Genomic DNA, 124,025 nt, shown 5'->3' with positions numbered 1-124,025 from the left:
AGTAGATACAGAAGATTTATGCTTAGATGCTGAAAATAGTGTATGCACTTTTGAAATGCTTCCACACAATAGAGTACGGTCGCAGGTTTATTATGTAGGGAATGGATGCGCCTGCGTCAGAACAGCTTGCAGTAACGTAACTGTAGATAGTTGCCAAGAGGAAACTAACAATACTAACTTTTGTGTATGTAATTTTACCAAGATTATAGGTTGTGATTTTAACTATACCGCTCCTGTAACCACCCAGCAGCTAATTAATGCAGACTATGACCTGTATCATGAGTTGCCAAAATTACAGATAGGTATGGATGTTGAGGTTCTTAAGGCGATGCTCGTGCATCCAGAAGTAAGAAGACTGGTGCAAAAAGTGAACCAAACAGTCAAGCGCATGGTCCTACAGGTGGAGCACAACTCAGAAAGAATAAAAAACATCCTGACTGAAGTAGAACAAGTAGGCCAACACCACTGGTGGGACGTTTTCACAGGATTTTCCCCAACAGCAACACAGGTCTTTCATTACGTGGTACACCCGATACTAATTTTAACTATAGCAATGCTTATACTGACTTTTATGAACTTATGCTTGTGGTGGAGGCTGAAATCCTTGATGAGTAAGATCCAAATGATTTGGGCGATGGTGCGGGCGTATCAACGCCCCGAAGGATTAGAACTTGACGAAAGAATTCGTAAGTTATAAGAAAAGGAGGGAAATGAAGCCCCTAAAACAGTTACTTTCAAGAGATGATGGGTTAAAGCATAGAATACAAAGCAGTTATGGGAAATATTCAATGTTAGGAAACCACATAGAGCAATAAATTGGGTAAGGTATGGAACACAATGACAGGGAAGAGATAAGGACAGACAGTGATAAGTTCAGTGCATTTCAGAACCAAGAAGAACTGCTGGGTAAAGCACGTTTAGGGCCAACATGTCAAATTGACCCTGAGACCCTTGCCAAGGCCTGGAGACTAAGCCAACTACACCGGGAATTGACCAAATTTGGGGAGAGGTTCAAAAGTTTAAAGAGGAAGACTCCTCGAAGCTGATGAAGGCCGACCGGAACGACCCCTGAGAAGATCCTCAAAAGAGAAGTCCCCGCCCACGCTCCGCCTACACCACTCCCCATATGTATATGCATGAATATGATGTAATCCCAAACCTAAAACTGTATAAAAAGGTACGCTTTTGCTGTAAGGATTTAGAAATCCCATTTTAGGATTTCTCCGACGTCGTAATAAAATACCTCCTGCTTATTTGACTGAGTCTCTTAAGCAGTAATTTCTCGCCTTTTGGGGCAAAAATCGGCATCAGAGGTGGGAGATAAAAAGCCAAGGAAGCTCTTTTTGATGTGGGGAAAGTGCTCTGCATTGGCTACTGAAAACCAGCCTGCTGAGTACATTGGAGCTGCTGTATGGAATACACAGAGACACCAAAATTAAGTAGTGGTTCATGTGTGTGAATTGAGTATTGCAGGGAGCACAGATGCTTCTAGCAAGATGTGCCTTTTTTAACCACAAAAGGGAAATGTGAAGGCTCAAGCCCTGTGAGGAGCTAAGCTGTTCTGTTTCCAAGAGATGAGAGGCCTGTGCAGAGCCACTGCCTCAGCCTTCAGAGTGGGTGCAGTGCACACTTTACTCAGAGTCATTAAGAAAATTCAATCCTCCCCAAAGAGTTAGGCCCAAACATTCTGCAAGTGTTTTGAAAGCCAGTGGCTGCACTCTGCCCCGGGGGCTCTGGTGAAATCCAGCTGTGGTGAACGTGTGAGGACGGGGCTGCAGCACAGCTGGATGAGCACTCCCAGCTCACCTGCACCGCAGCTCTTCAGGGAACTGGGCAGATCATTTAAACCCCCACAGAGCCACTTGTTCTCCTCTGCACGGGGCCTTGAATGTGTCCTACAGCAATGGCCTGGGGTGCAGCAAGGAAGAAAGGCAGGATGAGCACTGCTGGCTCTCAGATCCACAGAGACAGGGAGGAACAAGAGCAGAGCCTGGTTCAGCTCTGCCTCTGCTTTGGCTTTAGAATTGCTCTGAAGTACAGGGAGGAAGGTTTCTATACTCAATTCACACACATTACTTAAAATTTCCTGTTATTTTTCTACTTACTGTGTTTGTTTTCACCCCTTCATATGCCCAATCCAAGCCTGGGACAGTGGTACTGTCCTGTCAGCTCTGGACTGCTGACAGTGCACCTAATACAGGTTGCAAAGCCTGAACTAGTGAGCTGTGTAAGGATTAAAGCACACAAACCGAGTAACTCCAGAAAAAAAAATGAGCAGGCAGGACTGAGGCATCAAAAGCTAACACTGTCTTGTGCTCCTCTAACTGGCCTGGCCTCCAAATTCCAGCATTCCTGAATGGTTTCTGCAGTCTGTTGTCATCATTAGCATTTGGAACCCTAAAGCCAAATGCAGGCAAAGGTGCCCTTTAAGTTAATTATTTTTTTGCCTTTTTTTATAGTAAGCAGTTATCCAAACTTGTATAAAACTCTCATAATTGGATTTACTGCATGCTTGGCAAAAGGGTTTATTGTGTTACTACACTTCATGCTCACTGAAAGGAGAGATGCCCATCTGGGTTCCTTCCCCCATTCCAGGCAAGATCTCTACTTTCCAATTTAAAGGCAAAAATTGATAGCCTAGAGTAATGTCTTTAATCATGAAACATTAAACACAATTCTGTAGACTGAAAGAAGTTTCAAGAGGCATTGTGGGCAATTGAACAGAATTAGGATTAAGATCACTGATGATGAGAGACAGCTCAATGGCAGTAGGAGTCTCAAGAGGATAAATAAGCATCCAGGTCAACTCTTCTGTAAAAAATGGACTGAACGTGTCAGCACTAACAGGTTTGACTGGGAACTGCATGGTTTTTGCAAAGCAAATTGAAGCAATTCCTGTGAGAAACACAAATGCTCTCAGCTCCTGCTGGTACCCAGACACACAGAAGGCTGACTGGGTGATTTGTAAGTGTACTGTTAATGCCAACACTGTCCCAAGTCAACATCCTGGTACACAGAGTGGAAAGCAACGCTTCTGACTTCCTTCAGAGTTACTGCACTTTCTGCATTTCTACTGGATGGAAGGGGTTTCCTTCCCAGTCCTTCACTAAAGCAGAATTTATCCAGTACCATGGCATTTAAGGACACCATCTGCTGTGCCTGCAAACCCTTGCAGTACAAAGTTGTGCAAAGCAATCAGACAGTTTAGACATGCTAGTTTTTGCTGAACTGTTCTATGGGATCTTTTTTGGTTTACTGGGGGTGGTGGATGCACAGTTACCAAACCTGATCACTCTGTCAGACCCGGTCACTTGCAGAGAAGAAGGATGAGGGCTGGAGGTTGTCAGCACTACTGCAAATCAGACTGAGGCTGTTTTTAAGGACTTACTCTAAAGCGAACACTTTTCCTTTCAGAGTTTACACCTGCTTTTTGCTCATCATATTAAAGCTCCTGTTATTCTGCCTGAAAGAGAAAAAACATGCTTGCCTAAACATGGATTTTTCAGAAAAAGGTCCTTAAAGGTTAATAAGTATATCCAGCCTCCTATCACATACACTGTATAGATCACTGCATTCTCTAGTCTATTAATTTTCTATGTGGACCTCAACCAGTGACCTCAAATATTTACATGTTCACTCTGCCTTTGAGGCAGAAACTCTAATCTTTGCTGTTGCTTTGATACATTTGAATCAAAGAATTATGGTGAGGTGTATGAGACAATCTCCACTTCAAACAGAACACTTGATCTCCTTGTGCATTTCCCAGGAATACTGGGCTACATTTTCAGTGACTCTTAGTACACCAAATTTAAACCTAAAGAAAATTACTCAAATTATACAAAATATATATATATTTTTTTTTTTCCTCCGTGTGATTCACCTCTGTATGGATGTGGAAGCAATAAGAAAATGTTCACAGGAAGAAGGGAATAATTTATCCCATCCAGTAATTTATGCATTTTCAGTATTGCCCATTTCTTAGAAATATTGGCTGATGTTATTCAGTTTAAATTTTCTGCTTTTTAGCTGTATAAAGGACACAGATATATATAACATAGAGGAAATGAATTAACTTCTTCTTGAATGCAAAGAAATATGACAAATTTTCCAACTCTTTGTCTAACAGGTGTGCTGGAAGTAAAGCAGGCTCTTTAACATATCTTTTCCTGTTCAAATGTTTCATCAATTAACTTGAACTATTTTAATTCAAATATTTCTCACTGAAGTATATTGATAGCTGCCCTTACTCAAACACATGCTTCCTAATATATTTTAGATGAGTACTGTGAAAATGAGGTGCATTTAACTGCTTTTATGTATATGAAGTATCATATACAGCAGGTTCATATATTAAAAATATATTGTTATCTGTTCAGCTATTTGGATCTTTATTTAAAGGGTAGCTAAGCACATGAGAATTTTTACAAGACTCACTTAAAATCTGAATTCATTTTTCCAGTACTAAACAAAACTAATTATGATGTACAATGAAAACTTAAGTAGTGTTATAGTAGGGATCAGCCAAACCATTTCTTAAGGGAAATGTAAACTCTTTCCCTCCTCCTGCACTCAAGTTCTGTTGTCAGGTAGCCACCCAAGCACTGACATCCACTTGCTGGTACTCAGTGTGTAAATACTGTGAAACATCCTCTGACAGAGGGATCAGGCACACCATTCAACAGTTACAGAGCTTCAATGTCTACATCACAATTTTGTCTCATTCCTTTCCCAAGACATCTGAGTGTTCAGGTTTTACATGATCATAAATGCTACATTTTCCTAATGCTGCACTAAATTTTTAATACTGCAGCTGTGACAAATCAAATGAAGCAGCCTCATCTGCATGTCCAGAGCAGGATTTAATAACTAGACATCTGTGCAATCATTTTCTGTTTTCTTTACTCTAGATTGGATGGTCTGATTTGCTTACTCTCTCCAGGATGTAGAAATACACTATATTGTTAATTGAGGTATTAAAATAAAAGCAATTAAACCTGGTACAAGGAAATGCAGCTTCATTCAGAGAATGTAATTGGAATAGAAAAAAAATTAGAGAGATGCGGCATAAAAATCAGAAATGGAACACGTGGATCTATACCTATCACTAACATTTCTCCACATATAAAAAAAAATATCACAGATTTCTAACAGGTTGCAGTCCTGGTAATAGCAAGATTAGGAAAATAATAACTTGGAAATAATTAAATTCAAGCCTTTACTGAAATACCAAGAAGCTCTTCAGGATATCACAGCTGGAAATGTGTTTCACTACAGAAAATTTGGATAAGACTACAAAACCAGAAGTTTTGGAGAAGAATACATTAGCCAGACTAAGATATTTTACAGAAAGTAAACATGAATTATTATTCTATCAGCAGTGGCCAGGAAATCTTCCTGACATGCTAGAAAAACACGCAGAAACAGCTATTCTAGGTCTATGATGAGATTTTTGTAATTAATTATTGAACACTGTCTCAGGGCTGGGGGGTGGCTGTGGCAGAGTGGAAAGCAGATTAAAAAGGGAATCCTTTATCCCTACATGGCCCTGATAACGATGGGAAATGCAGAACTTAGAGCTGCATGCATTGTTTGGTTTTTATGTGGCAGCAAACCCAGATGATGCTGTGTTGTGTTGATGTTCTGAGAGCCAGGGTTACCTGGCAAGCCATTTCTGAAAAGGAAGGACTGGCTTGATGCCCTGCAGCTGAGGATGCTGTGCTGGGCTTTTCTGACCACAGCTGTCCTGAGTAACCCCTACCAGCACTCAGGAAGAACTGCCTGTTTGGGAACTTGGAGGAGTAAGCTGCAGAGATGCATGCTGATGAGGGATGATTCACAGATGGGTATTTCTGATTTTATTTTCCTCATCACTAAAGGGGATGATGTTCACACTTGTCTTTTGTGTCTTCCCTTGCCCTAATCTGCCTGCTTATGCTACTGGGCAGCACTCAGAAACCTCCATATGCAGAACCCACCACATTCAGTGCTCACTGGCTACTTCGTGCTCCAGCTCTGATACTCAAGCACTAAACGAGAACTTAAGATGTGTTTCTAAACCATGTCAGCTCACAGCAACAACTGCTACATTTTATACTCCCTCTAGTACAAGAGTTGGATATAGGCAAATCCTGCATTTTAAACACTTCTGGAGTCATATCTGAGACTTAACCTATGGAAAATATCCAAAGTTAATGCTTTGCCCAATGTTTTCTGCAGGGTAATTCTTCTCTAACTAAATCCAGAATTCTTTCCTATCTTTTCATTTATTGTGCCATGCAACAGCTGCTTTTGTAGTGAAACAATACCTTGATACAACCAAGAAAAAAACAGGAGTGCTGGAGACATTTGCTTTATTTGTTTTAGTACTGCATTTTGTGAAACTCTCAGAAAAGTTACCTTTTTCATTCTGAGATTACACAAATTATTTCTGCAAACAACTCAGGCTTGATTTATCTGCTGTGATCTAGGCTGGCTTCAAGATGTTCAAAGTGTAAGCCAGAGGAAGGCAACAAAGCTGTTTTGAAGTGTGATGGACTGTTCAGATGGTGGGGAATTACAAAATACAGTAACATGAAATAAAACCAGGACTTTGCTTAGTAGGGGAATGGACATTAGTGGGACCTGCCTTTAGTGTTCCAAAGTATGCATACCTGTGAATAGCAGTGAGGAACTGGTGAACAAAGCTTCTAAGGAAAAAATAAGTGTTAGGTTAAAAATTTGCTACAGCTATGGTGATTTATCAGAGTACAGGAAACCTGTTGAATTCCCTGTCTCAGACATCAGTGCTCAGTGACTGACTAGATGTTTTTGATGGCTGAGTTAATTTTAAGAGTGCTGATAACTCTTTTTAGGCATGCTGAGATGATCATTCAGACAAACCAAGCCTCAATCTTCTCGAAGAGAGCAAATCAGGGGTCAAGAAGGAAATCCTCCTCTTGGACTTACAGTGACTTGCTGGCTCACAACAGCTCATTTCTGTGAAACAGCAAGCACTGCCCATTGCCTGGGACAGTCTTCTGGAGTAGGTAAATAATCCACTTAATTAATTTTGTGATCTGTGATGCAGCAAATTGTATATTCCTAGGTTTTGCCTTCCTATTTGGTTTTAATAAAAGTAATATCACTGTGGTACCTGGAATTACAGAAGTGTCCTTTTAGATCACTGAGTTCAACTATTAATTCAACACTATCAATTTCATAACCAAACCAAACCATGTCCCTAAGTGCCACTTTTAGGTGTCTTTTCAATATCCAGGAATGGGGACTGCACCACTTCCCTGGGCAGCCTATTCCCCTGCCTGACAACCCTTCCCTGATATCCAATCTAAACCTCCTCTGGCACAGCTCGAGGCCATTTCCTCTCCTCCTAGCACTGAGAAAAGATACCAACATCCACCTGGCTACAGCCTCCCCTCACAAAGAGCAATGAGGGCCCCAGGAGCCTCCTTTTCTTCTGACTATACACCCCCATGCCACCATGGCATTTTTTGAAAAATCCTCTTTGCCCAGGATTTTCTCCTGGGAAGCTGAGAAGCCTCAGGGAGGAATGAAAACAATAATTATCTGATGGCTGCTCCTGTGTTTGCTGCTTTGGAATGTGGCTTGGGCATTGTTTACCAACAGGTGAATGTTTGATTGGTTCCATGTGAATTGTTTTAATTTAATGACCAATCATGGTCCAGCTGTGTTGAGGCTCTGAGGAGTCTCAAGATTTTATTATTATTCATTCTTGTGAAGCCTTCTGATGTATCCTTTCTCTTTCTTTAGTATAGTTTTAGTATAGCATTCTAGAATAGAATAGAGTAGAATAGAGTAACAGCATAGCATATCATAATAAATCAGCCCTCTGAGAACATGGAGTCAGATTTTCATCTCTCACCTCGTCCTGGGGACCCTCACAAACACCACATCCCCATCTCCCTCAGCCTCGTGCTCCAGACCTGTCACCAGCTCTGCTGCCCTTCTCTGGACACCTCCCAGCATCTCAGTGTCCTGCTGACAGTGAGGGGTCCAAACCTATTCACATTCACATCTTGCAGCTGCAGCTCATGCCTAGGAGCACCTCACTGCCTTGTTCTTTCTCTTTTTCTCTCCATGGATGAAAATATTGTTCTAATATAGCACAAGTGATGTGAAGAACACAACTTCACATTGCTATTTACCAGCCTTAGCATAGGTTATACCTAGTTACTCTTCTTCAGCCAGATAAATGAGAAACTCCTTTCAGCACAACTAGGAAACCCAAGATTTTTATATTTTTCCCAGACATGTTAACGGACTTGCAAAGGTTTATGGGGTTTAGATGAGATTATTTGTGAGAAATAACTCCCTTGGAAAACAAAAATACTGAATGATGATTTTATTTCCTTTGTGTGGGTGTTGTATTTAATTAATCTAAGTTTTCTAATCTGAATGCTTCATAAGAAGGAGGCTTAATGCATTTTAACCCAGAAACTGAACTACTTGCAAAGATTCAAACTTTCTGCTAGAAAATTACTCCAAATAGAAAACTGAACTGATACAATGAAATTTGGGTTACCACTAGCTATGGCAATAATTAACAAGTAAATTTAGCATCAGTTGGTAATAACTGCCAAGCAAATCTAACATCAGTTTTTAAAACACAATATTGTATAGTGATATTTCTATTCCATATTTTTTGCATGTTTTTAGCATTTACATTTGCAGTCAAGTACTGGTCAAATTGCAGTCAAAATGGAGAAAGCCTGTATGCATTTAAATTTTTGTACTTCTCCATTCCATTCTGCATAAATGGTACTAAAAATGTTTATAGGTTTTTAGTAAGACATAGTCCATGATGAATAAAAAAGAAATATTTTAATGCACCTTTTTTAAAATTCATATTGTCATATTGAAATATGACAAGAATATTAAGTTACACATTTAGGGACCAATTTATGAGAGAAAAATGCAAATTGAAATATGAACTACAGTTTTGTCATGTCTAAGCAGAACAATGGTTCAGCTTCCTCATCCTCCAGCCATCATTCCTTCTGCTGTTATCCAGTTAGTTCAAATATGAAGTACAGGCAAGCTGGGGTAGTATTTGAGAAAAAAAATCAGCAAAGAAGACCTAAATTTAGAAATGCTGCTGATGCACTGGACCTCTACACCAACGCTGAGCCATGGGGTTTGTGGAAGTGCTCTTTTATGTCTGAGGTTCAAAACTCCACACTTGGCAACACTGGTTACTTAAAAATCAGATTGCCTCACTAAAATACAGGGCTTAACCTGGTCTGTTGGCTCATTGAATGGAATAATTAGGTTCTGTTTTTCTTTATATTTCTCCTGCAGGATCCAAGTCTGAATTTCTTTTAACAGGATCACCATCCCTTTCTGTTCTGAGCTGCCAGGCAAACAGCACTGCCTAATCACACAGCTCTGTAGCAGTACAGCATGGCTTAAGCTACAGAGACATACTGAGAGTATTAGAAATACCACATTAATACAGATTCCTTGTAAATCAATGATGCTGCTTTGCCAGCCTGTGGCTCTCATAGTGGAAGAATCTGATGAAGGGGATGGGGGCCACTGTTCCCTTAGACACACAGAGCTCTGCTGAGATGAATCCCTCTTGTATGCTGGTGTCCTTGGCTAATGGATGGGATGCAAACAGGAGTGGACATCACAATTTGGCTGCTCTGTAATGGTGTTGGGCTCTGCTTCTGCATGCTGTGTGCTCAGCAAGGGGGCATCTGAAATTGGTACAGAGATCCTCTGCTTGCTCCCCAGCCCACCAGATTCATCTGGCTGTGCAGCTGCATTCCTCTGCTTCTCTGGGCTGTGGCACTGGGTAACCTAGCGCTGCACTACCTTTATTTTCATTAGATAAAGGTGGGTAAGAGAAATTTAAAGGCAAAAGCCTTTAGGAGGAACGAGACGTAAATTCAGTCATTTTAAGGTCTATTGTTTCTTTATACAGCTAAACAGACCTCCTTATCTAACACCTATTTAAGTAAGATCTAAATCATCATATTTATCTGAGGAATACCTGTAACAACTCAGTAATTAATATGCTTGTCTGTCTTCCCTTTTCCTTCCCAAGCAGTTCCTACTATGACATTTAGGAAATACATTTTGTAACTACAGCCATCAGCAACAAATTTCATTTACAATTTCTGGCCATAGCATAAACCACTCCCTCCAGGCATTTATGAATGGGAAGACATCCTGTGGAAACCTTCAGCAGTGACTAGAATCACAGTCCTCCACACCATGCACAAGCAATGTTATCAGAAGATATGGGAACAGGAGGGTGCTGAGAGCAGGCCCTGCACATCTTCTCCCTCCCAGGAGGGATGTGGTGAGTGCCCATCCCTAGAGATGCAGATTCTTCCTACCTTTCTATGGCAACCACACTGGAAGTGGAATTACTGAAATTAACTAAGTATGAAACAGCTGTATAGGATTGACCCCAAGTTTGTAGCTCAGCCTGGTGTCCTTTCTTTTGCCTCTTTTTACACAGAGCTCTCCCCTGTTGCATTTCTCACAACAGCAGAAAGTGAGAGCGTGGCTTGTCTGGTTAGAATGGAATGGTCACATCCCTGTCCAACTGAACAGAAACAGGACAGCTCATGATAAAGAGTAATTAAAGAAAAACTTCCCCTTTTGCCTTTGCTATGCCTCTGGAGGAGCCCTAACGAGGTAAATGAACTTTCCAACTAATCTACTGCCACCCAGGTGAGGTACATAGAGACAAATTTCACTTGTAGGGCAGGCAACTGACTCTGCATCAGCAACAAAGCTGGAAAATCAGATTGGAGACTGAGAGACTTCTTAAAATCCTGCAAATTTGGGATTTGTTCTCTGAAAAACCTGGCTGCAGCACTGAGAATGTACTGCTTCTCCAGAACATCAACAAACCTAATCCTATCAGAGGACTGATATGATGGCCACAAGCAGTTTCTACCAACAGATGTCCTGAGGCCTCACCTGCCCAGGTGCTCTGGCCTTCATTTCCCACAGCCCCTTCTCTGCCACCGACCAGACCCTGTAGCACCATCACTGCAGCAGTCCCAGCAGCTTCACTGAGCTCTGGGGACAGTGACACTGAGCTCTGGGGACAGTGACACTGAGCTCTGGGGACAGAGACACTGAGCACTGGGGAGAGTGACACTGCACAATGGGTACAGAGACACTGTACAATGGGTACAGCTTCACTGAGCTCTGGGGACAGTGACACTGAGCACTGGGGACAGTGACACAGCTCTGGGCACTGGGGACAGTGACACTGAGCTCTGGGCACTGGGGACAGAGACACTGAGCACTGGGGACAGTGACACTGAGCTCTGGGGACAGTGACACTGAGCACTGGGCACTGCGGACAGTGACACTGAGCACTGGGGACAGTGACACTGAGCACTGGGCACTGGGGACAGTGACACAGCTCTGGGCACTGGGGACAGTGACACTGAGCTCTGGGGACAGTGACACTGAGCACTGGGCACTGGGGACAGTGACACTGAGCTCTGGGCACTGGGCACAGTGACACTGAGCACTGGGGACAGTGACACTGAGCTCTGGGCACAGTGACACTGAGCTCTGGGCACTGGGCACAGTGACACTGAGCACTGGGGACAGTGACACTGAGCTCTGGGCACAGTGACACTGAGCTCTGGGCTCTGGGGACAGTGACACTGAGCTCTGGGCTCTGGGGACAGTGACACTGAGCTCTGGGGACAGTGACACTGAGCACTGGGCACTGGGGACAGTGACACTGAGCACTGGGCACTGGGCACAGTGAGAAATGCTGCTGAGCTGGTGCTTTGTCCCAGCCCTTGGTTCCATGGGAGCTGCTGCTGCTGCCAGCAGTGGCTGCACCTGCTCCTGGCCAAAACCAGCTGACAGCCTGAGGTTTTGCTTTCCTCATGCTTCATGATGCCAAAGCAGCTTCCTTGAGACCATGTTTCGAATAATATTTTACTAAAATTCTGACCTTTTTCTACCAAATAATTCTTGCCTCTATCTCCTCTGCCTTATGTAATTTCTGATCACTTACTGGGCTTTTTGCTGGAAGCTCTGGCTTGGTTCTGATTAAATGAAAAAGTGATGAGACAGACTGAACTAGGTGAGCTATCAAACACCTAGAAAACATTCCAGCATAAAAGTATTTCCAAAACAAACATTTCTCTAAGAGAAGACTTGACAAACAGCCTGAACAATCAAATTCTTGAACACCACCCAGTTGATGGGACTCTTTTCTGGGCTAATTTACATAATTTGACATAATTACTGTTGTAAACACTTGAAGATGCTTTGCAAGCAAGAATGACACCAAAGCCTGCATTTTATTGGGTCTCATTGCATTTGGCAGCTGTACAAAACTGTGGAGTATGGAAATGTGCTCAGAGAGATCCTGATTATACAAACACACACTACAAGCTTTGAATGCTCAATGCAAGTTTCTGTACAGGACAAAGACACCAGAGGCAGTGATTCCCTCCAAGTGCCTGCCCATCAAACCACAGTTTTGTCCACAAAGTAGCAGTGGACACCTGGCTGCCTGACTCCAACTGCCTGCAACTGAGGATAGCCAGGGAATTTAAAATTTTAAAACCAAAGTAAAAGATAAAATAATAAAAAAAAAATTGATATATATGCACAACATATATATATAGGTGTGTATACACATACTTCTGATCTAAAAGATGTGACTTAATAATTAATTAAATAGTTCTGTAATAGATCTACAGAAGCAAGGAGTCCCCTAACTGAGGGTAACCCATCTTCTACTTTTGCCATATGGAATTCACTCATCATAACATAGTACAAAGGAGGATCAAAGTGTTACCTGAAGGATATTTTTTTTTAAAAGCTGTGCAGTTTTCTATCAACCAGACTGCTGTACATGTCCCATCACAGATTGTTGTGGGGCCTCTCAGACTGTAGTGCTTCCTCATTCAAACTAATTTACCATAAATGTCTGTCAGGAAAAATGCAGTTTTTTGTGCTGGTCAGGGAAATCTAGTTCAGCTGGTTTATCCTACTTTGGGTGCTCAGTCTGTTTCCTGTTCCCCTTCTCACACAGTTCCCCACTTGCCCTGCTGTATTTTTACTTACCTACACCATCAGACATTCCCATGGAATGGCCCAAGAGCCCAGAGAAGTCAAAGCACAGCTCCAGCTAAAACAAAGTGCTACAAAAGGCTACAACCAGCATCTACATTTTAATTAATGGTTCACAAATTTCAAGGCAATATAAGCATCAGTATGATACTCACAGTAGTCCTGCTCACTGCACATATGGATAAGAAAAACCAGAACTTTAAAGATGTAATGAAAAGTCTTTTTAGAGAGAACTTCCAAGATGGCCACACAAATACATCTGTTCACCAGGCTAAATGGGTGCACTGCAAATGGAGTTCATCAGTGATCTTGGCAAGCCCTGATTACATTCATTAACTTTCTTCTAACTTACAGAAGGTACCCCATTGAGCAATAATGACATTTTAATTGCCTTGGGCTTAGCAAAATCCTTTCTGAACAGAAAACTTTTAATTCTTTCATTTGTCTCTTAATTTATCATGAACAAACAACTAACTAGCTTTCACTTCTCTCAGGGAGATGTTCCTTTGCAGAAGGAAGAGGGAGGCCACAGAGTTGAGTTTACCAGTGCTGCACCTTCCTTGAGAGACTGTAGCTGGAACAGGGAATTGCAACAGTCCTGATACTGCTGAATCCCATTTTTAAAGATTTTAACAGCTAAATTATCAAGGCCTTCTGCTGCTGTCCCCTGCCCCCACAGTAAGATCTAACACAATCAGTATTATGAAATAGCAGTAGTATCCTGGAGTAGAAACCATTAATTGTCACCAAAACCTTGGGGTATACAGTGCAATCACTGGAGAGGTGAACCATGCTAAAATGTTACTGAAATACTCTTCAATTTTAATTATACTTTTTAGAATTGGTATAAAAAAATCAAGTGCAGAGATGGATACAGTGAGGCTCCCCTCATGAAAAGACTAGTGTTAAAATTTGTGACAAAATATAATTGAAACTTTGCCCTTGAGTGGCCAACTTAGGGATTTAAGATCTATTGCTTGAGAGTTACCTCCTACAGACCTAGACAACTTTCAAGTATAAATACAAAATAAGCTAATACTATGCTTTAATGATTAATGTCCAGATGCTTTCTGCACCAAGATTGATACTAACTGTATTACAAATGTCCTAAAGGATATGGATAATGGCTATTAAAGAAATTATTGAGTTGACAGAAAAGATATTTGCAAATCCACATGGATGTTACAGAAAAATTAAATGTAGGAAAAAAAATTGCTTTTAATGGTGAGCCTCAGCCTGTGGGCTGGAGTACCCAACTAGATTTGTTGACTCAAAACTGCAGAGGAGCAACTATGATACCAGCAAACTCACACTAGACATGTAATGACTTAGTAATGTCATTTCATTTCATTGAGTCACCAGCATGCCAGCACCTGACATGGCAAAGTTCCACTGTGTTAAACTTACCTTAGGAAAAACTCATCTTTCTTTGAAAAACAGAATTTGACTGTCTTTGGCTTCCAACCATTGGAACCTGTTTTGTCCTCAGGGTATAGGTTAGCCTGAAGCCAAAACAGGTTCCAGTGGTTGGAAGTGTTCCACTGTGGAAGCACTGAGATGCCTTGAGTCACCCTGCTGTTTCCTCTTAGCTAAACCAGAGTGATCTCCCTAAGTGTTGGAGCACCTTTTCCAGCCCCAGAACTTCTGGGGCTTGTTTATTCTCCCTCATGTTTCTAAATCAGTTAGGAATGCAGACACCAGGCCCGGCCTTAGTGTCCTATCAGCATTCTCATCCCTGTGAAAGCACCTCTCAGCCTTTCCTCGAGCCTCTTTCTGCCTCTCTCACACTCATGTGTAAAAGCCTGAGCCTTTTTACAAAAGAAACTGCAGAACTAGCTCATTATGAGGCTGTTAGCACCAATGATCCACTACCACCATTTGTGACAGCTACTTCTAAAAGAAAACCATACAGATTTCTGTTCCTCTTTCCGAAATAGGTTACTTTGCATTTGACTCCACTGAAATAACCTTTTTTTCCCACTCCCCATAACAGTACTCTGCCTTAGAAGTTATTCATGGTGAACTCAGAAAATATAATACAAGTTTTGTACCCTACTGAGGTAGCTGACATTGGGATCAAAACTAAACCTGCACAGAGCTTCCTGGCTCTGTGCAAAGCAAGCGAGGATAAATCTGGTTCTGTTCTGCTAATAAACAGATTACTCACACTTCAACACAGAAACAGAGCTTTAAAACTTTCTGAAATGGCTGCTGGGCAAAAATTACCTGAGTAAATTGCCAGTAAAGCTTCATTCTCTTGGCTTTGGCATAATTGCATTCAATGAGCCTGGGCCTGCTGTTGACATCCACCAGGCATCTGTTGTCATCGTCGCCGATGGTGGGGCTCAGAACACCCACGTGGAGCTGCTGACTGCTTGTGTAATGAACATTCTGCAACAGGAAGCACAAACAGGATTTGTGGCCTCTACACAGAAGCAGCACTTTCACCCAAAAGCTAATGGCAAAGATAAATATGCTGAATAGGCTGACCCCATGGTGGCTTTGAAAGGATCTCCTTTCATGCAGGAAGCAACACAACATTTTAAAAGTTGGTCTAAATTAACAATTAATTGCTTAAATATTGGTTAAGTATTGAAGAGGAAATATGCAAATACAACTGATTATTGTCTCATGTGACTTTTTCCTTCTGTTTTTCCTTCTGTTTCTGAGGGTCTTCAAAGAGGAAGATAGACACCCTGGGATTGGCTTGAATATGGCCATCAGCTCTGATTAGACTGTTTCATCTGTGGATAACACCTCACTGGAGAGCTAAAAAAAGAGAACAGCAGCACAGGAGTTCAGAGCATCTCAGTCTTTTATAGGACAGATAGAAAGATAAATTAAGGTTTTCTGCAAACAAATGATAAAATCCACACTTGAAGCAGATGCTATATAGAAAGAAAAAGTTGTTAGCAACTGGTGACAGATACAGGCATGAGAGAGAACAGAATGGCCACATTGCAAGGCATTTGTTCTCATTTTACATTTCCTAAGTCAATACACACAGATACAAGAGACAAAGAAGAGGGACAGACACTGGCTGCTCTGTATTTCTAGCAGAGAAGGGCCCTCAAAGGCCTCAGGGATTACACCTGGGACCAAAGACATGAGTTTATTATGTTATACAAATTCTTTCTACTCTGTTTGACTACAAAGATATGTGGAAGGTTTCTCTGGAAGAAAGGAAAGAAGGGGAAGGATGGAGGGGATATGTCCCCTTTCAGATTGGCAGGTTACGTGTAAGCCCAGGAAGGTAACACAGGATTATACCAGGATTGCCTGATTGCTAATCACAAATAGAATTTATTTTGCTACAATCAGACCTTTTTCTTGGAAGGACCATGAGAAAGATTAAAGGGAAACATCGTGCTCCAGGTTTTAAGTCTGTGGTAACTCAGTGGTGGCAGAGTCACAACAGACAAGAGTGGACAGAAGCACCAAATTAATGCCCCTGCCATTTACTGTAACTATTCTATTTGTCTGTAACAAAAGGGAAACTGGAAATTCTGCTGGGTGTATTTGGGAATCTTTTTGGTGCCCAGATTTTCCTGGTATTTGTTCATTGTTGGTGTTGTGAACTGTTTTATGTGTGAGTGTTCTCCTTTGTGAACACTCTGGTAAAATAAGAGAGAAAGCAGAAAAGCAGAACAAGCCAGGTCTGATGAAAGATTTTGGAGCTTCATGTAATAAATAAAATTAAAAAAAAATGGAATGCTGTAAGTAGTCAATTCGGGGATTGAATACAACCACAATAAATGGTGGTGTTCTGGGCAAGACTGTGTCCCCAGTTTACCCTCCTGTAGCACTGCCAGGGCAGATGTAACCTGCCAGAGCTGCACTAAAGTTAATTACGTTACCATTAATGGTTTAGACTAAGCCAAGGTTTTGCCCCCTTAATGAAGTTTCATTGTTTTCACCCCACAGAAACAGTAACAAGCTTGAGCTGGCTGAAGTGAGGTGAGTGGAAGTTTTAAGAGGTTGAACAGAGAAAAGCTCAATAGTTTAGTTATGCCCTACAGGAGGAGAGCAGGGTAATAAAGGAACTGGCAGAGCACGTTTCCAGAATGGATGGTTACGACTGAAGTAAACTCTAAGAACTATAACAAGATCACTCTGCATCCACAAGTCAGGTTATTAACATTCCTGCAAACAAAACTGATGCCTTAGAAAACTGTTAAACATTAAGAATGCACTTTCTAGACAGGCCCAGAGCAACTATTTTAGACATGTATATGATCTATTTAGACATTTTTTTTGGAGAAACTGAGGTAGTGACCGAGCAAGGCTAAAAGATCAAGATGATCTTACAAAGGGATTGTTAGGACACCCTACAGATGAACTTTTTGTCGCAGCTCGTTTACCTCTTACCTGAAATTACGACTAGAAAACATAAAGGGAAATTGTTGGTTATTTAAATTTTTAATTAACAGGAAGGGATATTCCATTTCAGCATGTTGTCACTACAGAAAACATGATGTAAGAACATAAAGGGGGGTTGCATTTTTTTCTTATTTACACGTATCAGTGGCTGGAAACCGATGAGCAGGCTTGGCTGTAACTCTGAGAAGTGCATTCTGTGGCCTGAGGTCTGCACAGAGAAGGCAGTGTGCCTGCAAACCCTCGTGGCTGAGCTGTTTTTATCAGCTCACACACCTCAGCCTTTGGCAGCAAAGGCTGCAGGTAATCATTTCACCTTCTGGAGGGACAGAACCAACCCAGTTCACACTACAGCTCTGCCAGCTGCTTCTGGTGTCAATGCAGCCATGGCTCAGCCCGAGCCTCCTTCTGGGCAGGAGCAGAACCATGGCTCTGGCTGGAGGAACTGCTCAATTGCTTGTTGGCAACACTGTACAGAAGCAGAACAATCAAACACAGAGTTAATTAGCAGGCTGCTAATTGAAATATAACTGCATTTTTCATTGTGGGCCAGGTGGAAACAGAGGTGAGAAATCCTGAATTCTCACCCAGTGTTGGAAAGGCACCTTTCAGCTTGGTAAGTGGCACAAGCTCAAACTAAAACAGAACGTGGGAGGGGGGCAGCCTGTCCAGCAAGGCTCTTCCAAGATGTTGCTTTGCTTATCCAGTAATGTGGACAATATTTAACTGTTCTGTGTATCATTACAAACATTTTAGTCTCTTATACAATAAATCCATTTCTTATTTCCCTTCAGAATTTAACACGTTGCACAACCTCGCAGCTTGACTGCTGTCCTTTTCTACTGGAGGAATCAAATTAAAACCACACAACTTCTAAAAATTCAATTTGAGCAGCATGTTAGCCAATAGGAAGGCATTGGTTTATGTTGCACTTAGCCAGAAAACTTTTCTTAAAACCTACCAACAGCCCCTGGTTCCTGTCCCCCACTCTGAGACTTGAACAGCGCCTGCACAGAGAGAACACAGTAATAACCCTGTTGGGATGAAGGGAGGAGATCCATTTGGTAAAAGAGAGTTCACTATCACTGATTACTGTTCCAGTCTGAAACCTAAAGCTACTAAACATGAAACCATGGTAAAGCATCCCTTTAAACAGTTTCATATATTCAAAATACTTTAATTGCTTTCATACAAGACCTTCCTGTTTCTATTTGCTTATTTGCATTTTCCAAAATACTTTTTGAAGGCTTGTTTTGTTTTGGGGTTTTGTTTGGTTTTTTGGGGTTTGTTTTGTTTTGTTTGAGGTTTTTTTGTTTAAGGATGGTACACAAATTAGTTGTCTGGAGCAGGCCATAGGAGATGACCTGAGTTACATGAACTGAATTACCCTCTCAAAATGTACATGTCAGCCATGCACACTCTGCCTTTTTTTTTAACATATTTTAACTTGACCTGCAGGTAAAGTTTGGCCTTACAGATTAAAACCATGCTCATGCTTTAAGATCCTGCAGCTGTATAAACACACAGCTTGCACTTGTCACTTAAACAAGCTGTTACATACATCCTCCTTCCTTAGGAGGATGCTTTTAAGAAGCATCAACAAGCACACAAGCTGTTTTGCAGTGCACTTCAGCACAAAATGGACAATTGAGGCACTCTCGTTTAAAACACTTGAAAAGATACAGGTGAAATGCATTTCACTGGCACATTTGTTCTACAATACTGCAAACATCGCCATCAACCAACACAACAGGACAGAAATTCTGCAGTAATTCAGGGCAGTGATTTGTTGAACAACCACTCCAGTACTGCCCTGGAAGTCCAAATGACTGAACACTAAATATGAGCTTCTGAATTGTTGCGTTAACTGTGAAATTTTTACTTGGAACTTGGAGTTTTCATTTGAGCTACAACAGCAAATGTCACAGCAGTGTTTGTTCAAGGGACTAAGCCTTAGACAAAAATTTATTTTGATCCACTGCAGTCAAGACACTTGCTGTATGCTGATTTACAGCATTCATTCCAAGTTCCTTAGCAAAACAAGCACAGATTTTCACATCACCATCAAACACATACTCCTGGAGGAGCTACTGAATTTCCACAGGAAGAATCCTGCTTGAATATTGGTACCAAAGCACCAGGTAACAACTCTCTTTGTCTGTAACAAAATAAGCCTCCTTACATTTCATTAGTCTGTTCTAGCCCACAGCATTTTACCATCTTGTTTTCTCACTACAGCAGCATTGACGTACAACTGTGTCTCCTGGGCACCTGGCAGGGAGCACTTCTGTTCAGGAAATCACTTAGGTTTGACAAAAGGCACTCACCTTCTCAACAAGTGAAGCTGCAAGGACTCAGCATTGCTGTCAGTGAGAAACTCTGTGAAACCTTGGGTAGGATTTGTGACCCACAAAGTGTCAATGTGTGCCCTGAGCCTTTGGCACTGCCCCTCTCCTCCCAGCACTGTCCCAGCAGGTGGGTGAGTGCCCCGCACACAGGGACAGGATGACTGGAGGCTGCCTCCCTTCCCTGCAGGTCCAGCTGCATTCAGGGACCTCAGGAAACGCTCCCTGCAGGCCTGGGGCTCGCAGCAGACTGAAGGGATGGGAAAGGAATTCTTCAAAACAAAACCCTGGGTTATCAACCTAAAGGTTTGCAGCAAGCAAACAAATAAATAACAGAGGTTTCCTCCCTGGGTGTGAAGAGAAGCACACTGGCTGCCTCAAAGCAGGACAGAGGTGTCTGCCACAAGGCTTCTGCTCCAGTCTCTCTTGTGTTCTCAAAGACCAGCCTCATAACTAAACTCTTCATAGATAATCTTCCCCCAGACTGTAAAACGTGGGGGTTTCTTGTAAACTGTTGCCAGTATTTTTAATATCTGCTGAGAAACTTGGCTTGCAAATACCCTTTTATCCAACCGAAGGAACAATCAGTCTGCAGCTTTCTTGAATTTATTTTACTAGAAGTGTCCTATCCAAAGCCATCACTTAACTTCCGTTTGCTCTACCCAATAATCTGTCTATTCACATTAGGACAAGCAAAGTGAGATTGGTATCACATAATTAAAACTAATTAAATGGTTCCCCAAATCCTCATATGAGGTGACAATGTGTGGTTTAGTCAAGGCATACTTGTTTTCGTTAAACAATTTATCTTTTTTTCTTAAGAAAAACATTTATTTGTCCTGAAAAAAGATAGCTAAAGGATATTGAAAGGATTCATGAGAACATGAATGAGTGGTAGTTGAGAACTGCACAGGATTCTCAGGAAATCATCATAATGACTAGGAACTATTAGAGAAAATTGGGTGTTTTAAATGTTCTTCAGACATGCATTTCAGATGAACTTTTGCTCAATGTTATTTTTTTCTATTTAATATTCTAAGCTTAACATTTTCTAAGAGTTTGCTGCACTATCAAGAACGCTTACAATATTGCCAAGAGCTGTATTCAGTACTGCTACTCAGACCAACTCCAGAAGTAAGGAGAAGCAGCTTCACTCTTTATTTGTCATTGCACCAAGACACACCCTTGCTCATTTTTGGGGAATGCCAGGACTCCCCTCTCTCCTGATGCAATCTCATGTAGCAAATCAGCAGGGAAGAGGGAAAATTGAGAGTTCATGCTTGGAATCACAGTCTCCTCTAAATCTCAGTAGTTAAATTCAGAACAAAGGGTCTTTTGATCCTTCTTTCCCACCCATCTCCTCCGAGACAAATTCTGCTTTCAGCTGTAATCTTGAACTATCACTTGCACAGCCCTCTCACTGCCAAAGAGCTCATCCTCTGCTCAGCTGCTGCTCCCTGAAAAGCCCTGCAGAGTGCACCCACAGGTGCCAGGGGGCAGGGAAGGAGCACAGCACAGAGCAGAGCTGAGCAAGGAGGCCCAAAATCAGCAAATAACAGTTAGGGATGTAGAAAGGTTTAGAGCTGAGACAATGTAAATGGAACTACACATGCATGTAGAGTACTTCCTTGCTGATATTAAAGATCTGTGACAAGGTTTGGTTGCCTCTGTTTCACACAGGGGGATGATGCTAAGCACCATCCACAGAATGTCCTCCTGTACTTCAGCTCTGGCCCAGCCTGGTCAGACAGAGCCAGACCAGAAGGCTGGGCCAGACCTCACTGTACAGATCAGCCACTCAGTCAGGGCCTGCCAAAGTGAAAGGTGCTGCTGCTCTTTCTGAAAATCACCAACTCAATCACCTTGGCAGGCTTCCTGAGGGCTGGAAGGATCATCTTGGTGCAACACTCACATTTCGTGTAGCTGCGTTGCAGTGGCACAGTGCAGAACACACCTAAGCCTGCCATGGCAGAAATTACACCCAAGGTAATCCAGCCAACATTTTTTTGCCCAGTGAAAATATTTCAAACACTTACCCAAGATAAAATCTGCACAACCCCCCATGATGCTGTAGAGTACAGGGAAGGGTAAATGAGCTCTGCTTACTTGGACACAAATGCACAGCTTTGGCCTTTTCAATGCTGTCATGCAGAACTTCTGTCCTTGAGAAGTTTGCCCTGAAAGGTCAAATTGTGATTCCCGTTGCAATTAACACTGAAATTCCACTGACTTTGAGTGTGATGGGAGTCTTGGATCCAAGTTTGTTATTAAACTTTGAAAAGCCACCAGACTTCATAAAGGCTTCAGAGCTGAAGTGGGTTGCCAGTTGCAGTAAGTTATTCATGGCAGCTGGTTTATCATGTTGCAAAAAATTACACTTAGATGTTCAACTTAACACAAGATGATTATCTGAAGGATAAATTGCCAACTCCCCACTGTAAGCTTAGAGCAATACATACCAATTTTCAGGCTGAAAGCCATTTGTAATCCTTGTGGCAACGTTCCCAGATGAAATCACGCTGGAGACTGGGACACGTCTCTGCATTTATAATGAGCAAACTTAATGCTCACCACCAGCAGTATTTATTTGCTACTTTGCCTTTGGCATAGTAACTGAGGGATAAGAAGCCTGATTCACCACTGCTTTATTCCATCTTTGAACCATATTTTTTTCCAAATGAATCCATGAAGTCATTTATTGTCAGGATTAATATATTAACATACTAGGTCCAAAGTCTCAAAGCAGATTCATACTTGACTGTAACTCCAGCCAAGGAGCAGTCTGATGGATTCCAGTAAATCCAGACTTAGCTCCCATTGCCTTTATTTGGCTGTTTGTATTGTTCCTAATTCCTATTCTGGCACTTCTTGCTCCATAAATACATCAGAAAGAAAGAGCTTTCCAACCCTGATTAGAAAATGCCCAACAGAATGCAAGGTCATTCTGAACAACACAAACATATACATCACTAAGATGAAAATCAAGTGTTTTCCCATTTATTATTCATGTAGGAAGTGGCAGAGGAGAGAGGCTGTGCTGTCCTGTAGCAACAGCATCTCTCTGTCCTGTGCTGCCCTAAAACACTGCTGAGGAAGGAAATACATGAGAACATGGGCTGAGAATTACAGAAAGTTACTCCCAAGCCACAGGTCAACCCTCAGAAGATTCATGCTGGTTTTGGAGGCAGGTTTTCAGCCTGATGGTTCAACTTTAGAACCATTATGATGATACTGTACCCATGCTGAGGATCAATTAACTTGGAATCTTGCCTTCGTGAAGAGCTGACAGACAGCTCTGGTACACCAAGTGTAGCCACACCTTAACTTGGATTTTAATGGTAATAAAGTGAGATTCACTATTTCACTTCAGTGTTTAGATTTGAATCTACTGAATTAAGGCACCAGCATACTGATTATTTGACCTACTTGCTCTTCTTCATGTCCATGCACTAATTAGGACCTGAAATCCAAGCAACAATATTTGATAGTAGTAAAACCAAGGTGCTCAGAAACCTTCAATAATACACTGTGGTGCTAGAAATACATGCTTAAAATCACAAATATGTTAACATTTTGATAGAAAATAGACAGGTACTAAATGCCAGATCTTTTCTTTTTAATTTAAACTCATGAACTCATATTGCAGTGGAATACTTAATTCTGGTTTTGCCTACTTTGGTATTCTGCATTGGTTTTATTTTAAACAAGCAGACAAAAATCCTATTAACTTAAGCTCCGCTTTTTAAATTGAATAAAGCTGTCAATCATGGGTTTTAGATATGCTCTCAGTATTTACTGCCATAGTTCTCCTAATTCTGGTAAGTACAGAATTAACAGGAACTGGATAAATTAAAATTTACTTGATTTGGTTCCTAGTGTTTCTCTGGGTTTTGCTGTTTTCTCTGCACAAGATCTCTACATGTCTTCCACAAGACAAAAAAAAAAAAAAAAAAAACAACCAAAAAACCAGGGCAGCAAAAAAATCCAGAACCATTTTGGCACCTGTGTCCTGCTTTTTTAAAAACACGTTGTCTTACGGCTCCTGTGACTTGGACCTATCTGCAGTTTCCTTCACCCTTTCCCACTAACCTCTCTTGAACCTTCACAGTTTTCTTTGTGGATTCCTAAAGAATCCCATGTCTTTCTTACCCTGTTTTCTTTTCCTTCCACACAGACTCACCAGGGAACAAACAGCTTTTGTTTCCATTCGCTGATGGACTGGTCCATCCTTTAAAGCAGAGCTGACTTCTAGGCAAATTAAAGTCTGAGCTAGTTCACTGCCATCTGTGGATAAGCACTTGGTAACTCAGCATCAATAACTCTAAAAGCAGGGTTTTTACCTCTTCATAGCTAGACCTCCAGATTAGAATGGGCACAGTCATGTTCAGATAATTGTGTGTTTATATAATGCACATCTTCACCCTGAACCTCTTCCCAATCATCAAGACTTGCCATACAGCCTATTTTTCCTGCAATAAAATACAACTTTTCCACTTCAAGTTGACCCTTGCTGGTTTCCTCGCTGATGTCGAGATGCATGCCCACTTCAAATCCCCGAATGCTTCCTAATGTCGGTTTCCAGGCTGCCTTTCTGAAAGGCAGTATCTTTCCTCTTGTTCTGTTTTCCACACTGCTGAAACTCGCTTGTCTTCATTCTCAAAGCCCTTCTGAACCCTTCTCGTGTTACTTATCAGCCAAGCAAGTATTACCAGCTTATGATCCAGCTCCTAATTGCCAGCCTTCACTGTTCTCTGCCCATTCCACAGAACTTCCCAAATGTTCAAAATGAAAAAAAATAAACCAGTAATTTGAATTTTTCTGATTAATCCAAGAATGCTCTGTCAGTACCTCCTAGCATTCCCTTCTCCTGTCTCCCAGAATCTCCTGTTTCTAATACTCTGTTTGTAGGCTTTAGCTCTTCAAGTCAAGGGTGTACTGAGTGCATCAAGTCAAGGTTTTATTCTGAGGTTGTAGAGCACTTGATATAGAAGACATCTGGGTAATTATTGGAGTGCTTAGAACTGCAATAATAAGCATAACAATAAAAGAGATGCAGTGCCAGGGATGTATCATGCAGCTTACCACTCTTCAGAAAGTGGTTCTTCTAGTGGCATAACCTGAGAGTTTTCTAAAAAAAACTTGTTATTTCTACCAGTATTATGTTTTCTAAACTAAATTAGATGAATTTTTTTGTCTACAAGGGATAAGTTAAGGCAAATTACAGCCGAATGCCACACCCTCTTAAGATGCTCCACAGTAAACACCTCGATCTCAAGGGTTTTGAAGTTCCTGCTTGTTTGTTTGAGGTTTTCAGTTTGTAGATTCATTTAGTTTTGCTTTGTAATCCAGCCCTGTCATGTTTAATTTTGTGTGGCAGTGAGCAATGGCTGTGGATACAGAGCTCCTTTAATTCCTCTTGAGTTCCACAAGTGCTGTAATTTTTCATCATTTTGTGACAGGAACAAAGGAAGGTAGTTACTGTACAACTCTGGAAGAATCCCCAGCTCCCTACAGGTATGGCTTTACACATAAGCCTATTCTTTCCCCTGGCTTCACTTAAAGGAATCACAAATCTGTTTCTAAGATCAGATGAGCCAGTCTCACCCATTCTTAGAATCATGTCTGCATTTGATGTCAGTTTTCCAGAGGTACTACACTGGCAGCAACACATGCAAATTCAGGAAAAAAATTATCTAAAATGTAGTTACTTTTTGTGCTAAAGACAAAAGACATTAAAACTTCTGTGTGGAAGTGAACTCATTTTAACCTAAGTTGTTTAGTGACAATCTCTCTTTTGTTTGTTGTTTTTTTTTTAACTACTAGCAAGGACATATTCTTCCCCCACAGAGACACCTCAAAGAACAATACAACCACAAGAGTTCATCAGCCAGAGTTAAGTTTCTAAAGGGACCCTCATGCAAGCACCTTTAAGAAGCCAAATTGAAATGTCAAACCACCTGCAACCAAAGAATCCGCTTAGAGACTTCAGTTACAATGGCAATGCCAAAATTCTTATGCCAATTAAAACTAAAACAATAGCTTAGAACATCCCAGTGTGTCAGAGCACTTTGACAAAAGTGAAGCTCGGATGTTCTCACCTAGTCCCATTAGCAGTGCTTCCTTCAGCAGCAGTTTTAACCTCCCACTCGACCTCCTAACCTCTGAAATAATTCTACTCTGAAAGTCTAATTGTGGATATTATAAAAGCTGGAACACGACCCTTCTGGAGACCCACAGGATGAGAAGCACCAATGGTCTGGAGCACTACCAGGGCTCCAACACAGTGAGGAGGGACAAAAGCCTCTGCAGTGCAGCAGAGGGCCTCAAACACCAAAACTAAAAGAATGAAAAAGAATTTCACTTTGTTCAAGCACAGGAATGTGAGAGAAACTCAGCACAGATGCACAGCAGTCACACAGACAATCTTGTTCAGTGTTTTGTCTCTCACCTGGTTTCAGGAATTGTCTTACAGCTGAGATACGGCCACTGGGGAACCACATCTTAAAGGCTCATTACTTGCAGGTACATTGTGCATTTCCATGCACAGAACATTCAGTGCTGCCCTTTCAGTGACAAACAGCTGGTTTTGTGTCAAGCTCCACCACTTGAGCTGCTCAGTGGGTACTTCTGTGGTCCTCTCCCAGGTTAGAATTAGTCACATTTCAGAGTTCAACCTGGCACTATTTGCCTCAGGTTATCATGTCATACATGCCTACACTGACAGAAAAGACAAATACTATATGTAGCCTAGTTTCACACTCAGTAACGTTATTTTTAATCAACTAAAATAAATGAGATCTCTGTCAGGTTTAGCTGCATGCTTTGTCATAATATGAATAAAATTTCAGACATCTGATGTCTGTGCTGTGCTTTTCTTTAAATGACTTACATGACTTAGCAGCCAACTTTACAACAAAGTACGGATTAGACAGCTTGAATTCTGATGTCGCAGGCACGACTGAAAACCACCAAAGCAAAGAGCACATTTACCATTTTTTGTTGATTATCTCTGTCATCAACAGATGAGCTTTTCTCTTTTTATGAAAGAACAAAGGCTTTCTTTCCCTTTGGGCTTGTGCTGAAGGGGGCCTGTGGTGTGGCTGTTCATCAGGCAGGGGTGAGAGGTGCAGCTTGGTGCAGTTTCCCTTTCATGGAGAACAAAGCAAAGTTACTCTGTTCCCATCTGGGTGCACCCAGGAGTATTTTTCGTCTTAAACCACGTTAAAAGTCCATTAAGCTGAAGAAAATAATTTCTCCTATTTTAAATGGACAGCATCGAAATCCAAGCAAATCCTTAATCACAGTAGCCTACAAAAAGTAAAAATATTATGCCTTAGCTGTAGATAATATATTTCAAGTAATAAAGCCTATCACTTCAACTGATTTGTTTCACTCTTTACTGTTGCTCTCTCTCCATAGACTGACAGGAGCTCATGAAGTTTTATCCATCCCAACTGTATCCTAAAAGAAAATTTCTTCCCTGAAATACTTTTAAGCTTTCCAAGGCAAGTGGAAAAATATATGTGCCTTACTAGAATAGGCACTTTCCCTGCCTGCCAAATGCCTTGAGGGAGTGGCTCCACAGTTTTCAGGGTGACAGCAAATGACACTCAGAGAAAGAAGTCACAGCTAACATTTAAATGAGGATCCTGCACACTATGACCTCATGCAGAAGCTGGAGCTTCAATCCTGCCTGTGCTCATGAATAAATTGACAAGTTCAGAAGGCTCTGCAAGTCAGATTGAGATGTGTCTCGGGCTGGAATAGTGTGCTCACATCCCAGAGATTCCTCTTTTATTCTGCTCTTCAGGCACCCAAAAGAAGGGCAAAGAAAAGCATCACCTACTACATTTCTATCACTAAATGTACTTTTTGTGCTAATGGCATTTTAATGGAAAGATGGAAAAGAAGAATGCCCCTAGAAGCAACTATACACCAAGATTTCTCACCATGAGTATTTAAGTCTTAAAAGATTTTCTGAACTAGGAACAAATAAACAAACAAAGCAGTTCAAAAAGCAGAAAAGTGCTTTGATGTCAAGGAGGACAAGAATTCAACTGCCTGAGCTGTGAGGGAATCCTTACTGTGCTTGGCTGAGGGAGCTTCACTTCTCTTACACCTGCAAATGTTCCCAACTCTGTGTTGAGCCCTTTGCACAAATTAGGCTGTAAACCTTGGCAAGAAATAAAACTGCAAATGCTGTGATATGCAAAGGCATGTTGCTTAATCAGGCAAATAGTAAGATATATGCCCCCATTTTCATTCATTTCATTTAATTTCATTTCTAGGCCACTCAGTCATGCAGTGAAGGCTAGATATAAACTCAGGCCTTCACGGGCTAAGCAGAAGAGGCTCAGATTTCTGACTAGCAGCTTATCAGATGGATGAGGCAGCAAAATAAAACCAACAGCTCTAAAGCCAGGATGTTTAAATGACCTTCAAGTACAACACTGAATAGCTAAAAGAGCTCTGCTAAGCTCCAGGCCCCGAGATACCACTGGGCTGTGACGCTGAGCTGCCTTCAGCACCAAAGACAGATTATGTCAGGTTTTCCCCTGCATTTTCTGCATGCCTTTGGAGGTTTTATTTTAATATCTGAAGTAGATTATCCCAGAACAGTATCAACAGGACACAGACTTAAAGAAAAGAAAAAGCCTGCTGTCTTGCTGTTTAGAATTAATACAAAAACTAGGCACATCAGTCACTCATAATTAAAAGTCACTGAGTATTCACAATATAAATAATAGTTCTTTCAAGACTCTTTTAAGTAAATTAATTTTACAATATCCTTTCGATTGTTCTAAACCAACAACAACGCCTACTGTTAGCTTCTGAATTTGCATATGAATCGAAACACTAGTAAGGATTATTACAATTGTCTAGTGCACAGTAAACTATTTAGTGATTTGTATTATTTTGTGCAGATTGTCCCTAAAGCACAAATCTATGGCCCTACACAGGCCCTCTAGGGCTAGATGTTCCCTCAGAGGGCAGGGGCATGCTCTGGAGAAATATTGGTTTGGGAATTCATTAATAATCAGTGGAATGGAATTGTGCCCTCCTTCCCAGGGGACACTGGACCATGCCCTCAGCAATGCTGTGCTAGGACACTGCCTTGGGGAGACACCACCAGTGCAGCCCTGCCCCATGTGTGCAGCCCAAACTGTACAGAGAGAGGACAGTGACCCTCTCAGTTCCTAGAGACAGCTCCAAGGCCCAGGCAGCCTGGGCAGGAGCTCAGCAAAGAGGCAGCTCACACCCTGTCCTTGTCCCAGCTGGGCTGCTAGGACCTGGGATAGGAAATGAGTGTGGCAAAACCCCAGAAGAGCAGAGCTAGGTTTGACCCAAAACCACGCTAACTGTATCTAGCTTTTCCCCCAGACCCAACCAGACTGAGGGAAAGCACCAGATTTTTAGCCACCAAACTGTTGGTGCAGATCTCCCCTAGCTACACACCTGGAGGACTCAGCTACAGTCAGCTGCAAGTTATTCCTTCAGCGTGCTCCTTTCCCAGCCCACTGCTGGCAGCCTCCTAAGCAGAATCTCAGGGCAGAAATGTGTCAGTCTCCAGTACAACTCAGCCTGTGACTTGCACCTGTCAGATTCACTGCAGGAAGACAGTGGAACAGGTAAAATCACACCACCCACACTCTTGATGATTCAACATGAAATCTCTGCATGCTTCAAGCCAACAGAGCCCTTTCCTCATGATACTAGATTGCATCACACCTAAAAAAGGTGCCAGAAAATTTTGTTCCTTCAACAGCCATAGAACAATCTGGGAGATGAATGGGAAGCTGAGGTGACAGGCTACATCCTCACCTGAGATGCTGAGTAACACTGATGCACCTGATCCTGGTACAGTGCTGAGCACTCTCTAAATAAAACTAACTTCACATTCTCTATGGCACATGGGGCACCTGATTTACTCTCCTGTGGCACAAAGTATCTCTCAGACTTTTTTGCAGCTGCTTTACACTTAAAGCCTGATTTAACTATTATTTAATTAGCCTCATTTCATAGCTGTTACCCAGGAAGCATTTCATTAAGCACTGACTGAAATCCTTGGGCCAGGCTTGCTGAAATTAGAGCTCTAGTCACTGTCCTGTCCTGCTTCATGATCAGCTGGGGGGCTCCATCCCCACTGCTGTTTTCACTGTTGACTCACTGCTGCCACTGTTTGGTACTGAAGATGAACCATTTCATTGGGTCCCTCTATTTGGTTAGAGTTACCTTATCTCTTGAATGCTTGGTTTGCTCCTTTAAAGAAGAGCTGTCAGAAATACCAGAGTTTCTTTTCTATCTCCCTCAAGTCTTGGAGAGCTTTTAGCCTTTTGGGGAAGTGATGGACCTGAGATCGTGGAACCTTTTTTCACCCCTGTCCAGACAACATATTTGTCTTGGAGTTGGCAAATTTGGGAAGAGATTGAATTATTTTCCCACACAGGGGACTCCTCTTACCCAAGATGAACTGGGTTTCATCTGCATTTGTGGATAGAATAGGAAAATAAAGTATCATGAGATATTTTCCTTAAGCAGAGGGGTTGGACCAGATGGACTCCAGAGGTCCCTTCCCACCTCAAACATTCTGTGACTGTGGGAAATAGTTTCCCATAAGAACAAGGCTGAAAACTGCTGAAGAGCAACGAAGTTGGAGGGACAGGAAGAATCCTAAGAGGTAAATGTTTAATTAACAAAAAAAGTTAATCAGTATTGATGTTTAGAAGTCTGAACAGTGCCAAAGAAGCTCAAGTAAACATCTAACCTGACACAGTATCTGTAGGTGGTGTTGTTTCTTCTTAGTGACCTTTACTACAGCGTTATCTCGGGGAATATTGATCAAATTACAGAATTGCTTCAAATTTATGTGCAGCAAGCTGAGTCTGCAAGGGCAGATTGAACTTACTTGAGAACACGTGACATAGGGTATTAGAAGATATTTGGAAGCCAGAAATGGGTGCCCATGCATCATTAGGTGTGCTGAAAGTGGGAATTCGGTCCCTCAGAGGGCTAACCACGTACGTCACACATCTGGCACAATGACATGCAGCTCACTTGACAGCTGAGGGTTAAATGTGCCTTGAGTGCTCCAGAAGGTCCCAAGAGTCTCAGGCTCTCTTTACACACACACTCACAGTGACTCTCATTACTATGATACTGAATTTCAAAATGCCAGCTGGGGAAAAAAACAACATGCTCCAAAAATGCTTAACACCCCCACCCCCAAATTCATAATTGCTAACAAGAATGAGGTTAAACTTGATGAGATGTTTAATTCAATGCAGTAGGTGAAAGGACTAAGTGTTTTGACTGCACTGGACACAAATAAATTAAATTAAGATTGATAATAATTTGATAATTTGATCCAGCAGTGCAGACAGCACACAACCCTGAGATCAGATGGTACCCAAAACATGTCCCATATAAAGAAAACACGTGCAGGCACAATTTAACAAAGGAAACCTTTTCAGCACACTGTATCCCTCTAATGCAATGGTATTTGATAATTTCTATTTGGACAGTTGAAGATTTCCTTGCATAAACCCATTTAAGGACAAGTAAAAATTTTAAGGATTTGGTTCTGGGTTACTATAAAAAAGAAGATCAAATTAAATCCCCAAACCAACATGAAATTTACAGCTCTGATTTACCATGATCTAATTTTTCCATACCGAGTTCTGTCCCTGCCCTTTTGGTCGCAGACCTCCATCCCAAAGGCAAAGCAGCACTATCTAAAAAATTCCAAGTTTAATGCAGTAACCTCAGTTTTATCTTTTTAAAATATTTATTTAAACCTCATGTTATTTTTACCAAAACTAGTGAGTTCATGAGCTGTGCTGCATTTTTAATTTCCCAAACTGCCATTTGTGAGTCGGTCAATGCAGACTTCACAGTTTTAAGGCTAATTTGAGAGCTTGAAAGCACCAAAAATAACTGCTGAAATGGAATATGCATGCTGAACAAATCACTACGTCTTTAATACAGCAAGAGCAACAAAGCTCCAATGTCCACAATCAGTGCAGTTCCCAGCCAAAACCCCCCAAAGTTAATTCTGTAGTAACATCAGAATTACTTAAATGCTTTTCTCAGCTTTTCCACTTGATTGCTTTGAGCCTTTGTGGACAGCCAGCTGAGCAGACAGGCCTGGCATAACACAGCTATTGCTGTATAATTTGTGCAATCACACTTTAGGAGAAATAAAACAAAAAAAAGAAAAGGAAAATTAATTCAAGAAATTCAACAACTATTTTTAAAGCTATACAGAAAAACACATTAAACCCCTACCCCCCAATTTCTTTAAAGGCACACCATGATTCATCCACTGTAACAAGCAAGCGTTATTTCTGAACCCTCTCACTGAACTGGAATGCCAAGAAGCCCGAGCTGCAATTGCCACTAGGGAAGCTGAGGTGACAGGCTACATCCTACATGTCAGAGGATTCATGAGCCAAAAAGAATAATCAGTTTTTCACTCTGCCCCCCCATATGCCACAACCTCCATATTTCCATGTGCTTACCTCTAAGTGCAATGATTTGTATTGTATTAAATTACAGTTTACAGAGTTGTGTCAGCTTGGATGATGCCAACAATTACTTCCTGTGATGGCCACTGACCTGCTCTGACAGAACATGCACCACATTCCTAATGGGCATCCAACTGGCTTTAATTTCTAGCCATTGGCTCTTGAAACTGCCCTAGATTAAAATCTCTACTATCCCATATTTTCTTGGGGAAAAATGCATCCACTCTGTAAATGTATTCAGGTTTAGACTGAACTCAAATCTTGCTAAGAGCTAGTTTGATTGCTGATTTCAAATAAATTATCTGACAAACACAGCTCCTTCCTTGGCTTCCAAATCAATGCAAGATTTCTTTTTTCAGAGTTACTCATAAAGATTCAATCAACATTTTATGTGAACAAATAATTTCTGACATTCTCTGTGCTTCCCAATTGGACAAATGCTGGTTAACCAGCAGGACAAAAAAAAAATCCCCTATTCACAGAAACACACTGTGGATACAATCATTCCATAAAATTTCTGCAAATAACCACACTCTGTAAGTGCAGAACAATCTCAGGGAGAACCCAAGCTGAAGCTGAATTGCTGATCAGAATCTGAATGAAGGCTATGGAAGTAATATGGCTCATGTAATTACAGAGGGAGTTAAATGTGCTTTCATGGGAACTGAATTTGGGCCATGAATTTTAAATGAGCCAGTGGATGACTTCAATTAATGGACTGACATAATAAAGTTATCAATAAAACTAAAGTAACTATAAAGTGAATTTTCCATCTATTGTATTAACTACCTTCTCTAATAGTTAATAACATAGTGTTAAGAATTTGAGAAACAAAAATCTGACCTTCAGAATTTCTGTCTGATGAAGCGACAGGAGACAGTGTAATATTAATCAAAAGCACGTTTAAATTGACAGCCATCCCACAATTACTACATCATCCATCTCCAAGCGCTCTACACGTACTCCAACAACTGTTAGTTTTATGCTGAATTTGGACTGTAAGCGACAATTGGTTTTAAAAACTCCTGATTGAAGTGCCAATTTGCAATGAGAAGAGACATCTTTAAAATATGGATAACTCTAGTAATAGCTACATAATATCTAACTCTGACCTATTTCAAATTAACACACTCACAAAATGTGAAATGCTCCCACAGTATTAGATGATGAGACTGGACTGCAGGTACCCAAAACAGCTGCTCTGTTTCTCCAAGAGTGTGAAATAAAACCATTTCCCAATTAGCAAAGGAAAGCCCTTCCCTTCCTTTATGGTTGTATTACATCATCTCATACAAGAAATGCTCATTTGCAAAGAGGCTGAGGGAGAGCTCGGAGGGGGCAGCTCTGGGCCCCAAGATCAGGGCAGCAACCAAGCACTGCACAAAGTGGCAGCAGCCCCAAAACCATGACACCTTGAGTATTTGGGGATGTGGGCTTCAAAGCCCTTCAGCACCAGCCCACAGCTCTCAATCCAAATCCAAAATCTAGCATCAGGCTTCCCATCTAGCAGCCCATCAATATTTCACCTCCACATTTTACGATATTTTAACCTGTTGAGATCAATTTGACCAAAACTAGCCTTACAAAAAAATCACTTGTTATAGCATAGCATAAGAAAAAAAAGAAAAAGCCTGGAAATGTACGTGCATTTTTATTTCCTAGATGAGAACAGTTCTAAACTGCTGTATAATATTCAGGGCAACAACTCTAATCTCTTCTAAATTAAAAAAGTACAAGAGAGCTTGAAATGCTCTGATAATTTTAAATTCTTAGGCACTGCAGTTGCTCTCAACAGTTTGTTTCAATTACATTTTCAATGCAGGAGTTTTTTTATTACAGATATTCTGGGCAAATTGCCTTAAAATGTAAACTAGGGAAGAAAGCTCTTACAGTGACCATGAGAAGCTCAATAATAATTATTTGAATAATATAAAATTCAAAAAACCTATCAAAAGAGGGCATTACATAGCCTGGAAGTCAGTTTTATATTCTATTTGCCTTCTTCCTGCACCAGCCTCACCTATTTAACAAAATGCTGAATAAATTGCTTCTGGTCAAACTATAAAGACAGCAGATATATGCTCCTCTCCTTCCATACCAATAACAGACATAGCAACTGTGGACAAGACATCCAAGAAAGATGATAAAGATGGATTTAGTCATACAGAAAGGCAACAGAATTCAAGATGAAGAGAATAACCCAAAGGCTGAAAGGCAAATGCAACACCTAAGCAATACAGAAAACAGGCAAGGTAATGATAACATGACACACAAAACACAAAGTGAAAACACTTTATAAATTATTAAAATAAAATCTGTGAGGAACCTTCTGTTACGTACGTTGTGGAGACCGGTGGCCCTACACACAAAGGGTCCGTGACGGTTCCTTGGAAGGACAGACCCCAAATTGGAAAAATCTCCCCTGTTCAAGGCAACTGAGCAGAGCCTCTCCCAGGATGCTTTGTTGTATATGCAAATGTACCCCAGTTCTGCCTCCCTGGTTGGCCCGCTGGCCTCTACGCCCCTTTTTCCTTATATGCATTTGCCCTAGAATGTTCTGCCGTCCCTGCTTACCCATTGGCCCCTTCTGCTGCAGTGTCCCGCCCCTTTACCCTATTGGCTGCCACCCCTTGTCCCGCCCCTGTAGTGCCCTGAGCCCTCAGCCCATTGGCCCTGATGCTGTGCTCCGCCGCGGCCCCCATTTGCAACCCTGGAGCCCGCGCTGTCCTTTTGTTTTTGTGCCTGGCCCCGTCCGTGCATGGCTGGAATAAAGCTCCTCAAAACTCAAAAGAGCCTTCCCACTTCTTTGCCATTACTGATCCTACAAGAGCTGCTGGAAGCATGTGCTGGAGTGGGGGTGTGTGAGTGATAGGGTGTGTGAGTGATAGTGTGTGAGAGTGATGGTGTGTGCCTGTGATGGTGTGTGTGCTGCAGTGATGGGGTGTGTGTGTGTGTGTGTGTGTGAGTGATGGTGTGTGTGAGAGTGATAGTGTGTGAGAGTGATGGTGTGTGCCTGTGCCTGTGATGGTGTGTGTGCTGCAGTGATGGTGTGTGTGTGCTGCAGTGATGGTGTGTGCCTGTGATAGTGTGAGTGCTGCAGTGATGGTGTGTGCCTGTGATAGTGTGAGTGCTACAGTGATGGTGTGTGTGCTGCAGTGATGGGGTGTGTGTGTGTGTGTGAGTGTTGGTGTGTGCCTGTGATAGTGTGAGTGCTGCAGTGATGGTGTGTGCCTGTGCTGGTGTGTGCTGCAGTGATGGTGTGTGTATGCTGCAGTGATGGGGTGTGTGTGCTGCAGTGATGGGGTGTGCCTGTGCCTGTAATGGTGTGTGAGTGCTGGTGTGTGCCTGTGATGCTGTGCCAGTGCTGGTGTGTGTGTGTTCCTGTGCCCCCGAGCGAGCGGCTCCGTTGCTGGATTGTCCTGGAAGGTCGTGGCACCGCTGCCTCTCGCTCGGCCGCCAATGGGCCGGTGGCTCACGACACTACAGCATCATCAACTAACCAGTTTTTCTTAAAAGCAAGAAATAAAAATCCTCCCAAAGACATCACGCAGTGAGAAAGTCCCCAGTGTAAGCCATGTGGTCCAACAGAGGGGAACAGATCTGTTAATTGATTAATTGAATAATCCCACTGTCTCTCCACAGGAGCATCCCCTGTCGTCCCAGGGTGGTGCTCTGAGCACTCCACAAGCTCCCTCACTACTATTTTTTTGCTGACACAATGCCTTATTCTTTTCTGCAGTAATGTGATGAAAGCTGAGTTTATCAAGTCCAGGTAAATTCCATCAGATTTTTTTGCCAGTTGAAGTTTCTATTATCTCTATGGAAATCCTGCTTTACTCGGCAAAAGCTGAGGAACTGAATGTCTTTGATAGCATCTTCTGAGTACCCTTCTGATATTGCTTCTGATCAGCATTTGAAATTTTTCCTCCCATTAAAGGTCAACTTATGCCTCTCTATCTTTTCAGCACATCTTCTAATATATGGAAAATTGCACCAGTACCTCTACTGTAAAATATTAAATAGATCTGCTATCATAAAAGAGCTCTTACCCATTCTCTAAGATGAGCATTTCCTTCTTACTTAGAAGAATGGATGAGTGAACAGATACAGCGTATCACAGACAACTGCTCTTATTCCTGGGGCATGTACTTACTGCAACTACAACAACCATCTTTTCCATGCAGAACAGGGACACAGCAGGAAATACATCTTCTAAGACCTAAATGTAGGACTGAATTGTTGCTTTACTTTAACAAGTTCAGGAATTAAACCACTACCTTTATCCTCTTCTATATGAACCACATAAAAAAAAACCCAAAAAACTCAGCAAAACCCCCAGAGACTCACAGAACTTGGTTTTAGTTACTGTTTTGCCCAAAGTGTTCTTCTGCCTTCACATTTATCTCCTCTCACTGCCACCCCATCTCCCAGTTTTCCTGATTCCCTCAATCATCACTCTGATGGGAAGATGCTGTGTTTTCCCTCTGAGCTGATCTTATGTGATTAGAGCAACATGATTTCTACCCTCACTAAACAGTGTATTAGGAGCCTGGTTTAACTCCTGTAGTTAGATACTTTACCATGTTGCATTTACTTTTTTGGATGTTTCAACAGTTGCAGAAGCCAGGTTGTGTCCAGCTGTGCCAAGCAACTGCACTACAGGAGAGGCTTGATGTGGCAGGCTGACACAGCCACTGGAAGCCCCTGACTGTTGTTGTTCTATTATTTCTCTAGAGTCCCATAATGATATCATCAGACTTCTGAAGTCCATACCTCCTTGGTGTGTTCTCATGGCTGCAGATCTTCACTGACTCCTTCTGCTGCCTGTTGTTCTCTCCCAGTTCAGGGCTCCTCCAAGGCTCTCCCTGACTGGCCAACCCACCCCCTTTTATCCCAGTTCTCTTCATTGGTCACAGCTGCAGCCCAGTTAAGGACATGGCAGCTGCAGCCCATCAAGGACAACAGGGACCTCTGGGGCAAAGCCTCTATACAGATATTCAAGTACATTTCCTCTACTATACCTTACAGTGGCCAGCAGCACATCAGAGGTACCTAAACCACCTGATGACCTTGGTCTGTGCACATCTAACAGCTGCCTCCTGGCACTGTGGTGGCTGGAGGTGTGATGGTGATGTTCCTGCAGATGAGTTGGGGAGTTATGCCAACACTCTGTGCAGCTGTACAGATGGAGCAGAAATTACAGTGCTGGTTTGGGCAGAGACTGTCCAAAGGCAGGAATGGAAAGATGTGATGCTTAGGGAGAAATATTCTTCAGCAAAAGAACTGGGAGGATGAGCTACTTAGCCATGTTCAGATGGCACCACTTGGACAAGGATCCTCTCAACAGAAACTCTAATTATCTGGGCAGCATTTTGTAATGAATTCATTCTCACCAAATGTAAAGGAATAGCAATTCTTCCCTTCAATTCATGTGAGTGCATTGCAGGATCATGACCCTTTTTGTTTTTTCCACCAGTCAAGCATTCAAGGTGCTCCCCTCAGTGAATGGTACCGTAACTCCCGAAGTGTCCAGGCTCCTGGGGACCGGGACCAAATACAGCTGCCACAGAAGGCACCTCTGAACACAAAGGGAGGGTAGGAAACACACCTAAGCACAGACTGGAGTGTTTCAAATACCTTCTGTCTTTTCAGGCCAAGCCAAACACCCTGCTGTGAGGAATTCTTTCACATTAGCAGTATCAGAGGATACAGAAATGGACAGATTATATTTTGATTTTCTATTCCATCTTAGTACTTAACCACACATAAGATTTGCATCAGTTTATCTGTAGAATAGAAGTATGAAGTAAACACAGTTATAAAGCATTCCAAGATACTTGCAGGAATGAACTGTGAATATGCCAATGCTACTGACAGTAGACACAGAGTGGACTGTGGAAAGGTTTGGAAATCTGAATCACAGAAGTCTTAGCATCACTAATCCTGATTCTATTTAAAACGAAACAGAAACACCACAGGAAAATACACTGCTGATCATTTAATTGCAATATTTTAGGATATTTTCTACTGCTTTTAATTATGAAGCTATACGTGATGTTTTGATACTGTCTAGAAAAAAAGAACAAGCATGGAATTTTAATATCAGGTATGCAGTTCCCTTTTTACTGACTTTGATGATTTCTTTCCTATATAAAGCATATTAAAAGGAAACAGTACCTATGATTGTAAAACAATTCCTTGATGTCAAACACCTTATCTAAGCCACTTCTCATGCAAAAAGATGAGAATTCAAAAACATCTGAAAGCAGTTAGTGGAGGAAAAAAAAGAAGTTATCCAAGTTAGAAGAGAGGCTGTAGTAGTAACCAATAATAGCAACTTTCATGCATATGAGGGCGTGGTTCCTGGCAGTCAGATATATTCTTGCCCATCTAGATGCAAGTGTGCCAAGTGGTGGCAGCAATAAAACTGTAAATGGAATAGCTACAACAGAAAAACTTTGCATCTGAGCTAAGAACAGCATCACCCAAACACTCAAACAGCCAGTCCTGAATCAGGGCACTAATCTGTTTTTGTAAGGACTGCCAGGTAGGAAAAATAACAGCATTTCCCACTACTAGAATAAAATGAACATCTTACCAGTATCTTTTGTGCTATTGGCAAGATCACTAAGATTAAAAGGAATATTTATACAAATATTTCCAACATATAATAGAAAAAGTACATGGCTGGGCTGCAGCTCAGCCTAAGCAAGAGATGCAACATTGCAGTGGAAATCTCATAGGAGTATGCTGAGTGATGTTAGTTCTTTCCCTCTTAATACCATAATCCCTAACACAGAAAAAGTCTAATTCTCTTTTGAAAAAGTTCTCAGTCATTACTGGGATCTTACTCAAGTATGGGCTCTTCTGGATGTTGTTGTTAACAGTAGTTACAAAATGAAATACGTAGTAATGGGGAGGAGACACGGCATTTTAATTATGAAGGAGCAGAGTGTGCTCTAGAAAAGTTCCCCTTGTCTCTTTCTCCTCGGTCATTTGTGTGCTGCTATCTCATTTGTACAGAACTTGAGCTGACATTCAAAGGTAGTTCTTTATCTGGTGAATACTGAACTGTGCTAATTGAAGTGACTTTTGCTTTTGTTCTTTGTCTCTCAACTATAATTAAAGTTTCTAACTGGAATTTACAGGCATGCCTGCAGTGTGTTCTCACAGATGAGGTGCCACAAGAGTTAGGGTGCCCTGCCAGGAGATGAGGAATAAAGGCTCTGGCCCAGGGGTGAAGTGCACAGCTCCTTTGCAAACACTGAGGACTGTCTTGCACAGCTCCTGCAGGCAAACAGTGGCTTCCACATCATTATGTGACAAATAAGGCACAGCCCATGCAGTGAGTGAGGCTGATGGATGGGATTTTCACATATTTCTGGCTTCATCATCCATAATCTACTGCAGCACAATGTCACTAGTGATCAATCTGAAAGGCTCTTGGTGAAGGAAGCCAGTGCAGAAGAGAGCTGCAGCATGTGCAGCTGGGCAGGGCAGTAGAGAATCAATCTGCAGCTCACCCAGCCCATGCTCCCAGTTCACTGTGAGGCACAGGGGACAAGGCCACCCTGCTGCTCTCTGTTTATTCCTGAGATACTGTGAGGATTCGTCTGCTGCATAGTCAGATCAGTAACTGACAACTCCTGGGTACAACTACATTCCATTACTCCACAGGGTGGAGTGTTATGGGATCCTCCCAAGAAAGCAAATATAAAGCGTAGTCATGTAGAAAAATCATTCAAACTGGAGGGATTTTTCAGTTTCTCTGGTCACTCCCACATTTCCTTTACATCATTTTTGCATATATTACTTTTAAGTTTAAGTAATCTGCTCATCTGTCTTTGAAAACCATGTTTGAGGCCATGCAACATTATTTTTCCTGTCAAGATTTGCCTCAAAACCCTTTCACTTAAGCCCATGTGTTTAGCTGGGGAGACACAGGTCTTAACCCTCTTGTCTGCCAAGGCAATAAATCCAGCTGTTATGTAGGAAAATGGAAAGGTTTTGGTAATTTGAGTCTTTGGCACATATTACAGTAGCAGGACAAGAGCAGAGAAAGAAAAAAAGGAGATTTATAGGAGGGGTTTTCACAAGAGCAGGGTTTGGAATTTGACACAGCTGTATGGTGTGAAGAAGGTGGCTCTGCATTTCACATTTATGGAAATGACACAGTAAATGAAGTAAAAAAGCAGGCATCTTCAGAGAATCCCTAAATAAACTCTGAGTATACTATGCATGCATGCAAAATGTTTTAAAATGCATTGCTTCATTCATATGACATATGCACAGTTAAGGATCAGAAATGAAAGCTTTTATCAGCAAATCTAGGTCAGTGCTGACTCTCATATTCCTTAAATTCTTTCAAAATTAATAAATCAACTTCCTTGTCAAAGCATTATTATACCATTGCTTCTCAATCTACAGCAGGAATAATGCTGCCTCTATTTAAAAGAGCTACTAAACATCTTACCAAGGGTTTGTTGCAGGAAAACAGTGACAGGTACAAGGTGGTTCCTCCCACACAATCTGCTAACAGCAGCAGCAAAATTAGAGATCATTAGACAAACTAACCTGTGGTGTCATTCCGTGGCAGATATACATGATTGGGATATTCTCTGTGTCTGGCCCTTGATCAAGGCACAAATCACTTTTCAGGGAATTCTGCAGCTAAAACGAACAGAAAGAAAAAGAAATCAAGCAAGTTTTATATGAGAAAAAGATGGTGTGATTACTTTCTTTTCTTTGAGAATATAAATTGTATGTAGTTGAGGAAGGAAATATGCAAAATTAAAATATGTTACAGTGAAGATCTTGAAGAGAAAGCATCTAGACTAAATTCTTCCTTGCAGATAATCTAGCACCACTGATTTCAATAATGTTACACAAAGTTTCAGGCAGGGTATATTTCAAAAAGCCTTCAGAGATAGCAGTAATTTTTTGATAAATGTTTTAAAAATATTTAGTCTCTGGTACACACTATAGAGAGAACCTGAATATATCCTGCTGAGCAAGATAGATGAGGTATTAAATAGCTTGTAAGAATCTCTATGAGAATCTTCTGATTTCTGGAAGCAATTCTAAAAACTGCTTTTTTCAGCTGACATCTGGAGACTTCAGGGCAATTGTTATGCACCAGCTCCCCTGATTATTCTGGGCTAACCCATGCACAGCAATGAGCAGACTGCAAAGTACTTGGCCCTGGTCAGCACAAAGCCCTGGGAGAAACCTAGGCTATGCTAAGACAGAATTTCCTAAGAGTGAGGTGCTAAATTCATGAGCACAGATAGCAGGGAGGTCTGTCCAGAGTGTGAGGACAAAGATGTGCACTGCATACCCATGGATGTGCATAAAGGTGTTCAGTGGTGTTAGGTGGCTCAGAGAACAGGACACAACTGCCTGATGGAGGGGAGATGTGGTTTGAACCACCTGTAATTAGCTGGGCAGCTCTGTCAGCTGTGCACAGGGGCCTCTTTTGAGGAAACCAAAATAATATCTTTAGAAAGGAAGCCTAGAGCTACATGTAAGAAGAGTGGGCAAACCAGAGGCTGAAGCCAGGCAGTGAATAAAATCAAAACCATCAACTCATCTCTACAAGACTTCCATCTCTAAACCTAACTCTAAATCCAGTAATGGACAGGATGCATCTCAACACTAGAGAGAAAATATGCATTAGGTATAAATACTAGCATTACTCTCAAAAATTAAAGCCTTGACCATTACATAGAATCTTCTCTCTCAAAGCTTTCTACTTCTTATTCATCATGTCAGCATAGCCATGACTCTAATCACAAACAGATGTCTAAGCACCCCCTCTATCCAAACCAGTGATAAGTATCACCTTATTAATTCATGCCTGGGTCTATCATTACCTGTGAGAAATAAACTCAAACTTTACAATTTCAAAGGTTTATTAAACCTTAACAAATACAACAAATAAGTGAATAATGAGAAAGCACAGCACTGGGAGTGTGGAACTAAACCACCACGTGCTCCCCCACAAAGTGGCTGGCTCCACCTTTATGCAACTGGTGTTCCATCAGGTAACCCTGGCCCTCCCAAAGTCTGTCAGTCAATTCCTCACTGTCCATAGGTGGAAACTGCTTCTCTGTGAGAGGAATAGCAGATTTGTCTTTCCAAACAAGCGGTGGGGCTGCTGGTAGGTAAAACTAGCACTGGGAGATAAAAGAAACAATGGGAAGGATTCCACTGATTGATGAATGGAAAAAGATATTTGCTTTTACATATAAACTTTAGGTTTGCTGAGAAATGAAATTAGACATTGAAAGATGAAAGAAACAATGGGGTAGAAAACCCCCTAAATTCCATAGGAATTAAAAATTAAAAGGCAGGGTTGTACATTAGAGGGAAATCTTCGGTTTTAGGCATGTCGGGAAGTCTGAACCTCTCAAGTACCTCAGCCAATGGGGAATAGGAGAAGGTTTGTATATGGTAGAGATAATTCATGCTATTAATGTATAAAATATTGCAAAATCCAAGCTATGTCTTTTGACCACCCCAGCCGGGAGCAGAGTCTTATTTTTAATCAGTTAGTTCTGGACAACTGTTAAGATAATATCGAGTCTGTTAACGTATGAATGGAACCTTCCTGAGCGGGGTGATCGGGGACTTGCCTGGAATGCAAGAGAGATCCGCACCTCCAAGATTGCATCTACTGCACTGAGCACCACTTCCCTGGAATGCAAGAGAGATCTGCACCTCCAAGATTGCATCTACTGCACTGAGCACCACTTCCCTGGAATGCAAGAGAGATCTGCACCTCCAAGATTGCATCTACTGCACTGAGCACCACTTCCCTGGAATGCAAGAGAGATCTGCACCTCCAAGATTGCATCTACTGCACTGAGCACCGGTGCCGACTTCTCCGGAGTGCTCTGACAACATCCAGACACCTGGAACTGGACTTTGTCTACCCCTGCACATGTCTGGACCCAGTTCTGCACGTGAAGGGACACAAAGGAACACTGGGTCATTTCTGCCTCAGCCAGAATAAACCATATAAAAGCTCGCTGCGTGAAGCAGCCGGTGTGAACCAAAGGGGAGACTCTGACATTTTGGTGGTCGGATCCAGGTTCACCCAGCGCCAGTCCCGGGGCTGACGCTGCCCTTGGCTGAGGTGGTTTTTTTTCTGATCGAAATTCTGTTTTGCTGACAATCTAATAAATCATTGCTAAATTTTCTTATACATTTGGCTCCCGATTTGATCATGTATAACAAAGGGAAATGCAGCCAGGAAATTAGGATAAAAAGGGAGGCTGCATCCTCCAAAAATTTGAAAGATCCCAGGGGAATGCCCTGTGGCCTCTCCCTTTGTTCGAATAAAGTAAAAGGACTCTGTCTCCTTTTTGGACATAAACCTCTGGTGTTTGTGGATTAATTTTCCCAACACCTGCAATTTGACAGGAGGTCAGGTGTTGCCATGCTGTGCCTCCCAGTACCTAGCCTGCCCTCCCCTCCAAATGCCCGGCTACCCAGGCCATCCAGTGACAGCAATACAAGGAGGAGGGGAAAGAGCATATGGGGAGAACATACCACAATAACATAACTCTACACCACTAAAACTTCTCTTAACATGCACACAGTATTAATCCCTTAATTGGGAGAGCCAGCCATCGCATTACCCATCTATAACACTACCTCTGTGCTTTCAAAACTTCTTCCATCAACTCCAATCCTAATGCTTATCCTGGTGTGAACGTTATAAGCTTTTCCACAACAATCCCCATAATAAAGGAAGCAAAAAACCAGAAACAAAACAGCCACTGAGCTGTTAACTAATAATGCTGTTTCAAAATCTGAGGCCCAGATTCTCAGGAACAATCACTTCACAAAATCTAGTGGCTTTGTGGCAACCAACAATTAACCTGAGTAATGCAATTTTGGCCTACCAAGACTTAATTTTAAAAACAATACAAAATATAACAGACAATCCCTGTGCTGAAACCCACAAATAATGACTGTTACACTGAATACAACAGCTTTTGGCCCAGTGACATTGCTTTCCTCTAAATAGGAGGGTACTGCACAATTTAGAAAGAAGTTTGCTTTCCAAATATTTACTCTGCCACCAATCCCAACCCTAGCTATATTCCACAGCATAAGCTAGACCTGAATGCTGCACCCATTTTCCTAACTCTCACAGAACACGAGGAAATGTAGGATTCAGGAAATAAATATGTGGGGTGTCCCTGTAGGTGCCTGTATCCTAGCCTTTACTCCCATTCTCACAGCTTTTTCAATTACTATGATTTTTTTAAATTGATGATAATGCTATAGTAGCAGTATCTCTATTTTCTAAAAAAAAAAATGAAGCATTTAGAGAATCAGAAAGCAGCTGACTTGCCTTGAAATATCACACCTTTCTCTGGTGTAAGATGTGCAAGCAAACAGCAAAGCAGACAGAAAAGATCAGACATCCAAGTGATTCTTTTACTAGAAGGATAGGGGCATCTAATCTTGTGTCATACAACAGTATTTCATACAACAGTAAGCTGTGTATTTCACAATATGTGCCTTCTTTATCTGTTGTCAGAGTTGTTCACTACTTCCTTTGTGATGGTACAAACAGGACCTGTTCCTCCCATCTCTCTCAGCTGATGATGATGGTGTGCGTTATTGGGCAGTACCTAAATCACAGGATCATAGAATGGCTTGGGTTGTGCTGGGGGTTGGGTTTCTTCTGTTCTTTCCTTGTTACTTGTGGAATTTCTTCCCACTGAGTTGCTGAAGCCAAGCTTCCCCAAGAAGCACTGATGGCTGGGTGCTGGAGAGGAACTCCTTTGGTTTTGGGGAGTTTCTCTGGGGGGCAGGCAGAGACACCACGATGTGAAAAATGCCTATTTTATGATTGGCTTTTTGCAAATATTAAAAAGAATATTATATGTCTTATGTTAGAAAGTGATGCTGTATTAATTCTCTTAAGTACTGTGTTAAATATAGTTTTAGGTTATAACATATTGTTAAAATAGAATCTATGCTATGTAAGATACTTTTTTTAAACAGAGGACTGGCAGTGAGATTGCAGCCACAGGGCACCTGAATCTTTCAGAGAAAGAGAATTTATTGCTCCATTATCAGGAGAAACGAAATTCTTCCTGCCTCACTCGGGCAGGATGATGCCGTCAGGATTCAGAGGAAGAAGCTGACACTGCCCAGACAGAATCCTGTGTTTGAATGGAATTTATGCATCATGGATGAGGTGTATGAATATGCAACAGGCTGTTGCTTTTAAGGGTTAATCCTCTGTTGACATGGGTCCATTTTCAGGCTTATTTTGCCTAGAAAAGGTACCTTGACTGTCCGTAACTCTTTGTCCTTTCTGTCTCTTATTGTCCTAATTCAAATTGTCCAAATTATTATTACTCTAATTATATTGCTATTTTTATAACCATTTTATTACTATTAAACTTTTAAAATTTTAAAAACAAGTGATTGGTGTTTTTCACACACGAGAATGGGGGCAGGTGAAAAGAGACAGGCTTGGGGGCAGCTCTTGTCTTGCTCTTTGGCATCAGGAGAGGATGGCCAGGCTATTGCTAACTGCGAGGAGAACTCACCAGCACTGCTGAGCTCAGCTCTGAGGGACCGATCACCATCTGCTGGTGTGCCCCAGGAATGCCAAACCTCGTGTGCCCCGGGAATGCTGAACCTCGTGTGCCCCGGGAATGCCGAACCTCGTGTGCCCCGGGAATCCTGAACCTCGTGTGCCCCGGGAATGCCGAACCTCGTGTGCCCCGGGAATCCTGAACCTCGTGTGCCCCGGGAATGCCGAACCTCGTGTGCCCCAGGCATGCCGAACCTCGTGTGCCCCGGGAATGCCGAACCTCATGTGCCCCGGGAATGCCGAACCTCGTGTGCCCCAGGCATGCCGAACCTCGTGTGCCCCGGGAATGCCGAACCTCGTGTGCCCCAGGAATGCCAAACCTCGCCTCTCCCCGCCCTGCTCGGAGCTGGGCCACTGCTGTCCCGCTGTCCCTTGTCCTAGGGTGATGTTGTGATGCTGTATCCCCATTCCTGTGTTCTGTTCATGCTGGATATCATGTTCTGTGCCTTCAAGGCTGGCTCTGAAGAGCGAATGTTTTGTTTTGGTTTTGCTATCAGCCACTCCCCTATGGCTGGTGAGACACACAGACAGGGCAGTGCATGGTGCTGCTTTTGCTTTTTGCTTGGCTTTTCACTTTGCTCTTGCTCTTACTTCTGCTTAGCTCTTGCTTTTTGCTTCTGCTCAGTTAGCTTAGCTAAGCCATCCGAATTTTTCCCTGGACTGTTTCTCCTTTCCCTTTTTTGGGCCTATTTGAACCTGCTCCGGACTGGGACCTGGGAAACACCGAGAGTTTGCATCTTGTGGCTGCAGCAGCTGCCCCAGCACAGGAGGGACTGATAACAGAGCAACCACCCCCAAGAGAGACTTTCTGAAGTTGTCATCTTTGTCAGAGTGGTGACAGAGTGGTGTCACCTGGTATTGTTCATTTTGTGTGCTGGGGGTGCTGTGCCTGTTAAATAAACAGGTTCTTTCCACTTCTCTCTGAGGAATCCTTCCCGACCCGGCTGGGGGGAGGGCACATGTGGGTTTGCTTTCTGGAGGGGCCCCTTCTGGAGGTTTTCTCCCAGATTTGCCCTAAACCAGGACTGCCTGCTGTTTGTTGGGCACTGCTGTGGATTTCTGCACGCCGCAGCCGCTCCCTGAGCCTGGCCCACATGTCCCTGCAGTTCCACCTTCCGCCAAACTGCTGATCCTCCTCGCCCACCAGCCCAAGATTTCTGCTCATTCCTGTGATAGATGAGTAATGCAATGATTTGCTCTCACAATTAATGGACAACTAGCATGTACATAGGCTAAGAAAAGTTTGATAGATTTATAGTTCTGCTGTACCCCCTTATCAGGGGGCAGCTGGAGTTGGGACATCTGGGAGGGCTGGCTTGTCATCACTATGGGACACCTGATCTCCAATCAGGATTTGAGGAAGAGATCTCCACCACTGGACAGCAAAGAAGGGGTAGATGGACAGAACTTTGGCAGGTGTTAAAGGGTTAAAAAGGGAAAACCTCCATTGTGAGGGGGCTGAGCACATGGCGGGGAAAAATCTTTTGCTCCCAGCACCGTAACCTTTTTTCTTTACTCAGTCTTCTGTGGTACTTTTGATAAGGTTTAATAAGCCTTCCTAAACTATGAAAAGTGAGTATCTATTTCTCACATTCCTGCTGGCTGTGAACAACAAAGGGGAGAGTGCCTGCAGTCAAGGAGACTGGTACTGGCTCCCTGGTTCTGTTTGTTGTTAAGGCCACAGTTATTGTTTTGTTTTGCCTTGATATAGATAATAGTAAAGAACTGTTATTCCTATTCCCATATCTTTGCCTGAGAGCCCCTTTAATTTCAAAATTATAGTAATTCAGAGGGAGGGAGGGAGGGAGGGGGTTTGCATTTTCCATTCCAAGGGAGGCTTTCTGCCATCCCTAGCAGACACCTGTGTTGTAAACAGGTCAGAAGACACATTAAAGCTTATCTCATTCCAACCCCCTTCCACTAGACCAGGTTACTCAAAGACCCATCCACCCTGCTCTCAAACATCTCCAGGGACAAAGAGTTCATTATCTCTCTGGGCAACCTCTTCCAGTGCCTCACCACCCTTAAAGAATTTCTTTCAAATATCTAATTTAACCCTGCCTTTGTTCAGTTTAATGCCATTCCCTCTTGTCCTATCACTATACATCCTTGTGAAAAGTCCCTCTCCAGCTCCCTTTAGCCCTCTTTAGGTACTGGAAGGTTGCTCTAAGGTCTCCCTGAAGCCTTCTGTTCTCCAGGCTGACCACTGTGCTCAGTATTTCTGTAAAAAACTCTTCTTACTCTTTCTGGTTGATGAAAATCTCTCAGCAGAGTATAAAACCACTGTTAATGATTTTCCTTTTGACTTGCACAATGTGCAGATGATCCTAAGATGAGTACTTTAGCTCGTCCACAACCCATCTTTTATTTATATTGTATCACTTCCACCTGAAAAGATTTTTTGTCCAGAGCCACCTACAAGCAGAACCATGCACTACTTAGCTGCTATGCCTCCTTCTTCCTCAGGATATTCCCCACTTTATTGGATCACAGCATCACTGAGGGCAATTCCATGGCGTGTGGCAGAGGCTCCTCGCACACAGGTGGGATTTTGGCATTGTTCTGAACTAATTTGGGAGGTAACCATTAAGTCATTCATTTAGCAATGACCTAAACCTTTGCTGGAAGTGCTTTTCTTGTGTGCCTGTATGAAAAGCCAGCATGGTTATTTTAAGCTATTATCACAGGGGCCATGGAACTTCACAAGACGTAGCATCCCTTCATTTGCCGAAACACGGCAGCTGCTCTGCGGCACCCTCAGGGCCCTTCCAGAGCCAGACTGGCCCACTGCACAGCTCAGTTTTCTGAAGACAAACCTTTCACTTGCATCATCTGCTCTCACATTTTCTAATTAGGATTGTCTTACAAAAAGAAAAAAAACTAATTCAAAGGAATCAATTTTTGTGAAAATGACAGTGGAAGAGAATGTGAAAAGGTCATTTTCACGTTGTAGACCTACATCCTTGGTCTACTCCCTTATTATGGGCCTGTTTTAATTTACTCTGCTCATCTTCCATGCCATGCACACCTGCTCTCTCTGTTTGGGGCCCTGTCAGTGTCTGAGGGGCAAGAATTGCTTCTGCCCTAATTAGCACCATGCAACTCAAGCTTGATTGCAACACAGACAAGGGCACTACTGTCCCACAAGGAATGATGAGCCCACAATGCATGGATTTAGCTGCCCTTTCTGCTGGATGCAACGTGATTCTGGAACCTCTCTAGCGGTGCTCTCTACATGGGTTAGGTATGTGAGATTTGGTCAACTTGGAATGTTCGTCTTGGATTGTGATACCTGTTCTGGGGTGGATCAGCATTTCCCTTGAATGGCTAAATCTAGTAAGAGAAAGCATCAGCCCTTAACAGTTGGATTTGATAATATTAAAGGTCTTTCCATCCTAAATGACTCCATGATTCTAAATTAAGATCTGGCTACAATCTTAACAAGGTTGCAGTTGAAATACCGAGTCTATTTTGTGAATTCCCCTGCTGCCACAAACCTGCCAGCTCCAATGTGTCTGCAAAATCACACCTTGAGTATTTCTGTGTGGAAGGCAAGCCATGAAGCAAACAAACAAACAACAAACAACCAGGGAGGAAGGTAATGTTCAGGACATCTCAGCACAAATGACAGCAGAGCAGCTGTCTCTGTCAACTAACCATATTATTTAACTTATGACTCTAAATTGATCTGATTCTTTTACTTGAGTCAGGCATTGTCTTCATTAATTACTTCCACTATTACACCTTTTTCCCCCATGTTTGTACAAAGGGAAATGTAAACAGGATCCTTACCACCCCATAGGCGATGGTATCTGAGTACATTCTCATTTCTGGATACACACTGACAAGATACCACCTAAAGGTCTTGCACTGGAGCTTCCTCCTTAGGGCCTTCCTCTCTGAAATATCACCAATATCAACTCCAGAGTCCTGCAGAGGAAACAAAGGGCAGAAAAAGCCGGAGAGACATCAGTGATACACTTCTGTGTAAACCGCACACCCAGAACCTCCCTCACTGCAGAATCACAGAACAAACGGAGTTGGCAGGGACCCATCAGGATCATCAAGCCCAGCCCTTGGCCCTGCAGAGCACCATCTCCAAGAGACAAACACCATTTTGACTATGACAATAAACACATTTTTGCTGTGGAGTGGGTCTGTTACCCACACATACCCCAGAAGTGCCCCAGTTAAATATGATACAGTTCACCATGGCCGGGTCTCTCCCACAGTGTGCTCTGGTGAATGGCACTACTCCTGTTGACTCCACTGGGCTTTAGATCCAGTCTCCAATGAATATAACTGATGTTCTCTAATTTCCTGGCACTTTCCAAATCCAAAAGGAATTAGCAGGAAGTAGCAAGTTGCCCTAGAAACATGGGCATTGCTGGTGTCCCACTGTGGCCTAATCAATAGTGTATGACACTTTCTGGCCATTTCTGAAGTCTGGATTACTGCTTGACTGCTCACCTCTCTGAAATAGCACTTATTAAAGTTCTTTTGTAATGTAAAGAGAGAAGTTGTTATTTTTGTTAAAAGCAATTGCGGAATATTCTCTCCCATAATTTTTATTCTGTTTTGCACTTCTGGCTAACCTAGTTTCTACTTTTCATAAGAGCAGATCACAAAGCATGACTTTCATAAAGGCCCTGTATATAAAAATCAGTAATTTATCACATCAAAATCACACAGCAGAAATTTTTAGAGATGGATCTAAGTGCAAATCTGTGGCTGCTCTTGACAGGAAGTAAAATGAGACATTTTGCTGTGCTCAATGAATTCTCCCTCAGAGCAAAACACAGGATAAATACATTTTCATAGGGAAATCTTATAATCTATCTCCTTAAACAACAGCCTTTACTGGGCCATGAAAACCCCAAAGATTTTGACAAGATTAAAAAAAACCACTGAAAGCACTGAATTTTCTTAGTTACACAAGAAAAAAGGAATCTGTGTAAGTATCTATATTTCTGAGCTGCTGAAACAACCACTGCATCCCAAAGCACCGAATTAATGCTAATATGGAACAAGTATATTTTATTATAGAGGCATTTTCTAACTAAAGTAAAACTGACTTCTACATTGGCAAAGAATGCTAAAAAGTAGGAAACAGTGATCTGGCATTCACAAATTAGACATAACTATTTTAAAAATGGCGATTCCCTTTATCAAGCCCTATATAATCCGTCAAACTTTATATGGAGCCACTCCTAAAGTGGCAATTTTTTCCTGAATTTTGCAGCAAATGACTAAATAAAGAGGCAGTAGTGTGCTGAAAGACAATCAATGGGTGTTGTGAACAAATCCCACTCATGCACCACTGTGGCTGCACTTGCCAGTGTGCCTGACGCTTGTGTGAAGGAAAAGGAGGGTGCCAGCACACAAGCATTCCTCTTCAAGCATTAACCAGGCTTCCTGGGATCAAGTGCTACATTGGTCCACTGCCTCTCAAATCCTTTCTCATGCAACCCTGAAGGCACCAGTGCCTGCTCCCTCACAGCTCACAGTATAAGAAAGAGCATTAAGGGCCTCAGTAATCACATCCTTTCATGCTGCTGGAGAAGAAATATAGCTCACATGTAGCACACTGGCTTTATCAGCACCAATAAGAGAGTGCGTTCCCCAAAGCTGAGAATATGATGGGGAAAAAAACCCAGCAAACAAAACCAGAAGCACAGGCAGAACACATGCAAAGCACAGTTCCTGATTCTGGGACTTGAAGAATCTTTCCTCTGGGTTTCAAGTGCTATTCTGAATCTATTTATCCAAGTGTCAGTGATGCAGAAGTCACCATGGCAGTGGAGGTCTCCATTTGAAGCCCTCAGTACTTCAGAGAGAAGCCCACAGAGATCCCAAGAGGGCAGTCACAGCACACTGCAACATGCACCTCACTCCTCTGGATTATTATTATTATTATTATTATTATTATTATTATTATTATTATTATTATTATTATTATTATTATTATTATTATTATTAGTGCCCAAAGACTAAAACCTTTGGAAACATCTGACTTCTCAGAGATGTAGGAATTCTTCCATGGAAAAAATCAGGTCCCGTGTTTAACACTTTGGAATAACATATTTCATGGAAAGTCCTGACTATTGGAACTAAATACATTTCTATTACCTACACAGTCCATTACCAGTATTCATTAGCTTCTAGATAGAGAATTGCTCCTGTAATTGCCCAGCTGCAATTTACCTTTGCATTCTTTATGAATTTGATCTCTAATTGCATTCAGATCTCAAATCTGCACAAGATTAAGCAACAGCACCATCACCTCTGAATGAATATGATGCAAATCAGTGTATAGTGCTGTACATCCTTGTTAGCAAAAGGAATTTCTAAGTTTTGCGTTAATGTTCTGTTTGCGAGTCAAAAAACTAAAACTTGGATTAATCAATGAAGATGAACCAGTCTTCAAGAAAATAATTAACAATATGAAATAGAAACTGAAATGTAAATCTACCAGGCTATTCACAAATAAAATTCATTTGGGATTGCTTTGACCTAAAATAAGTAACCCTATCCTGTGCAGAAATGTCTTTATTCCTGTATGGACTTCTGTGCAACTACTTAAAACAGGGACATGTAGAGGACAGTTTGGATTCCATGAACATGGAACTTTCAGAAAAGTCCTTTCCTATATCAGGTTATAGAGGATTTTTGTTCATGGTCATAGCAAATCATGTGGCTAATGCTGCAACCTAAAATAGGACAATGACTTCCCCACTTTGCCAAAATTATCTAGTTTTAATCACAGGAGATGCAAGAAGCTACTGAGAGCAGCTGAACCAACATCAGTTTTCGTGTATTTAGCTGATTTTTTGTTTCTAACATTTTCTTCTAATTAAACTAAAGGAGAAGTACTGCATTTTATTTATTGACACAGAAATTGCAGCAAAACCAGTTTCTCGGAACTGTTGTCAAATTAGAGATATTTTATTAAAGAGAAAGTAATCTGCCCTTTAATTTAAGTCCAGACTTTGCTTTTGCTATAATGATGAGAGCTGTACTAAGTTAAACTCCAAATTCAACAGAACCATGCTTCCCAGCCTCTAGGTGGAAACAATCACCCAGATTCTGAGTAAGTGCAGTCCCCTAGCTCCGAGCCCTTCAGCTCATAGCTGCTCACAGATTAAACACCACTGACTACAGAAATGAGGAACAGCTAAAATCAAACTCAACTCTGACGCTGGCCATCTGATAGCATCTCTTCAATTCAATGGACCAAGCAGTACTCATCCATGGAAAAGAAATCAGGACAGTCCAGTGGGGAGTTGCTGCAAGAATCTGCAACATGTCATGACACCCACCAAGCCACCCTCACTCTGATGTGCAGTACTTATCAGACACCCCACGCTTGCATCAATAGATGTCAACACCCCCTGGCAGATCTCTCCTCACAAATCTGATGGAATTACAGCTCTCTGTGATGGTAAATAGGAGACTAAAATTCAAATTAAGATGTGAAATGTAGATTTGATGGTTTTTTCCCCCCTGTATTTCTGCAGCTACTAGTTTAAAATATCCATGAAGAGTCATCAGTGAAGAGAATAAACTAAACAAGAAATTAATTTTTAAGGGACCTAAAGACAAAAAAAATTCTAGAATAAGACACGACTACATATACATATTTATATGCAATTGTGTATGTATGAGCATATACCTTATGCCTGTATGTGAGACATAAATACATACCAGAAAAAAATCAAAATTCAATGTAGTAACTACTGTATTTGTGGGGTGCCCAGATGAAGGAAGGAATGATGAATCTGACTCCATGTTCTCAGAAGGCTAATTTATTATTTTATGATACTATATTATATTAAAGAATGCTACACTAAACTAAAGAATACAGAAAGGATACTTACAGAAGGCTAAAAAAGTAATAATGAAAACTCCTGACTCCCTCCAGAGCCTCAACACAGCTTGGCCCTGAGTGGCCAATAAGTCAAAATAATTCACATGAAACCAATGAAACAATCGCCAGTTGGATAAAGAATCTCCAAACACATTCCAAAGGAGCAAAACACAGGAGAAGCAAATGAGATCATTATTGTTTTCCTTTTTCTCCAAGCTTCCCAGGAGAAGAATCCTGGGCAAGGGGATTTTTCCAGAAAATATGACTGTGCCAAGTAACCAAAAGGAAAAGGATCTAAAGCTAAAGCTCAGATCTTTATGACTCACCTCCTGGGGTATGTTCCAGGCCATATAGACTTGGCTCTTAAACTCATCCATCCAGACCTCAGCTGTGGGATCTCAGCACATCGTTCCCAATGTCCAGAGATGCCAGGAGAACCCTTGGGGGTCTCGAAAATCCTGGAATGTTGCCAAGAGTGTCTGGTGGCTTGATTTTGATCCATCCACAGAAATAACGAGAGTTTGAGGACAAGAGAATCACTTTAGAGTAAAAGGTGTAAAAGGGACACATTTAGAAGGTGAAATATAGATTTTAAGGTTTTTAGGTACAGGGGGGTTATGGAGACAAGATGGAGGGATCAGGGCGTGTCTTGTCCTTCTTCTTCCTTCTTCTTGTCCTCCATCTCCTGTGGTGATGTTGGCATTTGGGGATTGGTTTATGGTGAAGGTGCACTTGCCAACATGGGTGAAAAGCATTGGGAAATAAAGGTAAATATTATGTACGTAGATATTAGTATAAAAAGACATGACCGCCCCGTGGGTGGTCAGAGAGTGCCTGTGACTGCTTGCAGATCAGACCTCTGTTGGGCAGACAGAAAATTTTGTAGATAAGAAATAATAAACAACCTGAAGACCGAAAAGCTGAAGAGTCCAGACTCATCCTTTAAAACGCGTGCCACCCAAGAACCACACTACCCGTGTCGGGGCAGAGACAGACAGCCGAACCCGACACTCAGCCACCCTGAGCGCGTTCCTGCGGACGTGAGCAGTCAGATCCTCCGTGTACGGTTTGTGTGCTCGCTCGATGTGGGCAATCCTGGAGCAAGGCAGAACCTCAACGCTTCCTCCACACTGCCACACCTATCAGGGAGAAAGCAAAGGACATCCTGCTAGTGGCAGCTCCCTGCAGCACTGCTGCCCTCCAGCAAACACGCTGCAATTTTTTACTTCATTGTTAGTCAGGAGAACAACCGCTCAAGACTTCTTGGACTACACAAAGGGGTTGTGAGGGGAGGGTTATTACTTTGCCATATCATAAATTATTACTGTTACTTCACCCTACTACAGAGTTTCTACAGTATCAGTCGCCTCTCATCACACTCTGCCTGCATCCATTCAGTTGTTTTCAGGATTATTAATAAAATTATTTCTAGGGAATTCAAAGTAATAACAACACCTGGTTCAAGTTTTAAGTCTTGCAAGACTTTTCTCTGAGGTTCTGCACAGTCCATACCAGACCATACATGCACTACTCAGAATCATAAACCAGGCAGGTTGTCATTGTAGGGAAACTAAGCCAACCAGCTTTTTAAGGCCACTGAAGTCTCAAGTCCCATGAAGATGAGGAATATAAATGCACCTTATGCTTTACTTTGACCATGGTTGAGAAAGGACCAGATCTGTTCCTTTTGAGGAGAGATGAAGACCGAGAGTGCCTAATGAAAATGCTGTGTGAACAATTTGATTAGAAACTACTCTTATTATAGCTTCTTTATGTAGGTTACTCTACCTGCTCAATTAGATTTCAATTTTGCCCACTCCCACAACTGAGCTAAAGTACACAATATTAATCATAATTACTGCTTTCATTTCTGATTTACTCTTTCTGCTTTCAACAAAAGAGAAAACCACTTTGGCAAACTTAAGAATCAGTGAAATACATGAGTTATTTTACATAGCAGCCCTTTTTCTGTCTATCTTGTATCATGTAAGCTTCCTAACAAGATCAAGGCAGCCCATTCATCATGGTTGAGTGGATGCTGCTCAGGTGAAAGACCAGATGTACCCAAACCGTTTGATTCTGCTGAACAAGTCCCTGGGTGTCCCAGAGGCAGGTGTACTCACTGAGAAGTGACAGAGTTTGCCTTATGGTAACTGCCAGCAGAAACTCCTGAGGCTTGGTACCTCAGATACTGAGAGAGCAAAACATGAGAGGAGCAAGGGTGCTTCTTTCTTGTACCCTCATCCAGGGGGTCATATTCTGGTCTCCCTCCTGGTGGCCAGGGATGTGGGCTGGAAAAACATTCTGTTCTGGAGCTGATCTCAGGCCCCTCAGATCTGTCCACCCTACAGGCACATGCTCTGCTAAGGAGGCACTTTGTTCAGTCATGCATTTTATGTATTTAGACATCTGGCTTGAATTTAGGCATTTGGCAGCTCCTGAGACCAGAAAATGTGGCATGAATTCAGAATGTTTACAAAGCTTCTTTCTGAACTGGTGCCTAATTGCATTCAGCATATGCTGGGAGAAGAGATAGAGCCCAGGTTTTCAGAGCTCTGTGGAAAGGGAGCTAACCCATGAACCTGCTGTACAGTCAAAAAGGGAGATGAAAAGACTTCAGCACATCTCTGTGTCACCAACCTGGAAGACCATTAGAGTAAATAAACATAACCATTATCAAAATCAGGGCAAAACTGAGATGATCATCAATATTTAAAAATAAATATGCAACTGATCTGGCACAAAAATAAATAATCTGGAAACAAAATTGGTGTCCTGTCTTTCTAAATATCATATTAAGTGGGCAATCCAGTTTACCAATCTAACAAAAATAATAGTTTGAAAACATTTAATTATAAATGGTCCAGCTACACCTCCTAATAGAGATTAAATGTGAAGTACCACCAGGCTGTGCTCACACAACGCCTGCTTTCAATCCAAGTAATTTCTCAGTACAGCATGGACATCCAGCTATAAATTGTTTCAGAGTTACTCACTGTACACTGCCTAAATTAGTATCATAAAAGACAAGGAAGATGTAGAGATGGTCATAACTTAGCCCAGGACAGGGCAATTCACAATCCACATGCACTGTGGACCCTGTCCTGCCTCTGCTCATTCCAAGCAGTGATGGCCTTGAGCCAAGGCCAGCAAGGGAACACCAAATCTTTTGTGGGATGGTCAGAGCTAGGTCACAATGCTGTCTTGACAACAACTTGAGCCAAAAAGTTCACAGTCGACACTAAGCTGAATTTCCAAGCATATTTCTAGGAACTAAAATTTGGAAGAGCAGTGTCGTGTATAATTTCAGCATTGATTCAGTTATCAGGAAACTATGATTTGACTTAATAATGAAGTGAGATGTCTTCAAAAAACAACCTGAGACAATCAAGTCCTTAACAAAGTTTGCAAATAAAAATTACCCACCACCTGAATAAACACCAACTAATCAATTCCAGTGGCCACTCCTTTCTCCCAGACACTGTCAGTCTTTGTTCTATTTTCAAAGAGTAATTAATTTCAATCAATTAATTAGCTATCAAAACAGAACTGCTAAGTTTCATTGAACAATTTCAAAATCATATTATTTCCAGACAAAAATTTCCTAAAATGCACAAAAATTAGCTAGAGCACTCAACAAGGAGCATGACCTTAGTTACAGGCCATGAAACCTTGCTGAGTGGAAGCAGAGGCAATGCTTTAAAAAGGCAGAAGGTACAATCCTGACATGCTCAGCTGGTCACATCTGGGACAAGGCAATGTCCCTTCTCCCTCCCACTGTTCTTTGCCAGTGGGATTACAGTCCAGCAAGAAATCTCTTTTTTATCCAAATGTTCCATTGTATTTAGGGAGCGGTGAGTTGTTAAAAAAAACCAAACCACAATAGAAATGCAGGTAGCAGGCATTAAAGCAGGATTTCCAAATGAAATTATGCTCTCGTGGAATCTCATGGAAGTGAGGATCCCCAGCTGCCTAAAATATATAAAATCTCCAGCCAAGGAATGAAGGGCTTTGCTATTCATACACTAAACACTACACTGAACTGCATGTATGAATACTAAACAATAAACATAATTAATTGCTACAAAAACCATCAGGTTTTCTTTTAAATTCTTCCCTGATTATATTTTAAACAATGGAATTTCTTGCAGTTTCTTTCCCTTCTAGCCCCAATGTCCACTTGAATCTGACCACTCCTACCTCCGCCCATCTCTTTCACTCATTTACATTAATCCCTGGTGCTCTAACCATTGTCTTGGAGCTATTGTGGATAGCTGGATGGTTTTTCAAGAGAAAACCTTGAGGTGGCATAAACCTCACATCACAAGTGCACAGAAAAGACTAATTAATTACTCTAACCAAATACCTTTCAGTCAGCTACAATGTTGATGGTTTTTTCAAAATTAACATTTTAATACTAAGAAATACATTTTCTCAAAGACTCTACTCAGAGGGAAGCTGAGAAGCCTTTTGGAGTGGCCTGTCTTCATCCAGTAAAATTCCTGTAGACAAGAAGAAATAGCAACTGAGGGGTTAGTTCCTCGCAGCTTCACACACTGCCCCTGTGGATTTTGCAGCTGGTTTTTGCTGTCATTAGCAATCTTTATTCAGGCTTTATCCACACTGAATAGCACCGTACTAGTTTTCCTGTACTGCTATTTTATTTGATGGCTATAAACACATGCAAAAGTTAAAAATCAGTAGAGCTTTTTTAAATTATCACCCATGGCTTTAGCAAGAAGTCTAAAGATAAGAAAACCATGTGGTTTGAAAGGCTTCAAAACCTTTTTCAAACCACATGGAATGGTTTGAAGTAAAATGTTCTATTTCTGAGCATACTGTGGCTGCAATCAGTAATACTTAATGACTAACCTACTTGTACACATTGCAAGGAAAACACTTGATTAATTTCCTAAACCATGGTTAAAAGGAAATTCAGCAACTTTACCTATTGCCCACGAAGATAATTTACCTATGATAGGCAAGCAGTGGAAATTACCAGCAAAAATCTCAGTTTCCTGCCAAATCCTGAAATAGACATACGCAGTTGTAAAAAATAACATATGCTTTCATCACTGTGACACAATAAATAGCAATTCACATGCCATGCTGTCAAGGCATCAATTGCAATGTACCAGCAGGCCTCAGACTTTGCCTCAGAAAGTTTTGAAATGTGATCAATGTGGTCAATGTATCTTTGGGAGTACTTTCCATGATTGCTGGAGTCTCAGGGAGGCAAAACGTTTGCTTTACTCTGGAGGAACTTCCTGAGGTTCTGGTCCTGCTGGCTTACATTGCAAAAACAGTCTTTCAGGAAAAGAACACAGCAGCTTGGAGTTTCCCTTCCAAAGAGCTCTGAGCCCACTTCAGTGCATTTTCAATGTTCCCTTCCAAGGCAGCCTGAGAAAGGGCTCTTTATTCTTGAATTTCCTGAGGAGGTTCATATATTTGGTACAGCCCCAAGAAGGGCTTAGAGAGATTTCTCTTCTTGAAAACTTTCCTTGTTTCTTCATTGCTAGGTAGCAAAATTACATAAAAAAATTCTAGGTCCAAAGGGACAGTAGCAGTGCCAAGGTGAACACTTAGAGAGCTGAAAGACTAAAATCAGCATAGCCCATGATCTAAACTAAGCAATCAAAGGAGAGATGACAGGGACATGAAATGAGTACAGAGAATCTATTGGAGGGGAGGGGAGAGGGAGGGGAAAACTCTCTTTTGCATCTTCAGGTGTTGTGCCTTGTGGACAATCTGTGCACTCTGAGCACTTGGTGCTGGTAAGTACTGAATGTTTATTGGCACATCGTTATAGCTGTGGCCCTAAATCTGGGAGTATTTCTGTTTACCAAGGTTCCAGCAGCACGTCAGAGCAACAGAAAACAGGGGCTCCACACTGGGAGAGTCAGGAGAGCAACTTAGAACCACGGAGAGGACACAGGTGGTGGCACACCTGTGCTGGAGGGGGACAGGAGCTGAGCACGGGGCAGTGCAGGGGGATGGCTGGCACAGGGGAGGCAGCTACAGGGGCAGGAGCACACCGAGTGGCTGCTCAGAGCAACTCGTGAAGTCCTGAAACCCCTGTCAGCCCTCACTCGCTCCCACCAGGCATCCCACAGCACTGCAGAGCCACGTGTCACTCACACTCCTTACAAATACCCACATCCATCTGCTAACAAGGTGTTTTAAGCAAATTCCATTCACATCTGGAAAACATCTTGCACTACATTATTTAGTAAATCCTCTCCAATTTCATTTAAATGTATTTGAATTTGCATATTTAATCCAAACAATTGCAACTCTGAAGTTGATCCCTTTCTCAAATATTTAATATATACTTCATTATAAAATGATATAACACTTCTTCATTAGAAGTTTCTTTTTATCTCTTTAATTACTGAGTGTTCTTTTTATGTTCTAGAACCTTAATCTAATAACAAAACCAAAAACCTACAAGTCATGGAGCAGTTGATTAGCATGCACTGCATTCATTAAATTTACACAGAGCGTGCAGTTCCTCCAAGAGCTGATGTGACCTTGTTTGATACCATCACCTCATTTGGACTGCAAACAAAAACCTCTTCATAATTAAGTGATTTCTCAAAAAGCTGAAGTAATTTCTAGCTTCTGTGAAGGTTGCAAACTACAAAATTAGAAGTACTCATTAAAGATGCCCCAAAGTTAAAAAAACAGTCAGTGTAAATTAATTACTACTGTGGATACAAGCTAATTAGTTACCAGTACCTTTGAAATATATTTTTGGGAACAATTTATTGTAAAAACTACTTGCAAATCTTGTCATCCTTTGTCATTACCATTAATTGTTTACTGATAAAAGTAATAAGCCTGATGTTCTACAGACAAGTATGAATAAGCTATTTGCATTTAATACCATAATCATTTTGAATCTGCATTTTTATTTTGGTATCTGGACAGGTGACTGCAGAAAGGACAGAGAGAGTGTCAGACACAAAGATCACTGAAATCAAGGTTCATATTTCTAGTTGCTATCAGTGGCTTTTCTATCACACCCTGGAAGTTTTTGGATTGTTGTGCACATTTGTTGGGTATCTGCCTCTGCAGAGCTAGAAACTATACCCACTGGATGGAATATGTTAATATTTATTTAGGTAATATCTCCACTGAATTCAGATAACCTTTACTAAATATGTCTGATCATCACACAATCCGGTCATACTTTCATGACCGGTAAACTTATTTATTTGTATGGAAGAACAGCCTTTTTTCATAACCAAGCTGATAGATTAATGTGAAACTCTAAGTAACCGACAAAAACACCCCCTCACAATCTAAAAGGCTTTTTTAAAGAAAAATAAAAGACTTGAACATAACTAGAGCTGCTCTTCAGTTTTAATATGTAAATTATCCCTTAAATCTAACTTTTGAAGTCATCATTAATTGCCTCACAGGCCTCATTTTACATTAATTGTGCCTTCATAGAACACTCTTATTGAAAACCTAATACATGTAAAGATTCTTCACAAATTAAATTGTCATTAATTTTCTTCCTCTTTTAGCTAATTGCTTCATTATGTACTTTTTAAATTGTTTTGTTCTGCAGGGATTAATTTTGCATGTATCTTCATGAGCTGTGAAACTGTTAGAGTGTACTGTTAAACTATGCATGGTGTGCTGCTGCTTTGAACTGCAGGAACCACTCTCCACCTGTGTTACTTGGAGGTAACACATGGCAAGGGTCACTTATGGCCCCATCCAGTTCTCTGCCAAGTGTGTCCATCTCATTGCCAGGCACAGATAATAACCCACACATCAATCACTGCGTTGCCAATTTAATGTTATCAACAGGAAGTAAAAGAAATCACTTTTTGTCTTAAAAAGCACAAAAGGAGACTGAAAAACAGGATTGCCACTGGTTTAGTATTCATGGAGCAATGTACTGTGCTGGCCATCTTTTATGGCTTTACCTTTCTCTCCTTACCACAGCTACACTTAGCCTGATCAGTCTTGTTAATCTTGCACTGTGCCTAAAGCCTGATCATAGAATACAACATGCTGGGGTGGGAGGGACCCACAAGGATCATCAAAGTTCAATCACTGGCCCTGCACAGGACACCACAAGAGTCACACCACGTGTCTGAGAGCATTGCCCAAACACTTCAACTCTGTCAGACTCGCTGTGGTGGCCACTTCCCTGGGGAGCCTGTTCCAGTGCCCAGCCACCTCTGTTGTCACGGTTATATTTTATGAAACATCCCTTCACCAGGATTTTCTCCTGAGACGCTGAGAAGCCTCAGAAAAGAAATGCAAACAATAATTGTCTGATTGCTTGGAATGTGGTCTGGAGGTTGCTTATCAACAAGTGCATCTTTGATTGGTGCCATGTGAATTGTTTTTAATTAATGACCAATCACAGCCAGCTGTGTCAAGACTCTAGTCAGTCATGGTTTTTTATTATTCATTCTTTGCTAGCCTTCTGATGTCTTTCTCTTTCTTTAGTATAGTTTTAATATATCATTCTCATATCATATAACATAACATCATAATATAATAAATCAACCTTCTAAAATATATAGAGTCAGATTAATGTCTCACCTCATCCTGGAAACCCTCACACCTGATGCCCTCAGGACAGGCCTGGCCCTCCTGGCTGTGCCTGATGCCTTCAGGACAGGCCTGGCCCTCCTGGCTGTGCCTGATGCCCTCAGGACAGGCCTGGCCCTCCTGCCTGTGCCTCAGGACAGGCCTGGCCCTCCTGGCTGTGCCTCAGGACAGGCCTGGCCCTCCTGGCTGTGCCTGATGCCCTCAGGACAGGCCTGGCCCTCCTGCCTGTGCCTCAGGACAGGCCTGGCCCTCCTGGCTGTGCCTGATGCCCTCAGGACAGGCCTGGCCCTCCTGCCTGTGCCTCAGGACAGGCCTGGCCCTCCTGGCTGTGCCTCAGGACAGGCCTGGCCCTCCTGGCTGTGCCTGATGCCCTCAGGACAGGCCTGGCCCTCCTGCCTGTGCCTCAGGACAGGCCTGGCCCTCCTGGCTGTGCCTCAGGACAGGCCTGGCCCTCCTGGCTGTGCCTGATATCCTCAGGACAAGCCTGGCCCTCCTGGCTGTCCCTGATGCCCTCAGGACAGGCCTGGCTCTCCTGGCTGTGCCTCAGGACAGGCCTGGCCCTCCTGCCTGTGCCTGATGCCCTCAGGACAGGCCTGGCCCTCCTGGCTGTGTCTGATGCCCTCAGGACAGGCCTGGCTCTCCTGGCTGTGCCTCAGGACAGGCCTGGCCCTCCTGGCTGTGCTGATGTCCCCAGAACAGGCCTGGCCCTCCTGGCTGTGCCTGATGCCCTCAGGACAGGCCTGGCCCTCGTGGCTGTGCCTGATGCCCTCAGGACAGGCCTGGTCCTCCTGGCTGTGCCTCAGGACAGGCCTGGCCCTCCTGCCTGTGCCTGATGCCCTCAGGACAGGCCTGGCTCTCCTGGCTGTGCCTCAGGACAGGCCTGGCCCTCCTGGCTGTGCTGATGTCCCCAGAACAGGCCTGGTCCTCCTGGCTGTGCCTCAGGACAGGCCTGGCTCTCCTGGCTGTGCCTCAGGACAGGCCTGGCCCTCCTGGCTGCAGGGCACTGCTGACCCACATTCAGTTTGCCATTGGCAGGACCCCCAGGTCCCTTTCCACAGCACAGTAGCCCAAATTCTATCAGTACTATTAAAGACTGAGGCAAGAGCTCCTGAAGAATTCCCTGTTCAGCCAGGCTGGTCTTTTGCCTCACTGCCTTGCCTTACAACATAAGGTGCTGTCACACACATAAAGGTGTCTGGCCTTCACACCTGTGACCTGAACATGCTGCATCCATCCTGGTGAACCCATCTCAGTCATCTACTCACTTCTGTACTACCACAATAACCCCTTGCTCTCCCTCACTGGTCTTCCTCTAATCTTTGTTAGATTACTAAATCAGTCTTGCAATATTAAAATATCTCAATGAAATTAAATACTAGAGGAAAGCCACAAATATGGAATCTTCCCAGCTTAGGCCGTGAAGACTTGGAATATAAGAAGGTACAATGGCAATTACACTATGACTTGAAAGTGCAGAGAGCATTAAACATGAGGCTAATAATGCACTAATTAACTTGCATCTCACCTGAGTCCATTGATGTGTAAGTGTATATTGAGTTAAACTGTTTTACTATTTCCCATACCACTATAAATAACACTTTCCTCTCATAAAACATAAATATATCTATATTACTTCCCAGTTGGTAATGTGCAACTACACATGCACAGTTGGTGAAAAAACACTTGTGAGAAATCTCCAAGTGCCTCCTCATCCTTCCTTGTAGGGTATAGTGATGGCCCATGTTAGCTGCTGCTGTAATACTTTTCTTTCCTGTGGGAGCAGCTAATAAAATGTTCTCTCCCCAGAAATAGCAAAACCACAAAACTGATTCACTAGTAATGTATAATTACACGCGCTGTAGCTGCAGATTACCTGCTGAGGCATTCATAAGAACAGAGGGAAAAACAATTATTCCAATGTAGGAGTGACTGAAACCAGAGCAAGCCAAAAAACTCAGTAGTGTCATGACTGGCAGAATTTGGAGGCATGGCAATTACTTGTTTTGTTCTCAATAGAGCCTTTCTTTTTTTAACCTGTTGGAATTACAATCCTGTAAATAGAGAATTTTAGCCTGTGTCATCTTGGGATTCAAATTGTTGACACAGTGAGGTACTTTGCAAAACAAAATTAACCTCAGGAATAATCCTGTGCACACAGATAAGCCACTGCTGGTTACACAGGGTGCTAGGCAAGTGCTTATGCCACATTTGCACTGCTAAGGAATTATTTTCGTCTTGGTGAAAGTGTGAGCTATGAAAATCATTGGCTACATCTTGTAAGAAGCAACATTTGGTCAATCTTTACAATCTTTTTCTTTCAGGCTTCAATCTAGAAATTGTCTCCTCTTAATTTCACAAAATGGATAAAAGCAAAATAAACTTCTCTCTATTTAAAGCTTTAATGCAAATTTAAAGAGAAATCATTATATGAAAAAGCAGTATTTAAAAGTTACCTCAGAGTAACAACTAAGGCTATTTCTATTTTTGGACTTCTCAGCCCTTTGCCTTTACACATCACCAACCTTGTACTGTTGAGCAGCACTTGTGATCACGTACTGAGGATGTTTTCTGGAGAGCAAATCATTCCCTAGTGGCAAAGGATATTGGCCTTCTTACTGAAAACAAGCTAAAAACATGGCTTTAAGACTACAAGAAGTGATGATAGCTGCAAGTGCGAAAATGGGGAACATCTTGATTAATTTTCCTGAGGCATATTTGGGGAAGATCTCTATTGCTCAGTGGAGTGCAAGGGAGGTAAGCCCAGCAACAAGGACAGAAAGGGACACCAGGCACACATGGCACAGCCCACTACTCCCTCTCCATGCAAACAGTCCCACAACACAGCAGTTTGGTGAAAAATCCCTTCATCTTCTTTGTTCCTTTGCTGACATTTCTTCTACCTCTTGGTGTGAGAAATGAAACCCTGGAGATGAGAGCTCTTTTTCAGAGAAGTAATTGCTAGTTGGTGTTAATGACGTTGATAGGGTCTTAATTTGAAGTGTCGGTCTGTTGTTAAACATTGAATGTTAGAGTTCTAGGACTTGCCTTGAGTTGCTGTTGTTCTGTGTTACCATTTTACCCTGTATTTGTATCTCTCTCTGTCATACTCTGTATTTGTGCCCCTTTCCATCTCACCTTAGATTTGTATCCATTCCTGTCAGGAACCACTTCCCCTGCTCCCAGGAGGCCTTGCATCTGGACTGAATTTAAATGAGAGGCCGTGGGAACTATATGAACCCTCTCAAAACAACCAACATGAACTCTGACTTTAACCCACCAGAACCACACTAAATCACCCACCCTTGACCAGAGCCGGATTCCGTCCTGCCACCATAATTTTAATAGTGCTCATCTTGGATGATACCCCTGGACTACAAGCCAACATCATCTTCCTAAGGACTCTCTTGAGGGTGGAAGCCCCAGCTCTGCCAAGAGACAAAGCTGCACGCACCCTCCTGCTGCACTCCTCCTCCTCCTCAGCATCGTGCTGTGGGAGCAGCGGCGCTGTGCGCGACCCCTCGGGTAATAAAGGCCTTTTTAAAGGAGTCTCCTGGCCATATTTATCACACTGGCACGCCAGCCTGTCAATCTGCCTAACAAAACAGTTTGTGAGGCAGCAGGGCAAATCACTAACTGATTAGCATTACAATTAACCCTGTATTTGAAAGACAATAAAAGTTTACTGAAGCAGAGGTGTTCAGAGGCAGCAGTGTGGGGCAGACCACTGTGCTGGCAGGGCCAAAGCACTGGTGAGCTGCTGCAGGAACTAGAACAAGAGCATGGCAAGGAGAAGGAGAAAATGTAACCCAGTGTAGCCTATGTGCTGTGAAACTTCACTTGAGCTTGAACACTGTTGGTGCAGTCTAACATTATCCTCATCCTAAACCCAAAACACAGCACTGTACCAGCTTCTAGGAACGAAATTATCTCCACCCCAGCCATGGCCAGGACAGCTGTGCAAAGGCTTTCCTTAATTAAGTCAGACATCTATTTACATGCAATATAGTCCCAGTTTCGTGTCATTTATGGCCTGTGTTAGGAACACCGACAGGTAAAATTGCTGGAAACTTCCAGGTAAAGAGGAAAAGGGTGAAATGTTTCCCCATAAATATGGAGATTTGGGGCCGAGTGTAAGTACCTTCACTTGCCTGTGATTAACAAAAAGAACACTATCCCAAGGGCAATATTGTAAGAAAGATCTCAGGTGAGAAACAATCAGGATACACACACACTGTGGACTGGAAATGGCTGGAACATGTAAGCAGCCATCAGTTTCTAGGCACCAAATGGGAGAGACTCACTTAACTAAGAAGCAGTGAAAAATCACGATCCCAGAAGCATGTTGTGGGGAGGAGGTTAAAGAAAAGACAAGATAGGTAAGACCCAAAACCACATTAATAAACCCCAAACAAACAACAAACCAAGACCCAGCCCAAAACTAACAAACAAATATTAACTTCTGGAATTCAAAAACAATAGATCAGAGAGAGCCATGACAGACTTCACATCTGCTTGCTTTGCCACAGAGGGACCTTCATGGATGGAAAATACCCCAAAGAACCCTAGGACTATTTTTTGCTCAAGTAACTAATTTCTCCATCTCTATTCATTAACTGCATTCCTCCAGTTCTCCACCATCAGAAACAGCATGAGATTCACAAAAGGTCTGCAGACAAACCACCAGACTAGCAAGAAATGAAGCAATTTCACTACAGAAATATACTACACAAAAGTAGTGCGCCACACTCAGTCTAACTATAAATGCAATTTTCCTCCTGGGTCAGCCGATGTAAAGTCCTGATATAGCATTTAGTTGGAACAAGACCCAATCCCTTAAAGAGCTTTTACCTTCTAATAAATTTTCCTCTTACCCACTTAAGAGGGCCATTATATCCTAGAGAACACAAATTCATCTGCAAGCACAAAGTCTTTGTGACACACAGAATTACTCTAAGTCAAAGCCTGGGCTTGCATTCCCATGACTCTGATGATGACTTAGTCTGGGACCTGAGGCAGATCACTGAGTATTTGTTAGGGCATCCCTAAAAGTGGCACAAATAACTTCTTGTAACAGATATTCCAGAGCTTTATCAAGCATGTAGGCTGCTTTAAAAGACAAAAGAATTGCTACAGGGTTGCTTTTGATAGAAAATCTTCTTCTGACTTCAGTAGGAATTGGAAGAGGCCTTTAAGAAGCCTACTGCAAACCAGACATGAACCATGCAAAGCAGAATCTGGCTGAATGAATGCAACTGATTGCAGAGGATTTGTAGGGTCTTCCACGGCCACAAGAACTGCTTGTGCAGGCCCAAGCCAGAAGCTGAGCCCAAATGACACTGAGAAACACCAGCCTTACACTCACATTCTTTTAAGGCAGTTACCAACACAGTTCCTGCTTGGTCACATGGATGAAAATGTGATTCCAATCTGCCCTCTAAAGCAACCTGGTAATTTAAAAGCACACTTAAGTCCATTCAATTGGGAATGACTGAACAAAAAAGAAGCACCACTCATTCTAACTTGATTTTATAAATATGATGCTTCTTCACAGTAAATGAATCTTTCTAAACCCCAGTTAAAATGATTGAACTGCTCAAAGAGGATTCTATTAAGTCTTGCATCAACCAGCCTGCCTTTTTTGTCTTATGAGGCAAATAAACAGATTTACAAGAAAACATTTGGTTGAAGAGTAAAGAGTTTCTTCTAAGAATCAAATCCATTCGTGTTTTGAACTCATCTGCCAGCTTCTAGCTCAAGGCAAAAGATTTCTATTAATATTTATTTAATAATATATGTTTAGTATTTTACAAATGCTGTTACAAATCCATAGACAAGGGTAAAAATCTTAGTAGTTAAAACAGTATTCCAAATCAGAGACCAACAGAGCTGAGTAGCAGCTCTGAAGCAAATTCAGAATCAAGAGAACAATCCTCCAAAGTCCTGCTCTCTGTGGCTTGTAATGGTTTGCCAGCAATGGATCCTTCAAATACAGTTTCCAATAGTTGGTGATTTTCTTGCACTCCTATAACATAAATAACTAGATATTTGTGCAGATGATGAGGTGACAAACATAACTCCTGGGTGAGGATAGTGGGAAAAGTCTCCATTTGTCAGGGTCTAATTCCTCACAGAAGTTTTACATCCTCTGGAACAAAATCAGTGATATATGGACATGGGACCATGTTCTACCCACTGTGTTTAAGATAAACAGGTAGCTCAAATGATTCTAACATGTGCTATTTCTGCAGTCAAAAATAAACTCTCCAGTTCCTCTAGATGTTTGCTCTTACAAGCTTTTGCATAAAATTTCCCTAGCAGGCCATTTTGGACAGACAGTGTCTGCTTGTCCATTATCCTGAATGATAATGCTTTTCACACAGCAGAATAGTAAAAAAATCTAGATACTTCTTTTAAAAAAGGAAAATGACAATGAAAGAGGAGGTGCAGTGAGCCTACATAGTCACAGATTGGAGAGCAGCATTTTAAAAGGCAAACATTATTCATTGCACTAATACTGTAATTACAATGTCGTTTTTGTAGAACAATGACTATTTTGATTAAGGCATTCATCAGCAGCCCCACAGCTGAAAGCACCACAAGTACTGTAGAGATGTTCCAGCGCCCAACCACCCCTGTGAGTGAAAAACCTTTTCCTGATATCCAACCTAAACCTTCTGTGACACAACTGGAGGCCGTTCCCTTGGGTCCTGCCCCTGGCCACCCGAGTGAAGAGATCAGTGCCTGCACCTCTACCTCCCTTGGTGAGGATATTGAAGACCACACTGAGGTCTCCCCTCACTGAGTCTCACCCTTGTATGATCTCAGACACACTGAGGATTGTGAGAAGAGCATTAATAAACTGTTAAACAATCTGTAATTTATTACAGCTCTGTAATTTGCTTTCATACAGGCAGATCCAAGCCAGCATAAATTCAGATAAGGAAGCATGTATTATGTTACCTTGCACACTACAATCTGTTACAGATGAGAGTATTTTATGTAGGTCAGGCACTGCTTCCCTGGAGACAGAGAAAAAGCCATAAGGAAATCAGAGCAGTGTCAGGCCTTATTTCAGTGATCCAGCATACTCCAAAATTTCAATTATGCAGAGATTGTGTCTCTCTGGCCTTGTCTACCAACATACCAACATCAACTCCTCCAAGGCTAAGTGCTGCAGCCCAGACAGGATACATCTCATGATGCAAACCAAGAGACAACTCCTTGCACTCACGAGGAAACAATAATGTTTTGTCAGTTGGAAAAAGAACAGAAAAATCAAAGTGATGGTAATTTTCAACTCATTGCAACACTGAGCTGCAAAATAAGTTTTTGGGAGCAGAAGGCAGCTCTCTGGCCCTTACAGTGAGAAGAACAATGTTATTAAAGAAGCAGTCTTGCATTTCTCTCTCCCTTTCCTTAAAAAAGTGAAAGAGGGAGAGAGAAAGCTGAAAGAGGGTCCGTGCTTCACTCTGGCTGAAAAACCTCTTTATCTCTAACAGGCAGAAGAAAAAGAATTTCAAGTAACCCGAAATAAAAAATGAGTATTTTTTGTTATATCTTGCTGTCTCAGGAAATAATTATATATTCTTACAGTAAGTTCCCCTTTTTTTGCTATTGTACAACGGTATGCTTATATTCTGGCAGCTAAAAGGCTCAAAACACAATGTTACCTCTCCCTTACATTTCCTAGCAGGGCTCAGAATTTAGTTTTATAACACACCACCCCATTTTTCACTACCATTATCTACCTAGGAATTCCACTCTTATCAAAAACCTGAGAGATTCTCAAAGAGAACAGAAAGGTGTTTAACTGTGAAGAGATACAGAAAGAAGTACACAAATCACACACAATACTGCATTATAGTAAACAGGTGAAGAGTGTACAATGGAAAAAGAAAACATATGCACTCACAATATATTCACATTATGAATACCTTAATTCCCTTATGTCTGGAAGGCAGCATAAATGCCCCTATATTCTACTTTGCTCCACAGTGATTTTCCTAATTCAAATAAACCAAATAAACTAGAAAGGTTTTTCTCATCACACCTGCGAGAAACTTTTCTTACTGAGTCTGGGACCACAGGTAAGCAGGGAAATTTAGCTATCAACTCTGCAAAACTCTGTTGAAAGAACAATCCTAAATTCTACACATCTACTCTTGTCCCAGATTAAGTTCTGTAAAGAGAGCTATTGCTCTTTTTTCCCTCCTCTCTCCTCAAATAAATGTACATGTCTGCAGAGCTGTGGATCTCCTTTTCATGCCATCATCCATGGTTTGGACTGCTTTCCCCCTCTGCAATAAGAAGTAAGCTATATTTTAAATGTAAGCCACCAGTATGGGCTAATTGTTTTCCTTACTTACCCTGATTCCAAGCTCCACATTCTCTCCTCCATATACTTCCATGCCTTCATCCAGCAATCCAATCTCTTGGAAGTATTCTCTGTCTACTATGAAGCATCCAATCAGTGCAGGACTTCTGGAAGAATAAATCATCAGCAACCAAAATTAGCAGATAAATTATGAAGAATTTTATTTTTCAGGCACAGATTGTATTTATCATTGCTAGGTAAAATGATGCAGCAAAACAGATTCTTAAGAAAGTATTTCTCAAAGAGCTTTATTGAGCCTTGCCTTCTGACATTCCTAATTCTAAAGTGAAATGAGCACCATTGAAAGAAATTAGAGACAAATTATTGGACATAAATACTCACCAGAGCAGTAAGGATTTCAGCGCTAGTAGTGTGAGATCCAGGTGCCCCAGTTTTGTTTCTGGGGCACCAGCCAGTGTAGTCTCTGCCCTTGCTAAGTCCTCAAGGCTCTTGTCTGTGACAATTGCAAATGATGTGCAGTTCTGTGTGTTTAGCCAGAAGCCAGGTTCAGCTAGAGCTAAAAACTTGTGTCTGTAAGCTTACCTAAAGAAAGAGATTATTTCTTGAATAGGACCATCCAGATAAATTTTTTTTAATACAGAATCAAGCAAAGCCTGCCTTTACCAGCATAACATTAGTCCATTATCCTGAGCCAAACCTAAACAAACCACATCGCTTTACTGGATCAGTAAACTCTACTTATGTCATGGTGGGAACCAACCAATTTTTACTACACAGAGCAAATTTTAGTCAGGTAAGAGTTCAGCCACAGAGGGTACAATTTCACCTTATGAGTAGAGAAGGATACAGAGTCATTTAGCCTTTTCATTTTTCTCCTACCTTATAATCCACAATTGCAAGAAATAAATATGTGTTTTCAGATTATTATGCTGGCACTCTGGTAATGACAAGATATTAATTAGCAGTACAGGAGAAATCACCCTGCTTTTATGGAGAACACTCAAGCTACAGCTAGTGGACACATCTGCTTTCAAACAGATCATAGGCTGTCTTAATCACAAATTGTACAGTTCTACAGAAATCTATATATTAATGCCTCCAAATGCTATAGTACCCGTTTTATAACAATGAAAGACCATCTTTGATGTATTTATTCATGAAGAAAACAGCAGTTAACATCAATACAAAACTTATGCTTCTTTTATGATAAGGTCCTTTTGCCTTTGTTGTTGTTTTTAAGTGTTTCTCAGTGCATCTGCTTCCCTTTGCTATAATTCTAAAAGAATAATGGAGGCACGATAGAAACCATCCATCAAGACACATGGCTTTGTTTGTTGGTGTGTTTGTTTTAATTATCCAACACACACATGCAGCATATTGCACTGAATTAAAAAATGTGCCAGGGAAAGAGCTAGGGAACAAACCTGAAATTCATAAAGTACACGCACTGCCCAGTCCTCATATGGAACAGAGTTTGGGGGTAAAATGGAAAAGTGTATTCGCTCATTACTTTGTGTTTCACTACTTTTAATTTTAAAAATCATAATGGTTACTCCCTATAATTAATCCCAGGATCATAGAATGGCTTGGGCTGGAAAGGACTTTAAAGATCATCTCATTCCAAACCCCAGCCATGAGCAGGTACATCTTCAAACAGATGAGGTTGCTCAGAGCCCCATTCAGCCTGGCTTTGAACACCTCCATGAACGGACATCCATAACCTCCCTGGCAACCTGTTCCAGTGCCTCACCACACTCACAGAGAGAATTTCATCTCAATATCTAACATAACCCTGCCTTCTGTCACTTTAGAGCTGTTCCCTCTTGCCCTATCACTACCTACTTTTGTCCCTTACCAGTTTTCTTGGAATCACCATTTAGGTACTGGAAGGTGCTGTAAATCTCCCTGGAGCCTTTTCTTCTCCAGGCTGGACAACCCAAACTCTCTCAACCTGTCTTCACAGGAACATTTTTATCGTGTCAACAGAGTTCATTAACAGCAATAACTATTTCTAATGCTGTGGAAATTAACCCCTTTTTACGTTTGTCTTTGGCAAACCTGTTAATTTTTATCTCCTGCTTTCCAATTCTAGGTTCTGTTCATAGGTCAGTGCAGTTCAGAGTGTGTTAAACTGACGGAACCTGAGAAAAGTGCCTGCCTGCAAAGATAGCTGCTGGATGAAAAACAGCTGCCAGTGCTGTTTGAGGTTCTGCTTTCAGGAGGTAAGAACAGCATTCACACTTTCTTTCTGCAGGGAGCTGGAGCGCAGGTACCAGTGCCCTCCTTGGAATGAATGTGTGCCTACAAGCAAGGCCTGTACTCTCAGCAGAGCTGCTCAGTGGGTTCAGAGGGTACTACTCCCCTCCCTGAGACAAAGGTATTGTTCTGTACCAGTCTGACAACACTCTGGACATGGGAACAAAGTACAGACCCAGACTGTCCCAAAGCAAGGACCCAATACAGCCTTTGCTCACAGTGTCAGTGACCAGACATTAACTCCTGGCACACAGCACAGCTGTGCACCTATGTGACAACACTATAGAGAATACAGCTGTCAGGTCAGCTCTGCTTATGCAATGTAACTGCAAAGAAAATTCCATTTCTGGCCTGTAAGCACTAAATTAGCAGGCAAGACATTTGGAGAATGGAGTGCTGCTGAGCAGCCCTGCCTACCATTCCACTTGGGCAGGAAACCTGTTTAAAAAGATCTACTGAAAACGAAAGTTTCCTTTAAAAACATCTACTGAAAACAGGAGTTTTCTTGATGACTGTGTAGGCATCAAGGACATTTAAGTATTTGAAGTTTACAGTCAGTAAAACCTATCACACAGCTGAGCCCACTTGCCCCCTGTCACACCCAGGAGAGCTTTTAGACACTGTAATTTAGTTATTTATTACCTTATTGGAGCAGTTGTGTTCTCCAGTTTCCACCAGGACTTAGGAGGGTTCAGATACCTGCACCACAGCTCCCAGTCAAAGCCTTGTGCTGAGAGGGGATACTCCTCTATTTCAAAATTATCGTACTTAATGCTATCGAATGATGGAGAAATTACTCTTTTTCTGTTTTCTTTTATCCTGGTGAGCACTGGTTCAGCCCTAAAAAAATGAAATACACTGTTAAGATTATACCAATGCAAGCATAGCACTGATGGAAATCATGGAGTAGTTTGGTTTGGAAGGAGCCCTTAAAGAGTATTTAGTCCACCACCAAATAAACAATATAGCAGCTAATGCTGTATTTTTCAGAAGGAGCAAAGTCTAAAGCTGTTACCCATTCAGAGCCCTTTCTGCCCCAAAATAATACACGGCAACATATTCTCTAGGACGCTCTGTTGTTAACCTTGATTTGAGCTGGTGGATGGAAGAAATGAGTATCTGCATATCATAGAGCATTTATATCCTTGCTACCAAGTAATGATAACTTCAGGCTCTCAACACTACCAAGGACATCAGGAGCAGAGTTAATAATAGATCTATCCTAGAGAGAGAAGCTCTTGCCTTTTTGCCTCACTTTTACTTAAGGAGCAAGGGAGATATTAAATCCAGACTGAACATGTTAAAATACATTATTTTAGTTATGTTTACTTTTGCAGAGTGGCCAAAATAACCAAAATAGCGCTTCTTTGTTTACATTGCAGAATGTAAAAGAAACATAATATTTTTTAATGAAGATACATTCACCCTCATGGGCAAAGGGCTACATTACTGGAGCAGATTTTTAATGTGCAGTTTTCTAATATGATTTAACTACCTTGTAATTAGATCAGCAGATTACTCAAACCATAAAAATGTATCTAGATCATATTACACAGCACAAACACATTTTTCCTGCTTGTGTCCATGATTATGTCTGAATTTTCATTAAAAAGCTCAAAATTCTAACTCACCCTCTAAATGCACGTCAGTAATTTACCACCAGTGCTTGGAAAAGGTCCCTGGGTGAGAGAATGGAAGGGGCACATACCAACCCACGTTGAATTCCACATGGGCATCGAAGAGAGTGACGACTGGTGCTGTGGCTGCTCTCCAGCCGCTGACTCGGGAGCGGATCAGCCCCTCCTGCCTGCTGTGCCGGACAACCTCGATGAAACCTGGCTTGTGGGCATTCACCTCATCAACATACTGCTGCAGCTTCTCCTTGAGCTCCTCTGTAGAAGGGCAAGAATCGGGCATCAGCAAGAGATGTCAGCTTGACAAGGTGTAAAAATCCGCGCTTTCTGTTGTAGATGAGCGACCCCCATCCGGGGAATGATGTGCTCTGACTCCATGATTCCAGAAGGCTGAACAAATGCTTTATTAAGCTTTATTAAGCTGTATTATATTACACTAATACCATATTAAAACTACACTAAAGAGATACCAAATACTACTAAAGAAAAACACATGACTCTCTGGAGACAGTCACAACACAGCTTTGCCCCAATTGGCCAATCAATCCAAACAACCCTCGCTGGTGTCCAGCTCACAAATCACTTCTGGTAAACCATCTCCATGACACATTCCACATGTTCCAAACAGGAGCAGCAAGTAGAGATAAGAATTGTTTTCTCTTCTTCTCTGAGGTTTCTCACTGCCTTCCCCAGGAAAAATCCTGGGAGAGAGAATTAAATCTCTCTTTGTTCAGAGAATGCCAATACCACACTTTCAGTAAAACAGGAGTAGCCTTCACACGGCTACTCAGAACTCTCAAATAGTCAGTCTAAAAGGAGGCAAACAAAAAGGAGAAGGACCATGAAGTATTTAGCAATAAAAAAATTTCAGATATAACTATTTAGCCTACATGACTGCCATCAGAATCCTGGCACTGTTTACCAGTAACAAGCCACAAAATGAAGTTTCATAGCTACATAAGAGTATATTATTTTACTGTAACAAAAAACAAGGCACCTGTCTTATATTTCCAGGAAAAAAAATAAAAAGCCTAAGTATTTTCCATGAATATTCTCTACCAATATTGCAAGAAAAAAAGAGAACTAAGAGTAAAAGGCATTATTTTTCTCTTTCCATTTTTCTTTCTAAACTTTGACAACTGGTTTCTGTCTTGACTAAAAAGTTCAACAACTTTCGCTCTTAGAACAAAGACAAGTAAAAGCTCTAGAGAAGAATCATTCCTAATTAAAGTATAATAACTCTTAGATCAACAGCTGTTATCTCTCTGGTTTGAAGACCACTGCATGAGAAAATACAATATGTGGAGTATAAATATTGTGTTCACAATTATTATTAACTGAAAGCAATGTTCACTTCATTCTTTATTAGCATTCCTATGTTCTATTTACATTATGGTATCGCTCAGAATTCCCTTTGGGACAATAAATTCCCTTTATTCTGGATCTCTCCACAAATCCAGGAATGTCTTTGCTCTGATGCAGAATAATGCTCCTGTGGCTATTATGCTGTACTGGGCATTATCAAATCTGCATTAAAGCTCAATGCTGACTGTGAAAACCCTAGCAAGCCATTTAACTTCTCCTGAGGAACGGGTTCCCCAGGGAAGCAGTCACAGCACCAAACCTGCCCGAGTGCAGGAAGCATTTGGACAACCTGAGATACATTCTCAAGTGAATTTGGGGGTGTCCTGCCATTGAGCCCCAGGCAGTTTGAGAATCTGAGAAATCAGCCTTTCACTCTGGGAGCTGCTCACCTCCAACAGATCTGAACAAGCAGCATGCTGGAATGGGTAATGGCACAGAAAATTAAAAGCAAGCACACTTTGTGAGCCATATTAAATATTCATCCTTGGAAAGGAGGGGGGTGCGTGCTCTCTTGAGCTGACAGAACAACAGAGCTCATCAATTACAAGTTCATCCTAAAGTTCATCCCTGTTTGTGCAGACTCTTGGACATCCACCAGGTGTGATGCAGCTGTTTCTCAGGCCTTGCAGGACTCTGCATGCCATGTACCTTTGAATCAATGAACTCTGCATGAACCGAGAATATCACAGAAAAATCCTGATTCTTGCAGGTTTTCAGACAAACAAGAATTAAAAAGAAACAGTCTGCTGATCATGTCCCTCACAACATTTAAACTGCAGCAATATTTTAGGAATTGACTGGATATACTCCCAAAATTTTCAACATTACATTGCCAATATCTATTCAATTTGTTTGTCTGCGACTGCATCACCTGGAATATACAATATGAGCCACTTACATAGCATAGAGCACTCTTCTGTTTCGGATTTGACTTGCTGCTTATTGATCAATACACTTGTTCTCCTTTATGAAGTCAAAAAACCCACATTAATTTCCTTCACGCTTGTGCCAAACTCCATGTTCTTACTGCTCACCCCCTAACACACAGAGATTTGTAGCAAGCACAGAACTATCAAACCAACCACTAGCTAACAGCACATTAAATTGAAAAGAAGACATTTATGTTACTGTAATTCCATGCACCTAGAAATAGCACAAACCCGTTCTCTATTCCCAAAATGCAGCACTGCAGAGGATGACTACCAAAACGTGAAGATTAAAGCTTTGTTCTTGGTCTAAGTGGCTGCTCACAGCTCTGCAATACCAGAGGCTTTATTTGCCACAGCAATGCAGCATCACCACGGAGGACAGAACTGCGAAAGGAAAGCAGGCTCTAATGGAGGACTCGGAAATCAGTAGCCTGGACAGAGTCATTGCTCTCTCAGTCACTGCATTTCAGTAAGTGGGCTACTCTTACTCCTGCCTTACAGATGTCCTAACGTGGACTGACTTTAGAAGCTTGAGTAAACATAAAATCTATTTCATAGCTGTTGTAGTGCATTTTTATACTTTGTAATACTTTGAAGTAGTTTTGTTTTGTATTCCCATATTTTTCCCAAATGGTTTATCCCAGACTGTACCCCCCTCCTTCTACCTGTGTTATCCCTTTCCCGGGATGAGATCATCCCCAAACCCCCACCCTGCCTCTCTGTCAATCACTCAGCCTCCCATCCCCTCCATGCAGAAGTTTCGGTCCAAGTCGTCGAGTGATGAGCCAGAGGCCAGGGGTCAGCCCCCCAAGCCTTGCCCCATACGCTGTCCTGTATGTCTGGATCCCCCAGCATCCATCCCTTAGGGTCACTTAATGGTTGGTAAGATGTTATCTACTGTCGGTTTCCACCTCCCTTTAAATGTGACCTTGACACATCTCCCGGGGCTCTCGGCAGGAGGCCCCTGAGGTGCAGGAGCTCCTTTGGGACTCCTAATAAAACCTTGGATTAACCCCTGCTAAGAGTCGGCCCTTTATCTTCTACTGCTGTCTCTGGTGTCTCTTGTGCTGCATAGGGGCCCAGCCCAGGTGCCCTCAGCACCCTCGGGGCACACACAGAGAGTGTCTCCCCCCAGCCCAGGTGCCCTCAGCGCCCGCGGGGCACACACAGAGAGTGTCTCCCCCCAGCCCAGGTGCCCTCAGCACCCTCAGGGCAAAGAGAGTGTCTCCCCCCAGCCCAGGTGCCCTCAGCACCCTCAGGGCAAAGAGAGTGTCTCCCTGCCAGCCCAGGTGCCCTCAGTACCCTCGGGGCACACACAGAGAGTGTCTCCCCCCAGCCAAGGTGCCCTCAGCACCCTCAGGGCAAAGAGAGTGTCTCCCTGCTGTCGGCTGTGTTGGGGCTGCTCCCCCCGGTGTCTGCCGACTCGGGACTGGCCCAGGGTTCCTGAGAGGCTCGCAGAGAAACAGAGACAACTTAGGAGCTCCAGACATCTTGTGTCCATCTACAAATCCCATCTAGAGTCCAACTACACCCTGTCGGGTTCGGCTGTCTGTCTCTGCCCCGACACGGGTAGTGTGGTTCTTGGGTGGCACGCGTTTTAAAGGACGAGTCTGGACTCTTCAGCTTTTCGGTCTTCGGGTTGTTTATTATTTCTTATCTACAAAATTTTCTGTCTGCCCAACAGAGGTCTGATCTGCAAGCAGTCACAGGCACTCTCTGACCACCCACGGGGCGGTCATGTCTTTTTATACTAATATCTACGTACACAATATTTACCTTTATTTCCCAATGCTTTTCACCCATGTTGGCAAGTGCACCTTCACCATAAACCAATCCCCAAATGCCAACATCACCACAGGAGATGGAGGACAAGAAGAAGGAAGAAGAAGGACAAGACACGCCCTGATCCCTCCATCTTGTCTCCATAACCCCCCTGTACCTAAAAAACCTTAAAATCTATATTTCACCCTCTAAATGTGTCTATTTTACACCTTTTACTCTAAAGTGATTCTCTTGTCCTCAAACTCTTGTTATTTCTGTGGATGGATCAAAATCAAGCCACCAGACACTTTTGGCAACATTCCAGGATTTTCGAGACCCCCCAAGGGTTCTCCTGGCATCTCTGAACATCAGGAATGATGTGCTGAGATCCCACAACACCCCACATTACAAACTCCCAGGGACTTCTCCTACTGCACCAGGCTATGCGGCAGGGCAGAGCAGCTCCGGCACAAATGTGTGTGCTGACACCCGTGACACGGGACAGGACGTGACAGACAGGGGGGACACAACAGGGACAGAAAGCTCCTGGCAAGGAAAGTGGCTGCAAGGACTGAGAGAATGCAAAAGGAGATGACCGAGGTGAGACAGATGGCAAACTGATGAGGCTCAGAGAACCCTGGAGGAAGATGCTGGCTGAAGGATTTATTCCAAGAACTGCAAAGATGGATACCCAGGAATCCTACGGTCAGAATCCTCTCCCTAACCTCGCATTCTTACAAAGCCTAATCCGTTGAAATGGAGCATTGAGGAGCACGGCTGTCCGTGCAGCTCAGAACAAGACCTGAAAAGCCACCTGACTGGATGCTTCCAAAGCGAGATGCAATTCTGATGCCTGTCGGAGCTCCCGAGTCAAAAGTTCCATGGCATCGGTGCCAGGGCAAGGAACGCTGAGAGTACAGATGCTAAGACTGGTGCCAAGGTTTCTGACAGGGCCCTCAAAGGGCTATGATAAAAGACATGAGATATCCAACAACACATAATACACAAAAGACAAGGGACACAATACACACCGGGACTGCTCTGCCCTGCTCACCTCAGCACTGGGATCAAAAGTGAGATTTTGCTTTTATGGGGCCTAAGGGGCCACTTCATGGACACTCCTCACCTCCAAACCTACTCACACCGCCAAAGAGGACTCAAACCCCCCCCCCTCCCAGTAATTCCCAAACCAGCACCCTGCTTTCATCCCCCCTGGGGGTCGTGGCCCTCTACTTCTCTCTCAGACATCTGGGGATGCCGGTCTCAGGTGCAAAGAAAGGAAACCTCGTCAGCTGGGAAGGTCCTGCTGGCACCGGGCTGGTGTCTCTTAGACAGCTATATCAAAGGAAACCAAACATCAATGCCAGATCGTGGCACCACATCGGCCAAAACTCCACAAGCCTGCTACTCACCCTTCTCCTAAGAAGGCCCGGCTCCTCGGGCCGCACGCTCCGGCTGCGCTCGGAGGCCGAGGCCGTCGTCGTGGGGTACGCCTGGGTTAAGAGGACAGGAGGGGACGTGGCATTGCTGAAAACTGAGTGGACCCTCGCTCCTCCTCCCTACTTCCCTGACTCACCACAACTCCTCAGCACTTGCCGGAGGCCACCTGGATGGCACCTTTAAATAGAAAAGTTCAGGGCTTCATCACCAAGTCCTGTAATGCATCCACAGGGCTCACATTTGCAGGAAAGTCGGAGCATCGGCCGGTTGGTGATGGGGGCTTGGCATACTCCGAGTGGATTGCCTAAAGCGCACAAATGAGAATGGAAGCTTAGAGCTGCACCAGAAATTGAGACCTGAGCAATAACAACTACTTCTCTCCACTGCTCACCTTGACTGCTGGCATCCACATTTGCTTCCTAAAAAGAAAGACAAAGAACAGTGCTGTAACAGAGGCATCTTCTGCTGCAGAGACAAACGGGGCCTCACCTGCGTGGGGGAAACCTCTCACCCGGGATGGGGCCCTCTGGCACACATTTAATCCATCTGAATCTGAAAAAAAGGTTAGGACAAGACTCAAACTGTTGCAGGATAACTTAGGAGCTCCAGACATCTTGTGTCCATCTACAAATCCCATCTAGAGTCCAACTACAGCTCACATTACAAACTCCCAGGGACTTCCCCTATTGCACCAGGCTATGCGGCAGGGCAGAGCAGCTCCGGCACAAATGTGTGTGCTGACACCCGTGACACGGGACAGGACGTGACAGACAGGGGGGACACAACAGGGACAGAAAGCTCCTGGCAAGGAAAGTGGCTGCAAGGACTGAGAGAATGCAAAAGGAGATGACCGAGGTGAGACAGATGGCAAACTGATGAGGCTCAGAGAACCCTGGAGGAAGATGCTGGCTGAAGGATTTATTCCAAGAACTGCAAAGATGGATACCCAGGAATCCTACGGTCAGAATCCTCTCCCTAACCTCGCATTCTTACAAAGCCTAATCCGTTGAAATGGAGCATTGAGGAGCACGGCTGTCCGTGCAGCTCAGAACAAGACCTGAAAAGCCACCTGACTGGATGCTTCCAAAGAGAGATGCAATTCTGATGCCTGTCGGAGCTCCCGAGTCAAAAGGTCAATGGCCTGGGTACCAGGCCAAGGAATGCAGAGATTACAGATGCTAACAATGATGCCAGGGTTTCTGCTAGGCTCCTCAAAGGCCTAAGGTAAAGGACATGACACATCCAACCACACAGAACACACAATAGACAAATGACACAATACACACCGGGACTGCTCTGCCCTGCGCACCTCAGCACTGTGATTAAAAGTGAGACTTTGCTTTTATTTCCCCCCCAAGCCTAAGGGGCCACTTCGTGGACACCCCCGTCTCCAAAGCGGACTCAGAAACCCCTCCCAGTGGGTCCCTGCACTGCGCCCTGGTTTCATCCCCTCTGTGGGTCGTAGCCCTCTACTTATCTCTCAGGCATCTGGGGATGCCGGTCTGTGTCAGGTGCAAGGGAAGGCTGCCTCGACAGCTGGGAAGGTCCTGCTGGCACTGTTGTTAAACAACTTCCTGTTGTTTCTTGGTCCGCTCCAATAAAGAAAACGAAATATCAATGCATAACCTCAGCAGCACATTGGCCAAAACCCAACAATTCTGCCACTCACTCTTTTCCCAAGAATGCCCGGCTCCTGGGGCCACACGCTTCAGCCGCACTCGGAGGCTGACGCCATCGTCGTGGGTACGCCTGGGCTAAGAGGAGACGAGGTGATGTGGCGCTGCTGAAACCTGAGCGGAGCCTCGCTCCTCCTCCCTACTTCCCTGACTCACCGCAACTCCTCGGCCATTGCTGAAGGCTGCCCTGGTGACACCTTTAAACAGAAAAGGCAGAGGCTTCATCGCCGAGTCCCGTGATACTTCCCCAGGGCTCGGGAGAGCGGCAAACCCGGCGCATCGGCCGGTTGGTGACTGGGGCTCGGCGTACTCCGAGTGGATTGCCTAAAGCACAGAAACAGGAACAGATGCTTAGAGCTGCACCGGAAAGTGAGACTTGAGCAATAACAACTGCTTCTGTACGCTACTCAATGTTCACCTTGCCCACCTCACCGTGACTGCTGATGTCCAGCTTTACTTCCTAAAAAGAAAAAGAACAGAGCTGTAACAGAGTCACACTTTACACTCCCCCTGCAGAGACAAACGGTGACTGACCTGCTCGGGGGAACCTCCTCACTCGGGATGGGTGGATGGATTTTGCCCTGGATTTTATCCTGCTGCGTCTGAAAGAAAGCGAGGACAAACGTCAAAGGGCTGCAGGATATCTTCACAGCTCCAAACATCTTCTGTCTATCTAGGAATATCATCTAGAGTCCGGCGACACCCCACAAACTGCCTGTCCCTGAGCCTTGTCCTATTGCAGCAGCCTCTGCGGCAGGGCAGAGCAGCTCCGGCACAAACATGTGCAGACACCCGTGACACAGAACGTGACAAACAGGGGGACGTTAAACACGACACATGATGCTTGTGGTGAGGGCCTCGAGGGGAAAAGGCAAAAGGGACCCCAAAGACACAGTAGGTAACACGGTACACCGGACAACACGACGTGGACCGGAACTGCTCTGCCCTGCCCGCCTGCACGCTGCCATCAAATGTGGAGTCTCTCCCTTGAGCTGTCCTAAGAGACCCCTTGGAAAAGATTGCTTTTCCCTCTGTTAATTTTTCAATCTGTCCCAGGAACTCGCAACCCGCTGCTCTCCCATCTCCAGGCCGTGACCCAGACTAATCTTTTGGATGATCGGCGATGTGAATCCACGTTGCACCTGAAATGAGTCTGCCTCGGAGGGCCCCGTGATCGCCTGTTAGCCTCTCGGTCAGCTACAATAAAGAAAACCAAAACCAACGTATGAGTTCAGAGTTATGTGGGCCAAATCCCAGCAAGTCAGCTACTTGCCCTCTCCTGAGTGTGCCTGGCTCCTTCAGGCTCCACCTTCATCCTGATTCCAAGGCTGTGGGCATTATTATTAGTGACACCTGGGTTAGAGAAAAGCAAAGTTAAATGGCATTCCTGTGAGTGCACTGGATGACCTTGTGTGAGGAAGACATGGGAATGCCTCTGCTATGCTTCTGAAAAGCCTTGTGTGGGAGGCCCTAAATAAACACCCTTTCTCACCCTGCTGCCTGCAAGGAAATGTACGTACATACACACTCTTACAAATGTACCTACGGTTTTGGGGTTTTTTTTCTTCTGAAGCTCCAAGAATGATTTCCCATCTTGAGTCATTCAGAAGAAAGGGCCCCTGTGACTCAGGTCAGAAGGGCGCCTGCGTTTTTGATCACGACAGCTTTTGGGTTTACCCTGTGAGCAGGAGCAGCCAGAGCTGAGGCTCAGCAGAGGCTGACCCCGGCCAGCCCCTTCCTCCCTTCCCTGTGTCACAATGACTTCCAGGCAGAAGGGTGCAAAGCAGGTTTGTGTCTTTTCTCTTCAGTGCCAATAGGTAAAAGATGTAGGCTTTGAAATAACTAATGACCCTCTCTTTGAACTCTCCCAAGGACAGTTTTAAAGAAAAGACAGAAGATTGCTGCTAAATCCATATGGGATAAGGACGAGAGCAGCAAGGAGGGCAGGTGCGTCCCCCGCCCCCCGAGGGTGCACCCAGAGCCCCGGGCAGGGACGGAGTCACTGACTGCTCTCTGGGGACGAGACCCTCCCTGCAGGTGACACTGGCTTGTCCTCTCCCTGTGGCACAGGGACCTCCAGGCTCTATGACCAGCCTCATTTTGTCAGCATCCAGGTGCTGTGCTAGAGCCAGAGGTGTCAAGGCTTTCCAGAACCATAGGATCCTCGCGGTTGGAAAAGCCTTCTAAGGACATCGAGCCCAGCTGCTGCCCCAGCACTGCCAAGCTGCCCCCCCAAATCAGGTCCCTAAACACCACATCTTGACATCCTTGACATGTCTCCAGGCACGGGGACTTCTCTGGGCAGCCTGCTCCTATGCCTGACCACCCTTTCAGTGAAGAAATTGTCCCTCCAATCCAATCTAAGCCTTCCCTGCTGCAAGTCGAGGCCATTTCCTTTTGCCGTGTCACTTCTTACCTGGGAGATCTTGGTACTTCAACCTTACCTGCTCCTTCCCTAGGCGGTCTCTGGCTTGGCTGGATGAGAGGAGAAACACTCCCACCTCAGGAATGGCAGCTCAGGAGGTCCCACACCAAGGCCAGGGGGAGCAGCCGTCCTCGCCAGAGCTCACACATCCCTTCTCAGAGATTGGCTCTGCTTTTCCTCCCAGGCAGATCTCTGCTGAGTGCTTCACAATTGCCTGTTTGGAGGAGGGGGGGAAAAGAGGTTAGCCAAGTTTTTTATCCAGACTTAGCTGGTGGCTTTGCCTCCTCCTGACTTCCTTCTGCTACAAAAACAGCTGCCTTTGGACTTCTAGGGGCAACTTGCACGTCATGCCTGAAAAGGAACTACAGCTGGCAGGCACCAGGCCAGCTCTGCTTCTCCTTTAAGTTGTTCCCAAATCTGCTGGAAGAACTGAAGGCTACTTTGGCCTTCCATTGCTCTGCTTGTCCCGAGAAAGAGCTTTGAGAGTTGTTACCCCTCCAGAAAGGAAGGGCCTTTCTGTCTCACACGCTCGGTGACACAAGGCTACGCCAAGCTGCAGCAGCCTCTGCTCCAGGTGGGAAGGGCTTCCTTCCTCCTCTGGCACCTGGCTGGCACAGGGCATGCTCTATGGAAGCACGTCCCTGCCCACGGCAGCAGCAGCCTTGGAATGAGGTGATCTTTAGAGCCCCTTGCAACCTGAATTATTCCACGATTCTGTGAACTGAAAAAAGCGGGGAAAGAAATCTGTAAAGGTCACTAAATGCATCAAAGCCCATCCCCATGGATCCAATCCTCAGCAGCCCATCCGGCCAACGTCAGAGCTCTCTGCCCACCGAGGACACGGCAAGCAGCAGGGACCTTTCTCCCACTCTCCAGAACGGAGAAGTGGGAAGCCAGAGGGAAGTTTACAGACACCGGAAGGCGGCGGCACGGGACGGGGCGGGCGGTCTTACCTTGCAAAGCTGGCGGCAGAAAGGGCGGGCAGCGCCGCCGCCACGCCGGGATTTTCCGGCCCGCCCTCGCTTCCAGCACCTGGAGAGGGGCGTGCGTGGGCTCGGGGGGGTGCAGCCCCGTTCCGACGGCGCTCGCCCGCCCCCGCTCGCTGCTCCCGGCCCGCGGAGCGCTGCGACCGCGCCTCCGCCGCCCGCCGAAAGCGGCCCCGCCGGGCCACCCCCCGCCCGGCCATTCTTCTCAGCCATCGTGTCCCTTCTGAACTCCTGAACGTCTTTCACCCCTCCCGGCCATTTACCGAGCCCGCCCCGCCCGCCGCTCGCTCCCGCCCCTCGCCCTTGCCTCGCTCGGCAGCCGCGTCGTTGCCCCGTGCCAGCGGCGAGGGGCAGGGCTCTGGCTCGGGGGGCTGCAGTACCGCTCTCTGGCCACAGGGCGGCAGACTCCCGGGTCCGCGATTTTCCCGCGCTTTTGGCCGCCATTTTGAGAAGGTCAATGAAGCTCCGCGACATTGGCGACGCGCCGCTCCCATGATGGCAGCCGAGAAAGGACCCCCCCCCCCCCCCACCTCGGCCGAGAGAGGCGATTATGCAGATGCCGGTCAGAAAACCGCCAAAACACGCCCGCCCGCGGCGCCGCTGACCCCACAGCCCGTGCCGGGTACACCTGAAACGCAAGAGAAAATCCCGCCGGGACCGTGCCGGCGTCGGTGTTCCGTGCAGGCAGTCTGGATACACACACCGCGGTCCTCCGGCTGCCCGCCCTTTTGGCCGCCATTTTGAGACGGTCAAACAAAGTCCGCCACGCCCAAGAGGGCTGCCTGGCGGCGGTGGGCTGCAGTACCGCGCTCTGCCCACAAGGCGGCAGCACCGCCGCCCACCCCAGCCGGGGGCGCCGCGCGCCTTGGGGCTGCGGGCAGCCAAGGCGGCAAAAAAGAACAGGGGCGATTCCCCCCCGCAAAAAACTCCTCTAAAAATAAATGCCAAAAACCTGCCTCTTACCAAACAAGAACCAAATAAGCCCCCTTTCTTTCAAACCTTCTTGAAATAAATTTTATAGTTCTAGTTTTCCTAGTTCTATTCACACGTATAGTTATACCGGACATTGATGTGTTACATCATTTACACAATCTATTATGCCTATTCCTATTATCTGTATTTATTCATATTTTGTGGTTTTATCAATATCATTATATATTGATTGTATATTTCTATACTTCGATTTAGGTTTCTATCATACTTTTATTATTCCAAAAAAAAAAATCTAATCTCTAACCAAACAAATACCAAAAAACCCTTCTTTTAAACTATATTGAAATAGTTTTATATTTATAGCTTGCATAATTATATTCACTTTTATAGTCACAGTTTATACTGATGCATTCTCTTCATAATTACATATCACATATATATTATTCACATCATAGAGATAAATTATTATTTTTATTATGTACCATATCTACTGCTACAAATTATTTTTTCTAATGTTTTCAATTTTTATATCAAGCTTGATGTATTCATGAGATATTTTTACAATTAGATTTCTACCTTTCTATCATTTGTATTTGTAGTTTTTATAATAAAACCCCTGCTTTTGCCAAATAAAAAACAAAACCATCCTTTCTTTTAAACTACTTTTAATAATATTGTTGTATTTATATTTACCATATCTCTAATGTTTTAGATATTATATCATAGTGATGTACTATAACTATTTTATAGCTACTTCCTATAATATATAAGAAGATATAGACAGTATCACTTGTATTATGTGTTGTATGGATTTATGTCACTTTAGATTTACAATCCTTTAATAATTTTATATATATATCTGCATAGATTCGCAATACATTTCTATATTTAAAATTTCCTTTGAGCTGTGTTTATATTTATCATCTCTATTGATATATCTATAAACATACACAATGCTCTATTAAAAAATACAATATCTTATTGGAATATATCAAGACTTATGTTACCTGTTAAATTTTAAATATAGACTGAATAGATCAAAATAAAAGTTTATTCCCATTTCTACACATCTACTTGTTTTGTTTAAAGATAGCTATCCTTAGAATTTTACATTTAAAATCCAATTCCTAAATACAAGGACAAAACAAACAGCATCGAATTCCCACCAATGTCTTCCAAAACCATCAAGATACCTCCACCAGCCAAACAACTGCCAGCGAAAAAAACACACAACACTCTTTTCACTGACAGTTCTCATCACATCAGAAAAATGGAACCAAACGAAAAGAAAACCCTGGAGAAACACACGCAGCAAATCACAAAAGCCTCTAAAAAAACCCAAACCAACTCGCTCAACTCCAATCAGTGCCACTGACCCTGAACGCTATTTTAAAAACTAACCAAAATTCTACTCCAATCAGTGCCACTGACCCTGAACGTTATTTTAAAAACTAACCAAAATTCTACATCTACACTAACTCAAAGAATAAGCAATACTCTGTCAAAAGAACTTTAGAAAGCGAACTAATGAACGAAATAGAAAAAAAACCCAAAAAATCTCAACCACTAAAAAATAAGAAAATAACTACACAACTAAAAAAAAAAAAAAAAAAAACCTACTTAAAAAGACCCACCATATAAATACCCACGTTCCCAAAAATAAAACTGATCAACAACCACCAAATACGTCGAAGGACAACAAAAAACGAAAAGAAAAAAAAGAAAGAAAAAAGCCAAAAGAAAATACATTTGTAAAACAAAAGTCCCCCAAATCAAATCAACTTTAATTTACAACAAAAAAATTATTCCCAGCTGAAGAATAAACGCATAGAGCCTCATTCGATCAAAATAAAAATACCACCCAGAAATAAACACAAAGCCTAAAGAGAAACGTAACCATTAACAATATCTCCCAAATGATCCTGTAACAATACAACATACACTACAATCAAACAAACCAAATCAATAAAAGCCCTGGAAGATGATAAACACAAACGCAATTAGAGAGATTTTAAAAACCCCGCTGCTATTAACGACACGACGCCGCCTCGAACCCACCGAAACAAACGCTACACGCCCACGCTAATAAAAGCCACCGCGACAGAATTAAAATCCGAGCCGCTGCTTCGCGCAACGACCCGTAGAAACCATTGCACGCCTTTAAAAACAGAATAGCCCGGCAAAAAAAATATCCGACTACAGAACTCGATTCAAACCAAACCTTTATCGTCACCACCTGAACCGAGAACCGTACCGGTCAGGAAGAACGCCATAGCCCTTAGCGCACACCCACTGCGACCCACACAAAACCGTGCGATCGATCCCTACAGAGCACCTCCGAACCACGACACCCAAGAACTTGCGGCAGCCGAACCCCGCGCTGCCGGCCCCGGACGGAGCGCGGCTCCCGGCGGCAAAGCGGCTCCTCCGGCGCGCAGGGGCGGCGCCGCCCCGGAGACCCCCCCGCGCCCGCCCGCTCCCCCTGCCCGGGGGACCCCGGCGGCGCCCGAGCCCCGCGCCCAGAGCGGACAGAGCGGCGGGCACCGGCCGGGCCGGCGCAGCAGCGCCCGCGCCGCCTCTGCCGCCCTCGGCCGGCCCGGCGCCAGCCGCCCTCGGCTCCGCACGGCGGCTCGCACCTGCAGAGCGGCTCCGCCGCTGCCGCGCCAAATTCCCCGTGCGCCTCGGCAACCGCCCGGCCCGGGCCGGCAGCGCTCCCGAGCGGCAACGCTCCGGGCCGGGCCGCGGCCACAAGAAGCGCCCTCAAATGCAGCGGCACAGCCCCGACTGCAGCCCTGCAAACGCTGCCAGAGCTGTGGCTTCCCGCAACTGAACCCCGAAATTGACGCCGCGGGCGGCGCTCACCTCGCTTCAACAAGGGCAAGGAAATGGGTTCTCCCCTTCAAGTTCATCCCCTGGGAGAGCAGAAAAGAAGGGGCTTTCCTCCAATGAAATCCTTCAAGCCGTGTGGAAAGGGGGATTTTGACCTCAATTCAAACCCTCGCAAAGGAGGGACACCAGCGCTGTCCCCTCCATTTAAACCTTAGGATGATGAAAATGGGCTGGCTGCCTTCAAATCAAACCCATCCGATGACAACAATACTTTGCCCATTCCCGTTCAAATGGAACGCAGGGATTCCCTGTCACCCCTGGGATACCCCTAACAGCCGGGAAAAGGCAGGTTTTCCTTCCATCAACACCCTTCGAACCGCAGGTGAAGGCGGATCCCTCCCAGTTTGAACACAGACAATATTAGGAGAGTAGCTGTTTGCCTCTCCTTCTTTTGTCTTCACAAGCTCCGTTTTTGGTCCTGGGGAACCGGGGAGGGGGGACTGCCAAGATCAAATCGAAAAGGGAAAGGACCAAAGTCCCCGCTCCAAATCCACATGCGCTCACCCGTTCGGCTGCTGCTTCCCGGCACAAAGATTCGTCCCTCGGCACCTCCTTGAAGCAATGCTCCGCGTCTCCAAGCGCGCATCCAGGTGTTCGCCCAGACGCTGCGAGAAGCTCTCGCAGTCCTTCCATGAGACAGCCCCGGGAGCCCCCCATGAACCCCCTCTTCTCAGCAGCTCCATGCAAAAGGGAGCTGAGGCGAAGCCTCCCCCTAAAACAGCCTCGCCCCCCGCCCCCGGCAGGAGCCGGCCCCTCATCATCCTCACAGCTCACACCTGGCGCTGATGCCACTCTCCAACAGCGCCTCTCCCCGTTCAGCACACAGCCCGCTTCTCACAGACACAGAGCCAACAGACATCTGCTCCGGGTGCTGGCTGTTCTTAGTCCGTCTGCTTCCACAATTCAGACACGGACGTGCGCTGATGGCACTGAGGGAAAGCTTTCCAGTGCACAAAATTGTCATTCTGGTAGCACGCTTTGAGACGCCTTCAGAAAAAGCAGAATCAGCGCCACCGCCTAAGAGCCCTGCTGAGGAACCCCGCCCTCCTTGGGACACCCAATGCAGCAGAGCTCGAAAAACAAAGGGAAAAGTCAAGCTTGGAGTGGAAAAAGACAATAGAAATACAGCAGCCTTTCAAGAAAGCCTTCACGCAGTAATAGTGGGAGCCGGTCACATTTCTTCTTTCCTTGCTCTCTGGAATGACATCAATACGAAGTAAAAAACCCACACGAAACCCAAGGCAGAGCCGGGATTTTACACGTCTTCCTTTTGGCTCTCGGGATGACAAGCGCCTCTTCCGGGACTGCGACACGATTTGGGCGCTGGCAGAGAACGGAGGCAAAAGGTGCCAGAGAGCCCCTTCTATCGCCTTCAGCCCCTGCAGCTGTTCTGAGGGTTCCAGGGCACAGCTCGGTCCGTTCCTAGATCAAAACCTCACGGCAATATCTTCAGAACTACTACCCATCTCCAGTCGGAACCTTCTACATTCCTGGAAACAAATGAGTGCGTAGAGAGGGTTTCTCCCCAGCTGAGTTTAGAGACCAATTCCTATTCTTTAGCAATACCTAGAAAACCGAACGCCTTGCCAGGTTTTAGCATCCTACACCCACTCACCCCTCCCTGTGCATTTGGTGGCAGCTTTGGGTCCCTCTGGGGGACGGCACCCAGCGTGACCCCCGCCCCTCGCCCGCCCCCCACCGGTTCCTGCGCCGCAGTGGGGCTCCCTCTCCTGGGCACCTTGGGGTGCCCCCAACGGCATCAGAGCCCCGAGTCTTCACCCCCCCTTTTCCTGACCCCCAAAGAAGGCTCAGAACGAGTCCGCCTGCCCTGGACAGCAGCGCAGCGCTTCCCCCAAGCCCTTCCCACACGTGCATGGCCCCAGCAAGGGATTCTGCTGCAACAAGAAAGCGGGGGCAGCCCCCAGAAGGCTTGAGGTTCCTGCCCAGCCTCGCTGTCACGGGCCGGGGGCAGCGAGAGAGGGAGCGGCACAGACGGCGGGGACGGCCCGGCACAGGGCGGGGGCCGCTCTCAGCGCGATGCCGGCAAAGCCGCAGCTCCGGCGCTGTCGGCCGGGCTGCTTGAGCGGCACGGGGGGATCCGCCGAGAGCCTCCGGCCCCGCGCGGGGACTCCTGCAAGGGCCCAGGGCCGCCGGGCTCCGGCCCTCGGGGCTTTATTCTCCGGCAGCCCGAGCCCCGCGGCTGCGGGGCAAAGAAGGAAAGGGGGCACGGGAAGAGAGGAGCGAGAGCAGGGCATGAGAAAGGGCGGCGAGCGAGCTCGGGCTGCGCAGGAAAGCGGGACGGGAAGGGAAAGCCCGGGACGAGGGTACAGGGAGGCTGGGCAGAGGAAGGAGAGAGGGGGAACAGAAGGGAGTAGCGGGCTAGGGACAGGACAGGAAGGAGCCGGGTTTGTGGGAGGAGAGGGAATGGGGGAAAGGGAGCGAGAGAAGGCGAATACGGGGAGAAGGAAGGAGGGCTAGAGAGAGGGACAGGCGGGGAAGCCCCCCAGAGCCCCGGCTGCACCCCGAGCCCGGCCCGGCGCCTCGCCCTGCCCGGGATGCTGCGCTCGGCGGAGCTCGGCTCGCTCCGGAGACGCTCGGCTCGAGTCGGCTACTGTCGGCTAAACTCGGCTACTGTCGGCTAAACTCGGCTACTGTCGGCTAAACTCGGCTACTGTCGGCTGCACTCGCCTCTTCGGCAGAGCTCGGCTCGCTTCGGCCCAACTCCCAGCCGCTCTGTGCCTTCGGCGCGCCTCGGCTCCGCTCGCCTCGGCTCGGCTCCCTGACGGCGGGCGGGCAAGTGCCGCCGCCTCACGTTCAGCTCGCCCAGCTCGGGGTTCTCCCGCTGCCGCGTCCCGCGGGCGGCCCGGCCATGGCGCGGACACGACCGGGAGCGCGGGCTCGGGCAGGAGCTCATTAGGCTGGGACCGCACTGGCGCTAATTAGCGCGCACGAGAGCGGCAGGCTCGCTTCGCCTGAGCTCGGCTCGCTTCGCTCCAGGCAGCCTCGGAAGCCTCGCCTCGGTTCGCTCGAGGCCGTCAGGGTCGGCCGCTCTCGCCTTGCTTCGGCCGAGCTCGTGCGATTCCCCCGAAGGCGGCGTCGTTCGGTTGTGTTTTTAGAAATATCTTTCTCTATCGATTGTATCTTTCTATAGTTAGATTTATATTTCTAGAATACTTCTATTAATCCAAATAAAAACCCCATCTCTAACCAAATAAATACAATAAATGCCTTCTTTTAAACGATATTGAAATATTTTTATTTATACTTTGTAGAATTACATTCACATTTATATTTATAGTTTCTTTTGATGCAATCTATTAATAATTATCTATAATATCTATAAAATTCTAGACATGTATTTAAAGTATTATTTATATTATGTATCGTATCTACTGCTGCAACTGATTTTTCCTTCTACTTTTAAACTGTATGTATTTATGATATATTTCTAGACTTAGTTTTCTGCCTTCATATTGTTTGTATTTTTAATTTTTATAATCAAAACCCTGCCTACTGACAAGTAAAAAAACCCTGCTTTATTTAACGACTTAAAAAATATTTTTATATTTATAATTTTCCTATTTCTATTTATCATTTGCTCTCTAGTACGTGATAACATACCTGCTCCTGCACCGCAGTGGGGCTCCCTCTCCTGGGCACCTCGGGGTGCCCCCAACGGCATCAGAGCCCCGAGTCTTCACCCCCCCTTTTCCTCTAGTTAGAAACTACACTGGAACTTTTTTCTGGAAACAAAGACACGACCTAAATCCTCTCCCCATGTCCTAGACAGATAGATGTTCAGTTCTTAGTTGACTGGGCAGCAGTTTCTTCAATAGAACGAGAAACAATATGGAAACGTTTTAGCTACAAGCAAATAGGCAAATCTGAACAAGGTCCTGGTGGCCAGCCGCTGCAGTTATTTTGAAGCCATTTTTTAAACAATCAAGTACTGATCCCACAAAAAATAAAGCAAAAAGCTGACTACTGGCTAAGAAAGAAGGAAAAATTAACTTTTGACGACAACAACAACATTCCAAGGACACAGGCTTTTTTCCAATCTCATACCTTATTACTACCTCTCTTGGGAATTCTCATCGTGGATCCCAAAAGGAATAAATCCCTCAGTGTGTCCTAAAGCACCAAGGAGCTACCTACAAGTGAAGGTGGCTACTTTCAGTGCAGACACAGCTGATGACACAGCAGTAGCGCAGTTCTATGCTGCACAGGGATAATACTGTCTCCTCTTCTCCAGCAGCTGACTCTCTCCTGCCATGGTTTCTGTAAATGCATCAGAGCACGACCTTAAACACAAACAGGCAAGAAAACACCATCAGAAGTCTTTCATTAAGCACTACAAGAAGGGTTCCAAGCAGAGACCAACAGAATTTCAAGGAAGCAGTATGCAATTAAACCACCTCAGACTCGTTCAAGTATCCGGCAGGTAGATGGAACCAAAATGGAACCATTCAGAAACGACAAAGAAAACCTCCCCAAGTATTTATACAGGAGTCCTTAACGTCAGAAATGGGATGACAGGTTATGTTCAGATAAGATGAATGTTTATTTGGATGTAGAAATAAACTTCTCTCATGGTCCTTTGCCAAAAAATAGAACCTACAAGTGAACACCTACACCTGCCTAAAGAGACCTAACGAGCCCCTGGCAGCCACCGGCATCAAAGCACAGGGGATGTTTCTAATCCAGGCTAAGGAGAACAATATCACCTTTTGTTCTCTCCAGTTTGTTTCCTCTGCAGTCCTATTTGCTTCTTATGATTTTTACACTCTCTGTATCTTCTCGGGCAGCGCTGAGTCTGACGACCAGGATACGAGAGTCCTTCCCTGCCCTACGGAGAGAACCAGGAAAAAAAGTTAAAAAAAGAACAGGGCAGTTTGAAGCTAATACTTCCGACGAGAAGCAGCACCTGACAAACAGAGTGAACAAAGCGTGACACCTCCCTGGGGACAGAAGACTTACAAACTCTCCGGGATTTACAATCCTAGTAACCAAGCCCTTCAGCACAGCAGCCAAGTGTCCCATTAGGTGGTGCTGCACCAAAGAATGATCCGAGAGGTTCCAAAGAGTGAAACGCACGTTATTTTCCAAAGACGTAAAATCGTGCAAAATAACAAAACTACAATAGATCTAAACTACAGGGCAAGAGTACAAGTGTTAACTTGAGGAGCTGGAACCATCCAGGTGAGCAACTGCTAACTGGATCCTCAACAGAGTCTGAGGAACCCTCCAGGATACAGAAGGGTTTTCCCCAGAAATTACACAGGCCGAGTTTTGATAGAAGTACACTTGCCAGATGCTCAGAAACGTCACCCATCCTCCTCCGGGTGTCCTGAGAGAGCTGCGAATGGCTCTCACGTGGTTTGAGCTGGTTCTGTAAGGGCTCAGGGTGAATTTCACCAGATGCAACCAAACTGGGCAACACCCAGTGGGACAGAAGGAACCCAAAGCTTGGGTAAGCAGAGCTCCAGCAAATACTGAGGAAACGGACAGAACAGGGTAACAAATAATAAACATACCTTTTTTTTTTTTTTTTTTTTTTCAGATGAGCAAAACAATTAAGGAGAAGGTGGAAAACTCACCATGACTGAACATTTCATCACCGGTAAGCTGACCATCCTTAGCATAGAGGATTCCAAATTTAAAATTCACCGATCCCTGGAAAATAAAACCAAATATTATTTGGTAAACAGTCAAACAGAAGACATAACAATTTGGGTCCTCTAATCTTTGCATACATCCTACACATCAGAACATACATTTTATACTATCTCCTACTACACGATAATTTACCTTTAAACTTTGATAGTATAGCATAAAACCATTAACTTAGATGGGTGATCAATTATTATTAAGTTGGTGCTTCAAGTTATTTTTGCTGTCAGGTTCAAAAAAACATTACTTCTTTTTACTGTAACGAGCAATTGATTTAGAAGTCATCAAAAGCCCATCAAAATACAAAGCTGTACTCACCGGACGGGTCTGTGGGCAAGAAGTAGTCAGGCTTGTACTCACCTCTTGCCCTTCAAGAACCAATAAATCCTGTCAACAAAAACAGCATCTTTAGCCCCCTCCTATTAAAGATTCTACAAGGATGATGGTTTTATTTGTGTTTAGAAGTTTGGATTTGAAATGGCCAGTTCAATGGATAAAGAGACAGTTTAAGTAGTATTAGATTATTATTATTATTATTATTATTATTATTATTATTATTATTATTATTATTATTATTATTATTAGCTACTGGAAGAAACAAACCAGTAGTATCTATACTTAATTACTTCTATTTCCAGGAAATCATAAAGAAAAAGAACCAAACAAAAAAAAGTCACTTCCTACCTTTTGTATCTCAGGATGAAAAATGTCTCTTGGGCTCTTCTCCAGTTTCTCCAGACTCCTGGCACTGAAATGCAAATGAACGAGTGCTTTAGAGGAGGGCAAGTGCACATTCCAACCCCAAACCACCAACCGATTGCAGTTACAGCGCTTACAAAATGAATCGTTCCCAGAGCCTCTGGGAAATGGAACGGTTGGTGCAACTGCCATTTCTTCCCCAAAATACTAACTTCCAACACTTCCTAAACTTAGTTTGCATTTTAAAAACAGAAATTAGGGAGACTCAGGGTGGAGATCAGGTTGAAATTGATTTCCTTCTAAAGCACAGGGCTCTGTTCCATCACCCTTCACTTTGGCTCCACACAGAATCACGGGGAGCATTTTAGGAGGGCCCAAGAACCAATTCTATTTCTCTCTTTTTTCTAGTTCTCTCTCTTCCTAAATCATTCAAGGCAAGTCAAATGAAAAAGGACAAGTTCAGCATCAAATTCACACTTTTTCCCTTTGTCTGCTCAAGAACAGGCTTTTAAACCACTTCTTGCTGCCTTCAACGATTAAGACTTGCAAAACAGTTTCGCAAGTTTGATAGGTTTATCATAAAAACCACAGAACGCAAGCTCTGAATTACAGGAAAAGGTACACAGGCAAATATCTCAGCTGATGGTGGCTTATTTGTAAACACATACCTTAACGGAGATTGCACTGAGAATGTTTCAGTGGGACTCTAAGGGAAAAGTATTTTCTGAGTACCCTGTAAACAAGAAAAGCTAGGATATATTACAGGACATACCCACTTGTTCTGCATATTCAAATAGGATTATCAATAAAAACATTTAAGAAGGAAGAAAACCAAGGTAATTTTACTCAGCTATATTTGCTGCCGATTTAGAGAAAAAAAAAAAAAAAAGTCACGGGTGCTGCAAAGAAAAAAAAAAAAGTGAACCAGAAACGCCTACAGTAGAACTTTAAAACAATTGCTTGGATAAAAGCAGCTCATGGAACATGAAGTAGAAAAAAAGCGAAACCAGTATCAGACCTGCCTATTTTCTTACCATTGCGCAAGAAAAATCTGACAAGCGGTATAAAGTCACTGCCTAAAACCGATCCTAGGATGTAACCAAGAACAATTGAGGCATTTGCTAATCTAAACGGAAACCTTTTCCGGACCCTAGTGTCAAATCACACGTTTTGTCTTGCAGCAGCTCGAGGCTGGAGAGCATTTCCCCTGGGGGTCGGGAGGGTAGGGGCACAAGGGGCTGAGTTTGCGGATCGCACCTGTGCCAGCAGAAGGATCCAGCCCGCGCGCTTCTTGCGCTCGCCATTCTCCGGGCCATCGCTGTGTTTTACTGCTCAGCGATGCCGCTCCATCTGTTTGCGTGGAAGAAAGAGCCACGAGCACTGAGGCACTCAGCAGCCGTGTCATTCCAGCGCTGTCAAGCGCTCTCTGCTCGCAAGGCTGAGCACGCCGCGGAGCCGCCTCCGCAGCCGCTCGTCCGCCCCCGCCCGCAGCAGCGGCAGCAGCCCGAGGGACACGGCTGCAGCTCGGCGGCTCCCGCGCCTCCGCCAGCCGCCGCACAGTGACCGCGGCAGCGCCCGGCGCCGCTCGCCCGGGGCGGCTCCTGCAGCTCCCGGTCCGCGGCAGCAAAGCACCGCCTGGCGCTCCGCCATCGGCGGGCGGCAGCGCGCCGCGCCCGAGCTGAGCCCCCGCCACCAGGACCGCTGAGCGAGGCCGAGGCACCGGGCGGACGCCCCTTCCGCGCCTCTCGGCTCCGTGCGGGCGGCCGGACGGAGGCTTCGCCCCTCCAGCGTCGCTGCCGCGGCTCCGTCCCGCGCGGGAGAGGCGCTGGGAGCCCCCCGCGCCCAGCCCGCTCCCCCGGCGCGCAGCCGCCTCTGCCCGCCAGCCATTCATATGGCGCGTTGGCCGTTGCGTCAGACGCCGCGCTTTACGGCCGCAGGGCCTGCCGGGAGTTGTAGTCTTGGACTGACAGCCACCGCTCCGTTTTCCGCCACCGGGAGCTGCGCTCCCGCCAGGGGATCAAACGGCTCCTTCGCTCGTGGGCGCGGAAGCACCTTAGGCAGCACCGCCCCTCCCGAATGTCCTTTCTTTTCCACTCCAACTCTTTCTTCTTGTTTTCACTCTGTTTTTCACCCCCTTTTCCACTTTCGCTCTTTCTTTTTCACTCTCACCCTTTTCCTTTTTCATTTTTTTTCTTCCTTTCTCTTCCCTCTATTTTTTTTTTCTTCCTTTCCTTTTTCCTTTTCTTTCTTTCTCTCTTTCTTTCTTTCTTTCTTTCTGTCTTTCTCTTTCTGTCTCCCTTTCTCTATTTCTTTCTCTCTCTTTCTTTCTTTCTGTCTCTCTCTCTCTTTCTCTCTCTTTCTTTCTGTCTCTCTCTCTCTTTCTTTCTTTCTTTCTTTCTTTTTCTTTCTCTCTCTTTCTTTCTCTCTCTTTCTTTCTCTCTCTCTTTCTTTCTTTCTCTCTTTAATTCTTTCTCTCTTTCTTTCCCTGTATTTTTAATCTTGGCTTTCCATTCTAGCTTTAGAATAAAAAAGCAGCAGTAGAAACATTCAGGCTACCGGGGAGTGCAAAAAACCCCAAAACGGTAATGATTTTAGGAAAACTATTTCCTCCATGGGAGCTGAAATTTTCTACAGCTGCAGGTGGCATAGAGCTTTTATTTCTTCTTCTAGATAGTTTGTACTTAATACTCTACTTATACAGCGCCCCCTGCCGTCTGCTTTGGCGCACTGCAGGCACAGCGCCCCCTGCCGTCTGCATGGGCGCACTGCAGGCACAGCGCCCCCTGCCGTCTGCATGGGCGCACTGAAAGCACAGCGCCCCCTGCCGTCTGCGCCGGAGAACTGCAGGCACAGCGCCCCCTGCCCTCTGGACCGGCGCACTGCAGGCAGAGTGCCGCCTAATGACGTCAGCCCATCGACACGGCGCCCTGTCCCGGACACGCCCACTCGGGAGGCCGTCGCCATCTTGTACGGCATTCCGTGACGGCCACGGCGCTGCCAGCCTATATGGCACAATTTTACGGCAGTCGCGCTTTACGGCACCTTTTACGACAGTCGCGCTTTACGGCACTTTAATTTTTTTGCGACAGTCGCGCTTTACGTCACCTTTCACGACAGTCGCGCTTTACGGCACATTTTACGACAGTCGCGCTTTACGGCCCCGTTTGCGACCGTCGCGCTTTACGACACATTTTACGACAGTTCTGCTTTACGACACCTTTTGCGACAGTCGCGATTCACGGCAGTTTTACGACAGTCGCGCTTTACGGTAGTTTTACGACAGTCGCCCTTTACGGCAGTTTTGCGACAGTCGCGCTTTACGGTGCCTTTTGCGACAGTCGCGCTTTACGGCACTACCCTTTATGGAACTTTTATGGTACTTTACAGCACTTTATGGTTTTTATTTTGTTTTTAATTTATTTTAAATTTATTTTAATTTTTTAATTTTATTTTTTACTTAATGTTTTTTTTAATTTTTTCTATTTTTAAAGCTTTTTATTTTATTTTTAAAATTTTATTTACTTATTATTTTTAATTTTTCTATTTTTAAAGCATTTATTTTTTATTTTTATTTTTTAATTAAATTTTATTTCTATTTTTTCTATTTTTAAAGCTTTAATTTTATTTTTTAATTTTATTTTTTATTTTTCTATTTTTAAAGCTTTCTGTATTTTTCTAATTTTATTTTTTATTTTTAATTTTTCTATTTTTAAAGGTTTTTAGTTTTTTTTATTTAGTGCTGCCCAGACCAACTCAAGCTGGTGATTGTGGTGGTATTTGAGGGTCTTGCATTACGGCACTACCTTTTATGGAACGATTACAGCACTTTACAGCACTTTACAGTTTTTATTTTGTTTTTCATTTATTTTAAATTAATTTTGTTTTTTTAATTTTACTTAATTTTCATTTTTAATTTATATATTTTAAAAGCTTTTTATTTTTTTAAATTTTATTTTTTATTTAATTTCTATTTTTACTTTTTCTATTTTTAAAGCTATTTTATTTTTTAATTTTATTTTTTAGTTTTAATTTTTCTATTTTTAAAGCTTTTATTTTATTTTTCTATTTTTTATTTACTTAGTTTTAATTTTTCTATATGTAAAGGTTTTTATTTTATTAATTTTATTTTTTATTTACTTACTATTTTTAATTTTTCTATTTCTAAAGCTTTTTATTTTAATTTTTTAATCTTATTTTTTATTTTAGTTTTTATTTTTCTATTTTTAAAGCATTTATTTTTTATTTTAATTTTTAATTTATTTTGTATTTTTATTTTTTTTTTTAGAGCTTTAATTTTATTTTTTAATTTTATTTTTTATTTTTCTATTTTTAAAGCTTTTATTTTATTTTTCTAATTTTATTTTTTATTTATTTTTTATTTTTAATTTTTCTATTTTTAAAGCATTTATTTTATTTTTTTATTTTATTTTTTATTAAATGTTTATTTTTAAATTTCTATTTTAAAAGATTTGATTTAATTTATTAAATTTTATTTTTTATTTTTAAGTTTTCTATTTTTAAAGGTTTTTAGTTTTTTTTATTTAGTGCTGCCCAGACCAACTCAAGCTGGTGATTGTGGTGGTGTTTGAGGGTCTTGCATTACGGCACTACCTTTTAGGTACTTTTAGCACTTTACAGCACTTTACAGTTTTTATTTTGTTTTTCATTTATTTTAAAGTAATTTTGTTTTTTAAAATTTTATTTAATTTTTATTTTTAATTTTTTTATTTTTAAAGCATTTTATTACGTTTTATTTGGTGCTGCCCAAACCTGCTGTAGTGCATTTTTATACTTTGTAATACTTTGAAGTCATTTTGTTTTGTATCCCCATATTTTTCCCAAATGGTTTATCCCAGACTGTACCCCCCTCCTTCTACCTGTGTTATCCCTCTCCTGGGATGAGATCATCCCCAAATGCCCACCCTGCCTCTCTGTCAATCACTCAGCCTCCCATCCCCTCCATGCAGAAGTTTCGGTCCAAGTCGTCGAGTGATGAGCCAGAGGCCGGGGTCAGCCCCCCAAGCCTTGCCCCATACGCTGTCCTGTATGTCTGGATCCCCCAGCATCCATCCCTTAGGGTCACTTATTGGTTGGTAAAATGTTATCTACTTTTGGTTTCCACCTCCCTTTAAATGTAACCTTGACACATCTCCCGGGGCTCTCGGCAGGAGGCCCCTGAGGTGCAGGAGCTCCTTTGGGACTCCTAATAAAACCTTGGATTAACCCCTGCTAAGAGTCGGCCCTTTATCATCTACCGCTGTCTCTGGTGTCTCTTGTGCTGCACAGGGGCCCAGCCCAGGTGCCCTCAGCACCCTCGGGGCACACACAGAGAGTGTCTCCCCCCAGCCCAGGTGCCCTCAGCACCCGCGGGGCACAGAGAGTGTCTCCCCCCAGCCCAGGTGCCCTCAGTACCCTCGGGGCACAGAGGGTGTCTCCCTGCTCTCAGCCGTGTTGGGGCTGCCCCCCCGGTGTCTGCCGACTCGGGACCGGACGAGGGTTACTGAGAGGCTCGCACAAACCCGCTCGGCCACTGATTGTGGTGGTGTTTGAGGGTCCCCAGGACGAGGGAAGAGACGAGAATCTTGACTCCACCTTTCAGAAGGCTGAAATATTATTTTATCATCTCTATTATATTAAAAGAAAATGAGATAGTAGAACTATACTAAAAGAGCAAGGAGACATCAGAAAGCTGGAAAGGAATGAATAATAAAAACCTGGGACTGCTCACAGCCCCGACGCAGCTGGACCATGATTGGTCATCAAGTAGAAACAATGCACAGGAGACCAATCCAAGATGCCCCTGTTGCTAAACCATCTCCAGCCCACACTCCACAGCCAGCAGATTGTTACCGGTTCCATTTCCGTTCTGAGGCTTCTCAGGAGAAAAATCCCAGCAAAAGGATTTTCATCAAACACGTCAGTGCCAGGTGATGGCACAGGCAGCATCGGCCGGCCGAGGTCACTGTGTCATCCCTGCCAGCCCAGGTGTCACAGCAAGGAGCAGAGAGTTCACCCTGTACTCACCCTGCCCTGCCAAGGGACCGGCTGCCAAAACAGAGCCGTGCCATGCATGCCAGTGTCTGCATGGCAGAGAGAGGACATGAAAAGCCACTGAGGAAACTGCCACCTCCTCCCTCAACTCTGCCCTGCAGGCCGGGCCATGGGCAGCCACTTTGGGAAGGCTGCATTTGCTGCCCATCAGCTGCTCTGTGTCTGACAGGAATTGAAATAGCCCACGTTTGGGTTGGTGCTTAGCAGAGGGCAGGGAGGAGAAAGGGAGAAGGCTGTGCTGCAGGCCAGGTGGATCCAGGCAGAGCCAATTTGGGCAGCAGCCTTGTCTAACAGCATTTCATTTTCCACTTCTACTACATTACATTTCATTTTGCACTTCTGCTAGAACTGCATGTCAACAGCTTTCAAATATCCTCCTCAGTCCCAGCAGCCTGCTTGAAAGTGCTGTGTCTTTATCAGACCATTGATGGTCCTTCTGAAATGTGAGTCTCACTGGCTGCATCCAAACCTTGTGCTTGAACAGCATTCCTAAAAATTAAAGCAGATTGGGCCTTTGGGGAAGAAGGGGCTGCAAAGCATCTCCTAAAGCATTTTCTACTCCAATTTCATTGTGAGGAAATACACCTGAAGGATGATGCAGGGATTAGGATTGAGACAAAGATGAGTTTGGTAAGTCAATTTTACTTTGAGAGCTTGAGAAGCACAGGAAGCCCAAGTGATGATCCCAGAGGGTTGAACACAGAGGTTTCACCCTCCCAGATATACAAGGGCCTTACCTTAAAACCACTGCTCACAGCACACAGCTGTCTCAACACTGCATTAATGTTTTCTCCTCTTTGTGCATGTGTAGAATTGAAATCCCTCTTGGGGAAGAAGCTTATTCCAAGTAAATTCCGAAACTATCAGCTGAAAAAAACCCTGAAATGTTCTTTCCTATCCTTGTATATTTTTAAAGCCTTTGACATTTGAAACACTGTTCCCCTGCATGGCCTTCTCCTAATCCCAGCTTCTCAGAAGGCCCAAGGGGACAGGGTTGGCCAAGGGTGGAGCTGTTCTGGATTTGTTGGTGGTGCCTTGTAGTGAACGGTGTGTTCAGAGCTGCTCTGCTGGTTCTGCCTATCACTTTGACAGGGAAGAAGTGTGCTGGGATATGATAAATCACTAAATTGTCACTTCTAAATGCTGCTTGCAATGAAAATACTGTGCATAAACCCTCCTAAATGGTGTTAAATTTGTCTGCTGTATTTCTTCCCTCCCACCCCACCACTGCTGCTCTAAGATCCCTTAGTAGCTCAGTCTTTCTTTGTGTTTTGTTTGACATTTATGCCCACTTTCCCCAAAGCTCTGGGGGTTCTTTTTAAAATATGATATCGATTTTTTTCTTGGTTTTAAAAAAAACCTGAAATACACACACTAAAGAAGCAGGTCTCCATGGCTCAGCCCTGAGTGGTAAAGGAAGAGCAGCAGGAAGGGTGGTTTGTGGTGCTGGAGAAAGTCTCTGCCAGGCTTAAAGGAGCATCCCACTTCCACAGATGACTTTTTTTTTTTTAATGAGTTATGGTGCTGGCAAGATCTGGAAAGAGTGCAAGTCCCTCATTCCTGTTTGGATGTCTTGTTTTAAGAAATGTGTTCTTTCAGTTCTTGGAGAGCATAGTTTTGGATTCATCCTCACATCCTCCAGTCTTGGTGGCTCTATTGTTTTTTAATTTCCCTTTCTCTGCCCTTTTCCCTGCACTCACTCCCCTGATGGCTGCAGGGGATGTGATTCAGGCACTCATCACTGCTCTGCAGCTGCTTTACAGAGCTAAAACTGACTGGGTCTCTCACCCTCCTCTCATAGCAGTGGTGCAGAGTGAGGCACATGGCAGGGCAGGGCTTTTAGCTGTTGTTTTATCTTCTGGTTTGATGTTTAACACATGAGGCAGAACCCCAAGCCCTGCTCACCATGTCAGGCTAGGCTGCAGGGGAACACATTGAGAGCAACACAGTGGCTGCACCACAACCACCATCAATCAATCCGATAGAAAAAGGGTTTAAGGCTTCTAACAGTGCCACGGTGACTGAGCTGAGCCCAACCTGGGTCTAGCTTAATCCCTGATCTGTGTAAAGCCCTCTTCTGTGCTTTCCTGAGGCTGGGACAGCTGGAGAGGTTGCTCTCCATGAGCACAGGATGGCAGCTGTGGGCTGAAACTCGCTGAGCTGCCTCCCCAGTAGGGGATGGGATTGTGAGGGATTTAAAAGAAAAAACATTACAAAGTCTTTGTCAGTCTGCCATGCTCACTTAAGCTGGCTGTTGGTGATTTGTAGTATTTTTTAAAAGAAAAACCAAATGCTTTCCCTTTACAAGGAAATATGCTATGAAGAGGGCTTCAAAGGAAAGGTGATTAGTTACTATCCAACTGTTGCTAAATTCATTGCTTGATGGTCCATATACTGCATCTTTTAATGTTACTGATACAGACCATTCCCAAGCTGTTTGATAATTATTTATCAGCCATCTGCATCAGCATCATCTGCATGACCAGTGATGGCCAAAAAGCAGGAAGGAGAGAAAGGACTTAAGCTGTAGGCAGGAAAGGGAAGGCAGAAACCAAGCAGCAAACAATTGGCACCTGGGCTCCATTGAAGACTAAAAGTGGGAAAAAATGTCTTACTTGAAAAATCTGCCTATTGTGTGTGCAGTCTCCAAGGGGAAACAAACAAACCCATTCAAAGGAAGGGAAAAAAAGGCAAAGAATTAAAAAATCCTTGTGCTGTTATGCAGAATTGGGGGGTTTAACTCTTCCCAATCTCTTCCCAGTCTCAGGCAGAAATATTTCTATAACCAAACCATCTCCCTTTTTAAAGCATTTAGCTGGATTGAGTAATTTCTTAAGTCCTCCATCATCAGGACCAGTTTGGGTTTGGCAGCTCAAACACCTTGGCAAGGCCAGGACAACTTCAGTGGATCTCCCTGTCCTGAAAGAGAGGAGAAAAGGGAAGTTAAGCTCACTGCAGAATCAAAGCCTCCTGCACTTCATCTTTTGGCTTAGATTGCTCACCATGGAGTATGAGCCATAAAAAAAGGGGAGGTGGCACCAAATTGAATTAAAAAGTGCCCTTTCCCAGTGCTTTTTTCCAGACATTCAAAGGAAGCTAATTTTTCTTCTAGCATTCTTTCCCTCATTTTAGCAGAACCATTCTCATCCCAGACCCCACTCAGCAGTTGTTCAATCTTTTGGCACTGGATCTGGACAAAGGAAGGGACACATCTGGGTCACAGGAAAGCACGGAGAGAAACCCTCCAAAACTGGACAGAGAAAAATGAAATGCAGGAAGACTTACCTGCAGCTGGATGCTCTTTGCACTGGGCTTCCTTTAAAGGAATGGATTTGCTGCTAAACACATCTCAGGCTCAGATGTGACCAGGGAGAAGGTGGGATGGAGATGAGGAGTCAGACATGGAATAACCAGGGAGATGCAGGGCCCAGGAACATGAAGGATGGAGAAGAGAAGGAACAGGGATTGTTCTCCTTGTTTAGATCCATCAGTGCTGGGAGCTTGGGAAGCACATGAGGGTACCAGAGGGATGCTGGGCAGGAGCAGAAGAACTCCAGGATAAGGGCAAGCTGCTCCCACTCCAGGGCTGGGCCAGGGAATGAGGGGAATTATTTCTCTCCCCTTTCCAGTGGGATGCAGGTGCCACCCCATGCAGAGGCAGGAAAACTGCCTTGCAATCAAGTACAAAACCTGCCTGGCAAGCCCAGGATGCCAGCAGCCATTTCTCCTGGATTTCCTGCTTACAGGCATTTTAAGCTTGCTTTGTCTCAAAATGCCCTTTTTTGCCAAGGGCATTCCCATTTCTTTTGGGTCCTGAACAGAGGTTTGGAAAGCTGACTTTGATGAGGGAACTGTTTCCTATTTTGATCTGTGTTAACTTGGAGTTTCCCTTGGCACCAAAATTAGGGGGTGAACCCAACCCTTGAAAGGCCATAAGATCCTAACTATCCAATCCCCAATCCCCTCAGCATTGGCTTGTAGAACCTTCTCAGGGTTAATTTAGCAACCTTAAGGGTTTGGCAAGTTCACGATCTGGAGCGGTGGCCAGTGGAAAGTAAAACGCCCAGGCTAGATAAGTGTCCAGCCAACCTCCAGCCAGGAAGGCACTTCCCCAACACGAAGTCAGGGCCCGGTGCCTAGCGATGACAGGCTTACGGACGAGTGGCCGCAGTAGTGAGCTCCGAAGTCGCAGGATGAAATGAAGAGGCGACTCTCAGTTTCTTCAGGGAGGGTGGTTTTATTGGTAGGGAAAACGTGGAGAACGAGCTGAGAGCCTCGAGGCAAGAAAACCTCGGGTTTTACAGAGGGTGGGGGGGGTCAAAGATAGCAAATCAGAGAAGGATACACTAAGGATTGGCATAATCGGAGAACCAATCAAACACAGTTGTGGGAGGGACCCTGGCCCCTAACCCAATCACCCGACACCCTGGCCCGAACTATCTAGAAAAAGAGGCAGGGGTGTCGAGTGACAGGCAGGCAGCCAGGGGTGGGGGACAAGAAAGATACATTTACTAACCAAGACAACTGGGGAGGGGTTTGGGGATTGACACAAACTGGTAACAGGGCAGGACCTTCTGAGAGAAGAATGGGGGGAAAACTGAACAAACATAAAACACACCACAACAAGGATCGAAACAACCAAAAAGATTCATGAAAAAGAAACGGAACTGAGGCTGGCTAAAAGCTGACGACTCATTACAACAATTCAGTGAAAAGGAAGCAGGAGTGATCCTGTGAAAAACGCCAATCACTTGTTTTTAAAATTTTAAAAGTTTACCAGTAATTACATGCTTATAAAAATAGTAATACAATCCGAGTAATAATAATTTGGACAAATTAAATTAGGACAATATGAGACAATAGAGACAAAGAGTTACAGACAGTCCGGGTACCTTTTTCTGGGCAGCATAAGCCCGAAAAAGGACCCCCGTTAACAAAGGATTAACCCTTAAAAACAACAGCCTGTTGCATATTCATACATCTCATACATGAGGAATAAATTCCATTCAGACACAGGATTCTGTCTGGTCATCATCAACTTCCTCTGAATCCTAACAGCGCCTTCGAGGCAGGAAGAAGTTCGTTTCTTCTAATAAGAGAGCAATAAATTCTTTTTCTCTGAAAGATTTAGGTGTCCTGTAGCTGCTATCTCACTGCAAGTCCTTTCTTTAAAAAAAGTCTCCTACATAACATAGTTTCTATTTTAACATTTTGTTATAACCTAAAACTATATTTAGCACGCTATTGAAGAGAATTAATACAGCATTACTTTTTAACACAACACATATTCATTTTAATATTTGTGAAAAGCCACTCACAAAATACGGATTTTTCACATTTTCAATACTCACCAAGCCATCTGGCCAGAGTTCTGTGCCCACCGAGGACACAGAAACCAGCAGGGACCTTCCTCCCATTCTCCAGCACAGGCTTCTTCCCTCCACACGCAGGGAGCTGCAGCCACTCAGGGAACACCGACTTAGTCACAACAGGAGAGGCACAAGGATAATCTGGAACTCGTTGCGACCTCAATGCCGCCCAGACCCAGGAGAAAGCACTCTTACCATCAGACGGAGCGGGGTATTTCCTGTACCGCCCTCTCTTCGCCCTACCCAAGGCGCATGAGCACACTGCCGCCATCATTGGAAGGGCAAGTGAGTGCCGCCCTCAGCCGCCATCTCGGGTGTGGCGTAAAAGTGACCCTTTTTTGTCTCCCCTTTCCAATTTTCACCCTCAGCAGAGGCAGGAAAACTGCCTTGCAATCAAGTACAAAACCTGCCTGGCAAGCCCAGGATGCCAGCAGCCGTTTCTCCTGGATTTCCTCTCCGCAATCTTTGGTACTGGCAGAAGCCACTCCCGGCCGAGCTGCCATCTTTGTTGTGGTACCCTTAAGCATCCCCCGCTCCTCACACAGGCGTTTCTCTTGCTGGCTGCCTCAACCCAGTCCCGACGCCGATCCCGTGCTCTCAGCGCCATTTTCTGCTGCTTTTCCCGGCGGGAGAAAACGGTTGGCGGGGTTAGCGGCACTGGAACCCCACGAATCGCGGCAGGGAGCGGCGGAGACGCCTCTGCCGGAGTCCTGCCGCGGCCGCCATCTTGAGTGCGGCTGGAGCCCTACCCGGCTCACGCAGGATCCTGGTACGCGGGCGCTTCGCCATCTTGAAATGGGAGCTCTGTCCCCTCCGCACCTCCGCCGCCCACCGAAACCGGCCCCGCCGCTGTCGTTCTTCCCAGCCGCCGCCCCGCACGGCGGCCCCTCAAGCCCGGCCGCGCCCCTTTGCACTCCTCACTGTGCTTCGCCGCTCCCCTCTGTGCACAGCACCGCTCTGTGCCCACAAGGTGGCAGCACCGTCCCCCGCCCGGGCCGGGCTGGACGCGCCTTGGGGCAGGCAGGGAACAGAGACCGAAGCTGCCGGAGATTGATTTTGGATTGATTCCCTTCAGCCCCAGCAGCTGTTCCTACGGTTTAAGGGCACTTGATTGGTTTATTCCTAGGTAAAAACGTTATAACATTGGTTTCAAAACGACTACGCATCTCTAGTCAGAGTTTCCTGCATTCCTGTATACAATAGAATGGATAGATTATTTCCAAATCATTCTTTCCAAATGGTTTTAGAGATAAATTCCAATTCTTTGCCCACACCTATAAAAACGAAAAACTTGACAGGTTTTGGTGTTCTACACCCACCCCTCCGTGTGAATTTTCTGGCAGCTTTTGGTCCCTCTGGGGCAGGGTAACCCAGCATGACCCCCCCTCATTCCCCACTCACCTGCTCCTCCATCACAGCCTGGTGTGACCATGTTCACAGGAGTCTTAGGATGAGGGAAGAGACGAGGAGTTGACTCCATGTTTCAGAAGGCTTGATTTATTATTTTATGATCTATATTCTATTAAAAGAATAGAAGAAAGGATTTCAGCAGAAGGCTAGCTAAGAATAGAAAAAGAAAAATGATTTCACAAAGGCTTGTGTCTCGGACAGAGAGTCCGAGCCAGCTGGATGTGATTGGCCATGAATTAGAAACAACCACATGAGACCAATCACAGATGCACCTGTTGCATTCCACAGCAGCAGATAATCATTGTTTACATTTTGTTCCTGAGGCCTCTCAGGAGAAAAAATGCTAAGGAGAGGATTTTTCAGAAAATATCATGGCTACAGCCTGGCTCTCCCTCCTAGGGACATTGCGGTGCCCCAAATGCCATCAGAGCCCCCAAGTCTCCAGCCCCTCTCCCTCAGCCTTACTTCCTCACCCCCAAAGAAGGCACAGAAGGAATCAAACTGCCCTGGACAGCAGAGTGGTGCTTTATTCAAGCCCTTTCCATGAGTACATCTCCCCCAAAAGGGACTCTGCTGCAACAAGAATGGGGGGCAGCCCCCAGAAGTTCCTCCCCAGCCCTGCAGTCACAAGAGAGAGGCAGAAAGAGGGAGGGGCAGCAGAGAGGACACAGGAAGAAAAGTAAGAACGGGGTGCAGAATGAAGTTGAAAAAACAACCAAAAACAAAAACAACAACAAAACCTGGGATGGGAAGCATAACAGAGAGGGATTAAAAAAGAACGGGTTTTGGTTCCTCAACTCTTCCTCATCAATTTCCTTATTGGTGACATTCAGCAGTGATGCCAAACAAGCACAGAAAACAAGTGCAGAAGAAATGCAGATAGTCAGCAGCCACCACCTATCAAAATTCATTTTAAATAGTGTTCAAAGGTCTCTAAGAGCAAGGTGAGGTGTAAATGGAGATACTCACACAGAAGTACTGCCAGCTGCTATTTTCAACATTTCCTCTGAGTTTCCTTTTCACTTGTTTATCTCTCACCTAAACAAGAGAAAAAAAACCCAAACAAATGTGACCTTTCAGGCACACAAAAAATGTAGTTGGTCCTTAAGAAAGCATTTTATTCTGCCTGTATAATAACGTGTTGGGAACAGTAGGAGCTTTTAGCAAAACGTCTCTGTGCTGTTGCAGTTGTTGTGCCACTGTGAGAAATCACAGGCATGGCTGCAAGGCTCCTGCAGCTCACCCTGGTGCGGGTCAGAGACCACTTATCCCTGCAGGGATCCCTGGGAATAATGATGGTGGGAAATGTGGAGGGAGCTGGATGAATAAATACTTGCCATTTCCTTACCAAAAAACCCCTCAAAACAAATCTATAAAAACAGTTTGCCTCTGAATTAGGAGAATTTCAATTAACTCTTTTAGGTCTGCTTTTGGTTCAACATTCATCAATCTGAATTGGAATATGCATAGAGGAAGTAATTAAAGGTAGCTGAAATTTAAGAATAAAGGTCTATTTCCTTGTTCATAACCTACATTGAAAGACATTAAAACCCAGTGTTTTGCTTTAGAGCTGCTTGGCATTGACTTCATTCAGTCTTAGACTCATTAGGTTATAAAAAACACAGGGAAATATATTCTCTGTTTCATGAAGAATGCATTATTAATGAGAAAGGCATAGCTTTATCAGAGTCACTGCTGATACCAACATTGCTTGGCTAAGTTCAAAGTACTGACACAAGAACATCATAACAAAAGCAACGCCCAACAGAACCTCAAACATAAAGACACAGTTCAAAGTTTTTCAGATGTCCTACAGTTGCTAAGGTATCTCCAGAAAGGTGAGCAAACTGAAAATAGCACAGGAAATTTTAAACCCATTTCTCTTTTTTTTTCCCCTTAACTTCCTTGTGGGCAAGAGAAAACTCCTAATCCAGGGAATGAAATGTAGTTTTCATACCTCAGTCATGAGTAGTCCCCTCAGTTTCAAGCAGACCCAGTGCTCAGTGAAATCTTAGAAAGGGTCAAATCATCAGTATGAAATTCCAATTCTGTAGAGAGCTTTTTGGATAATTGGTTAGCTGAGAAAGGACATTTCGATGTGATACCGATGGATAAGGATAGGAGAAACAAGCTGAGAACTAAGCAACCAGTGTCCAATCACTGACAAAGGTCACAGTGACCTTCTCTGAAACGGGAAGACGGGGGAGAAAATCGCTTGCCAGAAAATGTAGATATCTTAGGTAGAAAAGTTAGAAGAATGCAAACATAGAAGCAAAATAATTGTTAGAAGATAGAAGTAGGTGTGGTTGATCTAAGTGTGCTTAACCAATAATGAGCTCAGCTTTTGCAATATGTATAAGCTTCATTAACACCAATATAAATATGTGTGAGTTTTCAATAAACTTCGGGATTTGCTATTCACGCATATGGTGTGTCGCATTTCTCCCGCCATTCACGACACAATTCTATTTGTGAAAGTAGCTATTTTTTCTCCATTCCCCTCCCTCCCCAACATCAAGTGGGAAAGGCTCAAATTGAAAAATAATTCTTACAAAATTATACTTTGACCTAATAAGTTCGCTACAAGTTGCACCAGAAAGAGAAAGGAGAGCAGAATCAGAGGTTATCAAACTCAATAGAAAATCCAGCTCATGCTATCTCCAAAAGCCTCATTTCATTTATCCAGAATTTAAAAAAAAACCCCACATAATAAAAACTTCACATATTTTGTTAAATGCTTTCATTTCTATCTGAAATATTAATTATTACTCTGCTTTTCAGAAGTGAATTAGAAAGTTTTCTGCACCCACCTTCCCCAAATCTGATTCTAAGTGCTTGCCAGTTTAATCCCTTAGGAAGCAAAAGTAGCCCCATGTGTCTCAGGATCAATAGAAACTAAACAACAAAGCTTGACAGTCTATTAAATTGTCAATAAAGTGAATAAATATTTTCCACTGTAGAGACAGCTATCACCAGCCTGTGAATTTGGCTAGGGCAGGTTTAGTGAAGAAAAAACGAGGTCTTCATTGCCAAATCAGTCAGGAGTTGTTCTACTCTACTGCCAGTGTGAGGTGAGTGTAAACAGCACATTCCTCACAGCATCCCCCACAAAGAATTCCTCTTGAAAATGAAGGCTGCTTTTGAGTTGGACCCAATAGATGAGAACTCCCTGGTGTAGCACAGTGATGGCAGCATGGCCAGGCTCTGCACTGGAAGGCTGGGACCCAGCAGCAGATTCCTGACCAGATCTCCAAGGCTGAGTGTGCAGGGGTGCTGTGGTGGCCTGGCCCCCCTGGCCGCGCACTTCCAGCCACCATCACTTCCTCTCAGAAGGACAGGAGAGAAAATAAGAAAAGCAGGAACTGGAAAGCTCAGGCTAAAGTCAGGCAGGTCACTGATGAAACAGAGTTAACTTGAAAAATCTTATTTATCAGCAAATAAAAAGAGTATTTAATTATGTTATTACACACTATTATTAGACAGTCAGCCAGCCAGCCTGACCCCAAGCATGCTGCAGCATCGGGACCAGGCAGTGCCCATCTCCCAGGAGCTGATTTACCCATCCTTCTCAAGGGAATTGACCTGCACACAGTTCCACAGTGGAGCTGCCAGGCTGCCAATAAAAATATCTCTGGCTAAGAGTCAAACCCTAATACATAAACCATATTAAATGATTAAATGATATTGTGTTACTGGCTCTTTCTTCTATTTCAAATTTTGAAAATTATTCCCAAGAATTTTCAAAAGATTTCATAGGAAAAAGGTCGTTTTATGCTAAGATGTAAGGTGTGCATGATTGAATGTTTCATTCCACATCCTTACAAGCTGAGCCTTGACCAAGTTAAGAGGTGGAAGGACATGCTCACTGTAACGGAAAGATGGAAATAATGAAACTCTGAACACAAGAGAAAGGTTCACAGAAAAATTAAAATTCCTTGCTAAGCCAAGACAAAGGAGATAATTTTATCCAACAGATAGAAAAGCTCAGGTCAGAATAGTGACCGTTGCTTCTCAAGAGCAACATCCACTGAAACGCACAGTCTGCAGGTGGAATAAGGTTAAACCTTCCCAAAATGGGAAAAAACCCTTGACTCTGACCTCGATTATTTCATCATCTACACTTATTTACCATTTGGAAAATAGTACTAGAGTGTTCTTGTGACTTAAAAATCTTTGTCTGAAAAATCACCACATTAGAGAAAATTTTACGTCAGGATAACCTCGTGTTGAAATTATCCAGAAGAACAGGATAAAGTGAAATGATCATGCTGCAGACCTTTTTCTGATTTTTAGCAAATAGAATGCACTCGTATTGAGGGATGTTTTGAAAAAAAACAAACACATTGACATTACTGCATGGTCATGTGAAAAATATTCCTCTTCATCTTCAGTGCCTCTCACAGAATTAACACCAGGATGAAGTTGCCAAAGTGAAAAACACTGTCTAAGGAGTGGTGTTGCCCCACACACGGGATACCTGTGTGTGCTTCAGAGAGATTCATCCTGAGTTTGCTCCAGCCCCTGTAAACACCATAAACATGAGGCAACCATGGGACTGTTCCACAGCTTCTCTCCAAGCTTGTGACATGGGTTTATGCCCCCAATAGCTATTGCAAGGAGTACAAGTCAACAGCAAGGGGTGGCAGAATTGGACAAAAATACCAGCATTATTGGCATGTGAGAAATTAAATATTGATTGCCTAAAAGATCTGAACTCTGCACCTTACCTAGTGCAACTTCCATATTGAGGGTTTTAAACAGACACTGTAATTTACAACTTCTAATTTTTATGTCCTGTAGATGTGAAATCCCCAGCCACCAATCCAGAGTAACCACCTGAGTAACCAACTATTTGCTATTAAGATTTTATACCACCTTCTCCAGAGTAACCACCTGAGTAACCAACTATTTGCTATTAAGATATTATACCATTGTAAGCCTTATTGCTTACAATGTTCCTTTTCAGCAAACATACGGGTTGCATGACTACCTAAACTCAACGTATCCCCCACCATTTGTAAACTGTTACCAAGAGAAACTGTTTTTTCTGTGCTAATTGTTGACATCATATATTAGCAGGAATAGAGTGAGCATGGAGTAAGATTTTACACAGCAAAACAAAGAAGGCTCATAGACAGTAAACCCTGGATCCCAGCCCCAAAATCCTCTTTTATACTCATTTCTTTGGCTTTAGGAAGACATTAGGACAGCCTGCAGCTTCGCAGAAATTGAACAATGACAATCCTAGCTAAAGCAGCTGTTCTGCAGATGCAAAGGAAGATGTAGAATGTTTCCTGGACAAGCAGCCTGAAAATGACTCTCTCACAGATGAATAAGCATCAACACAAAACACACTGTTACAAACCTACTATTTCCATATAACAGATAATGAAAAACCATCTGTCCATTCTGGCTATTTGCCAAGCAGCCAGCCCAGCACACCATTTTACTACCTGTATCTAAGGTATCCTACTAATAAAGAATATTTCTCAACTGTTTTCATTTTGTCTGCACATGCTGATTAATAACTCCATCATTTAACCCACCTCTTCCAAAGTCAGTCATGTACATAACAAGGAGATTAATTCCTGAAAGTATAACTGTGCTCCTCTTTTGGATTTGGAGAAAAAAAAAAGCCTCTTTAGTGAAATCAGTGAAAATTAGGGCCAACATCTTATTCTGCAGGAATTTCCCCAGTTAAGCATAATATTTCTATGGCCTTCTAATGATCAATATCCTGTGCTCTCAATATCCAGTTCCTGTCCTGGTTGTCTTTTAGATACCAGAAGCCAGTGGGTATTAAGAGATAAATTGTACTCAGCGCTACTTTAGTCCAACATTTAACATGAAGAGGATGTTTGCAATTAAAATTCACACAATGCAGTATTTGAAGTGAACACATTTCACTATCAGTAGCAGCACAAGGCAATGATGAAAAATCCACAATGGCGTGGTACTGTGTGCTGCATTATGCAAATGGATGCAGCAAAGGTCAAAGCTCATCTCAATCTCATAATTATGTCGTCTATAGAGAATAATTAATTTACAGTGTGCTTTCTTATTTTGTGTACCACAACACTAAAAGCCATTTTATTTGTGAATTTTCTTGCTTTATATCGCAGAGAGAAATACATCAACGGCTTTCAATTTCCTCTTTGGGAACCAGGGGGGAAGGGAAGGCACAGCTCTTTATTTTCCATAGCAACACCAGGCTACAATTAAGCACCAAAAATACTGCCTTTTAATTACTCAAATGCTGTTCAATTTCAGTGTTTAGGAATGAGATTGCTGTGCCCAACAGCTGCCTCATGTTACAAGGGCACAAGTGTTTGAACAACTTCCATGAAGCAAGCAGTGCTGTAAGGATGCAGTTATATTGCACAGCTCCCTACAGAGGGTCACAGGTGAGACGTAGGATATATTTGTGAATTACTGAGGCCCTGTGCTGGGGATGGGAAGTGGGATCCAGAGCAAAAAGTTTGTGAAGCTGGACCATAAAAAGCCAGGATGCAAACCTGAGTCTGAGGTGCTGGTGGCAAGTTGGCAAACTGGTGTTCCATGAGTTCTGATTCTGATACTCTAATCCCCATCTTCTCCATCCACCGGGCCAGCTCTGTTTTCCTCTCTCTGCCAAAAAAACCAAGAATTCCTCAGCTCGGTAAGAAAAATAGCCTCCAAGAGCGATGCAGCCCAAGGTACCTGATGCAACCTCTTTTTCACACCTATTTTTAAATACATGTTACACATCCAGAGATTTTAAAAGAGTGGTCCTCTGACATAAGCCTCAGGAGAACAACTCTCTAAGCAATAGGATGAGATGTTGGTGTTCTTTCAAATCCAAGGGATCTTATTCCTTACTCTCAAATATTTGTACTGATTTGGCATTTTGAGCTGGAAGCTAAATAGAGCTGCCTGGGAATCAGATGGGGTCACACTGCACAGATGACAGAAAACTGCCATGACCAAGAAGCAGTAATTCTCTTACAGGAACCCCTGTTTTACACAACTGGTTTACACAATTAACTGAGGACTAATTGATCCCACAGGAAATCTGTCATTCATCAGGAACTTTAACTTCCCAATTCCAGCTTCACTTGCTGTAGCTTATTTTTTCCTTCTGTTTTCTAGGAAGCTGCCTGCTTGTGGTTGTTTCTAAGGAACCTGAACAACGTGACCTTCATGTGATCCAGTGGCTTCTAAAGCTCATTCCCTACTCCTTGCACAGGTCAGAACAACTCTTGTGTGGTTTTTATGTCCCTTAGGTGACAAACTTGCACACAGGCAAGCACCTTTCCCCATCCCTAGAGATCATCTGTCACTGTTACCTCGAGTGTTCATCACAAGATGCAGAACTAGACCAGTGGCAATGCCATCCAAACTCACACAGATCCAGCTGTCCTTCTGTCAGTTACCTTGACACACTCTGGATGCAACCCCAGCAATTTCCAGGGAAGGTGGAAAAGCTGCAGAGTAGTTAATGTTGACAGTAGTTGCTAAAAGGTCATTCAGAGACATTCATTAGTTGTTTGCTGTAGCAGACAGTCATTATTATTGGCAGCAGAAATTGGCAGGAAGCACTCTTATTGTCAGAAAGCATTAAAAGAGTGTCATTTGTCAACATGTGCTCTTCCACAGAGCAGCAGGCTAAGAAAACTCCATCTCTCAATTTAACTGGAAAAAATAGCATAAATACCCTGACATGTTTTTATCTGCATCTCTGATGTGGGCATGGAAGATGCTTTAGGAACTCTGCATCAGCCCACTACCCTGCCTGGGAGCAGAAAAGCAGAAAACATGCAGAAGCATTTTACCCTGAATTTCAGTTTCCGGGGTTCTGCTCTGAGTTTTTCCAGAATGAAGAATCTCTGTGACTACCCACCTGTCAGGCTCATTTAGCACTAACTCTATTTCTAAGCACAGAGACTTGGATGTTGCTATGTAAATGAACTCAGATCTGTTTGCCCTTTATTGGGAAGGGGAAAAAAAAACATAGTAAGATTCAAGATCACTTTTTTTTCCATGTATTTCAGCAAATGTAACCATAATACATTAAAGACTTGCAAGGTGGAAGTAAATTATAAATCCAAGTTGCATCCCTCTATAATTTTGCATTATGGCAGTACAATAATGGAATTAATAAAACTTGCATTTTAATGCTGTCAAGTTACATTAAAAAGCATTATTTAGCCCTCCCCAAGCCTACACTCTAATAAATGTCAAGTCCCCAACTATTAGGTATTTAAATATTTGCACAAGGAGTCTTTAATAATGAGAACACACACTGCAGATACGTGTGCTGTTGTACTATTAACTGAAATAAATAACCTGGGACAATTATTCCCAGTCCTAATAAAGCTGATTTGCTAATCAAATGTCAATACAATGACTTGTTTTTAATATGGACACAATTGCACTAATAACTTAGAGTTATTAAATAAAGGCTTTCAGAATGAACACAGAAGCACTGTTGGTTTTTTTATGGCACCCTTCATTCTCCTGCTGGCTTCCTGCACCTCAAGCACTCAGAATCCTTTTCATTCGGTAAAGCAGTCAAAGGCTGGCACTTGACTTTCATTTCCATCTTTGTCCCTGTCACAGGAGAGGGGACAAGCAAGAAGATGGGAGAGATAACAGAAGAAAGGGAATAGTTTATAGCACAGCACCGTTTGTTTGTAGTTTATCTCACTGCTCACCAGCCAGGTCTCCATTTTCTATTGGATTGTCCCAACACTTTTCTGTAAGAAAGGAAATGAGCCAATTGCTGTAGCACACTTGGCCTAGCTCAGCCCTTCATTTGACTGTCTGCTGGATGCATTCAGCTTTCCAGGAGAAGTTCAACAGCTGAAAGCCAGGGCAATACCATGGGACGGGAATTACAAAGCAACTCAATGGGAACTGGCAATAGCAGAAGTGTTGATGAAAATCTCATGTCCTTGGGGCTGCTGACAGCTTTGAGTACTCATTTTGACCTTGACCATAACTCTTGTCCTCATTCAAGAGCTTTCCTTTTTATTCTGTTCATTAACAATGAAATTGAATTTCTAAACAGAGTTACACAGTGAAAGAGGGGGACATGTTCTCACTTCAAAGATTGACATATTCTTAAGGGACTTTTCATGTACCCTGTTGGTGAGTCATCAAGGAAAAGATGGTTACTGAGTTACAAAAGCAGTAAAACAGGCAATTTACTAAAACACTACCTGAAAATATCCATGGAAGAATGAGTCTGATTAGCTAACAGCAACAGATGGGTTTATGATTACAAGTTTTATGACTCTTGGATAACATAAAGCCCTTTTTTTCTCAAAAGGAAGTTGCAGCACTTAATGCATTTGCTGAGCTTAGTGTTGTCAGCCCTATAAATCACTCCAATTGCACTCCCAGAAATAAGATCCGCACTGTATGGTTAGAAATTTACAGTGTGCTAATAAATTACTTGAGAGATAATTTCTGGCTTTCAATATCTAGTCCAAAGAACACTTATTCCTACAGTCAAAGGCATTTATTGCTGATAAAAATCTAACTATTAGCACCAGTTAGTTACATTTACTAATGACCATAACTGACCTGGAGCAAGTTGTTCCTTACATGTAAAATCAGTAAAAGATGATTTCTGATGATGGGTTTTGATTACACTTGCAAGATGCAATAACACAAGACAGGTAGACTGTACACTTGGCTGACAGCTTTTCATAACATTTCCCTGGCTGGAAATAAAGAAATACTTCTGGTCTTACTTCAGCTTTGGGGCAAACTAAATTATTCAGTTCCTTCAAAGTAGCCAAAAATCACATTTTCTCAGTGTTTGTTTCAAGCTCTGCTGTGTTGATTCTATCACAAACCAGTATTAATGGAATGCCACAATCACAGTTGCACAGAAATCAAACGCTGAGGCACTACGTCCTGGCACTGTCATACAGTATCCAAGGGCAAGTGAGTCCTTGACTGCAGGAATCATCTTGGTTATTACTCTACTATTGCTATTTTAAAGACTGATATTTATTTAAGGACTAATAATTATTATTCTAATGCCACATCAAAAAACTTACTGACAACACAGTGTTTGACACAAGAGTGAACTTAAAACAAATTAGAATTAGTGCAGCATCATCTCTAGAAGTACTCCTTCAACTTGATCTTCTATTAAGGCAAAAATGGGCAGAACTCAGCTGAAGAGGTGGCAGATCAGAATTATCCAAGCACTAAATAAAAGCAAAGTAAAATAATAACCCAGCAGCCAATTCAGTAGAAATGACAGGATAACCTTTTCCAGCTGGGTGGTTTTAAGTTCCATTAAGGCAGAAGTCCCCAGACTATTTCCAGGGGAGGTGAAGGTGTGGAGACCACAGCTGTTCCACAGACAGCTCATGGGTCACACAGTGACACTCTGCTCACCAGGCTCCTTCAGGCTGAGAAGGTCAAAGGACATATAACAAAAAAACCATTAAAAAGTGTGTTGATGATGTCACATTTGTCCATGAGCAACCATCATTATTCCAGAGAGGCCTCTGTGCCAAAGGATGCCCTCAGAGACACTAAGTCTTGCTAGAACAATCTCTGTTAGAACCAGGGCTCATCCTGCAGAGCTCTGCAGCATCCCCACGTGCAGCTGTCCCATTTGCCCCACGGGAAGCTCTCCCTGCAGCCACATGGAAGCAGCTGCTCACTCAGCCTGCTTCCCTCCCGCCTGGCCAGCATCAACTGCTCATTTCCTGACACAGAGATCAGCCCTACCCCATTCCTTCAGCACCAGCCTGACCAGTGCAAACAGCAACTACTTGCCCTGTTTAAACTGACACTGCAAGGCTCATGCTGTGCACTATGAATACCTTCTTAGTTTTTTGAATCTTGAAGGAGCACACACAGTAAGACATACAAATGAAGGCTACAGAATTTTGGAGTGCCTGGCATTGGAATGATGAGCTACAAACATCTGAAAGAGTTTAACAATATTCTTTTCTTAATCTGAATTATGTTTAATGAAGTACAAAAAAACTTCAGGTTGTTCTCAAACTCATCACGGTTTTACCTTACAATGCTCTGGTCTGTCTGACACACAAATCTGCAAATTAATTAGTCCTCTGAAAGAGCCATGTGGACACAAGATTTCTATCTAAATAGAGACCCCATCCAAGCTGTTTTTCCTGCTTCTGTGGCTCAAGAAACCACCTGTTTAACTGGAAACAACAGATAATTAGCCCATAACTGCAGCTGCTTGCATGTTGTCTGGTCTATTGACATATCCTTGAAACTATTATGCCCAATTAGTAGTTTGGATTGTTTCTCCCTTCTAGCAGTTAAAAGGGAACAATCTCTTGAAAAAGGTGGTCTCTCTTAGGCTTTCCACTGAATATGTCACTCAGCCACCCTTAGGCCACTGCTCTAAGGTAAAAAGCTGGGCCTTGATAAACCACTTGCTGTTTTTCCCTGTAACTAGTAGTGTGCACTGGGCACATGCACTCCATTGTACAGACACTGCCTGCTGAGTGCACTCCATGGTTAACAACCTGAAAGCACCCCTAATTTAAATCACTCCAATATTATAGGCACATTCTTCCTGAAGAAATGCAAAATACTTGTGAAATATTGCTTTTAAGAATCATGGTTTAACCTCTAAAACACCTACACACCAAAAAAAGTCTATTACAGCTTGTACAGTTTTACATTTTACTTTGTGGCTACAGTAAAACAAAATGAATTATTTTGGTGCCAGATGAAATATTTTAACAGCAACATTTAAAGTAAGTATTATTTTGAATAGCACTAGAACATGAAAATACTGTATGCCATGGAGGAGTTGCCTTTTGCACAGAACAGATAAGCAAAGACTGCACAACACTACATTAAGCACTGAGATGTACGTGTTCCTCAGAGCAGTTGTGCTTATCAGCTACACATAATTCCAATGTCTACATTCCTCCTGAAGCCATGGCTCCCTGCACGTCTCTCCCAAGCCATGAGGACACACACTACACTCAGAACCGGCAATGCTGCCGCCCAGGACTCGCAGTGCAACCCGCAGGGAGAGCCGGCCAAGGAGCTGTTCCTCCCCAAGTGCTGAAGGCAAGCCCGGGGCCGGCAGAGGGCGAGATGTCTTACAGTCCATCCTGTGGGGCACTTCTTCAATGGCAATGAAGAAACCTATCGGTAGTAGACTCTCCTGTGTGTCTGGGAAGGAATTTAGCAGTTGAACTCCTTACCTGAGTTTAGCACACTGCTCCCTAATTGTATTCTCCCTGCTCTCCTCCTCCAAGTGATGTTAGGGCTCATCTCTGAGGCTGAATTCCCACTGCCAGGCCAATGGCACTTTTATTACCTAGCAGCAGCAATTCTTTGGGATCTTCTGCTGTGTGACTCCTTTGCAAAAGGAGGTGCCAAGTCACCACCTGAATCCCCTGCCAAAATGGCCTTTGGAGAAAGATGATGTGCACCACCAAAGCCTCTGCAGTGACCAGCAGCTGTAGGAGCTAGGACTCTCTCCCTCTCCAGAACCAGCTTTGCCTTGCTGCTATCCGCCTTGCCTTGAGGACACATTTCCATGCTGCTGTCAGCACAGCAGCTTCTGGCAAACACCACGACTGGGGTCTCACGCTGCTTGTTCCCCTTCAGCCCTGGTGCTCAGGCTGACTGCTTGCCCTGGTGCTGCTACTGTGACTGGCCTCAGGCTACACAGGTCTTGGCAGTGCACCTACCCACAGCTTGCCTAAAACATCAGCATCCCCCAAACACTTCACAGGTCTAGGGGAAGGTTTTAGTAAAGTAAAAAAAAATTTTCTGAGAACAAAGAAATATCCATGAATTTGTCAATGATTACGGTCAAGACAGATGGAATTTTTATTTCTAATTGTATACTACTTGACTGATATTTTACTTATTTCAGAGGGATACAGTTTCCTCAGATATTCTGCAGTCAATGCAGCATACAAATTTGGCTACCATGGCCTGTATAAAGAACACTTTTGCAGTCATGTTGTTCATCTCCAGCCCAGCATTTGCAAACAAAGCTCACTTAGGGAACTTTTCTTACATGGGATGTTTATGGATTTGTGTTGTCTGCTAATGCCCTGCATCAAAAGTGAATTCTTTTATTGCAGCACATTTTTGAAAAAGCTCTTGCTGCATCGGAACCACAAAAGTTTCACAGAAGGTAAAAACCAGTATAAGTCTTGACTACCTGTAACTAAGATGGAGTGACAGATGAGTTCCTCTCTGGCATTTCTGGCTGAAAGCAGCTCTAGAAACACATGCCATGGTAATGACACAGGAGGTAAGAAAAGGCATCGGCCCATTAGTGCAAGTACAAAAACAGCAGAAGGATAAACCAGGTTGATGTTGACATTATCTAACATCCTCCACCAATTTTAACAGATACTGTGTTTTCTGCCTTAAAAACACAACCATCAAAATAAAAAAAAAACAGAAAACAATTATGCCCCACTCCTGCAGCACAGAACTTCAGTTTAGAACATTCTAGTCCAAATTCCAACTCAAGAACCCTTTTTTGGTACTGGCTGCAGCAAATCTCCATGCCTCATTTTGACAATTATGCCATTAAGTGGTTGGATTAAGCACTTTTGTAGTGCATCTGCACAATTAAATACCAGTGGCTTGATGGTGGGAAACCTCTTGCTCCACTGAAGGCAGAAGCCCATCTCATTGACATGCTAGCCAGCCATCCTCTCATTCCCTACATCATCCATGAAAAGAAAAACTATTTTCATCCTATCCCAAACTGCACATGACAGCACAAATAAAGTGCTTTCAGCTTTACAGTATCCATTACAATTAATTATCCAGAAGTCCTTGGCATAAACTGTGAAAAGTCCTTGCTTTTTGAATAAACGGACTCCATCAAAATTCTACACGCACCTGAGCTGACTGCAAATAAACACAAATGTCTGCTGGCATTTTGTTACAAACAAAGGCCTTTTCTCTAGGAAGTTCTGTGACACAGGATTTTACTGCCCTGGATTTCCAGGAGAGCATGATGTGTTAGCAGATAAAGCTAAGCATGCGTGCTTTATCATATTTCAAGAGATAAGGCCAACAACAGGAGAAAACACTGATTTTTATGTAATCTTTTTCCCTTCATAAAGTCAGAGCTGTTTCACTATCAGTTTATTCAGTGTCAATTAGACTGCTCATGATGCTATCATAAACCACATAACAAATGAGAAATCTCCCAGGACCTCAGATAATACAAGAAGAGAAAGAACATCCAAGTAGACTACAGGCTAGAAATTTGCAAGTGGAAGGCACAAACTCCATTAGTGCGTTGAACTTACCTAAGCACTGGAGTTCTGTGTAGTTCTAAGGCTACTGAGTTGACAAAAGCTCAAAACTTAGCAATGAATCCCTTTTCCCTTCAGAACTGGAACAACAGAAAAGAAAATCAGCATTTTACCATTTCAGTTCCATGTTAAATGCCATCTTTTTGACACCACATTTGTTAAGGTTAATATTTGCCTTTCATTGTCCCTAAATAAATTCTGCCCATTATACTCACCAAAGTTACCTGGCATTTTATAGTAGAGTCAGCATTTGCTCTGCTGTGAGCTCTGCATAGTAGGTATTTTAAACTCTCTCCTTCCTCTGGGTAAAATTATTTCTGTAAAAATGGCTATTCTAGGCGTCTATTTTGGGATGAACCTATATCATAGCTGCTGCAAAAAGGTTGTCATTAAAATTGAAATGCAGAAGCACTACACTCCTCAGATGGCTTCACCCTTGTTCCACAGCACTTACATTTGTATTGATTTTATAATGAATGCACATGAGATGAGGAAAGCGCTGACTTTCCTTGCTCTGCCATGTCCACTGCTGCTTTCCTTGTCCAAGTGAGGTGCAGCGTCTCACTGAACTATTAAGAAAGACAGACTAACAATAGGAGAATGATTTTCTCTTACAGCAAAACCATTACAGAGCTTCCCTCCCGAGGCACTAGGTGTTAACTAGCTTAGTGCATTAAAAAAAAAAAAAAAACTGACACCTGTGATTTAGTGCTTTCTAGAATGCACAGCTTGGAAAAAAGGCAGTTTGGAATGCCAGTAAAACACTGACTGAAGCACCACTAGCAAGCATCTCCCATCACCCTCAGCACACAGAGATCCCATGGGTTGCATTGTGTAAGGGTCTCCCAGTGAGGATGGCAACGAGTTAGGCTGAAGTAAGGTACTAAAACACTGCCAAAGATTGGAGAAGTTATCCCAGGACATCAGTCCCATTTTCTTACCTGTGACACCTCTTGAAGATGTCATTTAGAGATAGCACCTAAACCATTAGCTGGCACTAGCGACATGGAGATGGCAGTTCAGCATCAGTGTAAGCACAGCTCAGAATGCCAAAGGAGAGCAATGCTGAACTCACACTTCAACACTGACCTTAAACAAACAAACCCTGTCCATAAGATACTTCCCCAAAGGCAAAAGCACAAGGCAAATTATGACAATGGTCTTGTTTCTTGACAATTAGTTCACCTAATGTGTTTAATACTACTAGAAACAGCATTTGCCACGAGACATTTAACACCAGGTGACAGACACAACGTCAAAGCTTCTTCCCAGGCTCTCTGCTTCAGAGGCAGTTTGCTGTTTGCTCAGCAGGCCACCTCAGCACACACTGCAGGCTGACAAGGGACAGCACCTTCACGATGAAATGTGCGCAGGTAAAAACACCTGAAATATCACACTTCAGCTCCTGAAATGTTTATTGGTACAGTGCATTAAATGAGAAGACACTTGGGCAGCTGTGCACTCTAAGCAAGAAAAAGAAAAGAAAATCAGTATTACCTGAAAATA

The 124,025-nt window shown here is 43.5% G+C and overlaps 2 protein-coding genes and 2 long non-coding RNA genes across 4 annotated transcripts; all 4 read right to left on the bottom strand.

Moving 5' to 3' along the window:
* Positions 1–3,196: 3,196 nt before the first annotated feature.
* On the bottom strand, positions 3,197–83,111 carry LOC136571149 (polypeptide N-acetylgalactosaminyltransferase 18-like). The gene is made up of 13 exons (XM_066571508.1): positions 83,070–83,111; positions 82,215–82,256; positions 81,953–82,120; positions 81,790–81,874; positions 74,700–74,883; positions 73,634–73,831; positions 70,767–70,881; positions 54,833–54,962; positions 54,150–54,211; positions 49,749–49,886; positions 40,907–41,002; positions 15,313–15,477; positions 3,197–3,463 (listed from the first exon to the last, which is right to left on the bottom strand). Exons 1-13 carry the CDS (start codon positions 83,109–83,111, stop codon positions 3,455–3,457), a joined length of 1,434 nt encoding a protein of 477 aa, XP_066427605.1. The 3' UTR covers positions 3,197–3,454.
* Positions 78,544–80,204, bottom strand: LOC136571152 (uncharacterized). Its single transcript, XR_010785651.1, has 2 exons — positions 80,093–80,204; positions 78,544–80,015 (listed from the first exon to the last, which is right to left on the bottom strand). It is a non-coding gene; the product is annotated as an uncharacterized lncRNA (long non-coding RNA).
* Positions 83,112–92,258: 9,147 nt separating the features above from the next.
* On the bottom strand, positions 92,259–107,301 carry LOC136571151 (DNA-dependent protein kinase catalytic subunit-like). The gene is made up of 8 exons (XM_066571511.1): positions 107,220–107,301; positions 106,801–106,927; positions 96,067–96,131; positions 95,384–95,447; positions 95,060–95,086; positions 94,627–94,702; positions 93,754–93,875; positions 92,259–93,330 (listed from the first exon to the last, which is right to left on the bottom strand). Exons 6-8 carry the CDS (start codon positions 94,669–94,671, stop codon positions 93,243–93,245), a joined length of 255 nt encoding a protein of 84 aa, XP_066427608.1. The 5' UTR covers positions 94,672–94,702; positions 95,060–95,086; positions 95,384–95,447; positions 96,067–96,131; positions 106,801–106,927; positions 107,220–107,301; the 3' UTR covers positions 92,259–93,242.
* Positions 107,302–108,272: 971 nt separating this feature from the next.
* Positions 108,273–114,775, bottom strand: LOC136571145 (uncharacterized). The gene is made up of 3 exons (XR_010785649.1): positions 114,744–114,775; positions 109,198–109,266; positions 108,273–108,337 (listed from the first exon to the last, which is right to left on the bottom strand). It is a non-coding gene; the product is annotated as an uncharacterized lncRNA (long non-coding RNA).
* Positions 114,776–124,025: the final 9,250 nt, after the last annotated feature.

Source organism: Molothrus aeneus, unplaced genomic scaffold (assembly GCF_037042795.1).
Source record: "Molothrus aeneus isolate 106 unplaced genomic scaffold, BPBGC_Maene_1.0 scaffold_71, whole genome shotgun sequence".
Lineage (NCBI taxonomy): Eukaryota > Metazoa > Chordata > Aves > Passeriformes > Icteridae > Molothrus > Molothrus aeneus.
The sequence above is the reverse complement of the archived record's forward strand: the minus strand, read 5'-3'. Positions and strand labels throughout refer to the sequence as shown.

Bases quoted from the DNA above. Each gene is read 5' to 3' on its own strand.
- LOC136571151 (XM_066571511.1), bottom strand. From the start codon at position 94,671: ATGCTAAGGATGGTCAGCTTACCGGTGATGAAATGTTCAGTCATG. The intron at 93,876-94,626 runs GTGAGTTTTCCA...TTCTCTCCGTAG, and splicing joins TGATGAAATGTTCAGTCATG to GGCAGGGAAGGACTCTCGTA. The intron at 93,331-93,753 runs GTGATATTGTTC...TTTGTGTTTAAG, and splicing joins CAAACTGGAGAGAACAAAAG to GTCGTGCTCTGATGCATTTA.
- LOC136571149 (XM_066571508.1), bottom strand. From the start codon at position 83,111: ATGAAGGTGGAGCCTGAAGGAGCCAGGCACACTCAGGAGAGG. The intron at 82,257-83,069 runs GCAAGTAGCTGA...TTTTCTTTTTAG, and splicing joins CCAGGCACACTCAGGAGAGG to GAAGTAAAGCTGGACATCAG. The intron at 54,963-70,766 runs GTAAGTAAGGAA...TCTCCCTGATAG, and splicing joins ATGTGGAGCTTGGAATCAGG to GTGTGGCAGTGTGGAGGAAG.